This window comes from Diceros bicornis, chromosome 26 (genome assembly GCF_020826845.1).
Source record: "Diceros bicornis minor isolate mBicDic1 chromosome 26, mDicBic1.mat.cur, whole genome shotgun sequence".
Lineage (NCBI taxonomy): Eukaryota > Metazoa > Chordata > Mammalia > Perissodactyla > Rhinocerotidae > Diceros > Diceros bicornis.
The window spans coordinates 5,353,722-5,490,502 of NC_080765.1; the positions used below are offsets into that span (position 1 = coordinate 5,353,722).

General features: G+C 46.4%; 9 protein-coding genes across 16 annotated transcripts in view; 5 read left to right on the plus strand and 4 right to left on the minus strand.

The window, feature by feature from the left end:
- Positions 1–4,026: 4,026 nt before the first annotated feature.
- PPP1R35 (protein phosphatase 1 regulatory subunit 35) lies at positions 4,027–5,259 on the plus strand. The gene is made up of 4 exons (XM_058569159.1): positions 4,027–4,325; positions 4,402–4,654; positions 4,735–4,871; positions 4,979–5,259. Exons 1-4 carry the CDS (start codon positions 4,095–4,097, stop codon positions 5,150–5,152), a joined length of 795 nt encoding a protein of 264 aa, XP_058425142.1. The 5' UTR covers positions 4,027–4,094; the 3' UTR covers positions 5,153–5,259.
- Positions 5,260–6,407: 1,148 nt separating this feature from the next.
- Positions 6,408–11,449, minus strand: MEPCE (methylphosphate capping enzyme). Its single transcript, XM_058569152.1, has 4 exons — positions 8,938–11,449; positions 7,432–7,650; positions 7,128–7,254; positions 6,408–7,007 (listed from the first exon to the last, which is right to left on the minus strand). Exons 1-4 carry the CDS (start codon positions 10,600–10,602, stop codon positions 6,955–6,957), a joined length of 2,064 nt encoding a protein of 687 aa, XP_058425135.1. The 5' UTR covers positions 10,603–11,449; the 3' UTR covers positions 6,408–6,954.
- A 580-nt stretch (positions 11,450–12,029) lies between these two features.
- ZCWPW1 (zinc finger CW-type and PWWP domain containing 1) lies at positions 12,030–48,458 on the plus strand. 4 transcript variants are annotated; one of them, XM_058569153.1, is made up of 18 exons: positions 12,030–12,114; positions 14,570–14,672; positions 18,407–18,462; positions 19,234–19,487; positions 19,929–20,007; positions 20,840–20,957; positions 21,252–21,409; positions 21,620–21,742; positions 27,895–28,011; positions 28,763–28,883; positions 29,425–29,500; positions 29,918–30,022; positions 31,276–31,359; positions 32,265–32,331; positions 32,736–32,827; positions 46,745–46,802; positions 47,265–47,399; positions 47,952–48,458. In XM_058569153.1, the coding sequence occupies exons 3-18, from the start codon at positions 18,438–18,440 to the stop codon at positions 48,269–48,271; spliced, it is 1,932 nt and encodes a 643-aa protein (XP_058425136.1). In that variant the 5' UTR covers positions 12,030–12,114; positions 14,570–14,672; positions 18,407–18,437; the 3' UTR covers positions 48,272–48,458. The 4 variants fall into 4 exon arrangements, with proteins under 4 accessions (XP_058425136.1, XP_058425139.1, XP_058425140.1 ...); XM_058569156.1 differs by having other exon boundaries at positions 21,623–21,742; XM_058569157.1 differs by lacking the exon at positions 21,620–21,742.
- Positions 48,459–48,999: 541 nt separating this feature from the next.
- Positions 49,000–68,400, minus strand: LOC131422171 (paired immunoglobulin-like type 2 receptor alpha). Its single transcript, XM_058569158.1, has 7 exons — positions 68,186–68,400; positions 67,467–67,856; positions 54,560–54,757; positions 50,893–50,923; positions 49,735–49,784; positions 49,478–49,509; positions 49,000–49,310 (listed from the first exon to the last, which is right to left on the minus strand). Exons 1-7 carry the CDS (start codon positions 68,241–68,243, stop codon positions 49,188–49,190), a joined length of 882 nt encoding a protein of 293 aa, XP_058425141.1. The 5' UTR covers positions 68,244–68,400; the 3' UTR covers positions 49,000–49,187.
- Positions 68,401–89,279: 20,879 nt separating this feature from the next.
- Positions 89,280–90,995, minus strand: PVRIG (PVR related immunoglobulin domain containing). The gene is made up of 5 exons (XM_058570553.1): positions 90,804–90,995; positions 90,368–90,718; positions 90,162–90,285; positions 90,012–90,069; positions 89,280–89,908 (listed from the first exon to the last, which is right to left on the minus strand). Exons 1-5 carry the CDS (start codon positions 90,862–90,864, stop codon positions 89,588–89,590), a joined length of 915 nt encoding a protein of 304 aa, XP_058426536.1. The 5' UTR covers positions 90,865–90,995; the 3' UTR covers positions 89,280–89,587.
- A 3,773-nt stretch (positions 90,996–94,768) lies between these two features.
- On the minus strand, positions 94,769–121,263 carry STAG3 (STAG3 cohesin complex component). Its single transcript, XM_058569160.1, has 33 exons — positions 121,094–121,263; positions 119,978–120,080; positions 119,467–119,580; positions 115,310–115,406; positions 114,498–114,574; positions 113,998–114,202; positions 113,418–113,569; positions 110,652–110,725; positions 109,743–109,866; positions 109,147–109,245; positions 108,857–108,936; positions 108,171–108,278; positions 107,786–107,900; positions 107,518–107,623; positions 107,233–107,336; positions 106,881–106,973; positions 106,667–106,756; positions 106,190–106,390; positions 106,002–106,072; positions 105,805–105,892; positions 105,213–105,293; positions 105,038–105,130; positions 104,726–104,894; positions 104,466–104,602; positions 103,591–103,692; positions 102,905–103,053; positions 102,525–102,653; positions 102,276–102,433; positions 97,359–97,530; positions 96,991–97,092; positions 96,609–96,687; positions 95,465–95,524; positions 94,769–95,192 (listed from the first exon to the last, which is right to left on the minus strand). Exons 1-33 carry the CDS (start codon positions 121,261–121,263, stop codon positions 95,184–95,186), a joined length of 3,711 nt encoding a protein of 1,236 aa, XP_058425143.1. The 3' UTR covers positions 94,769–95,183.
- A 1,373-nt stretch (positions 121,264–122,636) lies between these two features.
- GPC2 (glypican 2) lies at positions 122,637–129,008 on the plus strand. 2 transcript variants are annotated; one of them, XM_058569161.1, is made up of 11 exons: positions 122,637–122,999; positions 123,684–123,842; positions 124,166–124,488; positions 124,948–124,989; positions 125,317–125,397; positions 126,202–126,364; positions 126,613–126,743; positions 126,982–127,125; positions 127,213–127,352; positions 127,438–127,613; positions 128,423–129,008. In XM_058569161.1, the coding sequence occupies exons 1-11, from the start codon at positions 122,828–122,830 to the stop codon at positions 128,671–128,673; spliced, it is 1,782 nt and encodes a 593-aa protein (XP_058425144.1). In that variant the 5' UTR covers positions 122,637–122,827; the 3' UTR covers positions 128,674–129,008. The 2 variants fall into 2 exon arrangements, with proteins under 2 accessions (XP_058425144.1, XP_058425145.1); XM_058569162.1 differs by lacking the exon at positions 124,948–124,989 and having other exon boundaries at positions 122,638–122,999.
- Positions 129,009–129,967: 959 nt separating this feature from the next.
- Positions 129,968–135,659, plus strand: GAL3ST4 (galactose-3-O-sulfotransferase 4). 3 transcript variants are annotated; one of them, XM_058569167.1, is made up of 4 exons: positions 129,968–130,035; positions 131,214–131,526; positions 131,708–132,011; positions 134,220–135,659. In XM_058569167.1, the coding sequence occupies exons 2-4, from the start codon at positions 131,402–131,404 to the stop codon at positions 135,243–135,245; spliced, it is 1,455 nt and encodes a 484-aa protein (XP_058425150.1). In that variant the 5' UTR covers positions 129,968–130,035; positions 131,214–131,401; the 3' UTR covers positions 135,246–135,659. The 3 variants fall into 3 exon arrangements, with proteins under 3 accessions (XP_058425150.1, XP_058425149.1, XP_058425148.1); XM_058569166.1 differs by lacking the exon at positions 129,968–130,035 and having other exon boundaries at positions 130,422–131,526; XM_058569165.1 differs by lacking the exon at positions 129,968–130,035 and having other exon boundaries at positions 131,467–132,011.
- A 233-nt stretch (positions 135,660–135,892) lies between these two features.
- The window catches only part of TRAPPC14 (trafficking protein particle complex subunit 14), a 4,406-nt gene continuing 3,517 nt past the window's right edge, over positions 135,893–136,781 (plus strand). Inside the window, exons 1-2 of one of the 2 annotated variants that reach the window (XM_058569164.1) lie at positions 135,893–136,491; positions 136,702–136,781. The exon at positions 136,702–136,781 is cut by the window's right edge and continues 16 nt beyond it. In XM_058569164.1, the coding sequence (XP_058425147.1) occupies positions 136,081–136,491; positions 136,702–136,781 (491 nt within the window). In that variant the 5' untranslated portion in view covers positions 135,893–136,080. The remainder of the gene's footprint in view (positions 136,492–136,701) is intronic. The other variant, XM_058569163.1, reaches the window with a different exon arrangement.

A 136,781-nucleotide genomic window follows, 5' to 3' on the forward strand; every position in this document is an offset into this window, starting at 1 on the left:
TGAGGTCTGACCACCAAGAGAGAACCTACAGTGTGAGGTCTTCCCAGAGGTCTTCTCTGTGCCTCTTTCCCTCTTCTTTCAGCATTCCCCCTCCTCTCCTCTCCCCACCCTTCCCCGGATGGGAGCTGATGCAGAGGTGGGACCTCCCCAGCCTGGAAAGGAGGGAGGGCCCCCTCAATTGGCAGTCTCAGGCAGTGGCATCAGGGCAGCTTTTCGGTTTCTCCCCACTTTTGCTTAGAGTAGAGGGGGGTCAGTTCCTGGACCATATTTACAATTTCTTTCCTCGCTCCCTCCTCATGGATTCCCCCTTCCCACCTTCCACTGCGCCCAGTCAGAGCTTGGTTTGGTGTGGCATGTGACTGGGATCCTTCTTTGCAGAAAAGGGTGTAGCTCTAGAACATGCCACCACGAGGAGACTCTAAAGTTAAGGGTAGAGAAGGAGTCTTCATCACTTATCAGTACCTTCTTAAAGAAGGGATTTTTTTATTTTTTATTTTTTTTATAGAGGAAAAGCAATTCCAGGCCTCTCAGCCTGGTTCAGCCAAAAAATTCCTAGGAAGAATGAGGGCAGGACTGAGACCCCTCATTCCCTCACCTCTACCCACCCATCCTCACATTCATATTGTTTCTTTGAAGTCATTGGGTGAACCTTCTACTTCCTGGAGGCTCACAACATAAGCTGGCAAACAGAAAGGCCTGTTTTTATGTCTGAGTCCAGGCCTGGGAAGAGGTAGTGGCTAGATTTTAAGGCTGAGGAACTGAGCCTACTGAATGCATGGCTGGGGCTCCTGTAGGGCCTTTATATCCATCTGCACAGCCAGGGCCTGGGGAGCAGTTTCAAGTTTCAGCTCCTACCCTTCCTGTGTGCCAAAGCTACCTCAGCCTCCTTTTTAAAAAAACAAAAAAGGTTTATTATGGAAATGTTCAAATATATTCAAAAACAGAGAAAATATAACAACCCCCCCATGTACCCATCACTCAGCTGCAAAAATCATCCACATTTGGCTGATCTTGTTTTCTCTATATACCCACCCTCATGCACGCCCCTCTTCCCAACCCCAACATTACTTTCAATTAAAATTTTTATTGAGATCATTGTAGATTCACATGCAGGTGTAAGAAATAATACAGAAAGAGCCTTTGCACACTTTCCCCAGTTTTCCCCAATGGAAATTGCTATAGACTGATCTTTGTGTCCCCCCACAAATTCATGTTGAAACCTAATCCCCAATGTGTTGGTATTTGGAGGTGGGGCCTTTGAGAGGTGATTTGTTGATTGGTGCCCTTATAGAGGAGACCCCACAAAGCTCCTTTGCCCCTTCCACCATGTGAGGACTCAGTGGGAAGATGGCTATCCATGAACCAAGAAGCGGTTCCTCACCAGACACCGAATCCACCAGAGCCTTGATCTTGGGCTTCCCAGCCTCTAGAACTGTGAGAAATCAATTTTTGTTGTTTACAGCCACCCAGTCTATGGTATTCTGTTATAGCAGCCTGAGTGGACATTTTGCAAAACTATACTATACTATCACAACCAGGATATTGATATTTATAGAATCCACCAATCTTATTCAGATTTCCTAGTTTTGTACTCATTTTTGTGTGTATTAGGTTCTATACAATTTTATCACCCGTGTGTAGCTTCCTGTATCCACCACCACAGTAAAGGAAACGTACAGTTCCAACACCAAAGGATCACTGGTGTAGCCCTTTTATGACCACACCCACCTTCCTCTTGCCACTTTGTCCCTAACACTTGGCAACCACTAGATCTGTATTCCGTTTCTAAACTAGTCATTTATAAAATGTTACATAAATGGAACCATATATCATGTAATTTTTGGGGACTGGCTTTTTTTGCTCAGCATAATAACCTGGCAATTCATCCAAGTTGTTGCGTGTATCAATAGTTTGTTCCTCTTGATTGCTGAGCAGTGTTCTATGGTATGGATGTACATAGTTTAACTCTTTAGCTGTTGAAGGACATTTGGGTTGTTTCCAGTTTTGGGCTATTATGAATAAAGCTGCTATGAACATTTGTGTATAGGATTTTAAATGCCCAGGGATACTGGGCTACCACATTCTGGGGGCAGGAGTGCTTATTGAGTCCATCATTGTTTCTAAGGGCTTTTCAGTGGCCCTTAGAATATACTTTTCAGTGGAATTAGGATACACTTTCTAATTTAAGCTAAAATACACCCTGAGTTCATACAGACACTTCCTAATTAAATTCAAGACTACAGGGAATTTGCATAACATCATTGATTTTATATCTGCATCTCTCTTCTCTGATGACAAAATTCCAGTTTTCATAACATCAACATAATTATGTTCTGTCCTACACATTTTCACCTATTCCCAACAATATGACTACTGAATACATTTTAAGATTGTATGGCAGTTTAAAAAAAAAAAGGCAGTTAATTTTGCCCTTAGGGCAAATCTTTGGGACATACAGTTAAATCACTGTGTTTTCAAGTCATTCAGAAGAGTTCCCTTCTGTGTAGTTAGGCCACCAACTAGATATACATTTAGGTTCATTTGTTTCATTTTACTTTCAACTTCTAGGGACTTATTTTTAAAATAAATCTTTATCATATAAGCATGTAAAACCTGTAGGTTTCCAAAGTCAAATATACAAAACAAAGTATATTCAAAATCTAGCCTCTTTTCCCTTCCTTCTATTCTCTCCTTCCTTATATGAGTAACCATTACAATTTTTATTATACTTCCACTTTTTTTTTAAATTAATTTATTTATTTTTCCCCCAAAACCCCAGCAGACAGTTGCACGTCATAGCTGCACATCTTAGAACTTCTAGTTGCTGTATGTGGGACGCGGCCCCAGCATGGCCGGAGAAGCGGTGCGTCGGCGCGCGCCCGGGATCCAAACCCGGGCCGCCAGCAGCAGAGCGCGCGCACTCAACCACCAAGCCATGGGGCCAGCCCTACACTTCCACTTTTAAAAAATATAAGTATTTATTTACATTTGTACCTCCCTACTCCCTTTCACAATCGAATAGTAGAGGTCATGGGCATACTTTCTTATTCCTGACTTTAGCAGGAAAGCCTCTAGTGTTTCACCACTGAGATCCTCTAAACATTTTTGCAAAATTCGGGCATTGCTATCCATTCTATCTGATCTTTCACAGCATTTCTTGGGAAGTAAAAGGCTGTGAAAACGCTCAAACTGAAAAGTGGCACGCAAACATGTCTGTTGACTGAGTATTAACCCATTTGGGGAGAGCTTCAAGAGTCCCGAACCTGACTTAGTACATTTCACACAAGAAGAAAAATGAGAGGACCTGCCCCAAAGAACACAGGGACAAGGGCGAGAGCTCCAGTCTCCTGCCCTGCAGTCCAGGGGTCTTGGATAAATCCACTGAGCCTTTCTTTTTTACTTTCTTTCTCTTTTAAACTGAACTCAATATACAGATACCTATTTTTACAGAGATGAATGTTTTAGGACACCCTCGCAGGTCAAAAAGTGACAAAAAGCCGCAGGCTGGATGAGTTATCGCCCGGGCAATCACCATTGCCCAGAGTCCCAGCAGGGAGCCCGGGGCTGGGGTCAGCAAGCCCCGCGAGCCCCCACTCATACTGGGAAGCTCCGGTTCGAGTTCAGGGGCGACAGAACTCCCGGAGATGCTGTGAAGCCACCGAGTAGGCAGGTCCAGATGCGAGGGCCCCGGACCATTAAGATAAAGCTGTCCCTTTGGCGCCCCGACAGGGAAGACAGGCACATTCATTACTCCCGCAGAAGCCGGGTGAAGATACAGCGGCAAACACTACGTACCGTAGGTCTTGAAAGGAGAAATGGTCCTGATGAGGACCCGTAGGGCTCCCACCGACTTCAGCTCTAAAACCCCGGCCTGGAGGCGGGGCCGAGGTTCTGGAGGAGGAAGCCCGCAAGGAGGCTGGGGGCGGGGCAAAAGAAATGACGCTTAAGAGGGCCAATAGGACGGGGTGGGCCTCCCCGCCTCCTTGGGTACGGATAACGGTTTCCGGTAGCGGCGTGTGGGAAGGGCGGGGGAGAGGAGGTGGCGAGTGGTGTCCCGTGACCCTTGGCCCCGGCACCCCTGCAGCCACACCAAGATGATGGGCTGTGGGGAGTCGGAGCTGGAGTCGGTGGAAGGGGAGGAGGCCGTGGTGGCCCCGGGGCCACCCCCAGAACCCCGCGCCCCGGAGGCCGGAGCCCCGGCGCCCGAGCCCGGACTGGACCTGAGCCTGAGCCCGCGGTCCGAGAGCCCGCCGCGGCCGAACTGCAGCCCCGGGCGGCGGAAGGGGCGGGCGGAGCGGCGGGGCGGGGCCCGCAAGGGGCGGCAGGTGAGCCGGGGGGAGGCTTGGCTGCCCGCCGACGGCCCCACGCCAACCCCTTCACCGCCCTGCTCTCTGCTCCCAGGTTCGCTTCCGCTTGGCGCCGCCCTCCCCGGTCCGCTCCGACCCGCCGCCGACTGCCGCCGTTTCGAGCGAGAAGCCCGCGGCGCCGCCTGAGCTGGGGGCGCCCGCGCCGCACAGCAGTCTGGCCCTGAGCCTCGAGCTGCAGGCCGCGCGGGCGGCAGCCGGGGGCCACTTCGATGCCGCGAAGGCCGTGGAGGAACAGTTGAGAAAGTCCTTCCAGACCCGCTGCGGCCTGGAGGAGAGCGTGGCCGAGGGTGAGAGGGGCAGACGGCCGGCCGGGCGCGGGAGTCGGGGTGGGAGGCGCCGCTCACCTCCGCTGCCCCTGCGGTCTCAGGGCTGAACGTGCCGCGCTCCAAGCGGGTCTTCCGGGACCTGGTGAGCCTGCAGGTGCCGGAGGAACAGGTTCTGAACGCTGCGCTGCGGGAGAAATTGGCGCTTCTGCCGCCGAAGGCCCGAGCCCCGCCCCCAAAGGTGAGGGACCTCGGCGTGAGTCTCCCCTTGTCCCCTCTCCTCCCCCCGCCGTGGGCTCTTCCCCCTGCCCGCAAGTGTAACCCTGCTTTGGGCTCCAACTCCAACAGGAGCCACCTGGGCCAGGGCCAGACATGACCATTCTGTGTGACCCAGAAACACTATTTTATGAATCTCCACACCTGACCCTGGACGGTCTGCCTCCTCTCCGGCTTCAGCTGCGGCCCCGCCCTTCAGAGGATACCTTCCTCATGCATCGGACACTCAGGCGATGGGAAGCGTAGACCTGGGGGCTCCCTGGATTGCTAGTTCATATTTTTGTCTTAGAACTATTTATCAGAATAAAGTAGTTTTGCTAACAATTGAGACTCGTCTTGGGAGCCTTAAGATGGGGTCAAGCCTCAGGTTGGAAGCTGTCTAGAAGTCAAGTTTCTAGCCCTTTTTTTTTTTGTGAAGAATATCAGCACTGAGCTCACATCCATGCTAATCCTCCTCTTTTTGCTGAGGCAGACTGGCTCTGAGCTAACATCTATTGCCAATCCTCCTCCTCTTTTTTCCCCCAAAGCCCCAGTAGATAGCTGTATATCATAGTTGCACATCCTGCTAGTTGCTGTATGTGGGACGTGGCCTCAGCATGGTGAGGGAAGCAGTGCGTCGGTGCGCGCCCAGGATCGGAACCCCGGCCACAGCAGCTGAGCGCAAGCACTTAACCGCTAAGCCACAGGGCCGGACCTCTAGCCCTTTTCTAAAGGAACTTGACCGGTAGTGATGACAAGTAGAAAATGCTGTCTAAGTCAGGGATTTAGATGCCCTCCCCGCCTCTTCCCCTGACTTCAGTCACAGCTACCACCTTTTTGATGACGCCATGAATGTTCCTTGGCACCACTTATTTCTGAGCACTTTAACATGTGGGTCTCAGCCCACATTACACTTCAGGGACGCCTTCCCTCATCCCACTCAAGGAGGCTGCAAGGCAGCTGCTAGCACCCAGCTATTGACATGATCTTGCTGTTACCATTAAGGGCCCTGCCCATTTTGTTTACACCTAACCCGACTGCTTGATATTTGTTGAGTGAATGCTCAAAGCTCCAGGAACACTTGACAAGCCACTGAAGAGCTTCATGTTAATTCAATTGCCTATTAGTCTGGTTCTACAGCACAAAAAGGGTGGGCAGGCAGTAGGTCCTAGAGCAGGTGGTGGCCTGGTTCAGGCGACTTTTTCTAGCTCCACTGGTAAGTCTTCCAAAGTTAGCCCTTTGCTCAAAGTTCCCACACAAAAATTTTGTCAATGGGTTTTTTAGAGAGGGGAGATGAACTCTTTCCTACAAATTTCATGTCAAAATTTGCATTATACCCCTCTTGTCTGACTGGCATTCTGTATACTTGTGTGTAGATCTGACTAGCATTCAGCAGTCTTCCCAACCACTGAAAAACCTTTTCTCTTCCTCGAGACACTGTAGTTTGGGCAGAGAGGAAGCACAGGTTCTACTGGGGGATACCATCCCTTCCCTGCCAGCTAGAAAGTGCCAGACACAGGTGTGGGGGCCACTGCCCTAAACATCAAGTTTATTGTGCTGTTTTCACATTCCAAACCCAACCCCCTCTCCCAGTGGGGGACAGCAGAGGGAAGGATTTTCACAGTACCTGCGCACCTCCCTGCCAAGCTTCCCCCTTCTTAACCCTCAGTCCATCTATCCGTGGTCCACTGAAACGCAGCTAGGGACAAGGGCCGAGGAGAAGTTGGAACCTCTCCTTGGAAGAATAGGAGGAAGAGGCCAGAGAACTTAATACCCCCCACCTCCCATGCCCTAGGAGAACAGAGGTCGGCAAACAGTCCATGCCATCCAGTCCAGTGAGCTCGGGGAGAGGAAGATGATGGGATCTCCAGCACAGCTGAGCTTGCTGCTTAGGTGCTAGCGATGTAGGGAGAAGGCTGGGACAGCAACATAGGAAAAGCTCTTTGCAGATCCAAGAAAAGAAACTATTTTCAGAGCCAGAAAGGAAAAGACCTTGGGACATTCTCCTCTTCCCCCAGGTCCTTAGGAGCAGCGGGCAGCTTCTTCACACTTTCTGTTCAGGGGGCCACTTAGTGGCTGGGGGAACGGGCTTTGTGGAACAGGTACACAGGACGCTGGAAGCCTGAGGGGGGAGTGTGCAGTCAGGAGGGGTTGGCAAGACCTCAAGACTCTCCACAGGGTTTGCACCCTCTCTGCTAGGACCGGCCTCCCTTCCTCCCCTAACAAAATAAGCCAGCCCTACCTTTGGAGGTGTTGTGGGGTGTGGCCACAAGCTCATAGCTGGAGAAGCCCACCTCTGGGGATGTCAGGTAGGAACTGAACTGCTCTGGCTTCAGCTGGATTCGATAGTAGTTCTTGTAGATTGTTTCCTAGGCGGAAGGGCAGGGGACCATTTCAGCTTGCTGCCTTCTCCCTGGGTGGTGAATGATGCCCACCCAGGGAAGCTTTTCACCTCGTTCAGAAAGTCCTCTTTCTGCTTCCTTGAGGCCTTTCTTGCCTCAACTAAAGGAAGGATATCCCCAATTTCTACTGAAACCCCAACTCACCGTGAGAGTCTTTCTCTTGCGGTAGGATGACCAAGGTTGGGGCTCCAGGACCAGGATGCCCCCAGGGCGGAGGTGCCGGTAGATCCGGCGGAACATGCGCTTCAGCCCCTCGTCTCCCCAGTTCAGATGCACCCACTTGGTGAGGCTGAGGCAGAGCACTACATCATACTCGGGGGTTTGGGCATCCACCAGCTCATCTCGATCCAGCACATAGTTACCCTGAGGGCAAGAATTTGGGGGGGGGGGTGGTCAGCAGAGGCATTAAAAGAGCCAATGTCCCCACACACCCTGCTCTGCAGCCTCTAAGAGAGAAAACCCTGCAGCTTCACCTTAACCCTTGGCCACAATCTTCCTTAACACCCCTCAGACTAACTCCCAAATGGTGCCCTCTTTGAGTCTCCTTTTCTTGCTTTACACCCTCCTGCCCCTATTTTTCAGGGGGAGTAAACCAATCAAACATAACAAGGGAGCCTGGGCAATTTTAAGTTGAGCAAATTATCCACGAGATCTCCAAAGCTGGGTCAAACTGCAGAGAAAGAATGCTAAGGTTCTCCCAAGACCCTGTCCAGTACTTACTCCCACCCCACAAACATTAAGCTGAGTGACTCAATGTTACGCAAAGGGACCTAACCCAGGTTTGAAAGGGACACCTGTGGTTTCTTCCCTGTAGTTGGGGCTGGCAAAGCTTCAGGCCTATTCTTTCCTTTCTCCTGGAGAAATGAAGAGCCCCATCCTTCATGAAACCTTTTCTAGATGATAAGCTCACCTTATCACCCTCTGTCAAGTCCATTGTTCCAGGCTTAACCCAATATACTGCCAACTATTACTGCAGACAGCGAATCTGGAGCATTTTATGGGGAGGTATATGTAGTCAGGGACAGACACTCTGAAGACAAAGTACCCTTCCTTTCTGCAGAGGACTTTCTGACTCCTCCCCATCCCACTATCTAGGGTCAGTGTGGAGATGATTTAAGGCCAAGCCACTTGGGTTCCTGACCACTGACACTCTTCAACTAACTCTGCAGCTATTGCAAACAAGGTCTCTAACCATGGACAGACACCATAAATATTAGCCACTCCCCTAATCCTCTCCCCACCCCAAAACATTCCATGTCTAACCCCCATCTCTTCATGCACCTTCAGTCGACTGGAGGACAAGTTCTCATATGGACCAAATCCCCCAGGGAGCATCAGCAGCAGCCCCCGAGGGAAGATGGACTGGTATGGATTCTAGCCCAGGCCAGGAGCAGGGCAAAAGGAGTCAAGCCCTATCTAGTCATGAGAAAGAACCCCAGATAAAACTCTCATCTTTCCAGGTTATAGGAGGGCAGAGATACCCAGCGCAATCCGTCTCAGATTCCTACCTTTCTCTTGAGGCTCTGGTCCTCCTAGTGATGAGTGCATGCACAGAAATCCCTCTAGGTCATAACCTTCCCCTCCCAGGTTCCCATTTAACCTCATCTTCATACTTGGCCCCTATCCCAAAAGCCTTATGGACCCTCTTACCGTGACGAAGACAACATTGTTGGGGAAGACTGATGTGTCCGCTCCATCCAAGGGCACTTGGGGTGCAGCAATGGGACCCCGGCTGGCTGTCAGTGAGGCTGGGAAGCAGCTTCTCTTTCGGACGGTTGTCGTCCCTTCCTCACTCTCTGCCCCTGGGTCCCCCTCAGAAGGCTGGGGTGGCAGACGCAGCTCCTCGGACAGGTAGTGTCGGATGTTTTGGCGGGCGGAGTGGATGAGCCGTGCATCAATATCCAGGCCCACCATTCGGGATGGGCCCCACTTACAAGCAATGTTCAGGGCCAGATGGCCCACATTGCAGCCCAGATCTAGGACGTCCCGACCCCGAAACCACTCAGGCTTCATCACCCGAAGGCGCCCATCCTCACAGGAAGGATTGCGGTACCCATAGTACTTGCAGTAATTCCCATACTGGAACTTGCGCTGTTGCTTTTTGAAGCCTGCTGCAGGTAGTGGGTGGAGGTGGTGGCGGCCTCCCCCACTCCCTCGGCCCTTTTCCTTGGGACCCTGGCCTGCACCCCTAGCCCCTGCCTCCGACTTGCTGGAAGTCCTGCGACGTTTGCGATGTCGTGAGGAGGAAGATGAGGGTGCACAGGTAACTGAGGCAGCTGGAGGGGCTGGAAGGGAGCCTGAGGGACCCTGTAGGGCGGATGGAAGGGGAGACACGACCTCATCCCTGCAGTTGATGGCTGTGTTGAGTTCATAGGGCTGGGGGGCATCCCGGTTCTGGCCTTTATGCCGCTGCTGCTGTGTGGTGCCCTCCCCATGGAGTGAGGGCGTGAGGGGAGCTGTGGGCAGCACGGAGTGGCTATCATTCCCTCCAGTTGCCTGCTGCTGCTGGTGGTGCTGTCCCCGGTGTCTATGCCGCTTCCGACCAGTCTTGAGTGGCGAAGCAAGAACTACTTGGGCCTCATCAGTGCAAGTATTGAGACTGAGCGGGTCAGTAATATCTTTGGGGATGAGGATCTCCACTGGATCTCGCCCCTTGGCCGGAAGTGGTGATGACTTAGGGGTCTCTGCATTGAGTACGCGGCTCACTTCCTCATCCAGGAGACTATTCAGGTTCAGTGGATCAAAGATATTGCCCCCCAAGAGGAAGTTGGAGGGTAACACAGAGTCACAGTCCGAATTAACCCGCCTGCGCCTCTTGAAGGCCGGATGTTTGAAGCCTCCACCACCTCCCCCTACATTACAGCTATTTCTCCTCTTGCCTCCCCCTCCCCCAGGGGGGCGGTGGGGCTGATAGCCATTTCTGGGCCGAGGAGGGGCAGGGGGGCCCAGTTCTGTTCCGCCCCCTCCCCGTCGCTCCTCCCCCACGTCCGGGGGAGCGGCTCGCCCGTGGGGATCCGTCAAGCGGGCCTCCCCGTGCGGCTGTGCCTGGAGGCCGCCCCCTCGTTGCTGCTGCCCCTGGCCGCCCCGAGGAGTGGATGTAGCCCTGGGGCTCTCCTTGCCGGCCCCAGAAGCCGGGGCCCCCGCCGAGTGTGCGCGCGGGCCCAGTCCGCGCTGTGTCCCGCCGCGGAGCTCCCCGGAGGCGGCCTCTCGGTGCGGCTGCACCGTGGGGCCGCCCCCTCCGTCCGACTCCTCTTTGAGCGGCGGCGGCGGGGCCGGCACCAGAAACGGCTCCTTCTCCGCCGCCATCTCGATCATTTCCTCCCCTTATTCCGTCCCAGTCGAAGGCAACGAGGGGGGCCAGGGGGCTTAACCCCCCTTCCTAGATCCCGCTCCCTTCCCCCCCTTCCCCGAGTGCGCGCGCAGCTCTGCTCTTCTCGCCTAGTCTCGCGCCCAAGCGCCTCCCCCGAAGCGCGCCCTTCTCGCCCACGAGACCAAAACAAGATGCCCGCGAGACCCGAACAACTCGAGGAATCAACCGCGCCTGCGCCGACCCCTTTCTCCTCTACCACTGCCGCTTCGCCGCGAGCGCGCACTGCTAGAGCGCATTCCTCTCGCCCCGGAATCACGCATGCGCACTCCGCCACCACCCTGGTTGCGCGCGCATCGGAGTACGAACCAACTTAACGGCTCCGGGAGTTTAAATATAGCCCCCCACGACCCCCCAAAAGCCCACCACCCCAAACTGACACCCTACTTCCCTTCGCAGCTATGTCCGTCCCTACTGATATCCTTTGTCTCTGCCGCGCGATCCCACCCACCGTAGGCGGGGGACGGGGAGCTGGTGTGAAAAGATCTCCTTGACACCCGACCCTTGTTCCTGAGGAATGAGTCTCAGCGGTCTCCGCCCGGCTCTAAACCCAACAACCTCCCTACCCCGCCTCCTTCCTCCCCCTAGCCGGCAGCGCCTGCGCACACCCTTTCGGGCTTGCGCGGGTAGATGCAGCACGTGCTGGAGATGACGCCCCGCCCTCCGTCCCAGGGGCGGGGACTGTTACGTCGCTTCCTCAGGTTTGGTGCACGCAACGTGCGTCAGCGTGATTCGAAGGGGGCGTGGCTAAGGGACGGGGCGGCACTCATGAATTATTCATGACCCGATTCCCCCCCCCCCGCCCTTTGCCCCCCTACTTAGAAGAGCTGAGGAAACGGAGGGGTGAACCTAAAGGTAGAGGAAGGGAAGGAGCGGATTATACTGACCGTCTTCCTACGAACTGCTCTCAGTAAAATACGATAGGTCATTTTAACTCACCCCTCTGGCAAATATTCTCTGCTGAACTGAAAAGAAAAAAAAGAAAGGCACTAAAACAGCCGATGTTGTCCAACTTCCTCTTCCCTCGAAATGGCCGAGTCGTTCTCGCGCTCCTCCGCCTTCGCCGAATCGCGATCACCTGGGGACACCACGCCCTCCTCTCCGCCTCCACACCCACAGCCCAGACACCAACACCTCCGCCCACCACCCGACGCCTGCGCACGAGCCCCCAGCCCGCGGGCTGCGACCCCGACGCCCACCACAGCCACCACCAGCAGTCCATCCACCTCCACCGCCACCTCGCACGCAGGCCTTCCCGAATGCACACGCTGCGGCTTCGCGCCGCCTTGTAGAAAAACGAATGTGGGCGGGGAAGAGATTTCGGCCTGCTTTGGGCTCCCTGCCTCGGCCAATGGGGAAGAAGCTATTCGACCCCCTTTCCACGGGGTGCTAGGTGGCCCGTTCTCCCTGCCAACAGTGCTGGGGGTGCGGGGCCTGTGGCTGAGAAGAGGGCAGGAGAGGTGAGAGTGGGGTTCACAATAGTCTCAAATAAAATATTAAAATAAGGGCGTGAAGGAGACTAAAAGGAAGAATAGGAATCGGGGAACGAAAAGGCAGTCTGGGACACAGAAAAGTTAGTAAAAGGAAGAGGTGCTTCACGAACGATCAGGCGCTGCAGCTGCCGCCTAAAAAAAGTGAGGCTAGCGAGAATTATGGGATTAGTAGTTTTACAGGGCGTTTGGTTGGAAGATGGCGGAAATCGCCGCGCAAACGCAGAAGCGGCTTCCAGCTGCGCATGCGCCTCAGCCCTGGGCTGAAGCCGCTGAGGAGGGGGTGGAGCTTGTGCGTGGGCCTCGCACCTCTTCTTGGTGGCGGGAAAACCGGGTCGAGGTTGGAGGGGCTTGGAGAATCGCTGCAGTAGCTCACTCGCTCCTCTTCACTCCAGAAGGTAGCTGGCTCTTCTCCGGTTGCAGATGAGGGTGCTAGGCGCGGCCAGTCCTGGTACTTGTGGCCTGAGGAGAACTTTTCTCCTCAGGGGACAGCCAACTCTTACGCCTCCTGCTTAGGCTCTCTAACCGCAAACTCACCCCCAACAGACACACAAAAGTAACCCAATATGATGGCGGGCAAGGACGGGCTGAGCGAGAATGAGGATCGTGGTGCCTCTGTGTGTGGGGGCGGAGGGGTGCAGCTGAGGGGCAAGTCTCTGGTGATGGGATTCTTGACGGGGAAGAGGCTAGAAAGCCACTCTTTGAGGGCAGTCAAGGACTTTCGACTCTGTGAAACCTCCCTTCGTAATTGCTGTCCTCAAGGGAGAATTGGTGAGGGAAGAGAAGAAAAATGCGGAAGACCCAGAGTTCTTCCCTTTGGTTTTAAAGGTGGAGTCAGGCCCTTCCCTGTTCCACACTTTGGCACCTGGTGAGGGGAAATGGTGCGGGGGATGTGCTGCTTGAAGCCAAAGCAACACAAAAAGGCTGGTTTGAGGTCGGTAGCAGAGGCACGTGAGGAAGCATTTCAGGCGGTGGATAGCAAGAGTTTGGAGGAGATGAGAGTCCTGAAAGAAAGAGCCTGTATATTGGTGATAAGTGGCCGCGTCCCCGTGCTTCCTTGCCCTCTCTGAACCAAGAAGCTTTAGTTACTGTGCATTTATTCATGAGTCTGTAAACGGTTTAGTTCAAGTAGTTATGACATTTAATGCTTTAAGTGGTCTAGTATGGGCAGTAAGGGTAGCTGGAATCTTTCTTTTTTGTCCTTGTGTCTTGTTAAAAGTTTTAAATCATGCTCACTGAGCACAAAAAAAGCAGAAGAAGAAACAAAAGACAAGAACTACTGTTACTAATCCAGTCATGAAAATAAGCAGGGGTTTACATGCCATTAGACATTAATGCCACAAGGAAATTAAACTCCAGTTTAAAGGAGATTTTAAATACAGTCTTTAAATACAGTTTTTTGAGGCTCTCAGAGTCTGTGTTAGAGGACAATTCTAAAGGGTTTGCTTTTATTCTTAGACCAAGGATTCCAGGAACAATATAAAGAGGGAAAATGGGATAGTTAGGAGGGGGAAATTTGTGAAGACATTCTAAACAGGGGGAGGTGGGAGGAGGATTAATGCTTTTTGAAAAATATTGACAAGACTGAATTAAGTTATTTAGCTAGATCAGTTCTCAGACATTTTGGTCTCAGAACTCTTTTATACTCTTAAAAATTATGGAAGACTTCAAAGATTGGCTTATTTCTATTGATATTAATATATTAGAGATTAAACAAAAATTTTAAACATTTATTAATTTTAAAATGATAATAAAATAATTACATGTTAATATAAATAACATTTTTATGAAAAATATATTTGCCTAAATGAAAGAAAATTTAGTGTGAAGAATGGCATTGTTTTACATTTTGGCAAATCTCTTTCATGTTTGGCTGAAGAGAATACAGCTGGGTTTTCATCTGTTTTTGAATTCTATCTGTTATGATATCTTGTTTTGGTTGAAGTATATGAGGAAATCCAGCCTAACACAGATAAGTAGCTAGAAAAGGGAGGGGACCCCCAGGGGTCCCCCAGGATCACACTTTGAGAACCTCTGAGCTAGGTGATTTCATCTTAAAATCAGTGTGATGATTTCTAGCGTTCTAAGTGTAGGAAAACTGTCTATTTTTTGGAACACCTCATTCACCTCCCCTTGGTTCCCTTTATCAGTTATTTCTGAGTTCTTTTCTCTTCCTTATTCACTCCTCTTTCTTATGTTGAGTGGGTAGGATCTGGTTTATGGAACTTTCTTTTATTTTCATATTTAAAGCTTTATTAGGTGTTTTTTTTCCTCTTTCTCATCTAAGGTAAGAAAAGAGAAGTTAAAATGTCAAATGTTACTCCTGGGTTTAGAGCCCATAGTCATTTAGTAGCTGATCAGTTGAAAGTTGGTGGTATTTTGTATATTTATTAACTCTTTTTAAAAATTTTTCCCTCTGAACTAGATTTCAATATTTGTTATTGTGAAAGAAAATAGTTTGTCTGAAACAGAGGAGCAGACACTTGAGTTGTCAGTGACTACCTGGATTTCCCTTCTCTGTTGATCAGGTTAGAGATTTTCTTTAAAAGTAATGTGCTTCTTCACACCCCCACTCTAAATTAAGGGGAACTATTATACATCACTGCTTATAGATTTACTACATCTCATTAATAATCCACATTAATTATACAACGATCCACCAATTTTATCCAGTTGGTTGGGGCTCCAGTAACGCACTTTGGCCTAGAGAGGTCAGTGTAGGTTTAGATAATGATTTGAAACTAAATATTGGAAAATGTTGCATTTTTAGGTTGATCAATATACTCTTTTTATTATACTTGAAGAACTTAAAATTTAAAAAATCACTGTTGAAGTGGTAATATATGTATGTTATAAAATGCTAGAGATACACAAGGGGATACAGTAAAAAGCTCCCTTCACACCCAGCCACCCAGTTCCACTCCCAGAGGCATTTTTGTCAGTTTCTTGTATATTCTTCTAGAGATAGTTTATGGATATATAAGAATATTATGTATATGTACATTTTTAAAAATTGAATGTTGCCATCTCAAATACACTAATTTTCATTTTGCTTTTCTCATTTAGCATAGCTCCTCTTGTAATTTAGTTTACCTTCATGGGGACTTCTCATGATCATTTTTGGTATTTCGGAGTCTGGGAGAAGATATATGGCCAAATTAATATTTCTTTTGCAGCCTAATTTTATTCAATGTCTAGCTTCTATTTAGGATTAACATAAAGAAGGAGACCAATTTGCTGCAATGTTTCTCCTCTAATTTTCCATTTGTCTTTTTTCCTGGAGCAAATAAGTTTGAAGGTTGGTGGTGATGAATTAAGATGGAAACAGTGAGAAATGTTCTCCTTGATATAAAGGAAAAGTAGTTACTGCAGAACAACACATCTGAATTATTCACATTTATAGAATTAAGAAAAGGACAGAAAAATACCAAAAGATAATTTAAAAATACTTTACGTTCAGCCATGCTGTGACCACGCTAAGTCAAAACCCCAACACCTTTTGAATTTATCTTGAGATCTAGAGGGAGGAACTCTACACCCTGAACAACTGAGTTTTTACTATAGCCTGGCCATTTGAGGGTCTTAAAATTTTCAGATCCTTTAAGGGGAAGTATATATGAACCAGAAGATCCATTTTACGCTGCTTTTGGGTCTCTTTATAGTGGAAAATGGCACAGTTGGAAGATTGAGTTTCAGGTGTAGGGCCTTCAAAGTACTCAAAACCAGCAGCCAGAAATAAGATCATTGAGAAGAATAGACATGTTTTTAGTAGAGTTTACAAGCCAAAGGCCTGGGTTCATGTTGGCTCTACCATGTATTAACACTGAGGCTTTGGGCAAACCACTTAACCTCTTTTTGCATATTTTTTCATCGGCAGAAAGGGGAGACGGTACTTTATGATCTCTAGAGATCTTCCCAGAGCTACAATGCTTGTTATAATTGTTACAAAAATAAGAATGGCTTATATGCTCTAAGACTAAAGAATACTGAGTAGAAGGGTTGTAAGAAGCTTAAGCTGGTAAAACAGAAGGCAGTTCTCTTCTAACAGCTGGGTAGAAATAATATCAATAGTGGAAAGTGTAAATTGGAAAAATGTATAAATTATTGGAACATCACAAGATGAGTCTTGGCACTCTGCTGGGCCGCAAATGGCTTATAGCTGTGGATATACTAACCTCTTCAGCCTTTGTGCGACTGGAGGACCCACAACTCTAACCCCTAAGTTACCTATGGCTGTGAACAGCCCGGTCCTGTCACTCCAGAGTACCTAGAAATATAATTTTCCTTGTGTTTCGATGTGTACTTTTAGTGGATGCTTTTCATGTGTGTGGTGACCTTAAAATGGTTGTGAAGCACTGAACTAGACTATTGGGATGTAGCATAGCACAGTTAATAGCACAGACTTTTAAATCAGACAGATTCTAATCCTGATTTTACCACTTGTCAATTACTTAATATCTCTAAATTCCTCTAAGCTTCAATTTCCCCAAGTGTAAAATGGTATCTATCTCATAGATTTATTGTGAGAATTAAATAAGATGACATATGTAAAGGGTAAAGAATAAAGTCAGTGTTCAGTAAGTATTAACCATTATTATTAGTCACAATTTTGGTACTAATAATGAAGCATATTGATGTAGTGTAGAATATCTGTGAGTAGATAGCTACAAATGAACTATGGATATAGAGTGAAGGTGCTAGATTCTTATTACTAGCTTCTCTGGGGATCTCTGGGGATCTCTGATTTCTGAGCCATGAATAGAGATTGCTAGAATCTAGCACATTGGGAAATGTACTGGACTCGAAGATCCAAGTAAAGGAAAGATATACATTACAGTAACGTTAAAAAAAGGAGTTCTCTACACACAGGGACCTCTGAATTAGGTCAGAGAATTGCCAGATTATTTGTGTTTTAAGCATTTAGGAGAACCTAGTGAAATGAGGTTACCCTCTGAAGAAAACTCTCACTCTTTAACTCCCAGGAACGTCCATACCCTACTACTACTACTTACACTTCCATCTGTTAAAAACAAGACAACAGGCCCCAAATGGAGTTGCTTATGCTAAGCCCCACATCGCCAAACCCAGACTTAACTTAAATTATAGTTTTGGCTCTCCCAGAAATGGAATCTTAAACCAGTCAATCAGGAATCGCTTGCTCAGCTCTAGTTAGGTAATCTGCCTGATAGACCCCTGGCATCCTCTAAAGGAAGGTAACCGGGCAATAACCAATCCACTTTTCTCCCTAGTATAACTTCCTTGTGTCTGCTCCCTTCTGCTCCCTTCCGATTCATAAATCGTTGAATGAAGCCAATAAGATCTTCAAAATTTACTCAGTTGAATTTTGTTTTTTAATACATCACTACCACTGCCGAGTGCTGACGAGTACCTACCTCATGTTGGACGTGGTTCTAGGCACTTCAGACGCTAAGGATGGTTGCTAATCTTTTTTTTTTTGTGAGGAAGATCAGCCCTGAGCTAACATCCGTGCTAATCCTCCCCTTTTTGCTGAGGAAGACTGGCTCTGAGCTAACATCTATTGTCAATCCTCCTCCTTTTTTTCCCCCAAAGCCTCAGTAGATAGTTGTATGTCATAGTTACACATCCTTCTAGTTGCTGTATGTGGGACGGCCTCAGCATGGCCGGAGAAGCAGTGCGTCGGTGCACGCCCGGGATCCGAACCCGGGCTGCCAGTAGCGGAGCACGCGCACCCAACCGCTAAGCCACGGGAGGGCCCGGATGGTTGTTAATCTTAACAGTAACTCTCGTTATTCCCTGATATGTAATTGGCACTGCTGAGGAGGTAGAAGTGTAGTCAAGAAGGCAGAAAGTTTAGTTCAGGGGTCCCAGGCAAAGAGATCCTGAACCCAAGAAGAAAGGGGAGAGGGGCCGGCCCCGTGGCTTAGCGGTTAAGTGCGCGTGCTCCACTACTGGTGGCCTGAGTTCAGATCCCGGGTGCACACCAACGCACCGCTTGGGCGGCCATGCTGAGGTGGCGTCCCACATACAGCAACTAGACGGATGTGCAACTATGACATGCAACTATCTACTGGGGCTTTGGGGAGAAAAAGGGAAAAAAAGGAGGAGGATTGGCAATAGATGTTAGCTCAGGGCTGGTCTTCCTCAGCAAAAAGAGGAGGATTGGCATGGATGTTAGCTGAGGGCTGATCTTCCTCACAAAAAAAAAAGGGGGCGGGGAGAGAAAAAAGTTTAAAATCATGTTCAATCAGAGTCATAGCAGTTAATTTCTTTTTTCTAACAGAGGCACAAAGAAGGTGTAGCTTCTGAGCTGAATGATGACAACATTGCAGAGTAAAGGTGAGTCGAGAGTGAGGGAGGCTCACTTTATGTATTTCTCTCATTTTTCCTTTCTTTCTCAGCTCTTGGTCATTTGGACCAAGGGTACCAGATTCCCACTGAAGCTCAGTTCACATATATTTTGTGTCCACTCTGTTAAAGTTACTACTTTTCGCGATACTTTGAGTGAAATATATATGATTTAGAAACAGTCCTGCTCAAGGAATGTATGAACTCATAGGGAGAGAAAAGATGTTTAAATATCTAGAACATAAATTTGAATGTGGCAAATGCCACCAGACAGGTACAAATTGTTATGGAAGCTCAGAAGAAAGAGATATTACTTATGCCTGGGAAGATCAGTACAGTTTCATTGCATCATTTGTAGATTTTGACTAGTTTTTTTTTTTCAATTTCTCTAATTTCCCATAAAATTTTGTCCAAAGTTACAATGAGCAAATTTAAAAAATTTAGCGTTTGAATAATTCAGTTTCCTGCATGCTTATATTTATCACCTTTGCATGACTCAGTGGTTCCTAAATCTGGAAGTACATCAGAATCATCTAGATAGCCTTGTAAAATCACAGATTCCTGGGCCTCACTTCAAACTACTTCATCAGAATCTCAGGGCAGGGGAGGTGGGAGTGGGTGAGGAGAGGCCTAGAAATCTGAATTTGTTAAAAGCTTTCTCCAGATAATTCTGGTATGGCCAGTCAGTGGGCACTGTTTGGCAGTCTCTGTGTTAGACTCTATGTTTCATAAATTCCATTTGATGATCAAATTTCTTTTTAGAATATGGGAAAGGACCAAAGAAAACCTTTGCCCCACCTGCACAAAAATTGCATAGCCTGATGCCCTGTAGCTCCAGCTCACCCAAGGAGGAGACCCTGGGGATTAGTGCCTCAGAGACAGAGGACAAGCCAAGCCTGCCAAAGGCCAGGTTAAAGAAGAAGGAGAAGAAAGCAACCACAGAGAATAATCCAAGCAGTGGCCAGGAGAAAAAAGGAAAGGCTCAAGACAACAAGCAAGCAGAGAAGAAAGAAAAGGTGTCAGTGACATTGATAAGCTCTAGTGGGACAGGTTCTCCTCGTCACCCAGCCTAGACAAACACAATCATTTCATGGTGGGGAAATTCAGCCTGTACTTTCAGTTTTTTTATTCCTTTCTTGGGGCTTCTATTTTCTTCTCAAAGAGGTCAAAAATGTTTTGATGAAAGCATTTAGCAGGAAATAATGGGTAGATAGAGGTTAAGGTGGAATGGAGGTGAGGGTAGAAGTAGACAGAGACTTTATAAACTTTTTGCTTTTCTTTGACTCCTTTATTCCCAGGAGATCTGGGATAGAGTTTATGGAATCCTGAGATACATTGACTTCATGCTCTCAGCCTTGTGAACTTATTGCCTCATCTAAAGGAGGCTTCCCAGACTGGTCAGAGAGGAGAACGGGGGAAAGATGAGTGGTTTTCCTTGTCTACCCTTGTCTCTGCAGGAAAAATCAAGTCTTACCAATGCAGAATTTGAGGAGATTATCCAGATTGTGCTACAGAAGTCCCTCCAGGAGTGCTTGGGTATGGCTTATAGTGAGAGAAAAAGAGTTTAAGTTAGACAAAGAAACTGTTATTTGAGGAAGAGAGTAAGTTGACAGCTTCTCTCTTTCCCTCCCTCTTCCTAAGTAACTATATATTAGATGGGACTTTGAAATATTTTTAAATACTTCATCTTCTATCAACAGGATTATAGCTAAACCACCTTAGACAGGGGTTACAGACTTTTAGAAAAGTAGATTAAACTGACTTCAGAATATAAATATAGTCTCATCTAGATTTTTAAAATGTAATTTAAATTCATTTTTATATGTTTACAATCTACTCAAAAAAGATAAATTGTTTTTCCCAGATTTGAAGAACTTAGTTTCCATCTATCCTTGCATATTTCTTATATTTCTGTTTCCAATACTGTTTTAACATATGCTCAGGGATTTGATTTTTAGAATAAAGAACTCTATAGTGTAGGCCCTGAGGCCTTCTCCATGAGGCTAAGGAGAATGGTCTGGCATTTTCAGCTATTCTTAGGTGTACTTCTACTCCTAGGGAAAGTTTGTGGAACAAATGTTACAAAACGCAGTACATAAAATTTATGTTATGGACACAAAAGAAAATTAACGTTACCTAGCTATCCTTGAATGAGGCAGATCAATCCGGAAAGGCTTGCAGAAAGATATAGATTTGTAGTTTTCCTGAGAATTTAAGGACTTAAACTTCTATGATATGACAAAAGTCCAAAGGTAGGTTCTTCCAGGCAACAGGTGAGAGACATTTTAATGGAAGGTTACGGTTTGGAAGTAATGGTGTGGTTATCTTCTTTAATAGCTTCTCTGCTTATGGTATTTTGTTTTGGGAGGGATGGGATCTAGCCTTGATTTTCCAGAGATTTCCTGTGCCCAGCCCATAAGATGTACCCAATTAGACAAGGAACCAGGAATTGCTTCTTCTACTGCTGATAATGATAATGCTGATGGGTAAGTTTATCCCAGTGAGGCAAGTTGATCATAGGGTGGACTTAACATTGGTACATGGTAATCTACCTATTTAGTCATTTTTCATATCTCTATAGATTTCTCTTGGCTCAGGAAAGATACATGTTTGAATTGGGAAAAATAGGCAAGTAGATGGATAAAATGACCTCAGGAGGACTTAGAAGCCCCAGATTCTTCTATCCTCCTGACTTTTATCCTTGGGTTTTTTCGAAAGAAGGGTACTGCAAATTGCTTCTTTTTACCTTTTCAATAAAAAAAAAAAAATCTTGTTTTCAGAGAGATGGTAATGGTACCTCGTATTCTAGAAATTTCAGCTTCTCAGGAAGATGGAATAATCCCTGAGATAAAGACATCGAAGCCAGGCCAGCCAGATCCTGCACCCTCTGAAAAGAAATTCAATAGACTCTCCTCAAGCAAAAGGAAGAAAGAAGCTCGTAAGTGTAACCAGATATACTTTGACAACTGACTCAAGTTATTACTTCACGAAATTAGGGAAAGGAATAGTGGGCAGGCTGAGAATTGTCAGCCCAAGGCTGGAAACTATTAGGCTATGATTCTTCTTCTTTCTTTCACTGGCCTTTACTATCTACAAAGAATCTCTTCCTCATCTCCCTACCCTACAATGTTTTGTTTTATCTTCCCAGAAGATGAGAAAATGGAGAAAGCCCAAAGTGGACATGACCACAGACAGAAAGACCAACTGAAGAAAGCAGTTCAGGATAATTCTCAGATCAGAGACCAACAAAAAGGAGAGGGAAGTGGTTTTGGTGAGTTCAGCCATGGTTTGGAAAACTTACTTAGGCTTGAAAATTGGAGATGGAGGGGAGAGGCAAAGGTTAGGATGTTAAAAGAAATTCTGCAAAGATTATAATTTATCTCTCACAGCTATTTGTTAGAGGATATACTGCTGAGGAAGAGAGAGAACGTTTTCATTCATTCAGTATTCCTTCGTATAATCCATAGTTGTTGGGTGCCTCTAGGAGGTGCTGAGTAAATGCAGAGGAAATGAATATAAGCCTGCCATAAGGGATATAGGCTTGTGGGGAAGGCAGACAAGAAAGCTACAAGTTGGGAGTAGACCAGGAAAAGTTTCCAAGAAAAGATATTGCTTGACTCAGATCTTAAAGTATAATTTAGTCAGGCGAACTAAGGTGGGAATGGAGGTCAGAGGGATAATTATTGGCAAAGTTATGGAGGAGGGCTAATGGTTGTAGCTTTTGGGTATGTTGGGGGTTGTAGGAATAGGGGAGATAAGACTAGAGGCATGCAAGGGCCAGATCATAAAGAGCCTTACATGTCAACCTAAGGAATTTGGATTTTATTTTAAAGGTAAAGAGAACCATTGACATTAAGTAGGGGAAACTTGACAAGATTTGCATTTTAGAAAGCTCCCCTATGCTAGCATGGAAGATGGATTGAAGGAAGCAAGACTAGACCCATAGAAATAGTGTCCAAGCAAGGAAGATAGTAGCAATGAAAAGGAGGAGACAAATTTGAGATCTTTAGGAGGCAGGATCAATATGATATGATTGCCAGTTGGATATGAGAGCTGAGGAAGAGGGAGGCCTCTAGGATGATCCTGTTTTCTGGCATGAGTGACTGAGTGGCTGAAAGAACTATGACCTGAAATGGAGTATGTAGAAGAAAGAGCCAGTTTCAGGTGATGAATTCAGCTTTGGACAAGTTAGGGGGTCTATGATGAGATTTAGAGCTCAAGAAAGAGATCTGGGCTGGAGACAGATTTGGGAGTGATCTGTATCAGTAGGAATGGGTGAAATTTTCTAAGAAGAAGGTGTGGAGTGAAAAGAGAAGAGCACTGAATAAAAACCCCCTGGGGGAACGTAAAGTTTAGGATTGAACAGAGAAAGAGCTGCCCAGGGAACAACTAAAAAGAACTAAGAGAAAACTCAGAAAGGCAGGAGGAAAACTAGGAGAGTGTGGTATCATAGACGCCAGGGGAGGAGGAAATTTCAAGAAAGAGGGAGTGTTTAGCCTTGTCAAATGCTACTGCAGAGACATCAAAGAGGATAAAGATTTGAAAATGCTCACCGGATATCACAATTAGGAAGTCATTAGTGTCTTGAGTAGAGCAACCATATGTGTTGATAAGGGTGAATGACAGATTATAGTTGGTTGAAGAACAAATGCTTTTTTCAATTAGTGTAGATGTGAAACTAGGAGGGAGAAAATGGTAAATAAAGGGGAGTGGGTATAGAGTTGAGGGAAAGTTTTTCTTTTTTTAACTTTCTTTTAAAAGAAAGAGGCTTGACCTGTGTGCTGCATAGGCTGAGGGTGACCTCAGTTTACATGCTGAGGGAAAATTGTTTATAGAGAAGGAGAGATTAAAGGGAATGAGGAGAGAACCAGAGGGTTTATTCTTAGTCAGAAAGGACACCTTGACTTTTGAGATTGGATGGAGGAATGATAAGGACGGATATAGATTGATTTATTCTTTTAAGAATAGTTATTAATGCCTTATCCTATGTGCTGGAAATACAGTGGTGAAAAAAATAGATAAAATCCTTGGCTTCATAGAATTTTTGGTTTCCGTGTGTTAGATAGTAAATAAATATATTATATGAAAAAAACTTGGTTAAATTGGGAAATTTTAAGACGAGAAATAAAATAGATCATACAATATATTAGTATGTTTAAAATTTTGAAAATAAGTAGACTTAAGAATCTAGAGGAAAACAGTCTTGTGCCGAAGAAACAGAACCCAATGTATAAGGAACAATGGAATAAACAGTCAGCTAGTGTCTAATATGTATGTGTGTATGTTTATAATTTTGATTAGAGAAGCATAATATGGTTTGTACATACTTGAGAGAAAATTGTAAGAAGACTATGCAGGCACCAAACAAGATAATGTTACCGCCCAAAGGGGGTTCGTCTGCCCACCGCAAGACATGCCAGTAGTCAAGAGGCAGGGTGGTAGGATAAAAAGGACTTTTTATTACAGCTTGCTAGCAAGAGGGAAGATGGCTGACTAATGTCCAAAAAAAAAACCATCTTCAGGGGGCACAAAATTTTATGGCAGTTATATAGGCTGATGAGTTATAGGGGAGGGGGTTAGGAATGTTGACCTTCTGGTGTTACAGACTGGGAATGCCACACCAGATCTTTCAGTTTTCATTGATGACGGCTATCAGCATAGACTCCTTGTTCAGTGATCATCACATTCCTAAGGAACTCAAAAGAACAAAGTTATCACCTTATCGCAGCTGGGAGGTACATTACAAGCAGGGGTTGTAAAATCTACAGAGCAGTTAGATCTCCTGGAGGGTGCATATCCAACTGGGTTAGTTTGTCAGAGGTCATTCAAAGTTATAGTAGGGTTTCTTTTCTACAGTAGCTTCCCTCATGTCAACCTTGTCTTGAGCCAGTATCAATAGTCCAGGGCAATAAACTGCTCCTCAGGTTATATGACATGGTATTATAAGGAGCTGGAGGTATAGGTCTAATTTGGGCAGTCAGGTGATCTGGTTGTCCTGTACCTCTCAGTATTAGGGCAAGGATTGGATTTTAGACTGGGAGATGGAAGTTCACTCCTTTGGCAGTACTTGTGAGTGGAATTGTGATTGTAGTGAATGTGTAAGCTTCTTGCTATAAATGAACCACTCTTCCTGTTTCTTACAGTTGTCAAGGAGAGGTGAGTCCTCCTGGAGTAGGAAGTAGAAATAGGAGTATCCAATAAATACAATTTGCATTAAGTACTGTGAAGAAAAAGAAAAGAGTGTCATAAGAGGAAGTGATGGAGACCTAATTAAGATTGGAACAGTCAGGGAATGCATTTGTAAGGAAATAACATTGAAGCTGAGACCTGAAGGAATAGTAGAAGTTAGCCAAGTGAAGAGAAGGAGAAAGAGTTTTAGGTAGGGTGAAGTCTGGCGTATTCCAGGTACTAAAAGAAAGCTAGTGTGATTGGAGTTCAGAGAGCAGGGGAAGCAAGGCAGGAAAGTGGCTCTGGATAAATGTAAAGAGGTAGGCAGTGGTTAGATCAAACACCACGTTACAAAGTGAGAATGTTATCCTAAGTGTAGTGGGAAGCCATTGGTGGGTTTTAACCAGGGGAGTGACATCATCAACTTAATGTTTTAAAAGGTCCCTTTGGTGATTAATTGGAGAATGGAATATGGGGAGACAAGAGTAGACCAGTTAAGAAGTTAGAGCTAGGATTAGGTATTTTGGTGATTTGGATTAGGATGATGAAGGTGGAGACAGAGAAGTGAATGGTTTTAAGGTATGTTTTGGATGTAAAGTTGTTAGAACTTGGTAATGAATTGGATATTGGGGGGTGAGAGAGAGGAAAGGGTATGTCAAAGATGATTGGCTTCTGGCTTGAGCAGTTATGTGAAAGGAGGTGGGAAAAAGTGGAGGAAGAGCAAATTGTGGGATCAGGTTGGGACCCATCAGGTTTGAGATCATTGTGAGACATTCAAATAGAGATGTCAAAGAGCACCATGGCTGTAGGAATCTAGAACTCAGATAGGAGGCTGTTAGTATACATCTGTGTATTGTCAGGTATGAAAATGGATTCCAAAGCTATGGGAATGGGTGAGCTTGCCTCAGGAGAAAATGTAGTATGGGGAGTGAAGACCTATGATTGAGCTTTGGAACCCCAACATTTAGAAATTGGGTGAAGAAGGAGAACCTAGTGAAGGAGACTGAGGAGGGAGCTGCCAGAAAGATGAGAGGGGGAAACAGAGAATGAGGGATCACAGAATCCGAGAAAACTAGTGTTTCAGAAATGATCCGTCAACTGAAATGCTCTTAATGTGTGTCTATGACATCATCTTCATTAACATAGAGCGACACTGGGAGCCTCAAACACAGTTTTCTGGAGCACATCATTTTTTCTTTCTAAGTTGTTTGAAAGGAAACTTTGAAGAACTGTATGTTGCTGTCATTGGAAATTTCACCCCAAGCCACAAATATCTAGTTCTATATCATTAGAATGATTTTTTTCCCACTCTTTTTCTCGTGAATATTCATTATTTTCACAACCAATCATTTATTTTGTTGATCTGTGTTTACTTTTATGGTCCCGGCCCCTTCTCCCACTCTTTTTTTCTAGCCTTGGTAGGTCACCTCTATAAATATCCAAAACTATCATTGGCAACTGTTGTTTCAGACTAATATGTTATTCCCAACCAGTACTTTGTTCTTCAAAATAAAGTAATTGAGACAGCTACCCATAATATGAGATATTTTGAAAGGACCCAAATGTAGTCAGCTGCTTTTCTGAGGGATGATTTCAGTGGGATGGAGGGGCATCCCTTATGGTCAGGCATTTAAGGTAATTTGACAGTAGGAGAGTGAACTTACTAGAGAAACATATTGGTTGATATTAATTGTGAATATATAGTGTGTGTGATTTTTCTCTAGCAACTCTCAATTGAATGAGTATAGACACAGAAAAGGTAGAGTGGGCTCATTCAGGGTTGTGTTTTGCCAGCTGGGTGGGAGGAAGGACAGAAGGAAGGGGAGTTGAAGATGTCTGCAAGAGAATCTAAGGAATCAAACCTGAGTAAGTCCAGCGTGAAGAAGGAGATTGCTACTAGATTGAGAGGAAGGTAGGGGCCAGTGGATTGGAGATCTAGATAAAGTAAAAGTTGCAGTAGGGGTCTTTGAGCAAGCGAAGTGGAAGGATGGGGTATTTTTATCAGAGAGGGATGTTTGGATAACTGTTTCAGGGCACTTGGTGGTCCCTGCAGATTACTGGGTGGGGCATGCAGGAGTGGGAGTGGGTTGCTGAAGTGAAGTGGGTTACTGAGGTGGCGTGGAAGAGAAGGTCAAGGAACTCGGATAGTGGGGTGCTTTGTGAGTTACTCTTGTGGAAACAGTGGTTATCTGGAATGAGGGCAGGAGGAGGAGAAGGCTGAACCAGATGTCAGCATCTTTACAAGGGAGATGGGAGGGCAGTGTCGTCCCAGGGCATGGACCTCAAGGGAGGAAAGATTTTTATAGGAGGGTGGATAGTGATGATCTGGAAGGGACAGTGGGGAGTAAAGACGATGCTGACCCCATTTGCTGACCTGAGAGACGTAGGATGTGTGAGAAGGAACTGACTCCACTTGGAGGGCTGTGGGTGGGGGTAGGGTCGGGTAGAGGCAGTGTCATTAGTGTGTCACTAGGTTTCAAAAAGGAGATAGAGGTTCAGAGAAGAGGTTGAGGATATGTGGACCTTTGTTGCTCTTGTCTAGAATTCCAAAGAACACAGTGGTGGAAGGGTTTGGGAGTGAGAAACGAGAGGCCGTGAGGGGCACTGGGTCGACTTAGAAGATGTGGGGATAGAGAAGGGTGGTGATGAGAGTTTAGAAGGTAATAGATAAAAGGAATTCTTGGCTTTTGAACAGGGCCTAAAGAAAATAGTTGATTGAGAAATGATAGATTTTGACTTGTGTCTTTTGGAGGGGGGTGAACCTGGGACTCTTGGTCTCAAAGGCTGCAACTTAGCTATTTGGTGACACGTAAATCAGTTGAGGTTCAGATAGGAACTCTGGATTTTGTGCACAAAAGAGATGCTGGGTAGCCCTTCAAAAGAACTTTTCAGTAATGATATGCCAGCAGAAGACGAGGCACTAGCTAGAAAGATGCCAGGCAACCTTTTTAAGAACTGTTAGTACAGGAAACACTCCTTTCTGCCCTGGGAAGGGGAGAGATGATAGCATGGTATAGGAGAAAGATTGAGATGTGAGACCTGGGTTCTAAGTTCAGCTCTGCCACCAATTTAGACTGATCTTCAGAAAGTCAATTATTTTCTCTGAGCCTTATTTTTCCCATTTATAAGTCAGGGATTGGACTAGTTGATCTCTAAGGCATTGTGATTCTGGCAGAGTGTATATTGATTTTAGTTGGAGTGAAGAAGGAAGAGCATATTTTTTAGTCTCTTATTTCAGTTTTTTTCCTGTCACAGGTCAATGCCTAGTCTGGGTCCAGTGTTCCTCCCCGAACTGTGAGAAATGGAGGCGGCTTCGTGGGAACATTGACCCCTCAGTCCTTCCAGATAGTTGGTCCTGTGACCAGAATACAGGTAGAATGGAGTGGAAATGTTTTTCTCAGTTTTCATTGTTCCTCTCTTTCTTTCCCTGCATGTATCCTTGATAGTAAATATGTAATAGGTGTAGTTTCAACTCCAGGGGTCCTTGTGTTTGGGAGAGAGGAAGGGATCTTCGGTCATATCAAGATGAGTCTGGCATAATGGGCTAGAAGAAGACACTCTGAAGAGTTATGTTGTGCAGATGGGCCTGGAATATAAATGTGTGTTCTGAATGAATTCCATCTCCTTCAGCATTGGTCTGACCCTGTCAATCCTGACTAGATTATTAGTATTGGGTTGGTGGATAGGAAGGGAAATGAGTGATGTGGAGAAAAGCAGATGAGAGAGTTCCAGTGGCTTAGAATTCTAGAATGTTTGAAACTACTTGGAAGAGATTATGATGATCTAGTTCAGCCCAATTATTTTACAAATGAGAAAACAGAGTCTCAGAGAAATTACTGTCATGATGTTACATAGTTGGAAGCAGAGTCAGACAACATGGGCTATAGACAGAAGTTTGGAATCTCTTTCTGTAGAGTCTAAGGAGGCAGCACTCCTACTTCTCCTGGCTGTAGCTGCATTTCCTCCATGGGTTTTTGTTCTTCCTCCCTGCCTGTCTCCCAGGTGCCCTTTTGGTCCCACCTGCTGCATATACCAGTTTCTTCTTGTCATCTCCCCTGCTCTCATCCAGATTTTCACCTTATGAGGCTCTTTCCTCCCCTTCTTCCTTCTCTCTTTTGGGCAGACTTGGAGTATAATCGCTGTGATGTCCCTGAGGAGACCTGGACAGGGCATGAGAGTGATGTGGCCTATGCCTCCTACATCCCAGGATCCATCATCTGGGCCAAGCAATATGGTTACCCCTGGTAGGACACCATGGCATAGTCAGAGAATCCTTCATGAACTTGGGAGTGATAGATTCAAGCAGGGAGAGAAGGAAATGGAAAGCATTTATAATGGAAATGGTACCTGCCTTAGAAAGAGCATGGGGTGAGGGAGAAAATAAAGTAACAGGCTTGGGGGCTTTGACAGAGCATGTTTTCTAGAGGTTTCACAGTAGAAGTGGTGTCTCCCTGGAAAAAAGGATCTGACAGTTCTACCCTGGGTAGGTAGAAAGAGGAGGGTGGCTCCAAGGCATTTTTAAAACATTGTGATATGAGAGATATACAAAGTAAAGAGAACAAGGAAGGTAGGATAGTTTCCTCTTTGATGATGTCCCTAGTCAGAAGATTTAGTTCTCAGGGTTGCCAGAAGGCCTAGAAAGATAAGATTGACAGAGGAGTCTATCTTTGGGATCCTTTGTTTGCAAAATATATTGCCCCTTTCTGTACATGTGTATTGATGAGTTTGTGTTCTGTTCATCTAACCCGTTCTCTTTCATCTCTTATACCCATCTATCTTCTCCAGGTGGCCAGGCATGATAGAATCTGATCCTGACCTGGGAGAATATTTTCTTTTTGCTTCTCATCTTGATTCCCTGCCGGTGAGTTTTCCTGTTTCAGGGTAGGTAGGTGCTCAGGCCAAAGTAATGAATAAATCACCCTAGCAAATGTGCAGAGTTAGAAACATAGCCACGGCCAGCAGACACGAGTAGAAACAGATACTTAGAGTGATAAACACAGAAATAAGTACTCACATATAGAAATAAACTTGAATCTAATTAAATATTTATTCATTACTAGGATATTTGTAGTTTTGATAAATATGCTTTGGTTAGGATTCCTGAGGTCAGGATGGAACAATGGAATGAGATGGGGTAGGTGCATCAGGTATAAGGGAGCAGACAAGGCCCAGCACCTCCTTCCTTATGAATCCTCAGTTCTTCCCTTGCCTTTTCTGGCTAGAGGGCTAAGGCAGGGAGAAGGACAAGAGGCCATAACAGAAACGTCTTTTCTTTCAGTCTAAGTACCATGTGACATTTTTTGGGGAAACAGTCTCTCGTGCTTGGATCCCAGTCAACATGCTAAAGAACTTCCAGGAGCTGTCTCTGGAGTTAACTGGAGTGGTGAGCAACCCTCGGGGGTCAGTTGTGATACAGGGAACTTGAAAACTAAATATTCCCTTTATTAAACATGATTTTCTCCCAGGGGCAGCTGGGTCAAGAGAAAGTCTCACGTTTGACCCAGTGTGCAAGAGTAAGGTTATACACGAGGGACTCTTCTTTCTACTAGGATTGCAGCAGGATAATGATTTTTCTTAGTGTCCTTTCCCACCTGTAGGTAAGGGACCTTCCTGAAGACAATGGTTTTCTACAGTTTAGCCAAAGCAGGTGTGGCAGAAATGAGGGCACAGATTAACTGAGGGTTTCTCAGTCTTGGCACTGTTGACATTTTGGGCCAGGTAATTGTTTGTTGTGGAGGACTGTCTTGTGCATTGTAGGATTTCTAGTAGCATCCCTGGGCTCTACTGGCATCTAGCCAGTAGCACTCCCCACCCCTAGTTGTGACCACCAAAAGTGTCTCTAGACATTGCCAAATATCTTCTGGGGGCAAAATCTTCCCCACTAAATTAACTAAATTATATTAACTAAATAATATAAAATATAAATTATATATATTATAAATATATATAATATAATTATATATAAATTAATTAACTGAATAATATTTTCTTCCTATAATCATTTTGGGCTCAACCAGCCTTACAAATGAGCAGAGGCCCAGCATCTTAGGGGCCTTAGAAAATCAGGAAGTGAGTATTAAATCAAGCAATTGGATCTAAAGAAACTTGTGAGAAGCTTAAAAGTGTAATCACCCAAACTCCTTTAATCTTGCCTTTTCAAATTTCCATGGGATTGGGCTGGCCCTGTGGCTTAGCGGTTAAATGCGCGCGCTCCGCTGCTGGCGGCCTGGGTTCGGATCCCGGGTGCGCACCGACACACTGCTTCTCCAGCCATGCTGAGGCTGCGTCCCACATACAGCAACTAGAAGGATGTGCAGCTATGACATACAACTATCTACTGGGGCTTTGGGGGAAAAATAAATAAATAAAATTAAAAAAAAAAATTTCCATGGGATTTACTTTGGAGAGGACACCAGAATGTTGGTTGAAAACATTGCTAGGAATTGGTGAAAGGTTTGGTGAGGGGGCAAGGTGGGAAGGCTTGTGTCTCTGAGCTCAAAGGATTAAGAATAGAAGTATCTCATTAATACCAGGAACCAGAAATAAATGTAGTTAAAGATAATGTTTGGTGAGTAGCAGTATGTTGGGGTCACTTCTCTTATATTTATCATTGACTCTAATCTTCTTCCCTTTCAGAAAAAGTACAGGAACAAGGACTGTAGCCAGAAACTGGGGGCAGCCCTGATGATGGCTCAAGAGGCAGAAAAGACCAGTATTCAGGTAGGAGAGTATTCAGACCACATACCTGCTCCTCTCTGGGATTTGGGACACAAAGCAAACCATACACTCCCTGCTGTAGAAAACCAGCTTGTCCTTCCCCATTACAGTCTTAGTATTAGAACTAGTCTTGGGCTGGCCCGCGGCTTAGTGGTTAAGTGCGCGCGCTCCGCTACTGGCGGCCTGGGTTCGGATCCCGGGCACGCACCGACGCACTGCTTCTCCGGCCGTGCTGAGGCCGTGTCCCACATACAGCAACTATGAAGGATGTGCAACTACGACATACAACTATCTACTGGTGCTTTGGGGACAAAAAAAAAAGGAGGAGGATTGGCAATAGATGTTAGCTCAGGGCTGATCTTCCTCACAAAAAAAAAAAAAAAGAAAAATAGAAAAGAACTAGTCTTTTCTTCCCAAGCCAGATTCCCTTGACTCCTTCAATCATCCATTTTTTTCCCTACCCTTGGACAAATGGGATCTTCTCTCAGCCCAGGCAGAGACAGTTTGTGGTAGGGGGAATCCTACCTCCCTATTTAACTTCAAGTCTCAGATATATGTACCTTAACCTCTCTTTAATTCAGAGTCAGTTTTTACTCTCAAATTCTGCCTTTGGAGGTAAGGTGGAGAATGACAAACTGAATTTCCCCTTTCCAGTTATTTACTGAATTATAAATAAACTAGAAAAAGAGATTATAACAATATTATATGTTATAATATTATATAATTATTTGTCAATATCATAATGTAATAGTTAATCTCCACAAAAATCTAGATAAACCTAATGGAATTTCAAGTGAAAATGGTATAGAATATGAATCCAAATTCCAAGACTAAAATCTTGAAGACAGATGGCAAAAGTAGCCCCTGGGAGACTAGTGGATGATGCTGTTGTTTCTTGCTTCCCTCAGGAGCGGGTTAACGTGTTTGGTTTCCAGAGACGATACAATGGATCAGACAATAGTGGAGAAGGAAAAGGTAGGATAAGGACTAGAGAGGGAGGGGAGGGATTCCTTCATGAGGGCAGCAACTGAAGCTTTTCTTTATTTTATATCCAATGTCATCAGCCTAGTTCTGGATTCTATAATAGGAGGCTGTCCATGAATGCCATTGACCAGGTGTCCAGGATGGATGGATGGATGGATGGGTGGAGAAGGGAATGGAGACAAAAAGCGGTTGGGGAGGGAGAGTGCATGATGAATAGTGATGGAACTTTGAAAAGGGTAGAACCATGATAATCTAGGATCATCTGTTATGGAAAAAATACCACTTGGACACGAAAGGCAGAGTTAGAAGAATGGTAATCTGGGATCAGCTCCATTAACTCATCACTTATTGTATTGGATAAATTATTTAGCTTTTCCTTCTTATTCCTGTTCTAGACTTAATGCTCTCTGGAGCTAACAGCCCAGATTCCTGTTTGGAAAAAGAAGAGGAAGAGTCAGAGGTAGAGGAGGAGAAGGAAGAGAAAAAAGTAAGATTGATCTTGAGAATTCCTTTTAGGAGATTCCTGTAGGGCATCTGGTTAGCATGGATTTATATTTCCTAAGGAACCATTCTGTCCCTTCCTCAGGGTAGCCCTGACTGGCTAGTCTTATCTCTTAGGGGCTTCCAGGGAAGAAGTCTCTCCTCTTTCTTCAGTTATTCTCTCTAATATCTCACATCTCTAGGAACTCATTTCTTGATTATCATCATAGTTCCTCTTGTAGTTCTTTGGTTCTTACTGGAGCAATTTCAGAGAATAGCAGATTACTTCTCTTCATTCTCCCTTCTCCCCTATGTGGACACTGAAGATATTCATTCACTTGTTCCCTTAGTTTCTTTTCAGGCATATGAGATATAGATTTTTTTTTTTGCATATTTAAAGACTTTTTTTTTAGAGCGGTTTTAGGTTTGCAGCAAAACTGAGAGAAAATTAGAGTTTCCATACATCCCTGCCCCCGCACGTGAATAGCCTCCCCCATTATCAGCATCCCCCACCAGAATAGTGCATTTGTTTACAATTGGTGAACCTATATTGACACATCATAATCACCCAAAGTCCGTAGATTACATTAGGGTTCACTCTTGGTTTTGTACATTCTATGGGTTTGGACAAAATATAATGACACATACCCATCATTATAGCATCACAGAGAGTATTTTCACTGCCCTAAAAATCCTGTGTGCTCCACTGATTCATCCCTCTACCCCAACAACCCTCAACTTCTGACAACCACTGATCTTTTTACTGTCGCCATAGTTTTGCCTTCTCTAGAATGTCATATAGTTGGAATCATATAGTATGTAGCCTTTTCAGACTGGCCTCTTTCACGTAGAAATATGCATTTAAAGTTCCTCCATGTCTTTTTGTGTCTTGATAGCTCATTTCTTTTTTTTTTCCTGAATAATATTTCATTTTCTGGGTATACCAAAGTTTATTTATCCATTCACTTCCTGAAGGATATCTTGGTTGCTTCCAAGTTTGGGCAATTATGAATAAAGCTGCTGTAAACATCCATGTACAGGTTTTTGTGGAAATGTAAGTTTTCAGTTCCTTTGGGTAAATGCCAAGGAGCTTGATTGCTGGCTCTTATGGTAAGATTATGTGTAGTTTTGTAAGAAACCACCAAACTGTCTTCCAAAGTGGCTGCACCATTTTGCATTCCTACCAGCAATGAATGAGAGTTCCTGTTGCTCCACATCCTTGCCAGCATTTGATGTTGTCAGTCTTCCAGATTTTGGTCATTCTAATAGGTGTGTAGTGGTATCTCATTGTTGTTTTAATTTGCATTTCCCTGATGATGTATGATGTGGAGCATCTTTTCATATTCTTTTTGGCCATCTGTATATCTTCTTTGGTGAGGGGTCCATTAAAGTGTTTGGTCCAATTTTAAATTGGGTTTATTTTCTTTTTGTTGAGTTTTAAGAGTTCTTCATATATTTTAGATAACAGTCCTTTATCAGTTGTATCTTTTGCAAATATGCAAATATTTTCTTTCAGTCTGTGGCGTGTCTTCTCATTCTATTGATATTGTCTTTTGTGGAGCAGAAGTTTTTAATTTTAATGAAGTCCAGCCTATCAGTTATTTCTTTCATGGATTGTGCCTTTGGTGTTGTATATAAAAAGTCATTGCCATACCCAAGGTCATCTAGATTTTGTCTTATGTTATCTTCTAGATGTTTTATAGTTTTGCACTTTAGACTTAGATCTATAATACATTTTGAGTTCATTTTGTTGTTGTTGTTGTTGAGGGAGATTGGCCCTGAGCTAACATCTGTGCCAATCTTCCTCTGCTTTGTGTATGGGATGCCACCATGGCATGGCTTGATGAGTGGTGTGTAGGTCCACGCCCAGGATCTGAACCTGTGAACCCCAGGCCACCGAAGTGGAATGCATGAACTTAACCACTACACCACCAGGCCAGCACCTTGAGTTAATTTTTTTTTAATTTTTTTATTGAGGTCATATTGGCTTATAACACTGTGTAAATTTCAGGTGTACATTATTATATGTCAGTTTCTGTATAGATTGCATCGTGTTCACCAATAGTCTACTTTTTTTTTATTGATGTTTTAATAGTTTTTAACATTGTGAAATTTTGGGTTGTACGTTTTTGTTTGTCCATCACCCTATATATGTCTCCCTTCACCCCTTGTGCCCACCCCCCACCCCCATTACCCCTGGTAACCACAATACAGTTTTCTCTGTCCGTGTGTTGGTTTATATTCCACATATGAGTGAGATCATACAGTGTTTGTCTTTCTCTTTCTGGCTTACTTCACTTAACATAATACCCTCCAGGCCCATCCATGTTGTTGCAAATGGGATGATTTTGTCATTTTTATGGCTGAGTAGTATTCCATTGTATGTATATACCACATTTTCTTGATCCAGTCGTCAGTCGAGGGACACTTAGGTTGCTTCCACGTCTTGGCTATAGTGAATAATGCTGCAATGAACATAGGGGTGCATAAGCCTCTTTGGATTATTGATTTCAGGTTCGTTGGATAGATTCCCAGTAGTGGGATAGCTGGATCATAGGGCATCTCTATTTTTAATTCTTTGAGGAATCCCCATACCGTTTTTCACATAGAGGCTGCACCAGTTTGCATTCCCACCAGCTGTGTTTGAGGGTTCCTGTTTCTCCACATCCTCTCCAATATTTATTGTTTTTTGTCTTGGTGATTATAGCCATTCTAACAGGTGTGAGATGATATCTTAGTGTTGTTTTGACTTGCATTTCCCTGATGATTAATGATGTTGAACATCTTTTCATGTGCCTATTGGCCATCTGTATATCTTTGGAGAAGTGTCTGTTCATTTCCTCTGCCCATTTTTTGATCGGGTTGTTTGTTTTTTTGTTGTTCAGTTGTGTGAGTTCTTTGTATGTTATGGAGATCAATCCCCTGTCAGATGTATGTTTTGCAAATAGTCTCTCCCAGCTGGTGGGTTGTCTGTTCATCTTGATTCTGGTTTCGTTTGTCTTGTAGAAGCTCTTTAATCTGATAAAGTCCCACTTGTTTATTTTTTCTTTAGTTTCCCTAGTCTGGGTAGGCATGTCATCCGAAAAGATTCCTTTATGACCAGTGTCAAATAGTGTGTTGCCTATATTTTCTTCTATGAGTTTTATAGTTTCAGGTCTCAGCTTCAGGTCTTTGATCCATTTTGAGTTAATTTTTGTGAATGGCGATAGCAGATGGTCCACTTTCATTCTTTTGCATGTGGCTGTCCAGTTTTCCCAACATTTCCCATTTATTGAAGAGACTTTCCTTTCTCCATTGTATGTTCTTAGCTCCTTTGTCGAAAATTAGCTGTTTGTATATGTGTGGTTTTATTTCTGGGCTTTCAGTTCTGTTCCATTGATCTGTATGTCTGTTTTTTTTTTTTTTACCAGTACCATGCTGTTTTGATTACTATTGCTTTGTAGTATGTTTTGAAGTCAGGGATTGTGATGCCTCCAGCTTTGTTCTTTTTTCTTAGGATTGCTTTAGCTATCTGGGGTCTTTTGTTGCCCCATATGAATTTTAGTATTCTTTTTTCTATTTCCATGAAGAATGTCATTAGGATTCTGATTGGGATTGCATTGAATCTGTAGATTGCTTTAGGTAATATAGAAATTTTAACTGTGTTTATTCTTCCAATCCATGTGCATGGGATATCTTTCCATTTCTTTATGTCATCATCAATTTCTTTCAATAATGTCTTGTAGTTTTCATTGTATAGGTCTTTCACCTCCTTGGTAAAATTTATTCCTAGATGCAATTGTAAATGGTATTATCTTTTTGAGCTCTCTTTCTGTTATTTCGTTATTAGCATACAGAAATGCAACTGATTTTTGTAGATTGATTTTGTACCCTGCGACTTTGCTGTAGTTGTTGATTATTTCTAATAGTTTTCCAACGGATTCTTTAGGGTTTTCTATTTATAAAATCATGTCATCTGCAAATAGTGAGAGTTTCACTTCTTGGTTAACTATTTGGATTCCTTTTATTCCTTTTTCTTGCCTAATTGCTCTGGCCAAAACCTCCAGTACTATGTTGAATAGGAGTGGTGAGAGTGGGCAGCCCCGCCTCATTCCTCTTTTCAGAGGAATGGCTTTCAGTCTTTCCCCATTGAGTATGATGTTGGCTGTGGGTTTGTCATAAATAGCCTTTATTATGTTGAGGTACTTTTCCTTCTATTCCCATTTTGTTGAGAGTTTTTATCATAAATGGATGTTGTATTTTGTCAAATGCCTTCTCTGCATCTACTGAGATGACCATGTGGTTTTTATTCTTTGTTTTGTTGATGTGGTGTATCACGTTGATTGATTTGTGGATGTTGAACCATCCCTGTGTCCCTGGTATAAATCCCACTTGATCATGGTGTATGATCTTTTTAATCTATTGCTGTATTCGGTTTGCCAATATTCTGTTGAGAATTTTTGCATCTATGTTCTTCAGCGATATTGGCCTGTAATTTTCCTTCTTTGTATTGTCTTTGTCTGGCTTTGGTATCAGGGTGATGTTGGCCTCGTAGAATGAGTTAGGAAGTATTCCATCTTCCTCTATTTTTTGGAATAGTTTGAGAAGGATGGGTATTAATCTTCTTTGAATGTTTGGTAAAATTCACCAGAGAAGCCATCTGGTCCTGGACTTTTATTTTTTGGGAGGTTTTTGATTACTATTTCAATCTCTTTACTTGTGATTGGTCTATTCAGATTCTGTATTTCTTCTTGGTTCAGTTTTGGGAGGTTGTATGAGTCTAAGAATTTATCCATTTCTTCTAGATTGTCCAATTTGTTGGCATATAATTTCTCATAGTATTCTCTTATAATCCTCTGTATTTCCGTGGTACCTGTTGTAATTTCTCCTCTTTCATTTCTAATTTTATTTACTTGAGCCTTTTCTCTTTTTTTCTTAGTAAGCCTGGCTAAGGATTTGTCAATTTTGTTTATCTTCTCAAAGAACCAACTCTTTGTTTCATTAATCCTTTCTACTGTTTTTTTGGTCTCAATTTCATTTATTTCTGCTCTGATTTTTATTATTTCTCTCCTTCTGCTGACTTTGGGCTTTGTTTGTTCTTCTTTTTCTAGTTCTGTTAGGTGTAATTTCAGGTTGCTTATTTGGGCTTTTTCTTGTTTGTTAAGGTGGGCTTGTATCGCTATGAGTTTCCCTCTCAGGACCACCTTTGCTGCAACCCATATGGTTTGGTATGGCATATTTTCATTTTCGTTTGTTTCCAGATAGTTTTTGATTTCTACTTTAATTTCATCAATGATCCATTGGTTGTTCAGTAGCATGTTGTTTAATCTCCACATTTTTGTCACTTTCCCATTTTTTTTTTTGTGGTTGATTTCCAGTTTCATAGCATTATGGTCTGAAAAGATGCTTGTTATGATTTCAGTCTTCTTGAATTTATTGAGACTTGCTTTGTTTCCCAACATATGGTCTATCCTTGAGAATGTTCCATGCACGCTTGAGAAGAATGTGTAGTCAGCTGTTTTTGGATGGAGTGCTCTGTATATGTCTACTAGGTCCATCTCGTCCAGTTTTTCATTTAAGTCTACTATTTCTTTATTGACTTTTTGTCTGGGTGATCTATCCATTGATGTATGTGGGGTATTAAGATCCCCTACTATTATTGTGTTATTGTTAATATCTCCTTTTAGGTTTGTTAATAGTTGCTTTATGTACATTGGTGCTCCTATGTTGGGTGCATATATATTTATAAGTGATATGTCTTCTTAGTGGAGTGTCCCTTTTATCATTATATATTTCCCTTCTTTGTCTCTCTTAACATGTTTTATCTTGAATTCTACTTTGTCTGATATGAGTATGGCAACATCTGCTTTCTTTTGTTTGCCATTAGCTTGGAGTATTGTCTTCCATCCTTTCACTCTGAGCCTGTGCTTGTCTTTAGAGCTGAGATGTGTTTCCTGGAGGCAGCATATTGTTGGTTCTTGCTTTTTAATCCATCCTGCCACTCTGTATCTTTTGATTGGAGAGTTCAATCCATTTACATTTAGGGTAATTATTGATATATGAGGGCTTAATGTTGCTGTTTTGTCACTTATTTTCCAGTTCTTTTGCATTTCCTTTGTTTCTTGTCCTGTCTGTTTTGGACTGCCAATTCAGTTTGGTTGTTCTGTCTTATGACTCTTCTAGTTTTCTCTTTGTTAATCACGTGTGATTTTGTTTTGATTATTTGTTTAGTTGTTACCTTGAGGTTTGTGTAAAAAATCTTGTGTATGAGATAGTCCATTATCTGATGGCCTCCTATTTCCTTGTACTAAGTCAATTCAATCACTTTCCTCTTCCCCTTCTAAGTCATTCTTGTTATACCTTATTCTATGTTGTGTTGTGGGTGTGTGTTTACAGTGATGATGTGGGTGTGTGTTTACAGTGATGAGGTTAAATTTATTTTTGGTGAATTCCTTCCTTTGATCTTTGATTTTGCTGTTTAAGTGGTTGCTAACCTATTCCGGTCAAGATCCACTATTTTTCTGAGTTTGTCTGCCTACTTTTCTCCGTGCTCCAAGCTTTGTATTCCCTTTCTCTTCTGTTTTTCAGGCCTGAGGGCCTTCTTGAGTATTTCTTGTAGTGGGGGTTTCGTGGCCATGAACTCCCTTAGCTTTTGTTTATCTGGGAAAGTTACTATTTCTCCATCATATTTGAAGGATATTTTCCTGGATAGAGTATTCTTGGCTGAAATTTTTTGTCTTTCAATATTTTGAATATATCATTCCAGTCTCTCCTAGCCTGTAAAGTTTCTGTTGAGAAATCCACTGAGAGCCTGATGAGAGTTCCTTTGTATGTTATTTTTTGTTTTTGTCTAGCTGCCCTTAATATTGTTTCTTTGTCGTTGACTTTGGCCAGCCTTACCACTAGATGTCGTGGAGTGGGCCTTTGCCTGTTGGTGTATTTAGGTGATCTGTTGGCTTCGCTTACTGGTATTTCCTGCTCCTTCCCCAGATTTGGGAAGTTCTCAGCTATTATTTCCTTGAATAGGCTCTCTGTTCCTTTTCCCCTCTCTTCTCCCTCAGGAATACGTATAATTCTTATGTTACATTTCCTAATTGAGTCAGATATTTCTCGGAGACTTTCTTCATTTCTTTTTAGTCTTAGTTCTCTCTCCTCCTCCATCTGGAGCATATCTGTATTCCTATCCTCTATAATGCTAATTCTTTCCTCCATATTGTCAGCTCTGTTCTTTAAAGATTCCAGATTCTCCTTTATCTCCTCCGTTGTGTTCTTCATCTCCATCAGCACTGATTGGTTTTTCTTTATGATTTCAATCTCTTTTGTGAAGAAACTCCTAATCTCATTGAATTGTTTGTCTGTGGTGTCTCGTTTTCATTGAGTTTTTTTATGATAGCTGTTTTGAAATCTGTCATTTAGGTTATGGATTTCTGTGTCTTCAGGGTTGGTTTCTGGGTGCTTGTCATTTTCCTTCTGGTCTGGTGATTTCATGTACCTTTGCATTGTGGTTCCTGTATTGACTTTGTTTTTCCTCATCCTGGAAATATCTGGTTGCAATTTCCACCCACCACCGCTGTGTGGGGGTAAAGGGCTGTGTAATCTGAGCCCCCTGTGCTCTGCCCCGGCTGTTCACTGCAATCCACTGGTTGCTTGGTCTGGTCTGGTTGGCTGAGCTGCAGGGTCCGGCTTGGGGTGTGGGGCTCTCTCTTTTGCCCGCTGGGGGGGTCCCTGGTGTGGGTGGCTTCTCGTTTGCCCCTCGTTATCTGCTCTCCTGGGGTGCTCAGATGTTGATGGTACCCTGTAGCAGTTCTGAGTCCTCTGTGTGGGAATTTCCCACTGGCTGAGAGAGCCTGAAGAGCTACGGTTTCCCCGCAGAGGGCCGCCCCTCCCCCCTCTCTGGGAGCTGCAAGGACCGCAGAGGGCCGCCCCTCCCCCCTCTCTGGGAGCTGCAAGGACCGGGATTGCTGATCTGATGGGGAGGGAGAGGAGTTCTCCTTACCTCTCCCCACTTCCTCCAGGGGCCCAGCACATTCCACTCTCATATGTGCGGCAGTGTGGATCTTTCCGATCTTGCTTTTCGCTGTCTAGGATTCCGTTGTTGGTCTGTGACTGTTCCTTTTGTTGTATCTTCTTGGGGGAAGACTTTACGGGAAAGCTCACTCTGCCATGATGCTGATGTCACTCACCAATAGTCTACTTTTTATCTGTCACCATATATATGTGCCCCTTTACCCCTTTCACCTCTCCCCACCCCTTTCCCTTTTGGTAACCACTAATCTGTTCTCCTTATCCATGTGTTTGTTTATCTTCCACATATGATTGAAGTCATATGGTGTTTGTCTTTGTCAGGCTTATTTCACTTAGCATAATACCCTCAAGGTCCATCTATGTTGTCACAAATGGCACAATTTTGTCTTTTTTATGGCTGAGTAGCATTCCATTGTATGTATATACACATCTTCTTTATCCTTTCATCCATTGATGGGCACTTGGGTTGCTTCCATGTCTTGGCTATTGTGAATAATGCTGTGATGAACATAGGGATGCATAAATCTCTTTGACTGTTGACTTCATGTTCTTTGGATAAATACCAGTAGTGGGATAGCTGGATCGTATGGTATTTCTATTTTTAATTTTTTGAGAAATCTCCATACTGTTTTCAATAGTGGCTGCACCAGTTTGCATTCCCATCAGCAGTACATGAGGGTTCCCTTTTCTCCACATCGTCTCCAACATTTGTTATTGCTTGTCTTGTTTGTTATTGCTATTCTGATGGGTGTAAGGTGATATCTCGTTATAGTTTTGATTTGCATTTCCCTAATAATTAGTGATGTTGAACATCTTTTCATGTGCCTGCTGGCCATCTGTATATCTTCTTTGGAAAAATATCTGTGCATATCCTCTGCCCATTTTTTGACTGGGTTATTTGTTTTTTTGTTGTTGAGATGTATAAGTTCTTTATATATTTTGGAAATTAACCCCTTGTTGGATATATGATTTGCAGATATTTTCATTTTGAGTTAACTTTTGTGAGGAGTGTAAAATCTGCATCTAGATTCATGCTTTTGCGTGTGGTTGTCCACTTTTTCCAGCACTATTTGTTGAAAAGACCATCTTTGCTCCATTGTATTGCCTTTGCTCCTTTGTGAAAGATCAGCTGACTGTTTTTATGTGGGTCTGTTTCTGGGATCTCTGTTCTGTTGCATTGACCTATTTGTCTATTCTTCTGCCAATATCACGCTGTCTTGATTACTGTACCTTTACAGTAAGTCTTGAAGTCAGCTAGAGTCAGTCCTCCAACTTTGTTCTTCTCCTTCAATATTGTGTTGGTTATCTGGGTATTTTGCCGCTACATATAAGCCTTAGTATCAGTTTGTCGATGTCTACAAAATAACTTGCTGGGATTTGGATTAGAATTTCATTAACTCTATAGATCAAGTTGGAAAAAACTGACAATATTGAGTCTTCCTATCCACAAACATGGACCGTCTCTCGATTTACTTAATTCTTCTTTGATTTCATTCATCAGAGTTTTATAGTTTTCCTCATACAGATCTTGTACATATTTTGTTAGATTTGTACCTAAGTTGTTTTTTTTCTTTTTTTTTTTTTTTTTGGTGAAGAAGATTTTCCCTGAGCTAACATCTGTGCCAATCTTCCTCTATTTTGTATGTGGGACACCACCACAGCATGGCTTGATGAGCAATGTGTAGGTCTGTGCCCAGGATTCAAACCCATGAACCCTGGGCTGCTAAAACAGAGTGTGTGAACTTAACCACTATGCCACCGGGCTAGCCCCCCAAGTATTTTTCTTTTGGTGCTAATATAAATGGTATTGTGTTTTTAATATCAAATTCCATTGATTTGTTGTTCATTGCTGGTATATAGGAAAGCAGTTGACTTTTGTATATTAATCTTGTATCCTGCAACCTTGCTATAATTGGTTATTAGTTGCTGGAGTTATTTTTGTCAACTCTTTCAGATTTTCTACATAGACAATCATGTCAGCTGCAAATAAAGACAGTTTTATTTCTTCCTTCCCAATCTCTATACCTTTTATTTCCTTTTGTCTTATTGCATTAGCTAGAACTTCCAATATGATGTTGAAAAGGAGTAGTGAGAGGGGACATATTTGCCTCGTTCCTCATCTTAGTGGGAAAGCTTCTAGTTCTCACCATTAAGTACGATGTTAGTTGCAGGTTTTTTGTAGATATTCTTTATCAAGTTGAGAAAGTTCTTCTCTATTCCTAGTTTACTAAGACTTTTTACCATGAATGGGTGTTGAATTTTGTCAAATGCTTTTTCTGCACATATTGATATGAGCATGTGATTTTTCTTTTTTAGCCTGTTGATGTGGTGGATTACATTAATTGATTTTTGAATGTTGAAGCAGCCTTGCATGCCTTGGATAAATCTGCTTGTTCATGGTGTATAGTTCTTTTTATTCATCATTGCGTTCGATTTGCTAAGATTTTGTTGAGGATTTTTGCATCTCTATTCATAAGAGATATTAGTCTGTAGTTTTCTTTTCTTGTAATGTCTTTCTCTGGTTTTGGTATTAGGGTAATGCTGGCCTCATAGAATGAGTTACGAAGTATTCTGTCTGCTTCTATCCTCTGAAAGAGATTATAGAGAATTGGTATATTTTTTTTCTGTAGATGTTTGGTAGAATTCACCAGTGAACCCATCACGGCCTGATGCTTTTTGTTTGGAAGGTTATTAGTTATTGATTCAATGTCTTTAATAAACATAGGCCTATTTAGAGTGTCTATTTCTTCTTGCGTGAGTTTTGGCAGATTGTGTCTTTTAAGGAATTGGTCCATTTCATTTTGGTTATTGAATTTGTGGGCAATGAGTTGTTCATAGTATTCCTTTATTATCCTTTTAATGTCCTTGGTATCTGTAGTGATAGCCCTTGTTTACTTTCTGATGTTAGGAATCTGTCTCTGCTCTCTTTTTTTCTTAGTTAGCCTGGCTAGAGGCTTATCAATTTTATTGATCTTTTCAAAGAACCAGCTTTTAGTTTTGTTGATTTCCTCTACTGATTTCCTATTTTCAGTTTCATTGATTTCTGCTCTAATTCTTATTATTTCTTTTCTTCTGCTTACTTTGGATTTAATTTGCTCTTCTTTTTCTATTTTCCTAAGGTTGAAACTTAGATTATTGATGTTAGATCTTTCTTCTTTTCTAATATATGCATTCAGTGCTATAAATTTCCTTCTAAGCACTGCTTTCACTGCATCCCACAAATTTGATTAGTTGTGTTTTCATTTTTGTTTAGCTCAATATATTTCAAAATTTCTTCTGAGATTTCTTCTTTGACCCATGTGTTATTTAGAAGTGTGTTGTTTAATCTCCATGTATTTGGGGATTTTCCAGTTATCTTTCTGTTAATGACTTCTAGTTTAATTCCATTGTGGTCTGACAGCAGACATTGTATGATTTATGTATATTAAATTTGTTAAGTTGTGTTTTATGGCCCAGAATGTGGTCAGTCTTGGTCAGTGCTCCACGTGAGCTTGAGAGGAATATGTATTCTGCTGTTATTGGATGAAGTAGTCTGGTAGATGTCTATTATATCCAGTTGATTGATGGCTGAGTTCAACTGTGTCCTTACTGATTTCTTGCCTGTTGGATCTGTCCATTTATGAGAGAGGGATGTTGAAGTCTCCAACTATGATAGTGGATTCAACTATTTCTCTTTGCAGTTCTGTCAGTTTTTGCCTCACATAGTTTGGTGCTCTGTTGTTTGGCACATACACTTTAAAGATTGTTATGTCTTCTTGGAGAATTGACCCCTCTTTCATTATGTAATGCCCTTCTTTATCCCTGATAACTTTCCTTACTTTGAACAGGTCTTCTTTGTCTGAAATTAATATAGTTACTCCTTTTTTCTTTTGATTAGTGTTAGTATAGTATATTTTTCTCCATCCATTTACTTTATATGTATCTTTATATTTAAAGTGGGTTTCTTGTAGACCACATATAGTTGGGTCTTGTTTTTTGATCCACTCTGAAATCTCTGTCTTTTAATTGGTGCATTTAGACCATTGACATTCAAAATAATTATTTTTATAGTGGATTGATATCTTCAATATTTGTTACTGTTTTCTATTGCTCTTGTTCTTTCTTCCTATTTTTGTCTTCTACTCTTTTTCTGCCTTTTGTGGTTTTAAGTGAGCATTCTATATGATTCCATTTTCTCTCCTTCCATAGCATATCAGGAAAGGTATTTTTTTCCTTTGGCTTCTTTTAGGGCTTTGTATTTGATTTTCTGTAGTTTGAAAATGATATGCCTAGGGGTAGTTGTTTGGCGTTTATCCTTCTTGGTGTTCACTGAGCTTTTTGGATCTGTGTTTTGGTGTCTGACGTTAATTTGGGGAAATTCTCCTTCGTTATTGTTTTCAATATTTCTTGAGTTTATTTCTCTTTTTCTTCTCCTGGTATTCCCGTTATGCATATGTTACACATTTTGTAGTTGTCCCACAATCCTCGGATATTCTGTTCTTTTTTTTTTTAGTCCTCGTTCTCTTTGCCTTTCAGTTTTGAAGGTTTCCGTTGAGATAGCCTCAAGCTCAGAGATTCTTTCCTTAGCCATGTCCAGTCTACTAATAAGCCCATTAGAGACATTCTTCATTTCTGTTACAGTGTTTTTGATCTCTAAAATTTCCTTTTGAATCTTTCTTAGGATTTCCATCTCTTTGCTTAGATTGCCCATCTGTTCTTGCACACTGTCTACTTTATCCATCAGAGCCCTTTGCATATTAATCATATTTACTTTAAATTTCCAGACTGATAATTCCATGCCATGTTTGGTTTTGATACTTGCTTTGTCTCTTCAAATTGTGTTTTTTGCCTTTTGATATCCTTGTAGTTTTTTTCTTGATTGCCAGACATGATGTACCAGGTAAAAGGAACTGTTGTAAATATGCCTTTACTAATGGGGTGGTTAGGTGTTGGGGGGCAGGGAAGTGTTCTATAGTCCTATGATTAGGTCTCAGTCTTTTAATGAACCTATGCCTCTGGACTGTGCACTTCACAAGTGTTCTTTGGTTTTTTTTTCTCTCCCCTTGGGTGGGACAGGATAGTTAGAGTGGGCTAGAGTGGATATTTCCCTTCCTCTAGGAAAGTTAGGTGCTGGTTAACTAGGTTCTCCTGAGGGCAGGCCTTGTTAAGAAGAACAAAGTGCTCTGATATATTCCAAAATGGTTCCTTTTCCCTTCCCCCTGCTGGAAGCATGAAGGGATTTTTCTCTGATATTTTCTGTGAGAACCTGGTCAGGCTCCTGGAGGTAAAACTCACAAAAGTTTGGGAGCTCTCTATGACTGGGTCCCCTTAGAGTTTTTAACTTTCAGACTTGTCTGCACTGAGCAATTCATTTATTACTGTTGAGGTTTTCCTACCTGGCACTGGTTCTCATGGTGGTTACTGCGTATAAGTCTAGGCTCTGGTAAGCCAGGACTCCCAGTATTTGCCTCTCTGTCTCTTCAGTCTTGAGGACAGCAGTTTCCCTTGTGTCCTCACCTCTCTTATGAATCCAAGAAGAGTTGTTAATTTTTCAGTCTGTTCAGCTTTTGGTTGTTGTTAGAGCAGAGTGGCTACTTCCAAGCTCCTTACATGTAGAACTGGAATCTGGAAGTTCTGGAATATAGATTTTTTTTTCACTTTCTCTTTTAATTTACCAATTTTTATCATGTTTGTAGCCTACCTTTATTTCCTTCTCCTGTGCATAAAGCCTTGCATTGGCTAATATCAAGTAGAATGGCAAGGATGAACATCTTTCTCTTTGTTGTCATTATTTAAATAGTATCAGGCTCACTGTTTTGACTAATTTGAACCTAATTTGACTTCCTTAAGTGCACCTGTCATTTCTGTAGCATCCCACTCTATTAAAAACACAATTATGTGACTTCATTTATATTGTCTTGTTGTTCTCTCCCATTCTCAGGACCCAACTTTGCCCAGTCCCACGCCAGCCAAAATTCAGACCAAAAAAGCCAAGGCAGGTAAGCAAGCCAGCTGGAAGTGGGACCTGTGACACAGTTAAGGTGGGGCAGAAGCAGAAAGTGGAAGGGGTCTGCAGGCAGCCAGACCTTACTGGTTGTCTCAGCTCTAGAACCTGAGAAATAGGCAGGATTCATGCTAGCATCATCAGGGAAGCTATAGCCTCCTCACTTCCCTGTAATGAATTATAAAATCGTAGCTTAAAGGCAGAATGAATGTTTTAAATTCTTAGCCAAAAAGGATGACTTCCTGGAGACTCTGAGAACTGTAAAGAGAAGATCCAGGAAAAAAAAAAGAGAAATATTTGGGAAAAAGAAAGGAACCAAGAGAACTCACTAGATTGAGAATGAGCAGAAGATGCAGGGCGGAGACTAAATGTGGGAGGTCTGTGGACCCATGTCAAGCTGTCATTTAGAGAGAAATAAACAAATATCCTTCATGGTTGGTGGGTGGGGGTGATGTAGGCATAGGAGATGGACGAGATGGAACTCCGCAAAGGAAGAAAATGAAGAGATCTCTGGGAAATGAGTCTCCAGCTCCTCCTGTACCCATAATGGGAAGGAAAGAAGGGCACGGGAATTCAGACTCGGATCAGCCAGGTGAGGCTCAGGCTGGGGAAAAACTATGGGGAAATGAGGTACATGTTTGCATCTTCCCTCCCTGGATCATTTCTTTACAATTCTACAGCTTTTAATTACTTCACAAAAAGAACAAAAAGTACACCAGGTTGTAGAATGCAGCACACACTGTAGAAACATAATGGTTATTGATTTGATTTGATCCAGGGACAGGAGAATGGTAAGGAGGTGGGAACTAACGTATATTGAGTGTTGCTGTGGGCTGGTAGATAGATACTTCCATGCTTGTTACCTTTAATTCTTTCAATATCTCTGTGACTGAATATTTTCCACCTTAAAGATAAAGAGACTGAAGCTCAAAGAGTTTAAAATTTGCTTAAGACCCATGTCTAGCATATGGCCAGTACATGGCTTAAATCCAAGTCTTTCTGACTCCAAAGTCCATATTCTTTCTACTGAGAAAGGTCATCTTTTCCAAAGATTTTTTGGAAATAGAAATTTAGGAGTTTGCTTTGTAAAAGGTAAGAACAGATGACCTAATAGGAATCTCAGTTTTGTCACTTTTTCATTTAGGCCCTAAGAAAAAATTTAAAGCTCCCCAAAGCAAGGCCTCTGTAACCAGCTTGTCTGAGGAAAAAGAAGCTATAATGGTGCCAAAGGGCCAGACCCCACCAGCTCATCGCAAGGCCTGTCCCGCGGTGGGGAAAGAAGGGCCTGGACCCCAGGAACCACCGCCTCAAGAGGCTGGAAGTTTCCCCCCTGATGATGAAGCCTTCAGTGACCTAGACCTGGACCAACTCATGGAAGATGTTGGAAAAGAGCTGGAGCAGAGGGAGGAGCAGCAGCAGAGAGAGGACGCAGAGGAGTTCCCCATGGCCTTCTTTGAGGAATAGTTGTGTGTTAATGTCTCCTTCCTGCTGTCTCACCCTCCTTCCTTGGAGCAAGAGGGGCAGCCTCTCAGAGGGTCCCTGAGAAGCTGATAAGTGTTGAGGTTGTTCATTGGCCACAAGGTTAATTGGCTAAAGTCAGAGTGGTACAGTTTATGTGTTAATAAAACAGGTTATGGTTTAATCAGTTTGATTCGTGTCTAACCAGATGCTTCCTTTTGGCTTCTCTCCCTCCTCCTCCATGTCACTGTGTCACATCATTGTTCCTGGGGAGAGGCGTGCACAGTGTAGGGATCTGGGAAGGCAGTGACACCTGAGTCCTGGGAAGGACATGGAGAAGGGCAGGTCTGGGTTCAACTCCTGGCTCAGCCACATACTAGCTATGTGGCCTTGGGAAAAGCACTGTAACATTCTGGTTCTTGTTTTCATGCCTCTAGTGAGCATAGCCAATACCAGGTTGTTGATGATGTTGAAATGAGGTGATGCATGTGAAGCACTTAACACGATGCCTGCTACTTATTATCGTAAGGGAAGGAGAGTGGTTAGATTGGGGGTGGCCCTTGGGTTCTGGGCTGGCTACCAGTGTTGGGGATTATTGTTCCCTGGCCTGAGGCAGTCGCTGAACAGAAGTACTGGAGGAGGGATCTTGGTGTGAGCTCTCTAGAGTTCATTTTTGGCGAGAGGGCCGGAGTCGAAGGTGACATCAGTTTTCTCCTTATATGCATCCAGGCAAATTCTATGGGTACTTTTATTTTTGTGGGCAAGGCTAGGAAGTCGAAGAGGGAGTGGGAGCAGATGGCTCTGTCTCTCAGGTCCTTCAACCCCTGCTGGCTTCTGAGTCGTGTATCTGGCCGAGGTTATTATTGGAAGCTGAGACACTCTGCACAGCTCACTCTAAGGAGGTCATCATTCAGTCCACTCCTTAGGCCTTTAAGTTAGAGTACAGGGTCTCTTCTTGGGGGCTCCCACTGAGAGAGGGGCAGGGAGGTGCTGCTGGTGAGGTGGAGCTGGAGAGGGCAAGGGAGGCGTAGAAGATGCCATCATCCTGGGCAGCAAAGAGAAGGGGGTTAGCCAGTGGAGGGGGGGCTGTCCCCATCTTAGAGCGGCGATCCCACACCTGAGTGCCCACGGAACCACAGTCCCTTTAGTCCTTCCACCCCACCTTCTCCAGCTTCTCCTTAATTCTTTCAGGCCCTAGTATGAGCCACCTACCTTGGGGTCCTGCTTGGGGTCTGTATATTGTCCTAGAAAAAATCAAGATGTGCTGGGGTCAGGTGGCATGGCAGCCAGCGTAGGGAAATGGGCAGGGGGCTCCAGTAGTGAGGTTATCTGCTGGTCAGGACCAGGGTCATGTGGGAGGGTGGGTGAGGAAAGAGGAAAATACTGGGGGCAGCTGTGTGGGTAGGGAGTGTGTGGGGGAGAAGGAAGGGCCACAGTGGAGAGTAGGGAGTGATGGCGGTAGGACTTACCTTTATTCCCAATATTCTCGTACTCCTCCTCAGTGTTCTGGAAGGATCCCCTGCATGGGAACAAGAGGGCGGGAAAAGTGTTAGAGGCTGGGCAGGAAAGAGTTAAAACCCGTGTGGGGTGGTTCTCTTTGTGGGAGGCTCTGGGACCTGCCTGGACAGGCTCAGAAGGTGAATGCAGTGGTTTAGGCTCTCAGGAGGCTGCCTGGAAGAGGACTGAGAAGCAATGTGCAGTGTAGCCCAGGAGAGGTCGCTGAGTGCCTACTGAAAGTGGATTGTTCTTGAGAAGTGGCTTTTATTGAAGGGGGCAGAGAGGAGAAATTGGCAGGGTGAGCTCCTGTCCTCTCTGCTGGCACTGTCTCCCTAAAATCTGGAGAATGAAAACCAGCGAAGCTAATCTCAGGTCCTCTGGGCGGGTGCTCAGGCCTTGGTCCTGGGAGGAGACGCCATCCTGGGAGGGGACCCGATGAAGGCAGGTGGCAAGAGTGGGGGAGGGAGAGAAAGAAGGGAGGGGGCTCGGGAAGGGAGAATGTGGAAATGAGAAGAAAGGATGGAGAAGAGGAAGAGGTGGGAGGGTGAGGAGGACCAGGGCTCAGAAAGGAAGGGGAGCCTGGCGTCCAGAGGAGAGGAGGCGAGGCTGGGAGCTGAGGAGGGAAGTTGCTCTGAGAAAAGACAGAGGCAGAGGCTGGAGGCAGAGGATCCTTGTGGCCCTTTGCCCACGTCACAGGGAAAGGACAGACTGGACGACGAGCAGAAAGAGGCAGAAATGTGGAAGAGGTCGATGTGCTCGGGAAGGATGACGTTCAAGGTGGAGAGAAGCCAGGATGAACAGAAGGAAAAGCTTAGAAATGGTGACGAAAGGGAGAGGAAAGGGGGCACCAGAGAAAGATGAAAGGGAGACATTCTGGGAAAGAATCAGAGAAAGTGCTGGAACTCTCAGGTCCACTGTTCTCCATGTTCTTTTGTTTGTTTCTTTTAGCAGGTGGAGCCTCAGGAAGTGAAGAGCCTGGCCTGTTAGGGGACATATGAGGACATGGATTGGCAGAGTCGGGGATGAGAGCCGCTGTGAAAGGCTCCCTCCTGCTGTCCTCATAGGAAACTTCCTGTTTCCAAGCCAGTGCCCCCTGCCCACCCCGCCCCCCTTGGAGGTCAAGCACTCACCTGGCTGGGGTTCTGGCTTTAGTGCGCAGACCTGTGGGGGGACACACAGGGTGTCAGTGTGCCATCCACGGACAGTGTCTCTCCTCCTGCTCTCTCTGCTCTCTCCTACTCTGAGACCATCCTTGGAGAGACCAGAGCAGCGAGCAGCTCTGCTGAAACCCAGCTGGGAAGGGCCTGTGACTCAGAGCCGGCACCCACTGGCGCCCTGAGGCCGCCCACTCGCGTCCTGTGATTGTCCTCAACACCAAATCAGGAGAGCAGCTCTTCTCTGCACCCTGCGCCCCCTCCACCCTGCCCACTCTTCTGACCTTTCCTTCTGCTTCCTTCTTTCCTTTATCTCCTGGCCCATCCCCCAACCTGCTCCTTCCACTGCTGAGCCCTGGCCCACCCACCCTCTCCTTCCCTCCCCTTGTCACAGGCACCACCCCTCCCTCCTGCCCTGACACTCCAGCTTCTTGCCCTTTCCCTCTGAGTGCCACGCTTTCTCTCTCCCACCTCATGAACCTTCTGACTGGAGGCCATGTTTGCAGGGCAGCCCGCTCCTCTCCGTCCTCTTCCCCTGACCTCTGCTGTGTCCCCATGTGCCTCCCCGACACCCCCGTCAAGTCTCTCTGCAGCGTTTCCCAGGGATTCGGCCCCCGGTTCACAGACATCCTCTCCACCTCTCAGCCCTCCTGGGAGGTCTCATCATCCACGGGGACAACCCTCTGAACACACTGGGCTTGCTGGCCGTGCCCCCACCTCCGCCACCTCCACTCCACTCAGCCACACCCTGCTCTTTGTTTTTGATCACCGAGACTAAGAACTCTGAAATAATAAGTGCTGGTGCCATCCTTGTGCTACAGCTTTCTTTCCTTCTGGCTCTCTTTCGTCATCCGGCTGCCATCCCTGTGCTTTGGCCTCACTGAACTCTTGTTCCTTGATAATCCGCTTTCTCCCAGGTCGTCCAGGCTCCCTGCTGAGCCCTCCACTCTCCAGCCCTGCTCTCACTAGCTCCTTGGCCTCCCGTGTTCCGTGTCCTTAGGCCTCACCTAGCTGACAAATCTCCAATCCTGGACGTGTCCCGTGGCAGCGAAGGCTATTTGCTTACCCAATATCCATTCCCTTCTTCTTACTCAGGTACAGGGCCTTGATTCTATTTAGAGTGGCAGTGTGCTCCCCTACAGGTAGATGTGGGACACATGACTAAACTCCAGCCAATAAGATATAGGGGGAAGTTGTGGTTAGGACTTTCTGGAAGGCTCTTTTAAAGGAGGACAGACAGCTGTGGCATAATTGTTTTGGTCCTTTCCTTTGTCCTGCCTGGAACCCAGAAATAATGGTTGGAGTCCTAGCAGCCATATTGGACCATGAGGAAACCTTCAGGATAGAAGCCAGTATCCAGGACAGTGAGCAGAAAGGAAGGAGCCTGAGTGCTAAGGACAGTGGCCTCTGCTGTCTGCCTCCGGATCCTTTTATATGAGGGGAAAAAAGTAAACTCTGTGTATTTAAGCCAATGTTACTTCTGGTCTGTGGTGCTAGCAGCTGAACACAACTCCTAACCAACAAGTCCTAAAGGATTCTAAACCTTCATGGTTGAATACTGCTGGGAAAAAGCACAGTCACATGCAATGAGGCTTTTACAGATTTACAGTTTCTCTTCCAAGCTAAATCCTTAAATACCACCTCCTGTATCCTGAGTGACTGTGTCACATTTTTTCTTCATCTCTGCCCTTATCCTCACTCTCAGAGGACAACCATGGTGGGTTTTGCTCTGCAGAATTAAGGAAACAATTTGTATGTAGTTAAATTTATCAATATTTTTATTCATAGCTTTTGGTTTTATGTCATAATTAGGATGGTCATCTCCATTCCATGGTTATAAGATAGTCTCACATGCTTTCTTCTAGAACTAGGGTTAGTTTTTTCCTCATTTGATTCTTTGATTTCCATGGAATTTATTTGGTGCGAATTCTAAGGTGGGAGATAACATTATTTTTCTTGGACGGCTACTCAATTGTTCCAGCACCATTTATTTAATTAACCATCTTTCCCCACTGATTGGAAATGCTACCTTTTAACCTACTAAATTCTGCGTATATATGGGTCTTTTTACATCTTGCCTATATTTGGGGTTTTCTCTTTTCCTCCATTGGCTTATCTGTGTATTAATATGAGAGTGTCAAATCATTTTAATTATTGTAGCGTAATAATTACAATTGTAATGCTCATCTAGTGCTTACTCTGTGCCGGGATCTATTCTAAGTGCATTACATTTAATCGTTACGACAACCCCTAGGTAAGTACTATTATTCCCATTTTACTCATGAGTAAGTTGAGGCACAGATAATAGCGTGTGCCAGAGTGCACCCCGCTAGGGTGTGAGGCAGGATTGACTGCAGGCGGTTCACATTCTATGCTGATCACCTCTGCGCTTTAATATCTGATGGAGCTAATCTCCTCTCATTGCAAATTTTCTTTCAAGTAATTTCAAATCCATTTTGGAGGGTGTTGGGGTATAAATAATTTATGCCTCTATCCCTGTCCTCTCTTTGAGCTGTGAGAGCATACATCCAAATTTCTGATGGACATCTCTGCTCAGATGCCACACGGGTATCTCAAACATAACATCCCAAACTGCAGAATCATCGTTCTCTTGACCTCCCATGTTCCCTAGGATGCTTGGTGGTTCCATCACAGCCTCATTCACCCAAGTTGAAAACATGGCACTCATCCTCACTCCCTTGCCCCACATCAATCCAGTCACCAAGTCTCACTGGTTTCCCCTCTTCAGCTTCTCCAGGATCTCGCCGTTCCCTCCGTCTGCACCGCCAGTGCATTGGACTGACCCCAGCCTGGCCCACCTCCGGCCCCTCCACCACAGACTGGAGTGTCTGCGAGGCGAAGCTGAGGCTGCGACTTCACTGCTTGACGTGGCCTCTGGGACCACAGGCTCTTGGGTATGATTCACAAGGTCGTCTTCTCCGTCTCCTGCCTCCTCCGTGGCACTGAGCTGCTTACAGGTCCCAGTGTGGTTTCCTCCACCTGATGGACAGTGACCTCTACAGCACCCTCACCACTTGCCTAGCTAATTCTTTCTTGTGCTTTGAGACTTTTTGCAGGTGTCACTTCCTCTGGGAAGGCCTCTCTGATTCTGCTTCTTCCTCCCAATCTGCCACAGCTCTTTCCAAATGAGGCAATTAGCCCTCGAGACAGCTCCCTCCTCCTCCCTGCCCCGCTGAGGTCCTTGAAAGCAGGGCCTATGCTTTACTGACTTTTATATCTCCAGTTACAAGCCAGGCCCTGGAAAACGGGCGCTCAACCAATGCTTGCTTAGCTGAGCCAACTTCCTGTCCCTTCTGCTTCTCCTTACTTTTTCCAGGGCAGACCCTCCCCTCCCCATGAACCAAAAGGTGAGGACTGATGAGAAACGATTAAGTCAAGAGACAAGAGCTGGAAAATGATCAGATTTGTGGGGAGGGCCTGGTCTGGATCGGTGGTTCTCCAACTTGATCATGCACACACTCTACTTGAGGACACCATTAAAAATGCAGATTCCCAAGCCCAGACCTCAAGCCAGCAAGGATCTGCATTTTTATCGAGCACCTGGGGTCATTCTGATGCAGGTGGGTTCTGAGAAACACCCAGTTGGGAAGCTCGGAGAGGGCGGGGCTGCTGGACCACTTACCTTTCCTTCTCTTCCACCTGAGGTAGACCATCAGTCCCAAAATCACAGTTATGAGCACAGCGCAGGCCAGTGCCACCCCAATCATGGCTCCCAGACTCAGGGGCCAAAACTCTGAGCTCCTTTTGCCCTCTGAGACCCCGAGGCCAGCTGTGGTGGTGGTGGCAGTGTTGGTGGGGCCCAGGGTGGTCGTCTTGACAGCTGAGGAGACATGAGAAATAAGCAAATTCTCCTCTGGAGGAACAGAGGTATCTGGGTGAAACACATCTTGTTCCCTAGTTTGGGGAATATTGAGGGTGGGGAACAACTCTCTGAAGCTCTCACACAGGGAGGAGAGTAACAGGAAACGCTGAAGGCTTAGAATCCAGATCAGTCAGTTTAAGGAGTGACATCAGCATTATGGTGGAGTGCATTTGTTCCCTTTGTCTCTCCCTTCTAAGTTACAACCAATCAGACATCCATCGCCCAACAGAGGACTCTCTACACAGCACAACAGGATGTATAAGAGATCCAGGCATCTATACAGCTGAAGCTGGGTGGACTGGATCCCCAGGAGGCAGTGGAACTAGGGGAGCAGCCCCCTCCTCCTCCCTCCACAGCAGCAATCCAGGGCACAGATCATTTCACTGGTCCTCATGCCTGTGAGAAAACAGGCATGGCTTGCTCCCTTCCAATGGACCCAGCCTGCTTGCCTGTGAGTGGTCCCAAGGGAGGCAGAGGAGGCAGCCAGCTTGCTTCCTGCCCATCTACCAGCAGATACAGTGTGTATGCCTCCTTCTCTTCCCCTGGCAGTGGCCAGGTCTTTCCAACAGTGGGGATCGTATACAAAATTCATATTTTTCTGGCTTGGGTGAGGCACTGAGTTTTCAAAACACACTGGCTAGCACCAGAGACCAGAGGCTACACAGTGAGCAACAACAAAAACCTCTCCCTAGTTAGCCCCTGCTCCCCCCAGCAGTGGGAGGTGGAACCTGTGACCAGGGGCTTCAGAAACCACAGCAGAACTGGTGACCCAGCCCCCAATAGCAGAACCCCCAACAACAACTGCACCAGCAGCGGTTGCATACAATTGCATACAATTCTCTGGGTCCCTGTGCCTCTAGCAGCAACAGTGACACTCACGAACCCAGCACCCCTGGCAGCAGTGCAGCCAGCACCCCCAGACAACCCAGGAGCAGCAGCACAAGTGGTGCATGGGGCAGCAGCACCTGAGCCCATGAAGAGCCTGCAGAGATCCAGTGGAGGAACATGAGACCCAGGCGACCCCAGAAGCAGTAGAAGTGCTTGCAGCCTGGTGATCCTGGTGGTGACACTTGAGACTAAAGCAACATTGTAAGTAGCAAGGCACCAGCAACCCCAGAGGCACAAGCAGCACAAAGATGGCACTGACAACACCCCTGGCAGAGGCAGTGGAGGGTAGAAAGTACAAGCTCTCAAATATAACTGAAAGCAGCACAGAACCAGTGTAACCAAAGCTGTATCCAAATAAGAAAGGTGGTTACTACCACAATGTGCTGGCAGAGGATCAGTTCATCAAACACCATGAAGAACTACAGTAACACAGCATAACAGAAGGAGAATGACAGCTCTCCAGAAACCAAACTTGAAGTTGCAGAAGATTACAATCTAACTGGCAGATAATTCAAAATAGCTGTCCTAAAGAAACTCAATGAGTTACAAGAAAACTCAGAAAGACAGTTCAATGAGCTCAGGAACAAAATTAATGAACAGAAGGAGCACTTCACCACAGAGATTAAAACTCTAAAAAAAATACCAAACAGAAATTCTGGAGATGAATAACACAATTAATGAGATGAAAAATAATGTAGAAAGAATTGAAAATAGAGCAGACCATATGGAGGAGAGAATTAGTGAGCTGGAGGATAGAAACCTAGAAATGATTCAGGTGGAGGAGGAGAGAGAACTAAGATTTTTTTAAAATGAAGAAGTTCTTAGAGAAATATCAACTCAATTAGGAAAACTAACAAAGATTATAGGTATCCCAGGAGGAGACGAGAGGGAGAAAGGAGTAAAGAGCTTATGCAAAGAAATAATAGCTGAGAACTTCCCAAACCTGGGGAAGGAACTGGACACACAAGTACAGGAAGCCAATTAGGTAATCCTAATTACCTCACTGCGAAGAAACCTTCTCCAAGGCATATAATATTAAAACTATCAAAAGTCAATGACAAAGAAAAAATATCAAGGGCAGCAAGAGAGAAGAAAATAACCCACAACGGAACCCCCATCAGGCTTTCAGTGGATTTCTCAGCAGAAACCTTACAGGCTAGGAGAGAATGGAATGATACATTCAAAATACTGAAAGACAAAAACTATCAGCCAAGAATACTCTATCCAGTGAAATTATTCTTTAGTTATGATGGAAAAATAAAAGCTTTCCTAGACAAACAAAAGCTGAGGGAGTTCATTGCCACTAGACCTGCCCTACAAGAAATGTTGAAAGGAGCCCTCCCATCTGAAACTAAAAAGCAAAGGTTTACAAAACCTTGAGCAAGGAGATAAACAGATAGACAGAATCAGAAAACTGCAGCTCTCTATCAGAATAGGTTAGCAAAAAACTATAACATAAAAGATAAAGGGGAAGAAAGCATCAAAAATAACTATAACAAATACAATTTTGTCACAAACTAACAACACAAAAAGGAATAATTTGTGACAACAAAAACATAGAAGGGAAAGAGGAAAGGGACGGAACCTGCATAGACTAATAGAGATAAGAGGCTATCAGAAAAAGGACTATGTCATCTATGAGATCTTTTATGCAAACCTCATGGTAACCACAAAAAAAATCAGAGCAGAGTCACAAAGCATACATAAAGAGAAAATAGAGAAAAACATCACAAAAACCCACCAAACTAAAATGGCAGACAGGAATGTAAGGAAAAAGAAACAATGAAAATATATAGAACAACCAGAAAACAAAAGATAAAATGGCAGTATTAACCCCTCATATATCACTATTCACTCTAAATGTAAATGGATTGAATTTGCCAATCAAAAGACACAGATCACTCAGTTAAACTCTGACTCTACCACCTATCAGTAGTGTGACCTCAGAACCTCATTTTATCACCTACACATATGGATGAAATGGCTAAATCACAGGATTAAAAATTTTTTTTTATTGTGGTAAAACATATGTAACATAAAATGTACCATTTTAACCATATTTAAGTGTACAGTTCAGTGGCATTAAGTACACTCACATTGTTGTGCAACCCTCACCACCATCCACCTCCAGAACTCTTTCATCTTTCCAAACTGAAACTCTGTCCCCATGAAACACTAACTCTGCATTCCCTCTTCCCCCAACCCCTGACAACCACCATTCTACTTTCTGTGTCTCTGAATCTGACGACTCTAGGGACCTCGTATCGGTGGAATCAAACGGTATTTGTCTTTTTACAGGATTGTTTTAATGTGTGAGAAAACATCTGTAAAGCACATAGTGTATATTGGAAATATATTTTTAAGATTAAATTAATATATATTGAACTATAGGTCCTACAAACACATTATACCTTTGTAGATGTTTAATGCACCATTAAAAAGTTGACATAATACTAAGCCACAGGAAAAAACCAAACTTCAGTAAGATCTTCATGTTAGTGTGAATCAAATTCTCTGTCTACTTTTATTAGAAATTAATACTAGAAGAGTAGATACCATCTCTCAATTGAGATAAAAATTTTTAATTACTTAAAGAAATATATATAATAACATGCTATTTAGAAAATAAAAACCAGAGTAATACATATTTTTAAAAAACCTCCTGGAATATGACTAAGGCTGCACTCTAAGATAAATTCGTAGTATTAAATGCTTTCATTATTTAAAGTGGAAAGGATTCAAAAAATGGATGAAATAGTCAATTTCCAAAGAAAAAGTACCAAAACCAGAAAGGAGCCAGCCCTAAGGAAACTCAGAGTTGGAAAGTAATGACAACCTATGTAGGAATAACTTTATTAGGAAACAGAATGGTGGTAGGAATAATAAATGCAGGAAGTGCTTATTTAGGGAAAAACCCCAGGAAAACAGACAAGACTCTTGCAAACCTGACAAAAATGAAAAAGTCCATTGAAATCATGAGTGAGTGTATGCTCAATCACAGGTTTGCAAATCTAAAAACCTCTGTGAGTCTACACTCACTTTCATTCTGTGAAATGGATGATTTTCTGAAACAAAAATTTTAAAAAGTGGATTTAAGAAGTAGTAAACTATAACTGATAGATAGACAAAGTAGATGTTAAGAACACTATGAAAGAACTACCTTTCATAAAAATTCTAAGTACAGGAGGTTTTATGGGTAAATTCTTGTCAAAATTTAAGCAACAGATACTTCCCACATAGAAGAGTCTAGAACACAGAGAAATATGGAAAACTATGCAATTCTAATTCATTTCATAAAATGATAACATAACCCTGATGCTAATATCCATTCATAATTTTTAAAAATGCAGATTAAAACAAGGGACCAGTTTTCTTACTGAGCTGGGTGGAGGAGAATACCCAGTACTGACAAGGGTTTAGAGAAAGAGGAACCTCACACACAACCGGAGTATAAATTTGCACAGCCTTTGGGAATGCGTTTGGGAATATCTATCAAAATGTAGAATACCCGTGCATGCCCTTTGACCCAGTGATTTCAGTGCTGGGAATTTCTCTTATGGAAATGCTGCGCTCATGTTCAAAGGCCTGTGTTTAAGGGTGCTCTCTGCAGCTTTGTTTGTGATGTGGCAACAACCTGAATGTCCTTAAATAGGAGACTGATTAAATCAACTATGATACATCATACAATGGGATACCAGGCGGCCATTGTTTAAAAAGGCACAGATGTCTGTGTACTGAAATGGGAAGATACTTGAGGTACGTGAAGTAAAAATAGCAAGTTGGAGAGCAGAACAGTGTGCAGTTTGATTCTACTGTGTTGTATGTCTATATCTATGTCCATATCTACATCTACATCTGTGTCTACATCTGTAAGATGAACATTTCCCAAGAAAGAGGCGGTAGCTGGGGAGATAAAGGAGAGAGGGAGGATTTTACTTTTCATTTGACTCCCTTCTGTGTTGTTTGAGCATTTTTTTATTATGTGCAAGTATTACCAGTACCTTTATTATTTTTAAAATGAAACATTTATTTTTATCAAAGTTGTATAGGCACATAATTTAAGGAGTCAACAAATTCCACGCAGCTTATAAAAACAGCAAGCGTGCATAAGCCTCCTCACTCCCTCTGTTCCCCGGAGGCAACAACTTTCAGCACGTTTAGCTATTTCTTTTGGCATTAACCTCATATTTCTAGATCACATGCACACACTGCTGTTGCTTGATTTTGTTGTTTTAGGTATATCTATTCACTTCCAATACTGAAATTGAGGATTTCGGTCTCTTACTCTCCCATATTTTCCATCTTACTCAACTTCTCAGCATTTGATATTCTCCCTTTCATGAAATGGGTCTGCACTTGGCTTCCGGGACACCATTCTCTCTCTTGGCTCCTCTCCTGCCTCCCTAGCAGCTCCTTCTCAGAGTCTTTGTTGGTTCCTCCTTGTCTTCCCACCTGTACAGCCACAGCTCAGTCCTAGGAGCTCCTCCCTGTCTGCACTCACTTCCCAGAAAGCCTCATCCAGTCCCAGGACATTAAGTACCAGCGATATGCTGATTACTCCCACATTTACATGTCCCGCCTTATCTCCCCCTGCGCTCCAGACTCATGTCTCACTGCCTACTCATGCCTCCGTCCGTTTGTCTGATAGCATCTCAAATTGAAGATGTCCTGAACAGAACTCTGGACTCCCTCCCAGACCCGTTCCTCCCCCATTTTCCCTCTCGGTAAATGGGAACTCCATCCTTCAAGCTGCTCGGGCCAAAAGCCTTAGAATCATCTTTGGTTCTTCTCTCTTTCTCACCCCCCACATCCGATCACCTGCAGATCCTGTCTGCTCCGTCTTCCAAATATCACCAGCATCTGGACACATCTCACCCGCCATTGCCATCGCCTTGTTCAAGCCACGTTGTCTCCCACCAATCTCCCTGCTTTTGACGCTGCTCATCTGGATAGTCTTGTTACCAAACCAAAAGTGGGTTCACCTCCTGGGGAGTTAAAATCAGACTATCGACCAGAAGTAGTTGTCACACAAAATAGAACCTATTTGCAGCAAATAGGAGGCCATGTGGAATCATTTCCAAAGTCGTGGCTGTCCCCAAACAAAGGGAAGCAGGGACTTGTTATTTCGGATGGGGAATGAATACTCAAAAGGGAGAGGTGTCTGTTCGCTTGCACAGGCTCAGCTGGAAAACATGCTTCCACATACACTGCAGGTAATAAGGCCTCAGCTCCTCCCAGAGTGGAGATCTTAGCATTAAAGATGAGGCAAAGGTCATGGGTGTTGCCCTTGCGCTGAGGCTTGGTCTGGTTCAGGGTGGCTGGTGATTGCATCTCTTAAACAGTTAAAGGCTTCTGAACCCACCCTTGAGTTCCTGTGGGCAATTAGTCGGTGACAGGCTTACTCTCCACCGACAGCCAGAGTGACACTTTTACCATGTAGATCAGATCACGGCACTCCTCTGCAGGGAGCCCTCACTAGCTCCCATCGCACTCAGAGTGCAAGTTCTTTCCTTGGCTTTCAAAGCCACACAGGACCGGCCTCCACTGCTGTTCTGACCTCGCCTCCTGCCACCCTCAGCCTCTTCATCTGCTTCAGCCACACTTGTCCCACCTCACGGCCTTTGCCCTTGCTGTTCCCTCTTGACTGGAATATTCTTCCCCAGACCTCTCCCTCACTTCTTACAGATCTGTGCCTAGGCTGGATTTTTCTGCTGGCTTCTCTAGATCCATCCCCCAAGTCTTCTCTACCCTGCTTTGTGCCTTTGAAGGCTGGTCTTGGTGGACTCTATCCATGGGCTCTCTTGCTGGCTGGTTCCTATTCAGTGGCCAATGGGAGTACCAGCAAGAGACAGAGGGGGAGGGGAGGGTAGGTCAGGGCATAGCCCTTGGCCCCCTCCCTGACAGGTATTGTATTAGTCAGGGTTCTCCAGAGAAATAGAACCAAGAGGATACACAGAGATCTAGAAAGAGTTTTATTATGAGGGATTGGCTCACGCAATTATGATGGCTGAGAAGTCCCACAATCTGCTGCCTGTAAGCTAGAGGCCCAGGAAACCCCATGGCATAGTTTCAGTCCAAACCTGAAGGCCAGAGAACCAGGGAGGTCAATGGTGTAAGTCTCAGTCCGGTTCTGAAGGCCCGAGGACCAGGAGCTTCAACTTCCAAAGACAGGAGAAGACTGATGTCCCAGCTCAAGCAGAGAGCAAATTTGCCCTTCCTCCACCTTTTTGTTCTGTGTGGGCCCTGAAGGGATTGGATGATGCCCACCCACTGCTCATCCCTTTCTTACCCCTCATAGACACAACCAGAAACAATGTCTTACCAGCTATCTGGGTATCCCTTAGCCCAGTCAAGTTGACACTTAAAACTAATCACCATGTTGACTCCATCTCCCCAGAGGCCAGAGCTCCTCTCTGGGCCCTCTCGTGTACTCCAGTCCTCTCCGGGTTCCAATACCTTCTCCCTCCCCTGCTCCTTAGGCCTGTGCTGCTCCCAGGGGTCTCACCATCCTGACTGGTTTCCCTACCCCGTGTCCCACTCAAAACTCTCTTCCATTATCCTGATTGAGTGGCTCTTCCTGCCAGGACTCTGACTAATGTCCCAGAGGCCTTCCCTGTCCCATCTGTATAAAATAACACCCTAGCCACCTCTGTCCCACCGATTCTGCTTTGCTTTCTCCTTTTCTCTTTTCACCACCACCTGACACACAGACAGAATTAATTTCTTTGCTTTCTTTAGTCTTCTTCCCACACTCAAGTGTATTCCATCATTGAGGACATTTTTGTTTTCTTTTGTTTTGTTTTTAACTTCTGTTTTCCCAGTGCCCAGATTAGCACCTGACACACAGTAGGCCCTCAATCAGTATTTGTTAAATGAATGAATGAAATAACTTTCCCTTGGAATTTCAAGGCTTTCAACCATTGTCTTCAGCTTCCCTTCTTGCTGTTGAGACACCTGAGACCATTCTGATGCTTGAATCTCCATATGTGGCTTCTTTCTTTCCTCCTTGGAAAATGGTTGGATCTTCTTTTTATCTGTGGCATTTTGAAATTTCATGTTGCTGTGCCCTAGAGCTAGGTCTTTTTACTTTTACCCCTTCACTGGGTTCTTTCGTTCTGAAAATTTCTAGAGTAATTTTGTTGATATTTTCTTCCCCACGGCCTTCTCTCGTCTCTGTTGCTGGAACTTCCATTGTTCAGAGGTGGGACCTCTTGGACCAATCCTCAATTTTTCTAATCTTTCCTTATAGTTTCTGTATTACTTTCCTGTGGCTGCTGTAACAAATTACCACAAACTCGGTGACTTAAAACAAGAGTCTATTCTCTCACAGTCCTAGGATAGAAGTTGGAAATCAAGGTGTCAGCAGGGCCGCCTTCCCTCCTGAGGCTCTGGGGCAGAGCCTGTTTCTCATTCTTCCAACCTCTGGTGGCTGCATCACTCCACTCTCTGCCTCCGTGGTCACATTGCCTTCTCTTCCAGCTGTGTCAAATCTCCCTCTGCTTCTCTCTTCTAAGGACACTGGTGTTTGCATCTAGGGCCCATCCAGTTAACCCCAGATAACCTCCTCATCTCAAAGTCCTTAACTGAATCACATCTGTTACCATGTAAGGTAACGTTCACAGGTTCTCAGCATTAGGATGTCGACATATCTTTTGGGGGCTGCTGTTCAACCCACTACAGTGCCCAAATCTTTGACCTTTTGTTCCACCTTCTGGGAGATTTCCACAAACTTCCTCTTTCCATCTTTGTATTGAGTTTTCCATCTGTGCTATTACGTCTCTAATTTCCAAGAGTTCTTTTACTGTTTGGAAAGCTCCTTTGTAAAGCACTCTTTCTTGTGACATGAATGCGATCTCTTAATTTCCTGAGAATGATAGTTATTTGAAAGTTTTACTCTCCCTCCATTGTTTTGTTTTTTTCCAGCTCCCCCCACCCCCATTTCTTTTGCTCTCTGCCTTTCATGGGAGAAGTTTTCCTTAAATGTTTAGTTTAAGTATATTTGAAAATGGCGTCTCTAACCTGAGCATCCAGGCACAGCTGAGATGAGGGTGCATCCTCAGTGCTGGGGGATTTGTTGGGAGGCCGAGACCCCACTCCCCTGCACCCTTGGCTCCCAGCATGCAGAGCGCTGGCTGATTGGAAGCTGTGTGTGTGGTATGGGAGAAAGTGCTTGTCAGTTAGTGGGCTGTAGGGTGATCTGTTAGATTTCTAGATCTTTTTTGGGTCCATCAGATTGATTTCCCAGAGAAGAATTCCCTGGTCTTCTGCCCACGGTGGGGGGATACCAGCCTGGCTGCCTGAGTCCTGGGAGGCATCTGAAGGGTCAAGGTGTTTAGGGTTTATCAATTCACCAAGTCTCCAGTTTGAAGGACTGAACCCTTGCCCCCAGTGTCCCTCTGGTTCATCCTTTCTGGAAAGTAAATCTCCAGTCTTCTGCCGGGTGGGGGTAGGGGATGGAGGTTTCCTGCTTCTTAAATCAATTTTCAACTGGTCCTCCAGTTCTCAGACCCTTTCACTCCCGCGTCCAGGGGTCCTTGGGGCCGCCATTCCTGCCTCCCTGCGGGGGGTTTTGTGGTGTAAATCACCTTTCTTCTGGGTTTTCCCACTGCTGGCTTAGGGTTCAGTTCCTCTGGTCTCCTAAGCCAGTTACATTACTATCTGTGTCCAGCTCCCCAAATCTTGTTCTTTTCAGTCTAGCTCACATATTTTTTGTCCTTGTGGATTTTTGTCTTCAAAAATTCCCTTTGCTGTCATTTTAGTAGATTTTGGGAGGCATGGAGGTAAACATGTGCAAGTAACCCACCAGCTTGGACAGAATTTATGCATTACTTTTACAGTGAAAATTATAAAAAATAAACATTCAAAAAATAATGTTGCAGGTTAATAATAAAAATAAAGAATATAGAGGGAAAAGTCTTGAGAGACATTTACATGATCTTTAGAAGAACACTCCCAAGGTTTCCTGAGGATTATAAAAGAGGACCTGTTCCTGGGTGGGAAGATTGTATATTACACTGATTTCCATTTCTGTCAATTGCTTTATAGGTTTAATGCAATTCTGGTTTACAAAATCCTCATGAGTGTTTTTCTCAGAACTTGGCAAATTTATTCTAACATTTATGTGAAAGATCAGGCAGGCAACAATAATAAAGTTTTTTTTTGTTTCTTTTTTGGTGTGGAAGATTAGCCCTGAGCTAACATCTGTTGCCAGTCAACCTCTACTTTATATGTGGGACACCGCCACAGCATGGCTTGATGAGTGATGTGTAGGTCTGTGCCTGGGATCTGGACCTGCAAACACTGGGCTGCCAAAGGGGAGTGCTTGAACTTAACCACTACACCAACATGCCAGCTCCAATAATAAAATTTTTGAGGAAAAAGTAACATGATTGAGATTGAAATAGTCTTATCAGCCACTGAAACATGATAAGGTTACAATAACTAAAACAGTGACAGAGTGATATAAGTGAAGACAGACCAGTGAAACAGAAGAGACAGACCAGAAATGGTGCTATTCTACAAAAGAATTTAAAAACCAGGCCTATGAATCAATGGAGAGGAGAAAAAAATATTCAGTAAATGGATTCGGGAAAATTGATTTGTTTCTTGGTATAAAGATCAATTTAACTCTTTATCTCACACCATATACCAATAGACATTCTCACTATATTAAAGAGTTTTATTGTGAAAAGTAATCAAATCATTAAAAAATTAGAAGAAATTAAAATATTTTCAAACCCTACTGGGGTATGGGATTTTGGGCTTAGAAATAAAAGAGAACAATTACAAAGGAGAACAATTACATTTGGCTAAAAAAATAAAACATCTGTATGTAAAAAAAATCAACAAGCCAACCACAAACTTATCAGTTGTATTTGCTGCAAATCTTCTTTTAGTGTGATGTCCTTGCACGGTGGTGCTTCACTTGGATTAAAAACATTTCTTTTTATTACTTTCCCATATTTTTGTAAAAATAATGCCAATTAATTGCATTAACTGAAAAAGTTAATTTTTTAAAAATAATTTTATTTATTTATTTTTCCCCCAAAGCCCCAGTAGATAGTTGTATGTCATAGCTGCACATCCTTCTAGTTGCTGTATGTGGGACGCGGCCTCAGCATGGCCGGAGAAGCTGTGCGTCAGTGCGCACCCGGGATCCGAACCCTGGCGGCCAGTAGCAGAGCGTGCGCACTTACCCACTAAACCACAGGGCCGGCCCTGAAAAAGTAAATTTATTGATGGAAAAACTTGTAGTGAATGTGACTGAAAGGAGAAATGAGAAAAGTGAGGAAGAATCGGGAAGGAGGCAGAAGGATCTAAGGAGAGGCAACATGTCTCAGAGGCCACTTAAGGGAACACAGGGAGGGGCGGGCAGTGTAAATCCAAGGCTGTCTGGCTTAGTTCAGGGTGAGCCACTTTCTATTTGCCCTAAAACCAGCCTGGTGGTCCAGACGGGGCAGGGGTTTACCAAGGGGGAGGCACAGAGAGTGTCCTCACGGGAGCAGAAATGCAGCCCTGACATCGTTTAGAATTGGCAGCACAAGTGATTATAAAAAGCAAACCAACTTAGTGGATCTTTATTTTCTAAAAGATTTTCTACAGACAACGCGCCCCTATTTCCTGCCCCTGGAAGAGAGCCCCCTTCCCCTCTCTGCTCTGGAGACAGATGAACCCAGGTTCAAGTTCCCATGCCCCACTGAGAAATAGAGGAAGATCTGTTATGCAACACATGGATTATTAGGTTAAAAACAGGTCAGGACGACAAGATAATGCAGTCAGTACATGAGGCCGAGGGGCTAATGGTTAAGAGGGGAGGCTCCGGGGTTAAACTGGGTTCAGATCCCGCCTGCACCCTGAGGGCGACTTTGGGCAGGTGTTAGGTCTGGGAGCCTCGGTTTCCCTATCTGTAAAGGGAAGATGAGAGCAGCACCTACTGTTACTGTGGGGTCATGGTGCAGGCTAACTGGGGTGATACACACCCGGATGTTCAGAGGGACACAGTGCGCAGTAAGCGGGAGCTGCCGTTATTGCTGCCGCAGATGTGCCTCTTAATGACCAGGACAGAGGAGCAGAATCACCGTGGACGATGGGGACAGTGTGACTGAGCAACACAGGGAGAGGTGGGGCTGGGGGTGGTGAGAGACAAGGAGGGTAAAGAGGATGGAGATGGGGGAAGAAGGAGATGGGAAAGGAGAGGATAGAGGAGGGAGGAGGTGGGAGTGTTGAGGGCCATGTTCTGGGGGGCAGGGGGGAGGAGGAAGCGAGAAGGTTGGGTAACAGGTGATGGGCGTTGCCAGGGTATGGGGGCTCCTCAGGCCTACCGTGTGTGTCTGGCTGAGCTCCTGGCTGTAGAGAGATATAGATATGGGGTGAGCTGGGACTCCGCACATGGACTCACGACAAGGGGAGGCAGGCCACATCTGGAGAAATCAAGTCCCCCAATGTGGGGCAAGGGCAGGGGGCAGGGCTGGAGTCCCAGCTTGGAGTAAGAAGGGAGGATAACTGGGGAGCCCAGAAGATGCTGAGGCCTGGGGAGGGGGGGTGGGGGCTGGATGTGGAGGGAGCAGTGAGCGGGAGGGGCAAGGAAGGCAGGTTTGGGGAAGATTAAGGTGAAAAGGGGAAAGTTGTCAGAGGCCTGCAGTGGAGTGGAGGGAAGGAAGAAGAGTTTGAGAGAAGGGTCAGGAAGAGGGGGGCCTGGGCCAGGCCTGGGGGACAAGGGCGCCAGTGGGCTTCAAGAGCCTCTGGTGGGTGCGGCAGCGGCCAGGGCAGCAGGACTCACCGTGGGTGATGATGAGTGTGGTCCCCGGGATGGACTGCCATTGCTGCTCGCCATACTTCAGTGTGTTCAACCGGACCCGGCAGAAGTACGTAGTCTGGTCCTCTTTCCGCAGGTTGGAGATCAGGAGGGAGCCGGTCTTCCAACCCTCTGTCCAGTTCAGGAAGAGCCGGTTCTTGTAATCCTCACGGATGAAAGGCGGGGTGGTGTTGTAGATGTACTCCCCATGGAAGTGCCTCCGTCTCCAGGCTATACTCACCCTGGGAACCTTGGCTAACTCCCAGGGGTAATAGAAGGAGAAGGGGATGTGGATGGAGCCACCCTCGGGGGCTGAGAGGTGCTCTGGTTGGTTGACCCCAGAGCCAACCTTTGGACTGGATTCTGCCCAGTAACCTAGAGGTGGGAGGGAGAGGGAGAGACTTTGAAGCCACCGGGAGAGACAAAGAAGATAATCCCAGATCATCTGGCACCCTCACCCACGGGCAGTAGTGTGACAGGTGGTAGGACTGTCCCTCTGGCCTGGGTGTCCCCCTCTCCAGGCTTGGGGTAGGGAACAGGTGAGGGGTTGGGGGGACCCAGCACTATGGGAACAGCCCTTGGTTAGGCATGGGAGGCCTGGCCAGTTACCCCAGCAGACCCCTTCTCCAGACATCCGGCCACAGCCCCTCCTGGGAGCTCCTCCCGTGGCCCTGGGCAGAGCCAGCATGGTCCTGGCCACTCACCAGCCTGCAGAGATGCCGGCAGCAGGGGCAGCAGCGGCAGCAGCAGGGGCAGCCCCATCGCCCTGCTCTCCTCCAGGGGGTTGAGCAGACAAGCAGCACCGTCAAGGACAGAGAGGAGGCCCTATGGAGGGGCCACCTCGGGGAACTCTTGGGCACCTAGAGAGTGACGATCAGGCTCCTTCAGAGGACAGAGGGAGGATGAGAGTCTTCCCTAAACCCACCCAACCCCAAGTGACCCAGCACTTCCTTCATCAATCTGGCTTCCTCTTTCCTATGTTGCAAAAGGGCCTCCCATGTGGTCAGTGCAAAGAGAGCCGTGATACAGGTCCCCAGCCCCCATCTTCGTACTGAGGAGCGTGGTCCTGATCTTGGCTGGCTGAGGCCTCTGCTCTCCCACCTCAGCTCCCTGCCTCTGTCAGCGCCCCCCGGCATCTCCTTAGGAGTCAGTCTCTGTCTCTCACTCTCTCTTCCTTTTCTCTGGTTCTCTGAGTGTCTCCCAGGCCCTGTCTCTCTCTCATCCCAGGGGAAGGGGCCGCAACAGGACAGCTCAGGCTCTGCAGGGAGAGGAAAGCAGCCACGAGCCTCTGCCCAGCTACAGCCCCTTAGAGAGAAGGAGGAGGATGCTGTGGTCAGACGCCCTCAGCCCCCAGCCCCAGCACCAGTGCCAGCAGGGTATCCCTTACGGTCCCCAGGCAGAGCCAAGGCCCACCAGGCCCCTTCCTGCCCCTGGTCTGCTCCCTTTGTGCAGTCTCACACCCTCCCTGGGGTTAAGAGGTGAGGGTAGGCCGACATTCCCACCTCTCCAGAGAGTGGACCTTCTGGAGACCACACCTCGACCCACAGAATCAGAGACTGGATCTGCGGGTCCCTCTGTCCTCACCTCTCTGCAGACGAGGAGACCAAGGTGCACAGAAGCCTGCCCCTGGTTCATGACTCCCAAGTGGCCAGTCTAGGACTCGAACTCCAGTTTTGCTGAGTCCACAGAGCCTCCTGCTCCCTCTGGACGCTTCTGCCTGGTTGCACCACAGAATCTCTGGGCTTCAGCTCCCGAATGCAGAGTTCTGGGGGGTGAATGTTTACAGTGCTCCTTAGGTGACTCCACTCACAGCTGTGAGAGTCCTGGCTAATCCAGAGCCTTCCCTGGACAGAGCGGGAAATGAAGGCTCACAGCAGCAATGAGTCACCCTGGTGACAGTCCCTGGGACTATCTCTAACAGAGGGCACTGCCAGCCTGTGACTAGTAGTGGACCGGGGTGAGAGATTGGGGCCTGGGCCCACTGGTGACCGACAGGGCTGGCTCTGTAGGAAGCTCTGCCTCACCCCCTCCCCAGGATGAGGCTGGAATCCGCTTACTGAGTAGACGGTGGGGGTGAGATGACCTGATTTCATCAGAGGAAGTGGCCTCAGTCTTCTGGAGGTGGAAACAGGCAGACCGACTTCCTTTCTCCCTTTCTCAGTTTCTTGCCCATTCTGAATAGTGTTCTTCCCCACTTTTCCCACAGCCAGCCAGGCACCCCCACCCTCTCTCACTGTCTGCTTTTCTTGCCCCTCCTCCCAGGCCTGAGAAGAGAGGTTCTGCATTTTCATGGAATCCCCTTGTCTGAGTCAGGCCTTAAACATCCATTGCCTCATTTTCAGCTTTAGAACATTCTGTGGTGGACATATCATTACCTCCATTTTACCCATGGGGAAACTGAGGCACAGATCATTATTGTCGTGGAGTCCTCTGGGCTGTGAAAGCTGCTTGGGTGAACTGGGAACAGCTGGAAATGTGGGCAGAAGAGAGGAAACCATTGGTTTCTCGGCAGGACCTCCAGAGGGTAGCCTGCCCTGTCTGAGGAGTGACATCTGGGTTCCATTCCTGCTTGCCCCACTAGCTGTGGGACCTGGCTGGACCGTGTCCTCCTTGCCAGGCCATCCTAGGAGGGGGCTGACTCCACCAGGGGGCGTCACTGCTCATTCCCTTGAGCAGCACAGAACTTTTGCAGAAGACGCTCTGGATAACTTTCACATGGTGCCTGCTGTCAGGGGCCTCAGGCCCTGCCGCTCCCACGTACGGTCTCCTTAGACACAGGCTGCACATTTCCTGTCACGTTTAGGCCCTTGGACCCAGTTGGATCCCATGAGGCTAGAAATCGTGAGGCGTGATTTCTGCTCAGGGATGGTGTGTGGTCTCCCGGTTTGTTCATCCTCCTTCCACCAGCAGAAATGAGAGGGCCTGGGAATCAGCCTTGAGCTGTGGCTCTGCTCGCAACGGGGGCTTCCAGGAGGATGAGGGCCTGGAGTTTTGTGATTCAGAGATGGACGGCGCCTAAATGCAGCCCTTTAGGCCAGCGGGTGCCCATGGGAGAGGGGTCAGAAGCAGTGTGATCAGGAGCAGGGCAGAGCGAGGGCGTGAGCTGTGGACCACATTTCGAGAACCAGTGTCTTAGATCTTCGCCAAGTTCTCCCAAGCTTCCATTCTCCCTTCCTCATTGGCCACATCCATCACTGCCCCAGCTCCTTTCCTGTCACGGCACCTCACCCTCTCCTGTTTTCTCCCCACGATCAGGAGTAAGTTGAAGACACCTGCTCTCACTACCTTCATTCATTGTGTGGAAGGATCTAGCCTATGCAATAAGGGGGAAAGAAATATTCTGTATATATGTATTTGGCATCCATTCAAAACAGGACCAATTGTATTCACTATTTTTTCTTATTTTTGTATTGTTGATGCTCTGCCATTTGTGCCCTCACTGACCGGGGAGAGACTGCCCCTCCAAGTGCTAGCCAATTCTTAGAGACAGAAGAGGGCTCTCCTGGGAGCATGCCTTTCATAAGCAAACTAACCAATCCAGGGCCCACAGTCTAAACCACCTCCTTTATGTAACTCACACACCAAGGCAATATTTCCCCTGCCCTAAATCAACTCCGGGCCAGGTACCAGGCAGCTAGAGACAGCATCGATAGCCCAAAGCCCACCAGAATTAGTCAAACTAGCCAGTCCTGATCTGTTTGCCCTGTCCTGCCGTGCCTTTCCAGCAGAAAGCACCATGAAGGCTATGGCCTGTGCTTTCCCTTCCTTCTTGCTTCTGTCTCCTGTGCTTCCCCAGATGACCCTGAATGGCGTGGTGTGCCCCTTCCCCTCGGGAAATGTAAGTAATAAAAACCTTCTTTCAATGGCATGAACCTCTCTGTGTCATCACTCAGTCACCTCTATAAATTAAAATCCATTTTTTAGAAAAATTATTTTATTGAGGTCATATTGGTTTATAACATTGTGTAATTTCAAGTGTACGTTGTTATATATCAGTTTCTATATAGACTACATTGTGCTCACCACCAATAGTCTAGTTTTTATCCATCACCATACATATGTGCCCCTTTACCCCTTTTGCTCTCCCCCCACCCCCTTCCCCTCTGGTAACCACTAATCTGTTTTCTTTATCCTTGTGTTCATTTATCTTCCACATATGAGTGAAATCATACTGTGTTTGTCTTTCTCTGTCTGGCTTATTTCGCTTAACATAATACCCTCAGGGTCCATCCGTGTTGTTGCAAATGGGACAATTTTGTCTTTTTTTATGGCTGAGTAGTATTCCATTGTATATACACACCACATCTTCTTTATCCATTCATCAGCTGATGGGCACTTGGGTTGCTTCCATATCTTGGCTATTGTGAATAATGCTGCAATGAACATAGGGGTGCATAGATCTCTTTGAATTGTTGATTTCACGTTCTTTGGATAAACACTCAGTAGTGGGATAGCTGGATCGTATGGTATTTCTATTTTTAATTTTTTGAGAAATCTCTATGCTGTTTTCCATAGTGGCTGCACCCATTTGCATTCCCACCAGTAGTGCATGAGGGTTCTCTTTTCTCCACACCCTCTCCAACATTTATTATTTTTTTTCTTGGTAATTATAGCCATTCTAGCAGGTGTAAGGTGATTGTAGTTTTGATTTGCATTTCCCTAATAATTAGTGATGTTGAACACCTTTTCATGTGCCTGTTGGCCATCTGTATATCTTCTTTGGAAAAATGCCTGTACATATCCTCTGCCCATTTTTTGATCGGGTTATTTGTTTTTTTGTTGTTGAGTTGTATGAGTTCTTTATACATTTTGGAAATTAACCCCTTGTTGGATATATGATTTGCAAATATTTTCTCCCAGTTGGTGGGTTGTCTTTTTGTTTTGTTCATGGTTTCCTTTGCCCTGAAAAAGCTTTTTAGTCTGATGTACAACAATTGAGACAAAAGGCATCCAGATTGGAAAGGAAGCAGTAAAAACTGTCTTTATTCACAGATGACTTGATTGTTTATGGAGAAGACCCAATGGAATCTCCAAAAAGGCACTAGAACTATAAGTGAGTTAAGCAAGGTTGCAGGATATAAGATCAATATACAAAAATCAATCGTATTTCTATATCCTAACAACAAGGAATTAGAAATTGAAATGAAAACAATGCCATTTATAAGAGCATCATAAATAATGAAATAGGAATAAATATGACAGATGTGCAAAATCTGAACACTGAAAACTACAAAACATTGCTGAGAGAAATTAAAGAAGACTAATAAATGGAGATTTCATACATGAGCAGACTCAATACTATTAAGATGTCAATTCTTCCCAAATTAATACGTAGATTTAACACAATCTCAATCAAAATACCAGTAGGTCTTTTTTTTGTAGAAATTGACAAGGCAATTCTAAAATTCCTATAGGAATTCAAAGTACCTAGAAGAGCCAAAAAAACTTTGAAATCGAAGAACAAAGTTGGAGGGTTTACACTACAACTTCAAGACTTATTATAAGGCTACTGTAATCCAGATATCTTGGCATCAAGATAGACACATAGATCAATGGAAAAGAACAGAGAGTGCAGAAATAGACCAAGACATATATGGTCAATTAATTTCCAGGAAAGATGCAAAGGCACTCCAGTGGAGAAAGGACAGTCTTTCAAAGAAATGGCGGTAGAACAATTGGATATTTATACACAAAATTAACTTACTTTGCACTCTAAACAAAAAATTAACTCGAATTGTAGGCCTAAATGTAAGTTCTGAAATTATGTAACTCAAGAAAACAACATAGGAGAAAATCTTTGTGGCCTTGGGTTAGGTGAAGATTTCTTAGATTCAACACCAAAGGCATGATCCATTAAAAAAATACTGATAATTTGATAATCATCAAAATTAACTTCTGTTTTTCAAAAGATACTGTCAAGAAAATTTAAAGACAAGCTATAGACTGGGAAACAATATTTGCAAATCACATAACTAACTGACAAAGGACTTGTGTCCAGAATATACAAAGAACTCTCAAAATTTGATAAAACAAAATCCCAATTTGAAAAATTAGCAAAAGATTTGAATAGATACTTCATCAAAGAGGATATGTGGGTAACCAATAAGTTCATGAAAAATTGTGTAACATCATTAGTCATTTGGGAAATGCAAATGAACCCACAGTGAGATACCATTATCCATCTATTAAATGGCTAAAATTAAAAGACCGACAATACTAACTGTTGGTGAGGATGTGGAGGATACGCTGGTGGGCCTGTGAAACAGCACAACTACTTTGGCCATTCCTTCCAAAGTTAAACCCACACCCACCACGTGACCCGGTCAGACCAGTGACAGGTATCACGGTGTTGACTAGCAGTCAGCATCACCCGGGAACTTGTGAGGAATGCGAATTCTCAGGCTCCACCTCAACCTGCTGAAGTTTGAGGACCACTGCCCTGGGGCAAGGACACCGACACTGATTGAGGACCTGCCTCAATCAAGATGAAGGAATTTATTCCCACCTGACAGAGGAAGAAACTGAGGCTCAGAGAGGCCACCTCGCTTACTCCAGTTCCTTCCATGGGGCAGGTCTCGAGTTTGGGTTACACTCAGGTCTGTCTGCCTTGTGAGGTCTGTTTGCTTACCCAAATGATCGCCCCTACCCCCAACAGTTTAACCTCCCTCTCCTCCCGTCACCTCCCACGACCGTTCCCAGAGAGGGTTATTCATCGGTCCTTCATTCAGCAGGCCACTTATCAAGGCCTGGGGAAGCAAAGGCAGGAGGGATGTGAGCATGACCCTGAGGCGAGGCAGGCCGTGAAGCATGGAAAGATGACAAGTGATCTGCAAAGGACAAGGAGGGAGGATAGCCTTGGTCTCTGCCCTTCCTCATGGACCATCTGTGTGCCTCTGCTGACATCAGTACTCTGCTTAGTTCTTCCTGTTTTCCATCTGGAGGAGGAGCCCAGAGAGGATGTGTCTTACCCCTGGTTGGGTGCAGGCAGGCAGTGAGCCCTCCAGGAATCAGAGTCCAGCTGGGAAGGGAAGACCCTCGTGTGAAACAAGTAGAGGGAGGCTCAGGACCCGTGAAGTTAATGTTGAAACAGGCAGGAATGACATATCCCACTTCCGTGTGCTGGGTGCTTTGCAGTTATATTTACTGTGTTCTCTTACTTGCTGTATTCTTGATGCTCTGAATCTGGGGCATCACTGACCATGGAGAGACTGCTCCTCCTAGGGCTAGTGAATTCTTAGAGATAGCAACTGACTTGCCCAGCAGCATGACTTTCCTATGCAGACCAACCCATCCAGAGCCCACACTCTGAACCACCTCCTCTATCTGGCTCTTATGCTCCAGGAGGCCAATATTCCTCTGCCCTGTTCACCCCAGGGCCAGGTACCAGACGACTAGGGACAGCCCCTAATCCCCAGAACCCACAGAAATTATTCTAACCAGTTAATCCCACACCTGCTACCCAGCCTCACCTTGCCTTTCCCATGGAAACTACAACAAAACCTCCTCCGCAGTTTCCCCTCACTCCCTCTGCCTCCTGACTGACCTGGTGCCTCCCCTTACGGTCCTGCAGGGAGTGCTGTGCCTCCCATTTCTAGGGATCTCTGAGTATAAACTCCTTCCTTCATTACAGTCATTTCTGCATCCGTGCATCTTACCACACTCGATTTAAACAAATCCAGGTTGTATTTTAAAATAGCGCTTAACTCTCCCAACAAGCCCAGGAGGCAGGCAGGGTCTGTTATGGTCCTCATTTACGCAAGAGGAAACTGAGGCCCCGAGTGAGGTTATGAGCCTTGACTGAGCTCACGTTGCCAGTAAACATCTGCTGTGGCATTGGGTGTGAGCCCAGAGCCCGTGCTCCTGACCACTTCCCTGTGCAGTGACAACAGTCAACAGTCCTCTGGGCCACAGTAACAGTGAGTGTCCCCTTTTCTGTGTTGTCTTCCTGCTACACAGGGAGATGCTTGAGGACCGACTGGGGCACTGGCTCATGCAGCTTTGCGTCCTTGTCACCTGGCTTACTGGTGGGGCAGTCAGTGCTGACCAAGTGTGGGTGGAGAGAAAGAATGGAGAGGCGTTTAAAGGGTGGGTAGCAGGTGAAGATGATGCACGTAGCTTTCCAGGCAGGGGGCAGCGTTGTCTGTGTTGCCTCACTCTGTCCTCACTCAGACTCTCTAAGGGAGGTACTGTTATTATCCCCCCTTTGCAGATGAGAAAGCTGAGGCTCGGAGAAGGGAAGTCATTTCCCCAGCAGTCTGACTCCAGAGTCTGCCACCTTGGTTTCTCCCTCTGTCATCTTCACAAGTTTCATTTGTCGTGCAACCGAGACTTCCTCACCTGTCAGCCTCCTTCTCATGCCACCAGGCTGCATTTCAGCTCCTGATCAATCTGACAGATGCTGACTGAGCTTCTAGAAGATGAGAGCAGAGGGCTGAGGACTGGGAAGCAAGGCTGACCCCTGACCTTGCTGAGCTCCCACGCTGGGAGAAGAGAAAAGATACTCACAAAGAATAGACACAAGAGATGGTCGTCTCCCTTCCCCTCAGAGCAGTGGTGTGCTCGTAAATGTCCAACAAACAGCTCTCCAGAAAAGCAGCCCTGATTTGTAGCATTTGCCAGTTTCCGTGGGGTAAATATTCCCACAATACTGATAACAACTCCTGTAGGGACTGAATGTTTGTTTCCCCCCAAATTCATATGTTGAAGCCCTGACCCCCAGTGTGGCTGTATTTGGAGATGGGGCCTCTAAAGAAATAGTTAAGGTTAAATGAGGTCAGGGGGAGGCTGATCCACTAGCATTAGTGTCCTTATAAGAAGTGACACAGAGTGCTGCTCTCTCTTTCTCCATGTGCGTGTGCTGAAGAAAGGCTATGTGAACACAGCAAGATGGCGGCCGCCTACAAGCCAAGGAAGAGGCCTCAGAACGAAACTACCCTCCCAGCACTTTGATCTTGGACTTCCCACCTTCTAGAACTGTGAGAAATAAATTTCTGCTGCTTAAGCCACTCAGTCCGTGGTATTCTGTTATGGCAGCCCAAGCAGACTAACACAACTACCAACGTGAAGTCACTGGATGTGGAGTTGGCAGGATGTGCAGTAGCACGCCATTACCTAGTGTTTCCACTGTGCAGACACACAAGCATAATAACCTCTAGTCACAGAAAATAGTAAATATGGTAAAATAAGCAGGAAGTCATGGGTTCCATCATTTTTTATAAAATTTATTTAATTGTAAGTGTATATTATTTAATTTTTTCTTGATTAAAAAATTTTTTATTGTGGTAAAATATACATAACATAAATTTTACCTTTGTACCATTTTTAAGTGTACAGTTCACTGGCATTAGTACATTCAGATTGTTGTGCACATATTATCTAATTTTTAATAATGGTTTTGGTTAATAACTGGCTCACAACATTACACAAAATTTAAAAATTGGCTTCAGTACACCCCTGTCCGTGGGGTCCCACAAGTGGTCCTCAGGTGGCTTGACAAATTTATGAAGGAAAAGCCGTGAAATGCTTTTGTTTATGTGCATTTCACAGAATTCAAATTTAAATGAATTGTTTGACATGTAAATCCCCCTTTTTCCTTTCTTTCTTTGCGATATGTTTTTAGTAAACTTTCACTCTGAAAGGCTGAGCATGTCCTTTCGGGGCCTGGATTGGCAAATGGGTCTCATCTGAGCTGAGAGTGCAGTTCATCTCAGCCAGTGAACTTCATGGCATTGCACGCCCCTGGCCCCTCGTATTATTTATTTATTTATTTATTTATTTTTGGTTTAAAACAGAAGTTTATTCTCTCATAATTCTGGAGGCCAGAAGTCCAAAATCAAGGTGTCAGCAGGGCCGCGCTCCCTCTGAAGGCTCTGGGGGAGGATGCCTCCTGCCTCTTCCCGTTCCTGGTGGCCCCAGTACTCCTCGGCATTCCTTGGCTTGTAGATGCATCACTCACGCTCTGCCTCCCACGTCTACTCCTTAGTGTTACGACTGGGCTTCACTGTATTCACAGTTCACAAAAGTGGACCAATGGCTCTAGAGCTACCGGTATACTGAAGGGTAAATAAGAATTGCAAGGAAAATAGTTAACACTGAAATGCAGACAACGCCATGCAGGTAACGGTGAAAGAGATCCGGAGAGGACGGAGAGGGAGGTTGTATCTGCTGAGAGGAGTAGTGAGTGAGTAAGGAAAAAGGCTTCGCCAAAGTCCAGGGATGATCTCTGCAAATGGGAAGTTAGCACCCTTGCCATCCTTGTCCCCAGTACATAATCTGTCATAGGACTTTATTAAATTGTGGTCTCTGTAGAAAATTATTTGGTGCAAGCAAAAAGCAATGTTCCTCAGTACAAATCGGTAAATTTTGTTTCTAAAGGTGAAGATAACGAAAATCACCGGGCATTACTCAGAGTTGTGCTTCCTGTAGCAAAACAGGGTACAAGTCCCCCTGTTCCACCTTGGATGACATCCCTGGCTGTGATGTGTTGGATGTAGCCCATTTTCCCTCCCACTCCGACCCTGCACGCTTGTCCCGCCTGCTCTTTCTGGGGCTCATAGACTGACTCCCTGTTGTGCTCAGACAATGGGAGCCAGGGCAGGACCCTGATCAGAGGGAGGCAGTGGAGGGAAGTGGCCCGAGGGTGTGTCCTGGCCCCCTGCCTGGGCATGCCCTGCAAGGTTGTGGTCAGGGTCACTGTGAGCTGGGCACCTTCCTTTTGGACAGTAGGTTTGCCCTACCAGTGGGACCCAGGCCAGAGCACAGCCAGAGGCCCACATACCTTACGTCAAAATATTTTAAAGTTATCAATCAAGCTCATAATCTGCTTAATCACATGCTCTATCTGTCTGCCCTGAGAAGTATACCTTCACAATACGAAATTGAGAAATATGTGTTTTTTTAAGCATGAAAGTTAGCAAAACAAAGACAACTGTATTTAATTATTATTCCAGGAGACTGGATGGTCTATTAATGGGCTGGTGATAGTTGCAGGATTTTAAAGACATATGGAATTCTTAAACTATTATATATTTTGTAAAAATTATTTTTTTAACTTATCTCAGTGATACTGGCTCAAGACAAGGTTGACATGAGGGAAGCCATATCGTAGAAAAGAAACTCTATGGTAACTTTGAATGACCTCTGACAAACTAACCCAGCTGGATATGCACCCTCCAGGAGATCTAACTGCTTGTAGATTTTACGACCGCTGCTGTGCATGTACCTCCCAGCTGCAATAAGATGATAACTTCGTTCTTTTGAGTTCTTTAGGAATGTGATGACCCCCGAACAAGGAGTCTATGCTGATAGCCATCATCAATGAAAACTGAAAGATCTGGTGTGGCGACTCCCAGTCTGTAACACCAGAAGGTCAACATTCCTAACCCCCTCCCCTATAACCCACCGGCCTATATAACTGCTGTAAGATTTTGTGCCCCCGAAGATGGTTCTTTTGGACATTAGTTGGCCATCTTCCCCCTTACTAGCAAGCTGTAATAAACTGCCTTTTCTCTGCCACTATCTTGCCTCTTGATGATTGGCTTTTGTCTCACCGCAAGCAGATTGTGCCCTTTGTGCATTTACATCAGTAAAATCATTAAATACGTGGTTAAAATCAATATTTTCACATAATTTGTTTTCTATTGTCAGTAATGCCAAATTAGACAGGCTTTCATGAATCACTGTAGTTCTGAAGTTGTTTTATTAATTTCCATTTGGAGAACTTTCTCTCTGTCTAGGCAGCGACAACTGGAATTGTCAATTCTATTCTTAAAGGAATACTCAGATTTGGAAATGTCATGCATTTTGCACAACACATTCATGTGTTGCAGTGGGGTCACATATCAGAAGTGATTGATATTGCAGAAAATATTACAAAATGTTTTAATGTAATGATTTAAATTATCACTTCTATCATGATTTTAACCACTTTTTAAAGCAACGTTGGTAGCTTGCTTCATGCATGATATGTCAAACCCATATGTATTATATATGCTTATTTAATGCATATATGTACACACATATGCATATATATAGATATGTAATAAGAATTGTTTAAAGTTCTGCGGCTGCCATTTGCAGTTGTTATGCACAGCATGCTAATTTGTGTCTCAGGAACCATGAATTGAAACATGAGAAGAAAGAAAGCAGATGTTTGACTCAACTAGGAGACAATTATTATTATTATTTTTTTAATTTTATTTATTTATTTTTTCCCCAAAGCCCCAGTAGATAGTTGTATGTCATAACTGCACATCCTCCTAGTTTCTGCATGTGGGACACGGCCTCAGCATGGCCGGAGAAGCGGTGCGTCGGTCCGCTCCTGGGATCCAAACCCAGGCCGCCAGCAGAGGAGCGCGCGCACTTAACCGCCAAGCCACGGGGCGGGCTCAGGAGACAATGATTTGTTATGCAAAATCTATTGCATTCAAGTTATCTGAGGGAAAGATTTCACAACTTACTTAACTTGTCTTTTCTGTTACTTACGTACCTCCTCTGCTCGGTTCCTTCACACAGGCCCATGCAAAGACAGTCTTCCATGTCAGCGAGGGCACAGCCCCCAGACCCTTATGGCATTTGGGTCCACTCCCCTTTGCGCCAGAACACGGGGCAGCTGTGGGGAGAAGCACTTCTCTGGGGCTTGAAGGGTGTCAGGCATGAGATCCCTCCTTACACGTGACAGGTTCCCGGGGCAGCATTGGGTGCTGGATTGCAGCTGACCCGGATGTTCATGTGTCTTCTATAAATTCGCTTGTGCGTTTACGTTCAAGACTTTCTGGAGCCTGGCGCCAGGGCAGGGTCGCTGCTGTCTGCCTCTCGGGGTGGTGCCGGTCACGGCCCGGTCAAGCAGCCCTCTGCCTGGAGCGCGCTCCCTCTCCGCTGCCCCTCCCCCTCTTCCTGTCGGGATTCCGACCTGGAGACATAACTGCAGACTTGCTGGACGGGCCTTGGGCCACCACTCTGTCCCTTCCAGTGTTCCGGCACCCTGCCCACCCCTTCCTCTATACGTATTCCCTTTCCTGAGCTCTCTTCCAATTGCCTTCGTCTGAGAGAGCCGTCTGTTTCCGGCCGGGACCGCCCTGCTTCGCGGCTGGACCAGGGCATGCGGAGCGGGAATGCGCTGTGGCCGCCGTGCGGCCGACACAAAGGGAGAAGTGCCCCGAGGCTCTCTGTTCTGTTTATTGCTGAAAAGCCCGCTACAGGAGAGCAGAACCACAAGGTAGACAGGAAGAAAAGGGGTCTATAGTCAACAAAAGAAATAGCTTGTATCTTTTCATTCTCGGACCCGAGGCGCACGGGATAAAGTAAATCCCAGTTCTGCTGTAACAGACAAGCCCCAATGCCCGTGGATCAACACAGTGAAAGTTCCGTCCTGGATCGTACGGCATTCCAGTGTGGACGTTCCTGGTCAAAGGCTTCCTGGGCATCTCTCCTCCAGTCGGTGATTCAGGGACCCAGGCTCCTTCCTCTTGCAGCTTCACCTCCTCGAGTTCCTTAGGGTCCTCTCCATTCACCTGGCAAGTGAGGAGACAGAGCGTGGAGGACTGCGCGAGAGGGTCTTCCAGCACTCCTCTGGAGGTGACACACGCCGCTGCCTCCCACACTGCACTGGCCAGAAATCCGTTGTCTGACCCCCACTGACCTGTAAGGGAGGGGGAGGCAACGAGGCACTCGGCTCAGACTGAAGATTTAAGGGGATGCCAAAAACCTAGGCGATTTTAAACGTATATTGAGTTTGCTTCCATTAAAGCCAGGAAGGTAAATTTATAATAAATTTTGTTTTTGGTATAAATAAAATATTTAAACTAAAATAGTGTTGTGGGTTTTAATAGACTTCCTTTTCAATTTTTCAGTATTTTATCAGCTCTTTAATATTTTGTTAAAAATTAACCATTAAAAATACATGAAAACAGCGCCGCCCCGTGGCTTAGCAGTTAAGCTTGCGTGCTCCGCTACTGGTGGCCCAGGTTCAGATCCCCACCCCACCGATTCACCGCTTCTCCGGCCATGCTGAGGCCAAGTCCCACATACAGCAACTAGAAGGATGTGCAACTATGACATACAACTAGCTACTGGGGCTTTGGGGAAGAAAAAAAAGAGGAGGATTGGCAATAGATGTTAGCTCAGAGCTGGTCTTCCTCAGGAAAAAGAGGAGGATTAGCATGGAAGTTAGCTCAGGGCTGATCTTCCTCACACACACACAAAAAATGTCTTAAAAAAAAATACATGAAAACATATATACAGGAGCCCATACTTGTGTGTGTCTGGTAGGAAAAGGATCTAGGTTTTGAGGAACACATAATAGTCTCTGCCAAACCCCCACACTTTATTTTTCATTCTTTATTTCATTTTTCACCTTTCTTCTGTAATCACGATTGCTTTTAAGACAGGACACTTTTCTCTGCATACAGCTTTCACTGTGCCCCCAGGTTGTGGTAGGACATGTTTGCCTTCTTGTTGCTTTCCGAGTGGTTGGTTACTTCCCTTTTAACTTCTTTTTGATCCAAGAGTTATTTAAGAGGGTGTCTCTTCATTTCTAAGTACATAGGGTTAAGATTTTTTTGTCCCATTTTAAAATAAAACAGCTTTATTGAGCTACAATTCACATACCATACAATTCACTCATTTAAAGTGTACAATTGACTGATTTTTGGTATATTACATTATTAATTTTTAAAACTTGTAAAATATACATAACATAAAATTTTCCATTTTATTAGTGTAAAATTCAGTGTCATTACTTACACTCACAACGTTGTACAACCATCACCACTATCTATTTACAAAACTTTCCATTACCCCAGACAAAAACTTCTTTCTTTTGCATGTAGATATCCAGTTGTCCCAGCACCATTTATTGAAAAGAATTTGTGTAGTTTTTTAGTGCTTGCTCTAGGGATTATAATATATATACTTAATTTTTCACAGTCTAGTTAGAATTAATAGTCTACCACTTCACATGAAATGAAGAAACCTTACAACCATATACCTGTGTTTACCCTCTCCCTTTCATGTTGTAATTGTCATAGGTATTAGATCTACAATCAGGGAAAAATCCCACCAGATAATCTTATAATTTTTGCTTTCAATAGTCATATATATTTTAAAGAATTTAAAAGGACAAAAATAATCTCATATTCACTGGGATAATTACCATTTCTGTTGCGTGGCCTACATTCCTGAAGTTCCAGGTTTCCCTATGAAGAACTTCCTTCAGTATTTCTTTTAGAGCAGGTGTGCTGGCTATGAATTCATTTAGTTTTCCTTCATTGTAGAATATCTTCATTTCACCCTTATTACTGAAGGATGTTTTTGCTGGATATAGAATTCTGGGTTGACAGTTCTTTTCTTTCAGCACTTTAAACATGTAGTTCTGCTATCTTTTGGCCTCCACAGTTTCTGATGAGAAATCTGCAGTCATTTGAATTACTTTTCCCCTGTATGCAATGCTTTGTTATTCTTTGGCTGCTTTCAAGATTTCTTTCTTTTTTTATTTTGGTGAGGAAGACCAGCCCTGAGCTAACATCTGTCAATCCTCCTCTTTTTACTGAGGAAAATTGGCCCTGGGCTAACATCCGTGCTCATCTTCCTCCACTTTATATGTGGGACGCCACCACAGCATGGCTTGCCAAGCAGGGTGTAGGTCCACGCCTGGGATCCAAACCTGCTAACCCCAGGCTGCCGAAGTGGAGCACACGAACTTAACCACTATGCCACTGGGCTGGCCCCCAGATTTACTTCTTTATCTTTAGTTTTCAGTAGTTTGATTATGATCTGGCTGGACATGGTTTTCTTTGAGTTTATCCTGTCTGGGTTCACTGAGCTGCTGCTGCTTTTTTTTTTTTTTTAGGAAGATCAGCCCTGAGCTAACATCCATGCTAATCCTCCTCTTTTTGCTGAGGAAGACTGGCTCTGAGCTAACATCTATTACCAATCCTCCTCCTTTTTTTTTCCCTTTTTGTCCCCAAAGTCCCAGTAGATAGTTGTATGTCATAGTTGCATATCCTTCTAGTTGCCGTATGTGGGACGTGGCCTCAGCATGGCCAGAGAAGTGGTGCATCAGTGCGTGCCCGGGATCCGAACCCAGGCCGCCAGTAGTGGAGCGCATGCACTTAACCGCTAAGCCACGGGGCCGGCCCCACACCGAGCTTCTTAAATCTTTAAATTTGTGTCTTTCATTGCATTTGAGAAGTTTTCAGCCATTGTTTGTTCAAATATTTCTTTCTCCATTGATCTCTATCTCCTCTTCTTGCAGAACTCAAATGACACGTTATACCTTTTTATATTGTCCCATGGGGACAGAGTTTCTAAGGTTCTATTCATTTTTTTAAAATCTTATTTTTCCTCGCTGTTCAGGTTGGATAATTTCTTTTGGTCTATTTTTAAGTTTACTCACTCTTTCATCTCTCATCTCCATTCTGTTATTGAACTCTTCCAATTAACGTTTTCTTTCAGATACCATATTTGTCAGCTTTTTAAAATTTCCATTTGGCTCTTTTTTATGGCTTTTGTTTTCTGCTGAGAATGTGTCTTTCCATTCATTTCAAGATCATTCACCTTATTTCATGGAGCATGGTTAAAATAGCTGTGTTAAAGTCTTTGTCTAATAATTCCAACATTTGTGTCATTTTAGGGTTAGTGTCTTTCACCTTGTGGGTTGTTGAGATTCTCCTGTTTCTTTGTATGTTGAGTAATTTTGGATTATATCCTGGACATTTTAAGTATTATTCTATGAGATGCTGGGTCTTATTAAAATCCTTTGGAGGATGTTGATATCTCTGTTTTGGCAGACAACTGACCTGACAAAGTTTAGACCACAGTCCCAACACACCTTCTGTGGGCTGTGGTTCCAATGCCATTTTCATTTTCAAAAACTTGGCTGTGGTGTTTGGATCTGTCCTGCGTATGCATCCTACCCCCTGCCTTCTCATCCACCCGCCTCCACTGCCCATGGGCCATTCTGAGACTGGGGTGGGGATCTACATCACAGTTTAGTTTTCAAAGGCTTTGGTATGTTTTTATGGAACAGTTCCATGTACATGTATCTTGGAGGTGGGCTTGGGACTTCATATGCAGCTTATGGAATCCCTTTCTCAAGCTTCCTCTTCTTAAAGATAGAAAGCCAAAGTTTTAGTTTCCTCATGCACTTCCTGTGACTGCATCTGCCTCTCAAAGGGAAGCAGTGGGAGGAAAGGGAGAGAAAAAAGCAAGAGGATTCCCCCCACACTCTTTCGACCACAAGGGCTCTCTTTGCCAGTTTCTATGGTCAGAGAGAAGGATTTTTTCCCCTCTCTTAGTTTCTCTGTCAGTGAGGTCATGTCTGCTGCTGTTGCTATGTTGCTATCTCTGCCATGAGAGTGCATCTTTGGGACAGGGTCTTGCCTCAGGGCAAGGTTAGGGGAATTAAAAATAAAACCAGGGTTTTCCCTCTATTCGTTCTGTCCTAGTCCTCTGAGCAGAAAAAGAGTTTCTCTTGGAGCTTCTTCTTCCTGTACCTGCTCTGCAGTTCTGGGATTCAGGATGCTCTGAGCCTGAGATGGGAAATATGGAAGGATAAAAAACAAAACCATAAACTCACTGCCATATCTTTCCTTGAGTTTTGATTTCTCTCTCCAATCTGTCTGCTGTGACTTACTTTTCAGAGTCCCCCAATAGCTGCTTTATGTATTCTGCACAGGGTTTAGTTGTAATCAGTGGGGAGATAGGGTGGGGTGTGTTTACTTCATCTTAACCAGAACTGGGATTCCTACCTTGATATTTTAAATCCCACAAAATAGGCATTGTTGTCATTGTTTTATAAACTCAATATTTGTTTTGATTTACCTACATGCTTACTGCTTTTTTCTCACTATTCCCTTTTGCACCTCAGACCTTACTTCTTTGTGTTACTTTTATTTTGTTTGAAAATGTCTTTATTTTGCTAGTGTTCTAGAAAATAATTTATCTGGGTATATAATTCTAGGCCGACATTGTTTTTTCGTCACAATTCAAAGATAACATTGCACGGTCTTTTATGTTCCATTGAGAAGTCAGCTGTGTCTATTTGTCACTATTCTGTAGATACTGTTTTTTCATTTTGCCTGCTATTAATATCTTCTCTTTGTCTTTGGTATTTTACAGTTTTACCAGAATGTTTCAGGTGTGGACTTTTTATTTATTATGTTTGGAATTTACCAGGCTTCCTGAATCAGTACTGGAAAATTCTTAGCCATGTGTCTTCAAATACTGCTTATTTCCCAGTTTCTCTAGTCTCTCTTTCTGAAGTCATATTATTAGACACATCAGACTTTCTTAACTCTGTCTTTTAAGTCTGATTTTTCTTTCTTCATATTTTTCATCCCTGTGTTTCCATGCTGCATTCTGACAATATCTTTGGACCTATCTCCTATTTCTAATTTGCTGTTTAATTTATCCATTTAATTTTTTATTTCAATGTTTCTATTTTACATTACTAGAGTTTCTTTTTTCTTTTTTTTTCTGCCTGGTCATTTTTACATATTCTTGTTACATCATACTGCCAATATCTTTTTTTATTTCTTTAAACATACTATAATATGATCTGTGTCAGATAATTCTCATAGCTGTCTTTGAGGGTCTAATTCTGCAGTTAATTGTTTCTGCAGTTCTCTTGCTCATGATCACTGGTTTTGTCGTGTTTGATGATTTTTTTAAAATTGAGATTTCATTTTACTTGGAACTCAATCTGTAGGGATTCTTTGAGGCCCAGGTGTAAGTGGCTTCCTCCAGAGAGGATCTGTGTTTACATCTGCTGCGTGCAGGTGTACTATCCATCGAGGGTCACTTTAAATTACATGGCTGGTTTTGTATTTTTCAAGCTTCACAGGCACGTGAATTCTGGCGTAAGCCCTTGAGAGTGTGGATGAGCTCTCAGGGATGCTCTGGGGAGATATTTTTCATTCTTTTCTTTAAAGCCATGGCTGAAGAATGAATCCCCACTACCTCCCTCTTCACGGCAGTTCCTCTTTTTCTAGTTCACTATCTGAGGGTCTAGTGAAATGCAAACTTCTAGTCCTTAACAGAAAATGCCTGAGAGTGGGTGGGGGCTGGACTGCGGAAGGAGGGCTCCAGGGTCACTGAGGGGCGGACGCAGACGGTGGGGGTGGGAGGGTTCTGGGGACCCACTGTTGAACTCCAGTGGGGCGAGGTTTGGGGGGAGAAGCAGCAGCTGACCGCGGGTGGAGGTAGTCACGAGCATGGGGGTGCGGGGTCCTGAGGGCCGTCTGGGGACGGGCGAGCTCGGGTCCCCGGCTCCGGAGTGGGGAGCGAGGGGGGGCTGCGGGACCGCTTACGGAGGGGGTGGGGGTCGCGGACGCAGGTGGGTCACAGCTCTTCCCCCGCGACCCCTGCAGCGCCTCCGAGGACGCTCTTCTCTCCGGCAGGGCTGGCGTCTCCTGCAGAGGGACTTCCAGAGACGGCTCGGAGGCGGTCACGCCGTCGGGCCCCTCCGCAGAAAGGCGTCAGCGGCGCCACCTGGGGGCTCTATAGCTCCCTGCGCGCAGCCGGAGAAGCGCGGCCGCCAGCGGAGCGCCGCCTAGTGGTCCCCGCACGCCTGGCCTCCCGCCCGGCCCGGCTCCCGAGGGTCTGTCTCCACCAGCCCGCTCGGCCTCTCTCCGCCGCCCCAGCGAGGTCGCGCCTCGAGCGGAGCCGCGGAGCCGGCCAGCGAATGCATGCAGGCCCAGGCTGCTAGCATCGCGCCTCCTCTCCTTCCGCCTAAGGCACCTCTGCCTTCTAGGTCTGTGACCCTGGGCTCAGGCTTCACATCTGTCAAATGGACTTACTGAAAATTCCTTCCGCTTGGGGGGGTTGTAAGTCCTAAATAAGATACTCCGTGTCAAGTTGCTTAGTACTTAGTCCTGGTTTACAATCTTCACACCCCTGCCTCGGGCCTTATCACCCTTTTTATCAGCAAAGTGAGCCTGGGGGAGGATAAAGAACCTGCTGGGAGCCCTACACCCGGGGAATGGCCCCTGGGATTCAAACCCAGGTCAGTCAAAAGCACAAGCCCTATCCCGGTAGGGCATGTCCTGGATGCCAGGTGGAGCTGCTGGGGCTGATTCAGTTCTGTCCCCTTGGGTGAGTCCTCTCTCACGGGCCTCAATTTCCACCCTTGTTGAATGAACAGATGATACAGCATGATCTCCAAGACTGGGCTCTGAGAACAGCCCTGGACAGCGGATCTCCAGGGCCGTGTCCAGTGCGGCACCACAACTCTGCACTCCCAGCTGGTCCCTTCAGGGCTGCTGGTTCTCACATGTGGGCTGGGCAGTGGGGAGCAGGCCAGCTGCAGAGCCTTCTCAGGTCCCGAGTTCTTGGGTTTCACGTAGCATAGGGACCAGGCTGGGCTGTGGCCTCCTGAGCTTGTGGAAGGCTCAGGCCAGGGGGCCCTCCCCTTACTCCACGATGGGCAAGTGGCCTAGCTGAGAGCCAGGCTGGGAGCCATGGGGCCCTCAGAGCTCCCTCCCTTGTCTCACGAACATTCCCTTCCTAGAGAAGTGAGGCTTCCTGGGGAGCCACTCCCCGGGGCCTCCCCTGAAACCCTGCAAGCCCGAATGACCCCCCCACACCACTGTCCCTGGTCCTGACATGGTCCCACAGCTGCTGGGCCCCTGACCGCAGCACCCTCCCCTCTCTCCCTTGAGCCCCCAGCCCTGCAGGGACCTCTGAGCTGACTAGGGCAGTGCTGAGGGCTTCACAGAGGCTGGTACTGGCTGAGGAAGCAGGCCCAAGGACCCCTTAACCACCCCGTCACCCTGCCTGGTCTACCCTCTCCCCAGTGCAGTGTAGACCTGGTGGCTGGATGGGGATGGGTCCTGGAAGGCCACATCTGAGCATGCCTGCAACAGTAAGCTGAGTTTCTGGAAGAGTCCGTGGTTGGACACTGCCTCTGGGCAGGCCCTCCCTGAGCCAGGTGGAGGGGTGGTTCCTGGCCTGGCAGGTGGCACTGCTTGGGATTTCCCACATGCAGGACCATGGAAGGGGCTGAGTGGCAGGTGTGCCCCCCCCACTAGCATTCACCCTGCTTGGGGGTGCTACCTTAGCCTGGCTCCTGCCTGTCCCCTGCCACCCGGAACCTGCCACGCTCCTGTGGAGCCTGGCAGCTTACAGAGCTCTCTCACCATGTTATCTCATGTGGAAAAGGTATGATAAAGCCCGGGCTGCTAGGCCTGTTTACAGAAGGGGGGCCGGCTCCCGGATGGGAAGATTAGCAGGTGGGGGAGGGTGTGTTCAGCCGATGTCTGAGCAGGCCCCTGCCTGCCCTCACAATGGCCAGTGGGGAGTAGTCCTGGTGCCCTCGTGATAAGACAGGAGATAGAGGAAGCCACCGTGGGTAGATCTGAGGTGTGTCCCCCACTCCTGTATATGAACTCTGTGGAAGGAGGGCACGAGGGCCCCACCCCCAGGCCATCTCAGGGAGGCCCTGTCATAGGAATGCCATGTCAGATGACAGGGACTTTTCTCAGGTTGAAGCACCAGAAACTCTTGCTGCTGTCCCAGGACATGGTGGGATTTGAGTATACCCCATCCTGCCTGGGGGTCACCAGACCCCCCCATCCTGTCTTCCCACCTGGTGTCCCTCCGCAAGGTCTGCAGGCCCAGGAATCCCCCTGCCCGACACTGCCACCCCAGCCCCAGGAACACCCCCGTCCGGGGCAGGCAGGGGAGCCATCTCCCATGCTAAGGCCCCGTCTTCCTCCAGTTCTAACCTGACCCCTGCCTCCCAGGGTTTGAAACTGCCTCTAACCTCTTAACCTCCCAAAAGAGAAACAGCCCAGCCAAGGCTCCAGTCAGAGATACCATTTTGTTGACTTGTTGACATGACCTGGGAGAGTTGGGGACTTGAGAACAGGAAACCACCTGGGATGGGGTTTGTCACCTCACACACACACACGTGTGCCCACACATGCACACACGCTGACCACATCCGCAGCAAGTGCGCCCTGGCCAGGCGTGTGTGGAGACACTTACTGGAGGCCTAAGAATAAAACAAGATGAGCAAAGACAGTGGGCGTCCAGGACACAGACACTCGACAGAAGGGGGTCCCAGAGGCCTGGGAGGGGAGGAAGGCTGAGTGGACTTGGGGCTCTTCTCAGCGAACTCCTAAATGCCCCTCCACGGCTCTGGGCCCCAGAGGGTCAGGGAAAGCGGTAAGGTTGGGGCCAACGTGGGGAAGCCTCTCTCCTGCCTGAGTATAGAGTCCATTCTCGATGGAGATGAAACTGCTGCGAGCAGGGGCTGGCAGGGGGGCCCAGGCGGCAGGTGTCTGGGGTTGGCGTGTCCTGTGGGTAGAGAGCGGCGCCCACCTCGACAGCGGCTGGGGCGGGAGGACGGTGTCCAGAGTTGGTGGGCAGAAGTAGTTGACCGTGGCGTAGGGGATGTGGAGAGAGGCCAGGGAGGCTTGGCCGGCTGCCTGCAGGGGTGATGGGGAAGGAAGCCCAAGTGAGGCTCCACCTCACGGCCTCCCAGCTCCAGCCCACCCCATTATCACTCCAAAATGATCCCCTAACCCTCACCCTTGCTGGCGTCTGTGCCTGGGGGCTGCTGAGGGGCGGCTGAAGCTTCGTGACAGACCTTGGAGAGAGTTAGGAGGGTCAGGGGCAAAGCAAGCGGCTAGCCCCGTGATGTGGGGATTTAGACTCGGCCCGGCAGGGGCAGGGTCTCACCAGTGCCTCTGCCGATGCAGGAGGTGGATGAGGTAGATGCAGCCAAAGAGCAGGACCCCTGAGACTCCCAAGATCCCAGCCAGGTCGGCCCGCAGTATGGGGGCTGGCGTAGAGGCAGAGAGCCCTGCGCACAAAGAGAGAGACATACCAGAAGGGTGGCCGGTGCTGGGAGTCCCTCCCTACACCCCTCTCCTCATCAGCCCCACCTTGGTCTGCGCTGAGGAGGGGGTTCCCACAGGCCTCTTGGGAGCCCTCAGGGAAGGAAACAAACTTGCAGCAGAAGGTGGTGTTGGGACTGGGGCTTCTTCCCTCAGATCCTTCCAGGGTGAGGGAGATGCTGGTTTTGGTTTCCCAGTGGGCCTGGTGGGCTGGGGCCCTCAGCTGGGTGCCAAATTCTGGGTGCAACACAGCCAGGCTGGTCCCTTCGGCACCATCAGGCCTCCCACAGCTCACAGTCACCAGGGAGATAGAGCCAGATCCCAGGAATCCACAGCGGACAGTGAAGGACAAGGACTTGGTGGCCTCCATCTCAACTTGCACCCACACTTTGGGGGTTCCTGTGAGATACAGGCATAGAGAGAGCCCAGGACTGGGTCTCCACCCCACCCCCACAGCCTCTGCTTCTCTCTGGCCTCCACTCACCAGCAGTGACGCAGAGCGTCAGCAGCGCCAAGAGCAGGACCAGGGCTCGGGGCCTGTCCATGGCTCCCCTCTGGCCCGGGCTCTGGGGGCTGTTGTGGCGGGGGCGGCACCTGTTTCCGTTCTCATCGCAGGAAGTTTTCACACGTGAGCAGGCCTAGGCAGCAGCTGGGCTCGGTGCTCTCCGCACCCTGCCCCACTTCCTTCTCTCTGTTACCTCAGTGTGGTGAACACTGGGCGATGGACCTCCTTTCTCAGGAGACTTAAATCTTTAGTGACAAAGTTTCCCTGTCTCCATGCTGCGCTTCAGCGTGAGCAGGGCAGGTGGCCCAGTGCTGTCTGTGGGTAGCAGGCCAGGTCTTGGAAAGAGGTGAGGGGTGGGGGAGGGAAGAACCAGGGGCCTCTGGTTTCTCCTTAGGAAGAAGGCTCTGACCCCAGGCCGTTGCCCACTAAGAGGTAGAGAATGTGGAAGAACTTGGGAAGAGGAAGACCTGTATACAGGAAAGTCAGCAGCGAGACTAGCTAAGAGCCAAACCCAGCTTGACCCACCACTTATCTACTGAGGACACTTGAAGCAGCCTTCCACACTGCCTTTATGCTAACCAGTCCCACATTTAAATCTCCAGCCCAGACCTTCCTCCTGAACTCCAGCCTCATATATCCAGCTGACGCACTTAACAGTCTCTTGGATGCCTAACATCACAAACATACCCCAAACTGAACCTTGCCCCATGTGCAGCCTTCTCCCTCGCAGTTGAGGGCAACTGGCTTTCAGCTGCTCAGGCCAAGGGCATAGTCATCTGTGACTCTTCTCGTCTCCAGCCCATCAGGAAAGCCTGACCACCTGACCCCTCTTGCCACCCGCCTGATCCAAGCCATCTCTTTCTAAGTGTTGCTCCATTGCTTCCCTGTTTATGTTCATTTACAGAACACAAACCAACCAGAATGCTGTTGTATAAGCAGTGACAGGTGACCCCTTCCAGGGGTCAGAATGCTTTGTTATCTTGTCTTATCCGGTGCTTAGCTTGAATCTGGACAGTACCTTGGTGAGCTCAGGGTTAGAGCCAAGGGCCCGTGTTGAGGACTCTTTTGTCCAGCGTGTAGTAAGAACTGAGAGGTGGCCCCCAGGCTGTGGTCACCTCTCAGAGGGCTGGCCTGCCCATATGCCCTTGATTCAGCATCTGTTTAATCCTGTAGTGTTAGCCATAAACCAATCAGTTTCTTGGGCAAACTCAGTCACTCCATCCACACCTGAGAGGCTGGATAAGCAGGGCCTCCAGATTATCACTTCACTGCTCCCAGCCCAGTTAGCATCCTCTTGACTCTTTGACCTTCTCTCAGGCCTGATAGAGTAATCTCCAAACGTGACTGAGACCTGTGCTCACCACTTCCTCTGCTATCATTCCCCTGACAGAGTGTGACACCCATGCAAAGCTGACCCAGTTCAAGGTGGCCCAGCCCAGTGTGGGTGCAGGGCACTGGGGCATATGGGGCTGCTGGCCTCAGCCTCCCCAGCCTGGAAGACCCTTGTCTCTCATCCACTGAAACCTTCCCTACTTTGCAAGGCCCAGCTCAAATCCCACCACCACCAGGAAGCTGTCCCTGTGGGAACATTTCTTTTTTGGACAACAGTTGCACAGATGGTAGGCCCTGAGTGGTGGCTGTCTTTTATTCAATGCCCACACAGTCCAAGTACATAGGGGGAACCCAATACTTGGTGATCAACAGAGGAAAAGCCATGGCACGAACTTAACTGTCCACCAATATTTTCAATTTTTTTTTCAGTCTTTGTGTTGTAGGGGAGAATGACACATCCTCTTACCTACTCTGGGTCCTTCTGGCTGGGGTACAAATTAAATTGACACAACACAGATTAACAGGAGAAAATCAAACAAAGCTTTATAACATGCATACATGGGAGAGACCCAGGAAAAACTGGGTAACAACAAAATTGTGGAGGTTCTCATCTTAAATACTATCTTCAGGTAAAGACAAGGGGCGGGGGAGAGTCAGCTATGGGAGATTACCAGAAAAGCACAGTAAACAAGAGTAAGGTTAATATGCAGATTTAAGTCCTTGCCTTCCACACTGATAAGAGTTTCTAGAGACAAGGTCATCCCCGCTTTTCCCTGTACAGAAAGGGAGATACATTTAGAAGTGGAGACTTCCCTTATAAATGTCTCTTACCAAGGATAACTTCTTGTACTTGGTTTTCAGAGCTTCAACAAGAATGGGCTTAGCAGGGACCCTCTCAGTTTATCCATACCCAGAGTTATCTATGGTGATGGCTTGCCCTGGGGACAGGCCTTCTATCTTAAACTCTTTTAGGCAGTTTGGGGGAAGGCAAAATGTTCTTCCTGAGTCTTCTGAGCCTTTATTGTCTTCAGCTCGAAATAATCTGCATACCAGAGTGGCACATCTTGGGGTGGCCTGCCCTGAACCCCATCAGCGTCTTGTCTTATCCTGTGCTGAGGCCTGCTGTCCCCTCAGTAAGTTCTCATTGTATAAGCCTCATACAATGCAGAATAGAAAACATTCAAGTTCTCCTTCACCAGCCTACTCATTCTCATTCCCCTCTCCAATTTAATTTATATGAGATTAAAATTGTCAATCTTTTATCATTTCTAGATTTTGTGTATTGCTTAGATAGGCCAAGTTATAAAAATAATTTGTTTTGTTTTTATGCTTAACTCTATGAAGGGTTTATTTTTAGCCCATGAGGAATTTTAATTTGGGGGTTGTGTATAATGTGTAACATTTTATTGTAGATGGAGAGCCAGATGTCCCAAAACCATTTATTGAATAGCCTCTTTCCCTACTGTTCCAAAATGCCACCTTGATCATAAATTCTTGTAAGTGGGTCTACTTCTAGATTCTCTTTCCTAATCTATCGATTTGCTTATTCCTATTTCAATATCACATGGTCCTAAGTAGAATGCTTTTACATTTTGATGTATGTGAGGGCCCTTGTCCTTTCTCAGAGCTTTATTGGCTATTCCTGAATAGTCTTCAGAATTTTGAGCTCCAGGGACACAAAAGGTCATTAAACCTAGCAACATAAGCCCTGTATCATCAGGCCAGCATGGTTGGCCTCCTCCCTCTTTGGCCCGGAGATACTTAGACAATACGGGTCTGGTAACGGCCACCTCCTGCTCTGACATTTCTTGGTAAAATCCCTGCAGCCACAGCCCAAGTCCTGCTGCAGTGAGAGCAGCCTGTGGTCAGTCACTAGCAATTTACATGCTACAAGATGCAGTGGTTTTGTGCTCCCAAACAAGGCATATCCCCTCTGAGAATGCTGTTATTTGCACCTGGAAATAATTTTCTGACCTGTTTACAAGTCTTCCAAATGAAGAATTTCAATGGGTTTTGATTCATCTTTAAAAAGGTAGTAAATACAGCCAAAGAAGAACCTGCTCCATTTGGAGTTACATGTTGTTGAGAGGTACTCTTTTCAGTTATGAAGGTCATTAAAACTATCAAAATAAACTGAACTTGCAACTAGAACTTCAGAAAACGTTAAACCATGATTTAAAAAATGTTTCTCACTTTGCTCTCACTAAATATTTTTTAGAGCAAAAAACTGTACTGTTAACCAATAAAATTTAAATATTTATTTCATCATCAACTTACTCATTTTTAATGTATAATAAATAAAACAAGTAGTAAATGTTTATATAATATAGTATAATACAGAATACTACCTTCCTTCTTTGGCCTAAACTGTTTCCACTAAACTACTCAAAAGCAGTCAGTCTCTCCCTAACTCCTCTGCCCCACCCAGTCTCTGAGGTACTAAGCCACATACTCTTGAGAGCCAGTATACAAAGGACCTGGGTTGGGGGTGTGTGCAGTGCCGGCATCTGTATACTGGGCCATGGGGCTACGCAGAGCGCTTAAGATACCGGCAAAGAACCTGATCTCCATGAGTTTAACAATCTCAAGTCACACCTTGGGAATAAGCTGATTCAAACATATTTATTGAGCTAATCACTAGGGCACAAAAGAGGCTTGGAAAGATGTTCCAAAAATACAGGAAAACTTCTGGGCTATTTCCATTCAACATAGGGAGGCAGTGCCCCTCTCTAATACTGAGGTGAAGACCCCACCCCTCCAAACACAGCAGGTAATAGGCAGTATGCTCAAACATAGAGGGACAGAGCCATGGTGCATTAAGCAGGACAGGGGGCTTCAGGCTTCTCTATCCCAACATCATCAGAGAAAGGTTACATCAGAAAGGCAAAGCCCACCTCCCCTTCCCCTCAGAGACCAGGGTGAGGCCTGGAAGTAATGGTTCCTTTCGCTCTGTTCTCCTGTTTGCCTTTTCCAAGCGGTCATGTCACTGGGGTGGAGTGTGGAGATGAGGAGGGGCACAGAGTCATGTCAGAAATCCTGCAACAAGAAAGATGGAAGGAAAAAACAATGTTGTTAGCAACAGACCAAAGGGCAAAGAGATGACTGCAAGGTCCTCCAGATGACAATTCTCCTCCTGCCCTCCCCCCACAGCTACTCCTAAACCTCTGGAGACAGTTGAGACAGCAGACCCTGGGCCGTGGTCTTTCTTTCCACCTATTTGACAGGTACATGGATTACCTACCAGCATCTCCCAAGGATATATAACTCCTCTTAACCTGCCTTCCAGAGTCTGTTTTGGGGTCGCTCACCTCAACGTTCAGCTCTGTAGAATCTAAGAGGTCCCGCCCGTGCTCACTGGAGGAAGAGTGCTAGAGAGAATGAGGTCAAAAGTCAGAAAGCCTCCCCACTCCCTCACATGGCGAACAGTCTCCCTTTCCAGTCTCACACTAACAAGTGCGAGGGCCATGGTAGGTCCCTGGAGCAGTCAGGGAGGGAAGAGTAGCAAAGGCAGGGTGAGCAGAAAGGTTCAGGCCTAGACTTCCCGGAGTCATCAGAGAAGGGTCTTCTCTCTTAGCCTACCAACTGAGCCCCTTAAATTCATTCATTTTTGGAACCAGAGAATGGGGTTTTTCCTGAGGAGTAGACTATTTTAATAGAGGTCTTGCTCTCTAGTCTCCAGTTTGAAGATGTCATTGTCTGGTTTTTCCTTTTGAGCATAAAACCTACATTTGTCTGCTCAATTCCATCCTTCTCCCCTCCTCAAAGAGCAGAGAAGGCAGCAGCAGAACAACAGCAGACACATAACCCTGTTTAGTTTATAAGGTGCCTTCACTTTGTATTTGGTGGAAAAGCTCCATTTTAAAGATGAGGTTGAGAGGGGTTAATGAGCTTGATAAAGCGGTGGAACTGAGGACTCTCAGGTCACCTCACTCAAATCCCATGCTTTTCCTACCTGACTGGCAGCATTTCCTCCTGGGGAAGCAGGCAGCTAGGGCAAAATAGAGAGTAAGTGGAGGAAAAGCGGCTGGGACAGGCCTCTAAGGAGATAGGAGGAAAGGCAGGGGTGCGCCTGTGTGCACCTTATGAAGAGACTTACTCAACGGGCCGGAAGGCTGGACTAGATGACCCCTTCATCTCTAGCTCTAGGACTCCCTTCAATTCTTAGAAGAGTCTGAGGCAAAATACTTACTTGGGGATTGAGAGGGTGAGTGCTATTCCAGTCCTTTTTGGTATTTTTATTTTCCCTATTTCTTTAATAACTAAAAGTAAAGTCCAAGCAAAGTGCAAAGCAACTTACAAACCTCCCTCTTTTACTGTGATTCTTTCAAAAAGTCCTAAGCTGCTTTCAGAAACACGGGCATCATCAGGACTGATAGAGAAGAACTACTCTAATTTCTCTTCCTCACATCTGCCTCTAGTTCCAGATGGAGAGGGGATGTTGGGTCCACTCACCTTGTTTGTATATTGCCATTCTTCACTTGACTCATTCTGAATTTCTAACTCTTCTTCGTCCTCTTCCATAAGGCTGAGTCTGATGGCAGTGGCAAAGAGTCGAGTTTTTCAAACTGCTCTTTAAGGACCCCTGAGGCACCCCAGGGGAACAGGGGTGGGCAGCAAGTAGAGCAGGGTTCTAGGTTCCCACTTCTGCTTCAATCAGAGCAGCCTTACTTATATCAGTTTTACATACTAGGGTTCCACATGATCCTGAAAGGTGGTGTTCTGTGGTTAAAACAAGTCCCAAAAGCACCAGCACAGAAGCATTGGATAAGGGGAGAATTCCCTCACAGTGAGTGAAGACCTGATGTGAAGACAGAAGATGATGAGAAAAGCTCACCGAGTCAGCTGGTTGCCCAGACCAGGACCTGAAGGGTTGAGTGGAGTCTGGAAATGTTGTGGGCTTGAGAACTTTGACCTCTGGGTGCCTGAAAGGGGCTGGCTGTTGGGAATGAAGTAGGATCAGTGACGGGATAAACGTAAAGGGTAAGAAGAGGAGATAAGGTGGCCAGCGTTAAAGGGGAGCAAAGCTCAGAGTGTAGGGAAAAAGAGAAAATTTAAACCTAAAGAAAATGGAAAAGGATTGGAGAAGAACCTGAGAATGAGGGAGAGCTGCAGGAGGGAACAACAGAACGGAAACAGCAAGATGCAGATGGCAAGACACCAAACCGGGAAATCAGACACCCATATTCTCCCCTTGGCCCTCACCCCTGGGTAAACTCCAATTCTGAGCCGCCTTCCTCCATCTCTTCCAACCCTCCCAGGGGCTGCCTACTCTTCACAGCTGTGGAGGTGAGGGTGGGTGTGGGTGGGATGCTGTTCAGCTGTAGGCTTTCCTCCTGGGATGAAGAGATGTCCCCTCTGAGTCGCCTGGAAGGGCCTGCAAAGAAGCAGACGCACATATTAACTGTAGACCAAGTACCACCACAGATGTTTTTACTTTTTTAAGACCTGCCCAGGATTTGGTTTGGGAAAGTTAAGAAAGGAGAGACTAGAAAACCCATATGGTCTCAATTATGTTATGACTAACAAATGAGCTTAGCACTATGTACTAAATGTATAGGCCCATGTACTAAAAAGTAAGGCTTACAGAATTGTATCTAGGACTTGTCCAAGTTAAAAACTTACTACATAGCTTAAAAAACAAGATGGAGGGGCCGGCCTGGTGGCACAAGCAGTTAAGTGTGCGCTCCGCTGCGGTGGCCTGGGGTTCGCTGGTTCGGATCCCAAGCGCACACTGACGTGCTGCTTGTCAAGCTATGCTGTGGCAGCGTCCCATATAAAGTGGAGGAAGATAGGCATGGATGTTAGCCCAGTGCCAGTGTTCCTCAGCAAAAAAGAGGAGGATTGGCAGATGTTAGCTCAGGGCGGATCTTCCTCACAAAAAAAAAAAAAAAAAGATGGGAAGAGATATAAACATACATTGCACAGATAAACAGTAACACATGAACACGAATGTGAGAGGAGGACAGATTCTCTAAGACTGAGAGGTGTCAGCTAATCAGTGAAGACATCTGAGGTCCTAGTCATTCAAGATGTTTTGAGAAAAAGCTTAAAACAGCAATAGAGTTTTGGGACCTGAAGCTAGGGTGGAAGCATGAGGGCTAAGGAGGAACAGAAAAATGGAAGACTGGATTTTCTAAAAGCTAAAAAAAAAAAATGAGACGATTGCAATGTCAGCGTAGTCCTGATATGAAGGATAAGTGGAAGACCTGGGGCTCAAAATGTTAAGAAACTCCCTCCTGCAGTGATCTAAGACAGAGGAGGAGAAAGAATCCAAAAATGTCTCAGAAAACCCAGGTAATGCTATTTTAAAACGTAAGTCAAATTGGTATCAATATCTGTCAACTGTAAATATTCACATCCCCAATTACCGTCCCTCCCCATGGCCGTGTTTGCAACTGAAACCAGTAATTGGAAAGTGTGCTGCTACTGGTTTAAGCAGAGAGCTACAGAAAACAGATAAGAGCCACACCCATGAGCAGAGAGGAAACCTTGGGCCTGCAGGTGGATCCTCCTAATCTCCCCAACCTATTAACGGTGTAATGCCCCATGGCTCAGCCTTTGGACCTTACCTCTTCCCCATCTTCACTGGCTTCCTTAGCCATTCGGGTTCATACCTTTAAATACCAACTCCCAAATTTATCTCAAGCTTTTGCCTTTCCCCTGAACTCGAGGTTCCAGTCCCCAGTTGTCCGTCTAACATCTCCAACCAACATGGCCAGTACCAAAGCCCTAATCTTCTTACAGCCTTCCCCGTCTCAGTTGGTATCAACTCCATCCTTCCAACTGTCAGGCTAAAATCCTTGTTTGGAGTCATCCTCAACTCGTCTCTCTGTCTTACACCCCACATCCAGTCTGTCAAAAAGTCCTATTAGTGGTATTCTGTAAATGTATCCAGAATCTGGCCACTTCTCACCACTTTTTTTGTTCACTGCTGTGTTCTCAGCACATGGTGCTCAATAAAATATCTGTTGAATGAACAATGGATCTAATCTTTTCAATTTTACCCTACCTTGACAAACCCTCTGATCTAGACAAACCAATCTACATATCTGGGTGCTTTGGCTAACGTATACCTTGCTATGTTTTGCTTGTGTTATTCTGCTAGCCCATGATACTCATTCTTCCTCTGTTCAGCTTATATAAATTTTATTTATAAATAGATTTTTCAAGCACCAGCTTAAATTCCATCATCTTGATAAAGTCTTCATAATCAACTAAATAAAGTGATCCCTTCCTTCCCTGAATTCTATAGCATTCATCTGTCAAACCCTTTCAAATCCTATCAATTACTAGTGACTGTTCATAATTCAGATTTTCTATAAATGTTTTTTCTCTCTTTCCTATTACAAAAGCTGCTTGAGGATCCTTCATGGCCTTCAAAACACCTAACACAGTATCTTGCACATAGTAGGCCCTTAACAAATATTTTTTGGTTAACTGACTAAAGGTAAAGCTTCCTGGTGGTATAAGGGATAATTTTAGGCGGTATATAGAAGACATGAAAAATAAGTCATACTCTACCTCACACCATATACAAAAATTAACTCAAGATGGATCACAGACCTAAATGTAAAAGGTAAAACAAGAAAACTCTTAAAGAAAAAATAGGAGTAAATCTCTGTGACTTGGGATTAGGCAATGATTTCTTTTTTCTTTTTTTTTTGTGAGGAAGATCGGCCCTGAGCTAACATCTGCCAATCTTCCTCTTTTTGCTGAGGAAGACTGGCCCTGGACTAACATCCATGCCCATCTTCCTCCACTTTATATGGGACGCCGCCACAGCACGGCCTGACAAGCGGTGCATTGGTGCACACCCGGGATCTGAATCCGCGAACCCCAGGCCAGCGCAGCGGAGCGCTTGCACTTAACCGCTTGCACCACCAGGCGGCCCCAGGCAATAATTTCTTAAGATATGACACAAAAAGTACAAACAACAAAAGAAAAAATAGATTTTATCAAAATTAAGAACTCTTGTGTTTCAAAGGACATCATCAAGAAAACAAAGACAGGGCCGGCCCCGTGGCTTAGCAGTTAAGTGTGCGCGCTCCACTACTGGCAGCCCAGGTTCGGATCCCGGGCACGCACGGATGCACCACTTCTCCGGCCATGCTGAGGCTGCGTCCCACATACAGCAACTAGAAGGATGTGCAACTATGACATACAACTATCTACTGGAGCTTTGGGGGAAAAAAAGGACGAGGATTGGCAATGGATGTTAGCTCAGAGCTGGTCTTCCTCAGCAAAAAGAGGAGGATTAGCATGGATGTTAGCTCAGGGCTGATCTTCCTCACACACACACAAAAAAAGACGTCAAAAAAAAAACAAAAAACAAAGACAACCTACAGAATGGGAGAAAATTTTTGTATACCAGATATCTGAAAAGGGATCTGTATCTAAAATATATCAAGAACTCTTACAACTCAAAAGAAAGACAACTCAATTTAAAAACAAGCAAACAATTTGAAGACATTTCTCCAAAGATATACAATTAGCCAATAAGCATGTGAAAAAATGCTCAACATTATTAGTTATAAGGGAAATGCAAATTTAAACCACAACGAGATACCAATTCACAGCCATAGGAGATGAATAAAATAAAAAAGATAATAACAAGTGTTGGAAAGAATATGGGGAAACTGGGGCCCCCGCACACTTTTGCTGGAATGGCAAAATGATTAAGGCACTTTGGAAAACAGTTTGGTAGTTCCTCAAAAAGTTAAACACAGAGTTACCATATGATCCAGTAATTTCCCTCCTAGGTGTATCTCAAGAGAACTGAAAACATATATCCAAACAAAAACTGGTACATGAACGTCCATGGCAGCATTATGCATAAGTCAAAAAGTGGAAAAAATCCAAATGTCAATCAACTGATGAAGAGATAAATTAAACATGGCATATCCGTACACTAGAATATTATTTGGCCATAAAATGGTATGAGGTACTGATATATGCTAAAGCATGGAGAAACCTTGAAAACATTATGCTGAGTTAAAGAAATTAGATAACAAGGCCACATACTGTAGTCCATTTACATGAAATGTCTAGGCAAATCCAAAGATAGGAAGGAGATGAGTGAATGGGGATGTAACCACCGGCCCTCTAGCATCAGTTCAACTGACCCCATCTTATCAACAAAGTAATTGAGCTGTCTTTCAGGAACTGAGAGTCCTCCTTGTCCACTTCAGGCCAGCTGACACCAACCCATCAAATACTGTGCAAATGCTCAATAACTTACTTTTTTGAAGTCAAGGAGCTAAAAACTCCACCCTCAGATCATGCTACCACCACCGCTCTGGGAACATGCATCCTAGGAAGAGCCACAAAGCTTGACTGTGCTTGTGCAGGTCATCAATTACCTCACTTCTCCTCACCTTCAATCATCTATCTCCACACTTCAGACCGCCCTGCCCTTCTTCCCATAAATTTTGCCCCACGCCCCGGATTAAGACAGATCTCAGAGCACATCTCTCCTATCTCCTTGCAGATAGATCTCGCAAATAAAGCTCCTTTTCTTCTCTCAAAGGCTGATGCTATAATAATTGGCTCTTTATGTGCATCAGGCAGTGAGCCCTTGCTCGGTAACAGGGAGAATGGAGAATGACAACTGATATTTTTAAATGTACACTAGAAAACATACTAACACATCAAACTTGTGATTTCTAGGATATTATCACTTAAGATGAGACTACATAAAAAAGGAAAATCAGTTTAAAGAAAAAATCTCAGGCAAATTATAAGACAGGTAGTGATCTGAAGGTAAAAAATCATGAAGGTTGTGTAAAATCTTGAAAATTTGATAAATAACAGATTATGATGTCAAGGAAATGTACAGATTTCTAAATGTACAGATTTCTTAGTTCAATCTTTGGTTTTATCATTAGTTTCTATTTGATTTTTCATAGAGGTTTCTTATTTTTAGTTGACTAGATAAACCTTGAAGAAATGAGTACCCATAATGACAGCAGAAATACTTTGAAATATTTTTTATTTGACCAAAGGCAAAAGTTCAAAGGAGGTAAAAGACCACAAACTGCTTATCTAGGTAGTGGCAATAAAAGAAGTAGTGCTGAGTATGCTGATATCCATACACACAGCACACATAACACAGCACTTTACCTTCAATGCGCCTCTTCTTGGAGCGGGGATAGCCCTGAAGGCTGGCCTCTGCTGTGTTCTCTACAGGGCTGAGGGAGCGGCAGTAGGTGGTGACTGGACCCCAAGGATGGCCAGGTGCCTGGGAGACTTGCTGCAGACACTTTTCCAGGTAGGAGAGTCTAAGGAAGGGGTGGGATGAAGTGGTCACTGGGCCCTCATCAGGCCCTTCTTCCCTAATCCACACCTTTATCCATTCACCTACTAACTTACAGTAGCTGCTTGTCCAGATGGAAGAGTCGGGGGGAAAACTCTGAAAGGAGCTCCAGGAATGCTAGATTTGGGGGCTGACTGGAGGAGCCAGCTGGAGGGAGCTCGGACAAGGAGAACTTGATGCCTTCCCTTGGTTGAACAGAATTATTTTAGGAAGATGGTCCCTTCCCACTTCCCTCCCAGGGCTGAGGCATCCTGTCCAAGTGCATCCTCCCCCTGTACCCAGCTTGCCTCCCACAGCATACCTACCTGCCAACCCAACTTCTACCTCTCAACATGCTTATCCTCACACCCAGCTCTCCCTGTACACTCCCCGAGCCTCTGGCTCAGCCCTCTCAGGAAGATTCAAGTACCTTGACTTCCAATCAATAGTTCCTTACTTGTGTAGCATGACCATAAGGTCACGGTTCTGTAGCTGCTGGGGTCCAAAGCTCAAGGCAAACCTCCGGGCCAGGTCCCTCATCTCACTGAAGGCTGGAAGCTCATTCAAGCCCTGGGGTCCCTGTTCCTGCAGCAGTTCTGTATATAACTGGATCCAGGAAACATGGTACATTCGGGAAAGAGAGGAACAAGGCAGAAATAGAGAAGAACAGCATTCCCTTCTCTGCCCAGAAATTCTAAAGCGCTTGGGATGCCATCTGCTATTTTTACTCTTTCCTCTAAGACACTGGCCTTAACCCTGACCCCCTCCAACAGAGAAAGCCTTCACCCCTGCTCTTTAACAATAAATAAAAATGTCTGTAGTAACTGAAGAGGCTGAGAGAGAACAGTCCAGGAAAAAATCAGGAATTCCCTATCACTTTATTAATGGTGCTCCCATGTCCTAAGTGACTGCTGGATTTCTATGGGGTTGGAGTGGAAACTGCCCAGTCAGTTAAAAAGTACTTTCTGCGGGTCTATTAGTTGTGAAGGAGATTGTCATGTAAAGTAAGAGTCAAAATAAATTAGAAAGTTCCTGCTCTGAAGGATCTCACACTCTACACGGCTGGGGGTGGACAGAGAGTTTGTGGACTACGGGAAGGGGCACGTCATGGGTCTGACAGGCACTCTAGGCAGAAGGGAGTACCTGCTTGAGGCTCAGCAGCAGGATTCGGGAACAATGACTTCGGTCAATCTGCCTTGCTCTAGTTAATGTTTCCTTGATAATGTCACCATAATCATTGTAGAACTGAGGGAGAGGAAATGGAGAAGATAACATTTGACCAAAGGAAAAGACAGTTTCTGTTTTCTTTCTTCCTTCACATCCCTAATCATGTTTCCTTCCAAATTGCCTCAGGTAGGGAAATGTACTTAAGCATAAAATAACTCAGACTAGACCTCATCTCTAACCAAGAGAAGCAAAACCCAAAAGAAATCACAGTTTAGACAAATAAGGGAAGAAACTCTGCTCTGAGCCCATTTCTTGGAGAAGAAGGGTACTAAGCCTGCCAGGGCCCACTCTCTTCCAACACTGAACCCTTCACTAGTTGTCTCGCCCCACTAGAACGAAGCTCCATGAAGCAGAAACTTTTCTGTTTTGTTCACTGCTGTGTCCTTAGTGCCTGGAATGGTGCTTGGACCATAGCAGGTGCTCAATAAACAGAAATCAATAGAATGGTGGGTTGAGGAAACCTTTTGTGAGGACTGATCCCTCTTCCATTCTTTTTTTCCTTCTTACATTCCCATTACATAAACTGGGTTCACAGGAAAAAAAAAAAAAAAGATTTCTGGACAGGAAGAATAAGATATTTCCCTTCCAATGAATTTCTTCCTCCTAACAGCTTTTTCTCCATAATTATTTATCACTAACTCTCTTTTCTTCATCCCTTTATTCTACAGTCCTATTGGCCTTTCCCTCCTACTTCTCCTTAAAGCTTGATACCACCATCTCCCCCACCCTCCTTTCTGTAGCTCTACAAGGTCTGAAGTCACGGCTGTGTTCAACTTGGTGCCTCACTGGACCTTGTTGTAGTGTTTGAAAACATCTGAGGCCGCATCCATCTCCAGCACCCCATAAATCAACAGCTTGCAGAACCCAGCCAGGAGGCGGCGCCGCTGGTGCAGCTGCTCTATCTTTAAATGATCCTCCTGGGAATGACCTGGCTCACATCAAATACAGAATGGAAATATCAGAACCACAGGTTTGGGCCTCCTGCCCTAAATGCCCAAGGCAGGCCCAAACCCCAAACCCTCCCTGAGCCCCAGGTATACAGCCCCTGTACCACTGCCCAGTTCTCCAGGCTGGATGAAGACATGGTCCATGAGGAAACTGGCTAGCTCAGACTGGAGAGTGGCTTCAGGAAAAAAGACAAGGGGCCTAAGGAAATCACGTCCCCCTACCATCATCTGAGGGCTGAAGATGAGAAGCAGATCACTTAATAAGACAAAAGCCTGTTGGAGAAAAAAAAGAATGCTTAAAAAGGACAGAATATTGACCAAGATAAAAATTACATAGCTAATTTCTTCTTAGAATGGGGTTCCTCAGACCATGGGGGGAGAGCTGCCTCCTTAGTCCCACCTGAATAAAGGCTCACCTGCTCCTGGATTTCAGGATCCACATCTGAGAGGCAACTCTGGCAGAGTTCGCAGAAGGCAACCATCCTGCCCTTCAAACTCAACAGCTGCTTCTGTGGAGACAGTGGCTTGAGGGGAAGGAATGAAGATGCAGGCTCTTCCATTCCTGTTCCCCCTACTCAAACCCATATTCACCTGGGAAGCACCTGATCCAGAAATGTGGGTTAGTGTCCAGAGAATGGAAAAATAAACAAGTGTCAAGGCTGGCAGGATCACCTGTAACAACCAAATGTTACAAAAATGAGGGATGGGTCAGGAGAGAGAGGGGCAGTTGGGAGGGAGAAAAAGAAAAGAGAGAGAGAGAGACAGATAGACAGACAGGCAGACACACACAGCAGTGAAGAGAGACAAAAGCAGTGAAGAAGAGAAAAATGAGATTAGGATAGACCCAATTCCTTTTCTGGTGGAAAAGAACTGAATCCAGATAATCTTCAGAGAATTCTAACCTGGGTAGGAATGCCACCTCTCCCTAATTTATTTGAAGTCTCCTAGTATCCCTCAATATCATCCTTGACTCCAAGGAAACCAGAGAAGACACCCATTTTCAGGCACTGGAAAGTAGAGTTCACTTTCCAAGAGTGGAATGGAAGAAATGGCACACATGTGATCTTCCCCTCGTGTCTACTCCACATCCCTGGGACTGGCCACCTGGGAGAGTTGGCCACCTAGGACACACGGCCCTGAAAAACTCCTCTCCTGTCTCCACGTCTCCAACTTGTCTACTTGCCTGGTGAGGAACCTCTCCTGTGTCCACAGCCTTCCGGAGGAGTCGGTAGCATGGCTCATAGAGCTCCCAGCGAGTTAGGTCATGAGCACTTGAGGGTGAGGAGAGGGAAACGTTACAGTGGAACAGAATGGGAGGAACCAACTCCACAGACACCACTACAAATAGGAGACGGAGCAGGAGGCAAGCCACTCACTCACTTGTAGAAGGCAGAGAGGCGCTTCAGAGTGGCTGCCAGACTATATACCTCATCTTCATCCAGGAAGGATGACTGAGGAAAACATAAGGTCCATGAATGGGATCTTCCCAAGAACTCACCATGTTCCCCGTCTTCTGGTCCTCTCCCATCTGAGTTTGCGGTGTCCCATCATTCAGCCCCAGTTCCTACCTGCAGCAGCTCTTCAAGTTCCTGCTGGAAGCGGTCAGTCAGCAGATCTACCAGCTGGCTGCGGGCAAAGTCCACCCGGCTGAAGAAAGTGAACTCAGGATTACAGAGCAGATAGAGGGCGTGAGCGCCAGCGTCAAGCACCGCTGGCTCTGCGTGCTTCACCACCACCTCCTGGAGTTGCTGCAAGAACAGCTCCAGGTGCTGAGAGAAAAAAAACGTGGGAGAAGATAGTGTTGTGGGAGAGGTAGGGAGGACAACTCTTCTGGGTTGGGAGGGGAGAGGAAGGGAGGAATGCCGGGGGAGATAAGAAACAGGATTGAAAGCATTAAACTTCAAGGATGAGATGCCTAAAAAAGGGAAGGCTTACTGATTTTCTGGAACCCAGGTTCTTGAGAAGAACAAGATACCGGCAATAGAATCTTTGGTTCTAGCAGGAAAGCAGCAAGGTATAGGAAATATATCTTCCTCACTCCTCACCTTCTCCAAGCGCCTGGTGCAGTAGATGTTGAGGTCAAAGTAGTTGAGAAGCTGGAGCAGGGGAGCAACCTTCTCTGCATCAGCTGAGAACTGGTGATTGAAAGGGAGACCTACTTACTAGCTGATACATTGCTAATTCTTACTCCCATTCCTGATTGGAGGCCATTCCTTTCACCCACTCATTTCCAGATGCTGAACAGTGGGGCAGCTCTACCTTGGCCAGGAGCTGGGGTAGCAGGGGGATGAGGTGCTCAGTCAGCTTCACTTTGTCATTGGCTTGGATCTTACGTTCTTTAGGGGTTAAGCCCTGGAAATAGAATCATTTGGGGCTGGGGGAGGAGGCGTGGAGAAACACCAGGTCCAGAGAGCATGTACGTGTACCCCTTCTCCCCACAATCTTATGTGCCAGGTAGGAAAAGAGAATTGAGCAGCTCCTTTCAGATTTCATTTTGTTGGAAACGGAATTCTTTGAGGGGCACCCTAACCCAAGACTTGAGGATATGGATGGACAATACTTGTCTGGATTTAGTATTGCTAACCAACCCAACCCACTCTTCATGCTATACCTTTCTCCCAGTGACCCGCCCCACAGGTGGGTGACCCTCTGAAGCTTGCTGGACACTGGACACGAGGATTTCTATCAGCGTGCTCTCCTGCACATCGCCCAGGTCTGGGTTGGCAGGAAGATGAAAAACACAGAATCAGAGATTAGCCACCCTCCATCTCCCAGTCCTCCAGGCGCTCCCACTGCCAATGACACCTATGTCTTTTACAAGTCAGGAAAGAAATCTCTTCTGGTGTCCTACTAGGAGGTGCAAGTTCCCCTCCCCTGGCTACCATGTGGCACATACTCTGGTCCTTCTCCAGCAGAAGGCTTGTCAGACTCTCCCAGTTCTTCAGCTGAGACCCTGCACAGTCCCACAGGCTGTCTACTAAGTAAGCTGCATGGTCATGGAGCTGTGGAAGAAGGTAAACATTAAGTTACTGAAGCCACATTAAAAAACTCTAGGAAGTGGCTACTGATTAACCAGGTCTCTCCTTCCCATAGTGCCAGCTCTCATCCTTCTCTACCTGCAGGTCTTATGCACAAGAGCCAAATAGCTCCTTTCCATACATCACCTCACTCTCCACAAAGAAGGACAGCAGAAGGTGGAAGAAAGTCCTCTGGGCACCAGGGCTTCGGCGTTGCTCTCTCCCACCCATCATTCTTGTCTCACACTCAGGGTAGAAGAGCCTAGTAGAAGGGACACAGGGGAGGAGCACAGCAAGGGAAGAAATAAGGAGTGGCATAAATTACCATGGAGGGAAGAAACAGTCCAAGGAGAGATATAAGGGAAGAAGAGGTGCAGAGCTAAGGAAAGCTTCAAGGAGTTAAGAGGAGAAAGGAGATATCAAAAGAGACTTTAATAGGTATGAAGAGTCCTTAGGAAGAGCAGCAGCAGATGAGGGATAGAAAAAAACAGAGGATGGTGTTAAAGGAACAAAGGAAAGGAGGTCCACTCACTTCCAGTACAGAAATTCCCCTGCAGCAGAGGCCAGGGCTCGGTTAGAGGCATATACAACAGGGTAGACGCTTTCACAGTCTGCATCTGTAAGCACCCCTTCCATGTTCCTGCCAAGAGAAAAGGAGAAAGAGCAGGTGGCCACGGATACTGTCTTCTAGCACCACTAAGGCTAGAAACAAAAAGAGGCAAAAGTAATGAGGATTAACTCACAAAGAACTTTTTTTTTTTTTTTTTTTGTGAGGAGATCAGCCCTGTGCTAACATCCGCCAATCCTCCTCTTTTTTTGCTGAGGAAGACGGCCCTGGGCTAACATCTGTGCCCATCTTCCTCCACTTTATATGGGACGCCGCCACAGCATGGCTTGCCAAGCAGTGCGTTGGTGCGCGCCCGGGATCCGAACCAGCGAACCCCGGGCCGCCGCAGCGGAGCGCGCGCACCTAACCGCCTGCGCCACCCGGCCGGCCCCCACAAAGAACTTTTAAATGAAGAATGGAAGACAGAGGAGTATGGAGAGTTAGAGGAGACAAGAAACTTTCCCCCCGGAAAACTCAGGAATGACCTGTCTTTCAACTTGTACATAAGAGTCAACCTATAATAGGTGGTGAGAGAGGACTCTGGAGGAGCCTGTCTGAAGCTGGAAAGGAAAAAGCCTGAGATGTCTGCCTCCCCACTTCCCAGGACTCACTTAAGGATAAGTGTTAGTAACCTGACGGCCTCCACTGCCACATCATACTCGCGGTCCATGACCATGGAAACCATCCGGTCCTGTAGGAAGGAGAATATCACTCAATACCTCATTTTATCTGTCCCAAAACATCATGCTCCCTTGAAATTTGAAAGATTCCTAAAAAGAGGGTACAAAAGCAGATGCTGGGATAGCTACAGATATATAAAAGCAACAGAAGTGGAAAGATGAGGTGGGGAAACAGGAACCACAACAAAGAACCAAGCACAAGAGTCTTGTCTCAATTTTACCTTGAAGCGGCTAGTAAAGAGCTCCAGGCGTGCAGTCAATTCCTGGTTGCTGTACAGTCCTTTTAGAACCTTCAGGCACTTCAGACGGACTTCTCGATGCTATTGAGGAGGATGGGAACACGAGTGCTATTCCTCTACTCACCCCTACTGGGCCTCCATATTCCCCTCTCAGATTACTCATTCTGGGCCTGGGTGTCCCCTACACCGAGGACTCTGAGACGTCTCAGAGACAATGAACAGCTGTCTTCTTATTTAAAAAACAAAAAGATCACAGCAGAATTTGGCAATCATGATGAAAAGGATCTTCTGGCTACCACCCTCGCACTTGCATTGCCAATCCATCAATAACTTTCTTGCTTTTTCATAGGGGAAGTCTTTCTCCCCTCTACTCTGGTTTTGAGGCATTTCATCTCCTGGATATGTCTTTCTCTCTTCGACCTTATCCTACCCCTCCCCAATATTGGGGGAGTTTCAAGGTTCAGTGCCTTGATGGGTTGATCACTGATCACTAGTGAAACATCTAAGTGGCAGGACCAGGAAAAACTGAAGCATCCTAGGGCAGGGAAGAGGGGAAAGGAGACTGACTCGACTCTCACCTTATCATGCAGGGTCCAGCCAATATATTTTAAATAGCTGTCAGTGAGAAAAGAGGTACTGTAGCTTTGCATCCAAGACCCAATCTCCTCGATGCAGATAGCACGGATCTCAGGAAGGACATCCCTAGGCACAGAGAGACAAACTCACTTTCCATCCTACCAGATATCTCCCTGTAATAGAAGAATCTATTTTCTTTACTAAACATCATGTATCAGGCCTTTCATTTCCTCCTCCCAATGTAAATACAATATATCAAAAAGTAAACAGTTTCTGTAACCAGCCCATAAAGTGGTTGAACTTATCCTCCATGCCTCTTTTAAAAACTGATTTTGGAAGTTAATTTAACTGTTGGCCAAATCAAGTGTGTTTTATTTAATTCCACTTCAAGAAAAGATTAAATCAGCAGAAGGGTTCTGGAAAGGCAGAAGTTGAAATCTAGGTAAGAGTGAGAAACAAATACCGACGCTCTTCTTAATTCTACTAGTGTCTTGAACAGAGTAAAACTCCCCTGCCTTTAGCACAGTGAAACAGCAGGCTGGGCTAGGAAAAGGTTTGCCAAGCTGCATACCCTCAGAAAAGCCCTGCCTTTTGGCTCTCTGCTCTTGTCCTCCCAAGTCTCCAGCTCCAGGAAGATGGGGGAAGGGAAGTCTTGGGCAAAGCTGAAGAAGAATACTCAGCAATGCCTTATCTTCTTATTTTCTCTCCCAGAAGAGCTTACAAGATCCTTTACAGGTGGGGATAAAATAAACCTTACTAATTTGAAACATTTATTGTTAAAGAGTTTTTGCTGTAACTGCATCAGCTCTGGGACTAACCAAATAACTCAAGGTTAGGAGAGGGCCTTGTTACTTCTACAGATGCCATAACCAAGGACCAGCTGCTTCAACAAGAGGAACCCATTAGCTCACCTGTACCGATGTACAAAGACTCCCCTGAAGAGGGCATTCATCATCCCCTCAATCTCCTCTTGATGTTCTTGAAGCTGAAGGACAGGGAGGAATAGGTCAATTTCTCTTGTACCCCAACAGCATAAGGCCACAGAAATATAGAAAAGTATGACTTCCACCTACTTTCTATTTATTACTGGACACAATCTGAACCTGTGGTGTCCTATGTGCCTTTTTAAACCTTCTAATTCTAGAAGAAGCCTTATAGTCAACTAATGCCTCAGAGGTTTTTTTGTGTTTGGAGAAAATAACATTCCCTCTGTGTCTGATTATTTTGCCTATCTTTGGCTATTCAGAGGCCCTAGCTGGTAGTTACATATGTTTTTGACTAACAATAATTGGGAAAATGAATTTTTAATAGTTTGTTTGATAGAAGAAGTGGAACAAATGAAAGTAGAAGGAAGAAATTAGATTAGTGCTTCTCAACTAGGGACACCCCAGGGGACATTTAGCAATGTCTGAAGACATTTTTGGTTGTCACAACTGGGGGAAGTACTACTGCCATCTAGTGGGTAGAGGCCAGAAATGCTGCTAAACATCCTGCAATGCCATGACAGCCTCCCAATGTCAATAGTGCCATTGTTGAGAAACCCTGGATTAGATGAATAAGAGATACCAAGAAAGCAGAATTATAAGGGAACATTCTCTAAGACAACTGACCCTACCTCATCAATAAATCAATATACTGGGGAAAAATGGGGGGAGACAGAAGTTCTGTATAAGTAAAAGAGACTTAAAAAAACACAACCACCAAATACAATGCAGTCCTTAATTAACTCCTGGTTGGAATTAACCAGATATAAAAGGCACTCTGAGGACAAATGGGGAAATTTAAATACTAATTGGGATTAGAAAATATTAGAGAATCACTGTTAATATTTTTGGATGTGAAAATAGTACTGGGATTATGCAGAAACGTCATTTTTTCGAAGACATATTTAAGTCTTTAGGTTGAAATATCAGTATGTCCATAATTTACTATAAAATAGCAAAAAACAGATGAAGCAAATATGGTTAAATATTAGTTGTTAAATCTAGATAATTTGTACATAGTGTTCATTCTACCGGTGTCTCTATTTTTCTGAAAGTTTGAAAAACTTCATATTTAAAAGAAAAGGAAGAAGGAGGGAAGGAGGAAAGGTGGGTCATCAGTACCAAATTCTATGGAAGTTTGGAAAACAGAGATTGAGAAAAGGCCATCAGCCACAAGGATTAGGAGTCACTGGTTTGGGGAGAATAATTTCAAAGAAAAATGAGGATAGAAGCTGGGTAGCAAAAAACATTTATTTGGATATTAAGGAAGTAAGGAAATACTAAAAGGAAGGATAGAAATGGAGTAACTCATAGAGAAGAGTGAAGGGAAGCTTCAAGGGCCTATATACATTTAAGTGAAGAGAAGAAAAGAGTGGGAAGGGAGAGGTTAAAGACAAAAAGGGGAATGAAAACTGATGAAGAGCCTAGAGAAATCCAAAAAAAAGATTCATATTACTGAACATAATTTAAAATCTGAGACAGACCTAATATATATAAGGTTTAAGATCATACTGGCAGTGAAAATAGCAAAAAAAAAAAAAAAATGAGGAAGTGGAAATTTTCCTTCTCTAATGCTTTAGCAGAGAAGAGATCTTTTGTGAGGACTGGGAAAACAGTCAGTTGGTACAGTAAGACCTAGTGAGTCTGGCCAATCTCATGGTGGAGTAGTCTCAGATACTGAGGCAGGGGGATTAGTCTTAGTCTCATGATAGACATAGCTCTTGAAGGTTTAATCAGTGTAAAAGATTTTGTTGGGGCTTATGTCTTCCAGTGGTTGTCTTTAAGTTTAAAAAGAAACAAAGCAAGTACCTACTATGTGCCAGGCTTGGCAATTTACTCATCATCTCATTTAATCTTCATAAAAAGGTAAAATTATCCTCCCCCCCTTTTTTTTTTGGTGAGGAAGCTTCACCCTAAGCTAACATCTATTGCTAATCTTCCTCTTTTTTTTGCTTGAGGAAGATCAGCCCTGAGCTAACATCTGTGCCAATCTTCCTCTATTTTGTATGTCGGTTGCTGCCTATGCATGGCTGATGAGTGCTAGGTCCACATCCAGAATCTCAACAGGCGACCACTGGCCGCTGAAGCAGAGCGCGCCGAACTTAACCACTAATGCCACGGGGCCAGCCCGGAATTATCCCCCTTTTAAAGAGATGGTACTGAAGCTTAGAGGTTACATAAGGCCATGGAGCTAGTAGCTAATTGGAACAGAATTTAAACTCAAGAGTAATTGAAAGGCCTGTGCCCTTTCCATTCCTTGAAAACTTGGCCTCCCTCAACAGTGGTTGGCCTTTAGTTTCCTGTGGTGACCTGCACACTGTACATCTGACTAGGAAGTCAAAACTTAACTCTTTGCATGAGATGCAGACACAACACTTAAAACACTTCCGGTAATGAATGTAGACAATGGAAACCAAGCAAAAGTGGAATTACAAAGAAATAGAAAATCTACTCTAAATTAGAAGCGGATTTATTGAGCCCACATCCCAGAAACAAGATGAACATGCAATGACCTCTGACAGAATGGGTCTATTAAACTATTGCCAGACTTCACTATTCGTGATCTGAATGGCTGCTTGAGCATCTGTGCCTTACTAGAGAGAAGTGCTTGGGGACTGATAAAGTGGGCTGCGGCAGCAATGGACGAAAGGAAGCTGGGAGAGAGGGAGGGAAGAAACAGGGAGCACTTCTCACCTCTGTGCGTTTCTCCAACAGGCTCTCCAGCCGCTCAGGTGCTCTCTGTCCTGGCCCCTTGTTTCGTTCAGCCTCATACTGACGGTGATTGTAGTCTTTGTGCACACTCAGTTGGCGGGCAACTCTTACCAGGGAGGTCATTAGCGTCATGGCTTTGAGGCACGAAAAATAAGATAAGGGAATCATTATTTGAGTCAGAGGAGGAACAGTAGGTTCAAGAAAGAAAGAAAAAAAGAGCAGCGAAAATGAAAAGCTAGAACAGGGTGACCCTAAAATCCTATGACTGACTGTTCCGGAGTGGACTTTTTTTCCTACCTAACTCTTCTGGTCTTCTTTTAATCCTCAGCATATTCCCAGTGGCGAGCTATGAGAAACATGGTAAGGCTGGAAATTGTCACTGTGACCCATCCCTTTTTACAATTCCACTAGTGAGAAACTGGACTGAGGTCTGGGATAAAAGAAGCATGGCCTTGAAGTAAAGAGCTAAGATGCAGATTGGAAAGAAGGTTCAGGACTGCAGAACAGAGGAAAGTCCTACCAATTCCCAGGAGAACATTTACAGAGTAAAATGAGTGCTTACCAGCCAGGGTGCTAGTATGACGGAAGGCACGGACTTGGGAGTCTGAGAGGCCAGTGAGCAGGGCGATGAGGTTGTCCATAGGGAAGCCATCATAGAGGAGGCCATATTGGCACCGAAAGACCAATGTCCTCACAAATTCACAGAAGCTGCCCTGGAACTTCTTCCAGGATGGACCTGGAGCTGTCAGGGGATAGTCTCCTGAGTCCTACAGAAGGGTTTATGAAAACAATGGGAAACTTATTACCAGGTCTATGAAGCCACAGGGACTTCTGATGTCAAAAATCTAATAGTACAGTAAAAATGTATCTCTGTTATACCTCATCTCCTGCTAATCTCAACTCTAGAGGTATATTCAGATAATATATATGGGTCCCTTTCACCCCCAAGAGATTGAACTCCTCCTTCTAAAAGTTATCCTATTTCCCAGACTCAGAAAGGAGGAGATAATGGGCCTTGTATTTGAAATAAGAGTGGCAAGAGGATCCTGGATCTTCCTCCACCTCATTAAACTGTTCTGTTAAGTGCCGGATGATCTCCGAGTTGGACATCTTCTTGAACATCTCTGGGGTCACAGTGCCTGAGGAATGGAGGAGATGAGGTACTTACAAGGAAAATAACAGGACACCATGACCATTTACACATACATCTGAAGATGAGCTGGGGAATATACTGAAAAGAGCTTAGGTGGGGAATCAGAAGACCTGAATCCTAGTCATAAATCTGCTACCATCTAACCGTGTATCTGCTATACGGCAACTTCTCTAGAAAACCCAAAGGAACCATCAGTGGAAAACTACGGTTAAAAAAAAAATCCAAACAAACAAAAACCAAAGAAAGCAATACAACTACACCGATTCCAGATTCTTATAATACAACCTGCTTGACACTATGTGTCTTAATAAATTAGATTATGGACTCTGGGGATCTGGGGGCCCACAGCTTCAGTAAAGAAATATGGGATAAAGTGGCTGAGAACTAAGGAATAAGAATATAAAAGAATATTTCATCTAGAGAAAGGAAGACTAAAAGGTGTTGGATGGTCCATTTTCAAATTTGTGAATATTATTATCATTGCATTAGCATGATTAGTTATTTTTCCTCAAAGGGTCTTATCTCCAAACCAACATAGTTTCCTACTGGGTCACTTCCTTATTCACCAAATCCACAACGTAGTTAAATAACAAACTTTTCTTATGCTTTACCTTCTGCCTTTATTTAGGAAATGCCTAATCCTACTCATTTAAATGGAGGAAAAGGTTCATAACATAGGAGCAAAAAGCTGGGGATTAGAAAGGGGTAGGAGTTTCCTCACCTTTACATCCACAAGATCGGATGAAAAAGTTAATGAGCTCCAGGAATCCTGCATCCTGGTCTTGCTTGTAGCTATCCAGCCACTCATCTACCAAAGACTAGGAAAACAATATGGATGATTTTTATTTCTGGAAATATGACAGATTAGAAATCCTGTATGACCTTCCCAATTGAAGCACCTAACTTCTGATTAAAATATTAAAAACATCTTTTAAAATGTATTGCTGAACTGGAATGAAAGGTAGAATTTCATATAGGCCAAAAATGAGGCAGCAATCCTGGGAGACAAGCAAGCTGACTTTTGCCCTGAGGGATCCATGAAACGATGGGAACTCTGGCTTTCTGTCCGGATGACCACATGGAATGCAGAACACTGGAGACAGACCCTGAGGGCTTTCTAAGAAGAGCAGTCCAAAAGGAGGCTCCTGCACAAAGTTGGGTCCTGCAAACAGTCATATCCTCATAAAAGGAAGAATGAGCAATAAATCTACACAACAGCAGGGGATAGCAAGAAAACTAGCTTGCTATGACCTTAGTGTGAGGTGGAGGGGAAAAACAGAATTCTCTCTTGAGAATTCATAACCATAAACCAGCTCTCAAGTCTGGATTTTCAGCCCACGCTACCTAAACGATCAGAATAATCTCAATCAGAGAATTGAATTAAAAATGATTCTGGAGTGTCCCCACTCAACTACCAGAAGCAAACACAGGTTCCTCTCTTAAAACCCACCTTCAACCCAGGCCCCAAAGAATTCCAACATATAGAGCTCCACGGAAAATGAGCAGCTCACAGTAAAACCTAGTAAAGAAACAAGGCACTGAAAGAATTAGCAGAAAAAACAGCGGAATTATACTCACAGACTTCAGACACTAGCATTACTACAGATTATAAAGTTATTATGCTAACTGTGATTACAGAAATAAAAAGAGAATCTTGAAAGCAGAACAACAATCAATTTTGAAAAGGGCCAAACAAAATTTGTAGAAGTGGAAAATATTATAAATAAAATTTAAAACTTCAATGAATGGATTAAAAGCAGATCGGACACAGAACAGAAAATGCGTGAACAAGAAGATTAAGTCAAATAAATTATCCACAACGCAGCCCATAGAGACTAACAGAAATAATGAAGGAGCTACTAAGAGACACGAAGAATAGAGAAGTTCTAATGATGTCTAATTGAATTCTAGAAGAATAGAGTGAGAAAGAGGCAATATTTAAAAAGAATTTTCCATAGTTGCTGAAAGACACCAATCTGCAAAGCCTAGAAGCTAATGGATCTCAAGCATGACAAATAAAAAGAAAATTTACATCTATAAATATCCTATAAAATATCAGAACACAAAAGCAAAAAAAGTCTTAAAAACAGTCAAAGCAAAAAGCGGTCACTTACAAAGGATTTGCATTTAACACTTACAAACAAAAACATTAAATTATATTTGCACAAATACATTAGCTCCTAGCCATATGTGGCTATTATAAAATTAAATCAAATAAAAACTAAAAATTCAGTTCTTCAGTCACATCAGCCACATTCCAAGCCCTCAATAGTCAAATATGGCTAGTGGATACTGTACTAAACACTGGTGATACAGAACATTTCCATTGTTACAAACTGTTGTATTAGACATCACTTAGACTGACAGCTGACTTTCAGCAGCAATAAGTGAAGTCAGCGAAATAATCTTTTTAAAACGCTGAGAGAAAAAAAGCCATCTTAGAATTCTATACCCAGCAAACAATCTTTCAAGAACAAGGGTAAAACACATTTCATATGAGCAAAAAAAATGGGTTTGTCAATAAACTCCATCTAAAGGAAATTTTAAAGGATAAACTTTGAACAGCAAGAGAATGATTCTGTATAGAAGATTTGAGAAGGAATGGTGAAAAAAGAAAATGATGAAAATGTAGCTAAATATAAACAAACATTGTATAAAACAGTAATGTCTACTTCATTGAGAGAAGGGGCATGGACAGAACTAAAACACTGTACAACATGATATAAGTTGGAAGGGTCAATTGGAATTAAAATGTGCTTAGGTCCTTGTAGAAGACAGAAATCCAAAAGCAAGCAAGGAGAGGGGAAAAAGAAACAGAAAAGGCAAGATAAAGTGAAAGCACATAGGAGCCGGCCCAGTGGCTCAAGCAGTTAACTGCACGTGCTCCGCTGCGGCGGCCCGGGGTTCACTGGTTCGGATCCCAGGCACGCACCGACGCACCGCTTGGCAGGCCATGCTGTGGCGCCATCCCATACAAAGTGGAGGAAGATGGGCATGGATGTTAGCCCAGGTCCAGTCTTCCCCAGCAAAAAGAGAAGGATTGGCAGATATTAGCTCAGGGCCGATCTTCCTCACACACACAAAAAGTGAAAGAACAGAAAATGGTAGAAATAAATTCAAATAATCAGTAGTGACAATAAACATAAGTGAATTAAATTCTCTTTAAAGGAGAAATGAGCAGCATGGATTAAAGAACAGAATCCAGATATATGCTGTACGCAGGTCACTCCAAACATACATGAAAGATTCAAAGTAAAAGGACAGAAAAAGATACTAGGCAAATACCAACCAAAAACAAAGCTAGTATAGATATGTTAAAACAAAACAATATTTTGTCTTAAAGTATAAAGATAAGAGAGTCAGTCGGGGCTGGCCCTGTGGCTTAGCAGTTAAGTGCGCGTGCTCCGCTACTGGCGGCCCGTGTTCAGATCCCAGGCGTGCCCTGACACACTGCTTGTCAGGCCATGCTGAGGCCGTGTCCCACATAACAGCAATTAGAAGGACGTGCAACTATAACATACAACTATCTACTGGGGCTTTGGGGAAAAAAAGGAGGAAGATTGGCAATAGATGTTAGCTCAGAGCTGGTCTTCCTCAGCAAAAAGAGGAGGATTGGCATGGATGTTAGCTCAGGGCTGATCTTCCCCACAAAAAAAAAAAATTAAAGAAATAAAAAAAAAAAAAAAAAAAGAGTGTCAGTATAAAACAAAAAAAGGTTCAATTTACCAGGAAACAAAGCCTTAAAATATTTAAGGCAAAGATGGGCATGAATACAAAATACAAAAGGAGTAATTGAAAAAGTCACCTTTGTAGATTTTTAACACATCTCTCCCTGTAATTGATATATCAAACAGAATAACCCTCCCCCAAAAAAAACCCAGTAGAAATATCAAAGCAGTATTGCATTTAACACTTTTGATCTCACCCAGGAGAACACTGTACCCAACAACTGGAGAACACATAACCTCTTCAAGCACGTGTAAAATAGTTTTGCAAATCGACTAAATGCTAGGTCAGAAAGCTTCTCTAAGTTTCAAGAACCACGTTTTCTGACTACAATGCGATCAAGTTAGAAATCAATAACAGAAATAGAAATAGAAAAACTCCATACGTTTGAAAATTTAAAACTTTCCTAAAAACCAGAAAAGTCTACATTACACACCAATATGGGTGAACACCAAACAACTGAAATAATTAAGTCATAGAAAACTACACAAAGAATGATTTATTTAAATTAAGGAACACATTCGTTGGTGATAAAACTATAATGAAAGACAAGGGAATGATTAACAGAAAATTCTCTCTAGTGGTCATCTCTGGGCAGTGAGGGGACTGTGGGGGTATGGTGGAGAGAAGATACACAAGGGCCTCTACAGTACTATTAATATCTTATTTCTTGAGTTGGGGCTAGAGATCTGGGTGATCATTTGAAAAATTTAAAATTACATGTAAGCCTTACACACTTTTAGACGACAATAGAATTACAATAAAATTACAGAAAAAGAAATGTGGAGAGGAAAAAAAGAATTAGGTATAAGTGTCAAAGTGGAGCTAAAACGTGACAAGGGTGAACAAACTGCCATGCATATCCAAGCTTTCTCTCAAGATTATCCAATATCTCTCCTTGCCTCCTCCATCAATCAATAAAGGCAAAATCGATCCTGTGATACTTTTAGGAAAGGAACATTCTCTCTCACCCAACGTCTCCCTTATATCACTTCAAGGATTCACTCCATAGTCTTATCTGTCTTTCCTGATATATAGCTTATATTCACTACAATGTCCATATTAAACCAAGTTTCTAGACACTTCTCCTTATCTTTCTACTCCACAGAGAGTGAGATGGTATCAAGAAACAGAGGTGAGACACTGTTTTACCTGCATGTCACTTTTGGCAGCTTTCACAGCATCAAAGAGATCACTGGCTTGTGGCTCTGACTCTTTCTGGCCACGACGCACCATTTGGGACCCCTTCTTTGGATGTTTTGCCACCTAATAAGTATAAAGAGATCACAAATATTTTTAAAAAGTGAAAGTGATGTTAACACTTGCTCTCATCACCACCACACAGGTAGACTGAAGCTGCCAATTCCACAGAGCTTGAGCTACTGACTCAGATCTGAAATAACTGATTTTTATACTGTGAACTTGATTACTTCTAACTTTGTCTCCTTTTAAAAAGTCCCTTAGCTCCATTCCTGTTCCTCTATATCCTAACACCCTCTAATCTTATTGTTTTCTCGTCAAAATTTGCCTTCTTCCTACTTCTGTTCCTTAACAATCTTTAAGCCTTGCCTTTTCATCAAACATATCACCTGAGCCTCTTTTAAGTTTTCTTTTGCCACTTCCCAGACCAGGGTCAAAAACAAAACAAAACTGACTGACTCACTGGGGTTGTTTTGAGCGGTCGTTTTGCTGCTCTCTTCTTCATACTGCGTCTCAAGCTGTCTTCAAAGTCACTGCCTTCATCAGCTGACAAAGAATCACTATCCCTATGAGGGAGCGTGGTTCTCCTTAGATACAACATCCCAATCTCTCCACATAAAAGGGTAAATACATTATAATTTCTCTTTGTCTCTATCTGTACCCCCTCTCCACTAGAAAAATATATTCAGATTTTCTTTAAGAAGAGACAAGCTTACTGTTACCAGGAAGTAGGGACAAAATCTTAAAAGAAAACTTGCACTTGAATACAGCAATGGAGATGAAGAATGAGGAACTGAGATGGGTGAAAGACAACCCCTTCCTACTATTTTCTCTGAATAAGAAAATCAAATGACATTCACTTCAGCAGGCAGAGCAATCACTGCCAGGTGGAGAAAAATCAGCAGGGCTCTGGGAGTCAAATATTACTCATACATAAACAGGAGATTAACATGTGCCTGGAGTTAAACTTCAAACCTTGAAACAAATTCACATGTCTTATTGACTAGAGTTAATTTTATAACATAGATATAATCTGGTCCCCAACAGTAGCACTGACAGAAGCAGAAATGATTCAGAGGAGACCAATTAAAATAACCAGGGAACAAATCAGATCTTGTATGAGATTATTTTTTTCCTGCAAAGATAAAAATACACAAGATATACTATTGTAAACTTCACAGAATAAACTCATAATCAATAACAGATAAGGATAAATGGACCTGTTTACAAAATCCCCAAATAAAGGAACTACAAGACACCAACTAAAAAGTATATACCATTTGTCAGGCAACAAATAATGAATTCTTTTCTTCCCCTTCCCCACCTCCGGGCCCCCACCAGTGGTTGTACATGCGGAACAGAGAAATGGGTTCAAAAAAGGCTTAAAGCATAATGAATTTAGAACACGATGATTACTCTTGGTGCCTATACGACGTAGGGCAGCCAAAAAACAGCAGGCAGAGTTCAGGGGGGTCACGGTTCTGAAGCAATACCGCATCTCATGTTTTCATACAGTCAGTCACAGGCAGACAGAGGAGAAAGCCAGACAAGGGAACAATTTCTCCCCAACTCCACTTACCCCTCGGGAGCGTGGTCCGAGTCCCTGTCACCACGGGGCATGGTGACAGATGGACTAGACGCAGGCAAGCCCCTCTGTTCCCCTCGCACTGCTCTCCGCAGCGGGGAGGACACACCGCTTGGGGAAGAGGCGCTCTGGGGCAGGGAGGAGGAAGACCGCAGGGTAGGCATGCTGGTCCAGCTGGGGGAAGAGAGAGGAGACGGCTCCTACCCCACCACTTCTCCAGCCCAGCCCCACCCAGCCCCTTTCTTTCCAAGAGAACTGCTCTGGAACTCGGGGGGCGAGAGTACCCACAAAAATATAAGGCCAAGAGTCTTGACCTAAGGCATCGGGGGACTAAAGACTCCCCCGCCCCAGGCGCCGCGCCCGGCTTCGGGCCGCTCTCCAAGCACAGGGCCAGGCACACAGCAGAGCAGCTTAAAGCAGAGCCCTCGCCCGGGCTTCGGAAGCGCCAATCACCTGGTGCAAGGGAACCAGCTCGCGCGTTAAAACAAAAACCCCGAAAATACAGAAAAACAAAAGCACGCAGACTTTCATTTCTAGAAGGCTAGAACCTGGTTCCACGCGGAACGGAATGGGAAACGCTCAACAACTCGGGGTGGACGCGCCATTACAACAGGGCCGGAATCGCGGAGAGAGTAAAGCAAAGCTCGCCTTCACCACTTTTCCAGGAGGTGGGATGTGACCCACCCTGGGGTAAGTTTCTTCGGGCTGAGGAGCAGCCTTCTAACCGCTCAGGAGAGTGACTCTCAGACTCTCGGGGCCTGGGGATGGGACGCTTGGCCTCTGTTGGGGGAGGCCACTGAGGCACGGGGTGGGGGAGGGGTTCCTCAGGGCCGAGAGTGTGTGTGCGCGGGCGTATTCGCGAGTCAGAGGGGCCTCACTGTGTGAGCTGGAACAGCGACTTCCGGCTGAGCAGGGCTGAGGAAAAGTCACCGCCTTCGGTCCCTCAGGTCTCTGTGGTCACCCCACCTCCAGCACTGGCGTAAGCCCCTTCCCTTCCGGCGGCGGAAGAATCCAGAAACACGCGGGAACGCGCGAGGGCAGTTGTGGGCAAGCGCGAGTACAACTTCTGTTCCGGTAATTCTCGCGAGGTTTGGAGGTGCCCTAGCTCGTGCTCGCCACGTTCCAGTCACGCCGCTCCGGCAGCCTCGTGCGGCCACGAGGTCTCAGGCGTGCCGCCCAGTCACGTGGGCCCGGGCACGAGTGCCGCCCGCTTTGGCCCTGCTCCACCCCGGCCCCGCCCCCTCTGCCTCCAATCTCTCCCTCCATTGGCGGGTCTTCGCACTAGACTAGTAGTGCCCCTTCAATCAGGCTTCTCGACTTCCAGAGGCTGGGTCCCACCCAGGCCCCGCCTTTCGAACCGGGTCGCCACGCCCCTGAGAGAGACCACGCCCCTCCCCCAACCTCCTTATTTCGGCCGAGTCCCGCACCCCCGCCGAGCTTCCCCACTGCATTGGCTTAATTTCTCCCTGGACCCCGCCCCTCAGGCCGGCTCCTTCCCATCATTGGCGGGGCGCCTCCTCGGGCCCCGCCCCCTGTCCGGCTCCCCGCTCCCATTGTCTCGGCAGATGCCGCCTAGTCCAGCAATCGTGCTCGCTGTTCAGTTTTCCGAGGTCGCGCTCTTTCTCTCGCCGGCGGGGCGGTCCCGCGGCAGAGAACCGCCTTTCCGAGTTCGGGCGGCTGTTCCTTCCTCCTTAGGACCCACTTTGCTGTCCCACGGCGGCAGCAGCTATGTCCGCGCTGCGATCTCTTCTGCTTCTGCTGCTGCCTCTGAGTCTTGGTCCTGGTCCTGGTCCGGGACCCGGGAGCGAGGCAAAGGTCACCCGGAGTTGCACTGAGACTCGGCAGGTGCTGGGGGCCCGGGGATATAGCTTAAGCCTACTCCCTCCCGCCCTGATCTCAGGTGAGGAGAAAGAGGAAGACTAGAGAATTGGGGGCGAGGGTGGTGGGCGGAGGCGGGTCCTCCCCATCTCACAATAACTCTCTTCCCTTTCAGAGTGACCGTTATAATCATCTTTTCCTCCCCTAGTAATAATGTCTCTCCTTCTCCTGAACTTCCTTACCAGGATCACAATAACGCTCCTGTTCACATAATAGCTCTCTTACTCCACCCCCCCCACCCCCCCCACCCCCGCCCCAGGAATCCCTTTCTAGTAACTAGCATCCCCCTCTGTGTTTCTTTCTTCACAGCCCAATTTCTCCCCCTCGCTATTTCTATGAGGTCCTTCTCTGATAATACCTTCCTGCTCACCAAGTAACCCCATTCCTCCAAACCCCATTCTTCCCATAGAAGCGGTGCTGTAAGTTCTTAGAGGCTTGGGGTGTGTGACGTTGGGGAAGGTCACCTGAGGACCCTCTGATCACTAATTTGGCCCCTCATTGTTTGATCCCATGGCTAATGGCAGTAAACTGGGGATGGGTGGGGAGACAATAAGGAGGGGATAGGGTCAGATGGGAATGAGGGGACAGACAATAGAAAAGAGACCAGACAGGTGGAAGAGAAGGGATGGCCCCCAGAGATTAGCAGGAGAAGGAAGGAATTTGATGACATCACTTCCCACCATTCCTCTGTGTCTCCTCTGTCCAGGTGAGCACCTCCGGATCTGTCCCCAGGAGTACACCTGCTGTTCCAGTGAGATAGAGCAGAGGCTGACCTGGGAGACTGAGGCTACCTTCCGAGGCCTGGTGGAGGAGAGCGGCTCCTTCCTGATTCACACACTGGCTGCCAGGCACAGAACATTTGATGGTGAGGACTCAGGGTCCCCAAACCTGTTCTCACATCTCCTCTCTGTGCTCATGACCCAGCAAGCATCCTGTCCCTACTTCCCACTCCATCCCTAAGGCACCCCAGCTCTGGTTTAGACTCCCCTACTCCCACCCCAGGCTCTCTTTAGGGTCCTGCCCCCCCACCCCAATTCCTAGTTTGCCTAGGTCTCTGAGAGTTGCTCATTTTCTAATTCACCTGTCTTTTCTCTTCTCTCCCCATCCCCGTCTCTTCCTGCCTCTGCCCTTTTCCATCCTTTTCTGGCCTCACCCCACCTTACACCCCTTTCTCTGCATTTGCCACAGAGGTTTTTCGGGAGATGCTCTCATCATCTGAGCACTCCCTGGCCCTGCTCTTCCAACGCTCCTATGGCCGCCTGTATTCCCAATACAGCCCCTTATTCAGTGGCCTGTTCTCTCGGCTGCGGGACTACTATGAGAGGTCCAGTGAGGGGTTAGATGATGCATTGGTGGATTTCTGGGCACAGCTCCTGGAAAGAATGTTCCCCCTGCTGCACCCACAGTACATCTTCTCCCCTGACTACCTGTTCTGCCTCACGCGCCTCGCCTCCTCTGCTGATGACTCTCTGAAGCCTTTTGGGGACTCACCCCGCCGCCTCCGCCTGCAGGTGAGGGGCCCCAAGGCCTGAGCTTCAGCCACCTCTGACCTAGTGACCTCTGAACTGTGCACCACTCACCTTCAAACCAATGACCCTCCTTTTGTGCCCGAGTCACCCCTGACCTGGTGATCCCCCATCCTGCATGGCAGCCATCTTTGACCTGGTGCACCTATCTTGAGCCCCAGTCACCTCTGCCTGACCCAGTGCTCCTTGGTCTCCTTTAATTGGATGCCCTCTGCTCCCTTCATTCTGTGCTCTAGTTTCACACAAATTCCTTACCCACTCACCTGCTCTTGGCCCCCAGCCACCTTTCTGCTAACTCCTCCGTAATCCTAATCTCTTGATTTCCTTTGGTTCAACTAAATGTGAGTTAGGCACTTAATATTTGAGAAGGATTTTCATTTATAGTATCTGATGTAATTGTCATCATAACTTTGTGAGGTAGCTATTAGTATCCCTATTTTACAGATGAGAAAACTGATCATCCCAGAGGTTAAGGTCTCACAGCCTGTAAGTGTTAGTGCTGTGTCTCACACCCAGGTCTTCTGGCTTCAATTTCAGTGTTTCTTCTGATACACAGTCCCTCTGTCTCCAAGCCTTGTTAAACACAACCCCTCCAGCTCTTCCCAAGCCCAGTTCCCGTTGATCCTTCTAGACTATAATTCCTTTCAGCCTCTTGAATCTGCCTCCCTGTACCACCTAGCACTCCTAACCACCCCAAGATAACCCCACAAACCTAACCCCCACTGCGTGTCCCCTTGGTGCAGTCTCCTGGCCCCAGTCTTGACTAATCTACAACACCCTGTTGTTTTCCTCACTTTCTTTCCCCTCCGCCAGATAACCCGGGCGTTGGTGGCTGCCCGTGCCTTTATCCAGGGCCTGGAGACGGGAAGAGATGTGGTCAGAGAGGCACTTAAGGTTAGAGGGGGCCTGAGTATGGGCAGGGCCCAGGGAGGGAAGGAGAAGTAGGAGAGTACAGGCAGAAGTAGGAGAGGCCGCATGAGGAAGAGTCAGGCACCAGCTGGCAGGAGAGGCCAGGGGCCTTCCCATATCAGCTTCAGGCCCTGGCATCTCAAAATAAATCGAGAAGGAGGGGGCTGGAGTGAAGTCTTCCTGGTGTCATGATCCATGACCTCCTCCCACATTTGACCCTCTCCTGCCCTCTGATGACTCATATCCCCTGCCAGCCTCTGGGGGCCTGCTTATCTCCATAGCAGCCCAAGATTGGAGTACTGGCTTCCCTGATTTCCTCCAGGACCCCTCAATGGCTCCCTCTTCCTTGCTACTGAAGGCCACATTCCTGGCTTGGCCTTTAAAGCTCTCTCTCCACCACCTGTTCTTCCCTCCACCCCTGCCTCGCAAACCTCCCAGCCTCACCTCCTGTACTCTCAGTTTCCTCTTTCCCCAACAGGATGGGCTCAGTCTTGTCCTTGAACCTTTTCTCAAACTCCGCCACTCCCTCTCTACTTCCATCCCTCCCAAGCAGCAGTATCTGCATCCTGGCCCCTAGGAACCTCTCTCCTCAGATCTGTGGCAGTCTTGGGGTCTCACCTACTGCTATATGGGGTCACCAACCCTAGATGTTCACGTCCAGCTCTCTACATAGAGCCTGCGGAAGGTGGGGTGGGGTGTGTGATTTCTCTGCGTGCCCAGCACCAAGCTAGGCTGAGGGCAGCCACGGTGGATGGCTGTGGATGACACAGCCCTGTTCTCTGCCCCCAGGTGCCGATGTCTGAAGGCTGCAGGCGGGCTGTGATGCGTCTGACAGGCTGCCCCCTTTGTCGAGGGGTCCCCTCACTGCCACCCTGCCGGGGCTTCTGCCTCAATGTGGCCCATGGCTGTCTCAGCAGCCAGGGAATGGATCCTGACTGGGGGGCCTATCTGGGTGCGGGGATTCAGGAAAGCCTGGGAGGGCTGTCTGTGTAGAGGGTGGGTGGGGGTGGATCAGGGAGAGAATTTTAAGCGGTATTGAGGGGGGACTATGGGGGGTGCTGTTCTCCTGTGAGTTTCCCCCATCCAACACCTTGCTCCTTCCCTCTAAGGCCAGGGTCAGGATCTGTGGGAATATTCTGGTTCAGTATCTCCCTGGCTGGCCCCTCATTGCACCCTTTCTCTTTCTCCTCTTCCTTCAAGATGGTCTCCTCTTCCTGGCTGAGAAGCTCCAGGGCCCCTTTTCCTTTGAGCTGGCAGCCCAGTCCATCGGGGTGAAGATCTCAGAGGGTTTGATGTATCTGCAGGAAAACAGTGTGGGGGTGTCAGCCCAGGTACAGGGGCCATGAGAAGGGAGGGGAGTGTCAGCCTGAGGGGTGGGGTGTCAGCTCGAGTACAGGAGAATGGTGGAGGTGAGGGCCTGGGGTGGGGGGACAGCGTGGGGTGTCAGGGAGACACTGTAGGGTATCTGGGGAAAGGGGGGGTGCCAGGGGATACTGGGGTGTTGGAGTGGGGACAGAGTGTGGGTTTCACCGCAGGATGACTGTGTGGGGTCTCTTCGCTGTGCTGCAGGTGTTTCAGGAATGCGGGAGCCCGCAGCCGGCGCCGGCCCGCGCCCGCCGAGCCCCAGCCCCCCGGGAAGAGGCAGACCGGCTCTGGACGGCGGCGGCGGAGGAGCGGCCCACGACGGCTGCGGGCACCAGCCTGCCCCGGCTGGTGAGTGGGGGGCGGGCGAGCGGGCGGCTGCGGCGGCAGCGGCAGGGGCGCGCGCTCCAGCTCGGCCCGCTCTCTCTGCTCGCGCAGGTGTGGGAGCTCCGCGAGCGGCTGGGCCGGGTGAGGGGCTTCTGGGCCGGGCTGCCCCTGACGGTGTGCGGGGACCTCCGCATGGCGGCGGACATCTCGCAGGAGGCGGCACCGTGCTGGACCGGAGCCGAGCGGGGCCGGTGAGATCCGGGCGGGCGGCGGGGGGGCGAGGCCCGACTCCAGGGGCGGGCCGGGAGGGAGCCTTCGGGGCTGCTCTGCTCGCAGGTACTTGTCGCCCGTGGTCGGGGGCTCCCAGACCGAGCAGCTCAACAACCCAGAGCTGGATGCGGAATCCTCGAGCCCCGACCTCCAGACGAGGAGGCGGCGGCTGCAGCTCCGCGCGGCCACGACCAGGATGAGGGCGGCCGCCCTGGGACGCGACCTGGACCTGGAGGACTGGGGTGAGACCCGGGGGCACCCTGAGGGCCTCGCTCCTACCGGCTTCCTGCGATTGGACCCGGGCCCACCCTCAAGCCCCGGGCCCCGCCCACTGCTTTCCGGGTCCCTCCCTCGCATCTCTGCTCGGTTATCATTCATTCCCTCATTCATTTAGCAGGCATTTACTGAGCGCTTATCTCAAAGGTGAGGAGTAGAACAGTAGTGAGAGGGGCTCTGTCCTTGAGTTCACAGTGCAGTGGCGGAGACACTAAAACATTCTTACAGAACAGTGGGAAGCTTCTTAGAGTGGGCAAAGGGCTGTGGATTGGGGAGGGCGGGCAACGCCGGGGAGGTGGGGAAGCTGAGAGGGGACCATGGGCTGGCTCCCCAAGGTAGGGTTTGCCAGAGAAGCACAGCATGGACGTTCATTTTTTTCTCTCTCCTGCTGTCTGTCTGCTGTCTTTGTCTCTCCTCCCCCATCCCTGTTCCCCTCTGCTGGCTGCTGCTTTGTACGTCTGTTTTCTCTCTGTCTTTTCCTGTTTATCCTCTCTCCTCATCTGTTTGTCTCTCTTTTTGCTGGCTCTGTCTCATTGTCTCTTTTCCTGTCTCCCATCGCCTTCTCTCATTCCCATGTCTGTCTGATCTCTCTCTCCCTTCCTTCCTGTCACTCACTTTCTCCCTCCTCCCACTCTCCATCTATCTACCTGTCTCTCTCTTTCTCTGTTTTTATCTCGAGTTCTTTTCCTCCCTGTTTGTGTCTCTCTGTCTCCCTCTGTCTGCCTCTGCCTCTCTTTCCCATCCTGTCTGTCTCTGATCCTCTCCCTCCCTGCAGATGAGGATGCCAGCGGCTCTGGAGAGGGACAGCACTATGCAGATGACTGGATGGCTGGGGCAGCAGCTGTGGCACCCCCAGCCCGGCCTCCTCGCCCTCCTCGAAGGGACGGTGCTGGGGGCAAAGGAGGAGGTGTCATTGTCCGCCACAACCAGGGCAAGACCAGGACTGGGGGGACATCCGTTGGTTTTCACACCCAACCCATCCTCATTCTCTTCCTCTCAGCACTGGCCCTGCTTGGACCTCGATAACAGGGGAGGGGTGCCCTAGCATCAGAAGGGTTCATTGCCCTTCCCCTCCTCCCCCCTCAGCTGGGTCTGGGGAGGAGTCAAAGGGGGCTACAGAGAGGGTAGAGAAGGGACTTTTTGGGTGAATGGCTGGGGCCCCAAATCGAGGAGATACCCGTTGGTGAGTTGAGGGGGAGGTGTTCACAATATTTATTTTTTCATTTGGTATCTGCGGGAGGAGTGTAGGGGGCGGGCTGGGGCTATTTATTTAGGAAGGAGGTCTGGTCTCTCCAGCCAAGCCTCTAACGTGGGGCTGGCTGGTGGTCAGGCTCAACAAGGAGAAAGGGAGGAGTTTTAGAGTTGCAGTTGGGGGGGGTTGAAGGAAGTTGGAGGTGGGGAGGGGTGGGGGCACCTGGTCTCAGAAAAGACAAAGCTGGGTGCTGACGGGGTGCAGGGCAGGGGACTATGTGAATAGGATGTCAAGATCTATAGGCCTGAGTTCTATTGAGTTTTTTTCAGTATCAATTTCTTAAACTAAAATACCAAGAAAAAAAGGGGGGGGGGCTCGTCTCATGACCTCTGCCATCCACATCCTTCACAAGCCTCCCCATTTCATGTTTCAGTGTTTATTCTACAAATAAACGGATAATTTACTGGATCCCATGTGTGACCTTCTGTCCCCTCAGCATCCCTCCCTGAGCCCTGGCTCCTGGCGGAGGCCCCAACCTCTGTGACGGGCTTGGTCTCTGCCTGCCTCGTGCCTCTCTGGGAACTTGTTCTCTGGACTGAGTTTGGGCAAGTTGTCTACCCTCTGGATCTGAGCCCCTTCATCTGCAAGAATGGGGAGAATTGTGGGGACCGAATAGGAACTGTATGAGGAAGCACCTTGTCACCAGCAAAATTCCTTTTGAACATGAGGCATCATTAATATTACCACACCACTGCCCCCTGCCTTCAGAGTGGGAGCCCCTGTTCTCTGTGTGTCAGCCTTTGGCTACCTTGTAACGACCTTGACAATGTCTGCTTTCAACTCTTATCTGTCACTTTCTCCTTCCTTTCTTTCCTTGTGTTGCCTGAATGAGTCTTTTGTTCTGCAGAAAGCAGAAACAGGTATAATTGATTCCCAAGTGTGAAAGGAGGGTAGGAGTGGTGTCTTCTAAGGGCGGGCTGCGTGCCCTGGCAGAGAAGGAAAGGGAGGGAGAGACCCAGAGACGCGATCAAAGCTGGAGCAGCTGCTGGGACTGGCGGGACAAAGGGAGGGAGAGGGGAGGAGCCTGGGCGCTGAGAAAGTTTATGGGGAAAGTTGAGCAGAGCGAGGCGCTGGGCGGTGGCTGGGGAGGGCGAGAGGGCCAGACCCGATTTCCTTGCGGCTCCTCAGGTGGCCTGGTGAGTGGGCAAGTGAAGCCGAGGCTGCAGCCAGTGGAGGGAATCTAGAATTAATGGGAGGAGACTTGGGGGGTTCAAGAGAGAACTCCGGAGGGGGCCAACAAAGGGCTGGTGATAGACTGAGCAGTCACCAAATCTGAAGAGGACAGAGCGCTGGAATGGGGGTATAGGGAGGAGACAGAGATGGATGGAAGGAATAGAAGAAATCTGGACACAGGAAGAAGTCCAGCGCAGGGCTGGATACCGAGGGCTGTGTTGGGGGAGGGAATTGGGGAAGATGCCAGAGGGGGCGGGTCTTTAGGTAGCAAGTGTGGGTTGTCTTTTGCCTAGGGTCACCCCTGGCTCATCCTAGACGGGGCTGTCGGGGCTTGTTGGAGGGGCCGTGGCCTGAGGTTGTGGGTTGTCATCTGAAGGGGCGGGTCCAGACTCAGTCCATTAGGAAGCTGGGGCCTGTGGGAAGGAACTCCGAAGCTCAGTGTTTGCGTCTTTCTCTCGGTATCTTTGTGTCACAGAGTTTTTCTCTCTCTCTCCAGCCCCACCCTCTCAATCTCCTCTGGGTGCACTAATGGGGTTGGAAAGTGGGAACGGGAGTGTGTAGGTGTGTGTTGAGGGATCTGGGTTTCATAAGTAACCCACATCTCCCCCAGCCCCTCACACCCTGGGGTCTGCCCTGTGCTGAGAGGGGAAAGAGAGGCCTGAGTTTATAACGAAGGGATAGCTTACTCTTACTCATTACAAAGTCACTCCTGTAGTCTAACTTCCCTGTGTTCATCAGCTGGTGCCCTGTCTGACCCTCATTCCCTCCTTATGGCTTCCCCTCTCAGCCTCCGGATGGGGCTCTTCATCCCAATCTGTCACAGAGGAGCTCAGGAGGAAGCAGGGGGCTTGGCGATGTCCACCTCACTGTTGTATAAGCAGATGGATCTGATCTTTCTCACCGGGTCTCTTTCTTCCTCCCCTTTCCTTCAAAATCCCTGAGGCTCAGGGAGAAACTGTAGGTGGGGGTTGGGGGTACTGGAGACTGACAGCAGAGGAGTAGTTGTGGGGCCACCTGGAAGATCTGGGTGGAGAGATCTCGCCCCTGTTTTCCTCCCTGAATTAGGTCTCAGTTGCGGCCGCAGGAGAGAAGGCTTTACCCTCTTCTTAGACTCCCCTCCTTCCCCTCATTTCCCTTCTAGACGCTGACAGAGGCAAAAAACTGCTAACTCAGGGGGCAGACTCAACCAGGGCTGTGAGCAGGCCTGGGGAATGACCCCCCGATCTCGAACCAGCGCCTTCCGTGGCTGCACGGCTGTCTCAAGCTGTCTCTGCTTCTGTGCCTGGCCTTTGCCCTGTCCCTCTCTAGTGTTACCCTTCCCTGTGCCACATGGGCCCTCTGTCTTCTACCAGGACCATGCGCCTCTGGGGGCCTTGGAGCCTGGGGGTGGCTCTGGGAGTCTTCATGACCATCGGATTTGCCCTCCAACTCTGGGGGGGCCCCTTCCAGAGGAGGTGAGTTCCCATCTTGTCCCAACGTCCCATAGATGCCCCCCCTTTTTCTCCTCCCCATCCCACCTGGGGCTGTGACTCTTGGGGACTCAGAAGAGGCTCCTTGCCCTCGGTCCTTGCTCCACAAGATGCCCATCCACCTGCTGGTAAGGGACAGGACACTTCCTCTGCCATCTCTCCCCAGGCTACCTGGGCTGCAGCTCCGACAGCCCTGGGCCCCATCTCCGGGACCAGCTGTTCCATCCTGCCCACCTCGGCAGCGACTTGTTTTCCTGAAGACGCACAAATCCGGGAGCAGCTCTGTGCTGAGCCTGCTTCATCGCTATGGGGACCGACACGGGCTGCGCTTCGCCCTCCCCGCCCGCTACCAGTTCGGCTACCCAAGGCTTTTCCAGGCCTCTCGGGTCAAAGGCTACCGCCCTCAGGGTGGAGGCACCCAGCCCCCCTTCCACATCCTCTGTCATCACATGAGGTTCAACCTGAAAGAGGTGAGGGGTGTAGAGGGGGGTGGGTGGGGCTGGAGAGAGATGGATTCGGGCCTGTGGCCCAGACCACCAGGGGAGGAGGCCCCAAGCCTGGGGGCTCCCCAGACACCACCTCACCTAAAAGTTGGGCATGGGGACCACAAAGGTGAGATTCCCTCTCTCAGCTGTCCCTTCCCCAGTAGTTTCTGGGAGCCGAAGTCCTGCCTTCTCCCATCTGAAGCTTACTGTAGTCTCTCTCCTTGACCAATTTATTCCACGGGTTTCAGGGCCCTGCCAACTCTGACCCCCCCCCCCAACTCTCCCTCCAGGTTGCCCCCTGCCTTTCTTGGCCTCTTCCACTTACACTACCAGGGCCCCTGCTCAGCCACTGCCTTCTGACCTGTCTTATTCTCACTGCCCTCACCATTTCTGCCAGATTTTGAGGATCAGCTATACGCCAAGCCGGAGCCCACACCCCCAGCCTCAGTTCTAAAGGGGGAGACGAGAACACGCACTCACATGTCATCCATACACACACATCCGAACCTGAAAGCTCTTGGAGGAAGAAAATCAATGTGCAAATGAAAACATACAGGGAAGGAACTAACTTTTATTGAATACTTCCTGAGTGCTGGGTGCTAATCTTACCATCACCTTGCCAAGAAGGCACTGTAAGTGTCTCCAGTACACAGAGGAGGAGATCGGGTCTTGGAGAGCCTAAGTGACTGGCCTCTGTTAACAGAAAGTGGCAGAGCTAGGATTTGAACCCAGGCCCATCTGCTCCAAAGCTGAAGAGCCTTCTGTGGCATGTGTGCATGTGTGTGTTTGTATTTGGAACTGCGGGGAGAATATTCAAGAGGTGGGCTTTCTGGAGAGAGGTGGGTTTTAAAGGAAAGGGTGACATAACTTCATAGTAAGGAGAATATTAGACCTAGAGGGAGCAAAACATCAACAAAGACGTGGTGGTGGTGGTGCACGTGTGCGTGCACATGTATAAGAGGGGGTATGTGTGTGTAGGTGGTAGAACTTTAGCTGAGTGTGATCTAATGGGCAGGGAGGGGCCACTGTTGGGAGTGAGGCAATGACAATGAGCTTTGAGGTAGGTTTCTCCGGAGCTTAGGATGATTATCTTCATTGTTACCACCATTCATTGAATACCTACCATATTCCATGCACTTCCACATTCTTCAAGGTAAGTGTTAACCCAGAATTATAGATGGAGGAATGAAGGCTCTGAGAAGTTCAATAACCTGCCCAAAGTTACACAATTGGTAAATGGCTGAATTGCGATTCTATTCCAGGTCCACCTGATGCCACAGACTGTACTGCACTGTTCCCCTACACCTTCAAAGAGATATACAGTTCACAGGCTCTGCCCTGCAAGCATGCCCATATTAGCAGAGCAGATTGGAGGACATCATGTCAGGGAGTCAGGTTCAATGAGGAAAGTCACGTTCAGAGGCAGAAACTCTTCAGGAAGCCCACGAGCTGGGTTCTGATGTGGATCTGCCTAGAGGACCATGTTAGGGTGTGGCTCAGCCCAATTCCCACCTTCTTCCTTGCTGAGAAGTGGTATCACATGTCCCAGGCCTGAGGGCAGCACCTTACTGGGTGGCCATGGCCCCCCAGTGCCCAGTCCAAGGGTGTCTTTTGTTCTCCAAGATGCCCGGGAGCCCCAGAAGTGCCCTTTGGCCATCCTGGCCTTGGCCTGCTCACCTGAAGCCTATACTTGAGACAGCAGTATTGTTGCCCCTTCTCCTCCCTCTCTGCTGCCAGTGACCCCCCTGAGAAGGCCCGAGGCCAGTTCCTTTCTTGAAGCTGTGACCAAGAGTCCCAGTGTAGGCACTTAAGAGGTTTTTGTTGGAGAAGTGAATACAAAGTTTGGTTTCTAAAGGTTTTACTGACCACGGCAGACAGAAAGGCCCAAGGAAATTAATGTTCTCTAGGAGTTTCCCATGTTCCAGGTTCCTTCATATCCTTCATCTCATGTAACCTCCATAATCACCTGGGAAGGAAGGTAGGATGATCCCCATTTTGCAGATGAGCAAATTGAGTCTCCGAGTTGTTAAGTACCTTGCCCAAAATCTGTGCAGCTAGTGAAGAAAGCTGGGGATTCTCAGCAGAGCTGTCAGAAAGAAGTTTGAGGTTGGGGGATCAGCGGGCATTGGGCTTGCTCTTAGTTTCTTCCTGGCCCAGTTCTTTCTCCCTACGTCTGTTTTCTCTCCTCTGCAGGTACTTCAGGTCATGCCTTCTGACAGCTTCTTCTTTTCCATTGTCCGAGACCCAGCAGCTCTGGCTCGCTCTGCCTTCTCCTACTATAAATCCACCTCATCGGCCTTCCGCAAAGCACCATCCTTGGCTGCCTTCCTGGCCAATCCTCGAGCCTTCTACCGGCCTGGGGCTCGTGGGGACCACTATGCGCGCAACTTGCTATGGTTTGACTTTGGCCTCCCCTTTCCCCCACAGATGAGGACCAAGAGAGGGAATCCTCAACCCCTCAGGGACCCCAACCTCCCACAGCTGCGCGTCTTGCCTTCTGGCGCTGACCCTCGAGCCCACACCCAGGATCCCAATGCTCTCTTCCGTCCTGCTCCCACTATTGCTGACAGCCAGATGTCCAGCCCTGCCTCTTTAGATTTGGAGTCCTCGTCCTTCATCCAGTGGAATCTGGCCTGGCTGGACTCAGTCTTTGACTTGGTCTTGGTAGCCGAGTACTTTGATGAGTCATTGGTTCTGCTGGCAGACGCCCTGTGCTGGGGTCTGGATGATGTGGTGGGCTTCATGCACAATGCCCAGGCTGGAGGTAAGCTGGGCGGAAGCACTGTTGGCAATGGTGGATTGACTGCCGAGGACAGGCAGCTGACCGCTCGGGCTCGAGCCTGGAACAACCTGGACTGGGCTCTCTATGTTCACTTCAACCACAGTCTGTGGGCACGGATAAAGCAATACGGCCAGAACCGGCTGCAGAGTGCTGTGGCGGAGCTGCGAGCTCGCCGAGAGGCCCTGGCTAAACATTGTCTGGTGGGGGGTGAGGCTTTAGACCCCAAATACATCACTGACCGTCGGTTCCGCCCTTTCCAGTTTGGGTCAGGTAAGGTTCTGGGCTATGTACTTCGGAGTGGACTGAGCCTCCAAGACCAGGTGGAGTGTGAGCGCCTGGCTACCCCTGAGCTACAGTACAAGGACAAGCTAGATGCTAAGCAGTTCCCCCCAACAGTCTCTCTGCCCCTCAAAACTTCAAGGCCACTCTCCCCATAGGCATCAGAGTACTAAGTCCTAGGCTGAAGAGCAGCTAAGCTTGAAGGGCACGTGTGAGGACTGGGGGACAGCCAGATGCATTTTGCTGCCCTCAGAAAGCATGTCTAGATGCTTTCCAGAGGATGAATGAAACTTTGCACGGATTTGGGCCCCAAGTCCTCCAGCCGGGTCCGAGAAATCCCAGTCCTTTGTCTGCTAGCAGCGTCCCCCCGCCCCCGCCATTTTGCCCCTTCCCCCTTCCCCTTTCCAGTCCTCCACCTCCCCCCACCCCGAGGAGCAAACCATGGAGTAAACCAGAGAAAGTTTGGGACACGGTGGATTGGAATAATGCGTCAATTTCTCTATGAAATATTTGTTACTGGGTTCTGTTCGTCTCACTATAAAATGTTTGTTGAATGAATAAATAACTTGAAACTTCGAGTAGTTTTATGTAGGGCGGAATGGGGAGGGGATGGAGCATCTTCCTGGGAAAAGCGGGGTTGGAGGAGGTTCTTTTAATATTTCTCCTCCGTAGTCTCTCCTAAGTTCTCCTCGCTGCAGCCTAACCCCAACGGGACCCCGCCCCTCTCCTCCACGGTCCGGTCACCCACAAATTCCGGGGCCTCGGAGACCACGCCCCTTCCCTTCCGCTTCCGGTCTCCCGCCAGACTTTGGGTCCCGCACCCCGGTTCCGGCCCCGCGGGGTCTCGGTTCCGGGTTCGTTGCCCCGGTTCCCGGCCCCGGCTGGACTCTCGGGCCGTCCGGCTGCGCGCAGCACCCGCCGGGTGTCCGGACTGCCTGGCCCCGGCCCAGAGGCCCCCTCGCCCTCCGCCGGCCCCCACGTCCCCGCCGCCCCATGGAGTCCCAGTGCGATTACTCGATGTACTTCCCGGCCGTGCCGCTGCCGCCGCGCGCGGAGCTGGCGGGGGACCCGGGCCGGTACCGGGCGCTGCCCCGGCGCAACCATCTCTACCTGGGGGAGACCGTCCGCTTCCTGCTGGTGCTGCGCTGCCGGGGCGGCGCGGGGTCCGGCGCCGGGGGCGGCCCGGGCTTGGGCTCCCGAGGGGCCTGGGCAGAACTGGCGACCGCCCTGGCCGCCCTGGCCTCGGTCAGCGCTGGAGGCGGGGCGCCCGCGGGCGGTGGCTCCGGAGACCAGGATTCCGAACCCCCAGGGGGCGGGGATCCTGGTGGTGGGGGGTTGTTTCGAGGCTGTAGCCCCCTCCTCACCCACGGCCCGGGCCCTGCTACCTCAGGGGGAGCGACCACGGTGAGGAGCTTGGGGTGTCAGGGCACAGGGCGGAGGGGCGGTTTGCTGGGTTCCAAGGACGGGAGGGGACGGACGCTGGGGGCCTGAAGCTGGAGGCAGATGACGGATGAGGAGAGGGGAGGGCAGAACCACGTACCGCGGATCTTAAAGGGAACGCCGCAGGCTGCCTCTTTGACTCTCCTGACCTCTTCACCCCTTTCGCAACTCCAGCTGCCTGTGGAGGAACCAATTGTGTCCACAGATGAGGTCATCTTCCCACTCACCGTTTCACTGGATAGACTGCCCCCAGG

What these genes read in the sequence shown, in the direction of transcription:
- STAG3 (XM_058569160.1), bottom strand. Translation starts at nt 121,263, where the DNA reads ATGCCTACCCTGCGGTCTTCCTCCTCCCTGCCCCAGAGCGCCTCTTCC. An exon ending in GGCGGGTCACTGGGAGAAAG is followed by an intron (nt 106,974 to 107,232) that starts GTATAGCATGAA and finishes TTCTATTTCCAG; the next exon opens with GGCTTAACCCCTAAAGAACG. An exon ending in TTTTCAAACACTACAACAAG is followed by an intron (nt 103,693 to 104,465) that starts GTCCAGTGAGGC and finishes CCTCTCCCTCAG; the next exon opens with TTCTACAATGATTATGGTGA.
- MEPCE (XM_058569152.1), bottom strand. Translation starts at nt 10,602, where the DNA reads ATGATCGAGATGGCGGCGGAGAAGGAGCCGTTTCTGGTGCCGGCCCCG. An exon ending in GCAAGAGAAAGACTCTCACG is followed by an intron (nt 7,255 to 7,431) that starts GTGAGTTGGGGT and finishes CCTTCCGCCTAG; the next exon opens with GAAACAATCTACAAGAACTA. An exon ending in ACCCCACAACACCTCCAAAG is followed by an intron (nt 7,008 to 7,127) that starts GTAGGGCTGGCT and finishes CTCCCCCCTCAG; the next exon opens with GCTTCCAGCGTCCTGTGTAC.
- GAL3ST4 (XM_058569165.1), top strand. Translation starts at nt 131,559, where the DNA reads ATGCCCCCCCTTTTTCTCCTCCCCATCCCACCTGGGGCTGTGACTCTT. An exon ending in TGAGGTTCAACCTGAAAGAG is followed by an intron (nt 132,012 to 134,219) that starts GTGAGGGGTGTA and finishes TCTCCTCTGCAG; the next exon opens with GTACTTCAGGTCATGCCTTC.
- LOC131422171 (XM_058569158.1), bottom strand. Translation starts at nt 68,243, where the DNA reads ATGGGGCTGCCCCTGCTGCTGCCGCTGCTGCCCCTGCTGCCGGCATCT. An exon ending in CACACTCATCATCACCCACG is followed by an intron (nt 54,758 to 67,466) that starts GTGAGTCCTGCT and finishes ATGTCTCCTCAG; the next exon opens with CTGTCAAGACGACCACCCTG. An exon ending in CGAGAATATTGGGAATAAAG is followed by an intron (nt 49,510 to 49,734) that starts GTAAGTCCTACC and finishes GATTTTTTCTAG; the next exon opens with GACAATATACAGACCCCAAG.
- ZCWPW1 (XM_058569153.1), top strand. Translation starts at nt 18,438, where the DNA reads ATGATGACAACATTGCAGAGTAAAG. An exon ending in AAGCAATATGGTTACCCCTG is followed by an intron (nt 28,884 to 29,424) that starts GTAGGACACCAT and finishes TATCTTCTCCAG; the next exon opens with GTGGCCAGGCATGATAGAAT. An exon ending in CAGAAAAGACCAGTATTCAG is followed by an intron (nt 31,360 to 32,264) that starts GTAGGAGAGTAT and finishes TGCTTCCCTCAG; the next exon opens with GAGCGGGTTAACGTGTTTGG.
- GPC2 (XM_058569161.1), top strand. Translation starts at nt 122,828, where the DNA reads ATGTCCGCGCTGCGATCTCTTCTGCTTCTGCTGCTGCCTCTGAGTCTT. An exon ending in TGGTCAGAGAGGCACTTAAG is followed by an intron (nt 125,398 to 126,201) that starts GTTAGAGGGGGC and finishes CTCTGCCCCCAG; the next exon opens with GTGCCGATGTCTGAAGGCTG. An exon ending in CCTGGACCTGGAGGACTGGG is followed by an intron (nt 127,614 to 128,422) that starts GTGAGACCCGGG and finishes CCCTCCCTGCAG; the next exon opens with ATGAGGATGCCAGCGGCTCT.
- PPP1R35 (XM_058569159.1), top strand. Translation starts at nt 4,095, where the DNA reads ATGATGGGCTGTGGGGAGTCGGAGCTGGAGTCGGTGGAAGGGGAGGAG. An exon ending in GGGCCCGCAAGGGGCGGCAG is followed by an intron (nt 4,326 to 4,401) that starts GTGAGCCGGGGG and finishes CTCTGCTCCCAG; the next exon opens with GTTCGCTTCCGCTTGGCGCC. An exon ending in GGAGGAGAGCGTGGCCGAGG is followed by an intron (nt 4,655 to 4,734) that starts GTGAGAGGGGCA and finishes CTGCGGTCTCAG; the next exon opens with GGCTGAACGTGCCGCGCTCC.
- PVRIG (XM_058570553.1), bottom strand. Translation starts at nt 90,864, where the DNA reads ATGGACAGGCCCCGAGCCCTGGTCCTGCTCTTGGCGCTGCTGACGCTC. An exon ending in CTGCATCGGCAGAGGCACTG is followed by an intron (nt 90,070 to 90,161) that starts GTGAGACCCTGC and finishes ACTCTCTCCAAG; the next exon opens with GTCTGTCACGAAGCTTCAGC. An exon ending in AGGCACAGACGCCAGCAAGG is followed by an intron (nt 89,909 to 90,011) that starts GTGAGGGTTAGG and finishes TCACCCCTGCAG; the next exon opens with GCAGCCGGCCAAGCCTCCCT.